Here is a 122,068-nt window from a genome sequence, read left to right as displayed (position 1 = left end):
AATATCTAGTATATATTGTACATATATATGTATATTAATATACAGAGATATTAGATTATTAGAAATATAATGATTTTTTCGAAAACCGCTTGGACAGGTCAATTACATGTTTAAGGAGAACAAGTCCTTATCATATATTCACCCACTTTGAGCTAATCATCTGAAAGAAATTGACAATTCCTATGAAATATCTAAAATGGCAATAGAAATCAAGTGGCATAATATTTGAAAGGTATTTTAATTCTCTTTACAATGGTGTCAATTTTTTTGATTTGATTTTATTTTATTTTATTTTTTGTTAAATTTTGATTCAATAATCACCGAGACAATGCATTTCGAAGTTTCAGGTTGAATACAGTTTTTATTTTATTAAACATTTAATTAAATAATTTGACCGTAGAGTCGTTCTTTGATTTATTTGTGAGCTAGATTTATGCATTTCATTTGATGCAACTCCGGCAATTTTTAATCCAAATTTTTCCCAATCGTTTACGCTATTTTATTTTGTATTTCTATTGGGATATTTATAATTCTGAATATATAAATCTAAACGGCTTTATTAGAAGAACTTCAGCAAAAATATGCATAAGTAATTAAAATTAAGAAAGTATTTCATTACTGCAATAGCGTTCAACAATATATATTTTTTATATTTAATAAAATAAATATACTTTTCAACCTGAAATTTCGAAACACATTTTTTTGGAAATAATTGATTAAAAATTTCCAAAATAGCCTTTCTGTAAAACGAATAAAAATATCTTTCATATAATTTCTATTGCCATTTAAAATATTTGAAAAATTTAACCCAAAATGGGTGAATTTATAATAAGGCCCCATCTCCTTCGAAAACAAAATCGTAGTATTTCTTATCAAAAAAAAAAAAAATTACTAAATTTAATAACAATCCTTAGAGGACACTTTTTATAAGAACATTTTATACATATACATGTATATATATATATAATTACATATTATATATATATATATATATATATATATATATATATATATATATATATAATATGAGCCGTTTATTTTGAAAATATTGACACATAAGTTTTCAGAGTTAGTTCAATAATTTAATTGCTTATTTTGAAAGTGGCCTAACTCCATTTATACTTAAATCAATGAATGAAAATGAAAATGTTAAAGTTCTGAATTTATTACCACGTCGGGGTAGATCAAGAAAGTTCGAAAATATTGTATTGACACCACTGTATAAAAATATCAGACATATTACAACAGCAAAATTCAAGGACATAATTGACCTATTACGATATATACCAACGGAACATCATGATTTCTTCAAATCCCTTTCACACACATAAAATCTAGATGAGTAGTACATTGTTTTGTAATAAATTTATGTTTGTAATTTTCTGTAGTTATGTAGTTAAACAATGTTTTGAATCGCTTAAATTATGTTTTCGAAGTGTTTTAAAAATATGTAAAATAAATTGAGTATTGTTTTTTTCAATTTGAAGCATATTAAATTATGTTGTATGGACTTGGGCACCTTCAAATTTTATAATGAATCTGATTGTTAATTTTGAAAGTGACCTAACTCCATTCTTGATAAGAAAACGCATATTATTCACTTAATAATTGCCACTATTTTAATAGGAACTATAAATTTAACATCCTTAGATACACTTAAGTAGTATGACTCATTAGTATCCTATACGTATATTTTTAAATTCATTGAAACGCAAACACTTAAATATCTCGATTTGAAGGTAAATGGAGTTAGGCCACTTTCAAAATAAACGGCTCATATATATAAAAGGATGTTCCTGGACGTATATCGAATTTAGCCGAACTATATCTTTGAAAGTATTGGAGATCGAGAACAATATCATGTCACAAAATTAAATGGTATTAAACGTTGTATAGTTCTGTTAAACTTTCATGGATTTTTGTGCATCGGTGCAGTTGTAATCAATGCAAGTGTACTTTTTTTTTTTTTTTTTTTTTTTTTTTTTTTTTTTTTTTTTTTTTAATAAAACTCTAATTTTAAATTCATTAATCGATGCAGTTTTTCATCATCTGTAAAACATGTCAATAATATTATTATTATTATCTGAAAATTATTAATTTTGGATGTTATTTCAATTTCAAACTTGCTGAATTATTTCAATATTTTAATACTCGATCTTTAATACTTTCAAAGATGTAGCTTAACTCAGTATATACACACATACACACACATTTGTATGTATATGTATATACATTTTTTTAATTCGTTATAGCAATAAGAAACTCATCATTGGGTTACACACTACCATACAAAACACGAGTTATTATCAATATTGATGATACTAGGGTCTACTTTTGTATCTGCCTCTATCAGATGTTAATCGTACCGATTGTCGTAATTGGTTATGTTGGATTCGATTGTTTATTTACACATCTGGCTATTCACATTACGGCACAATTTGGAATTCTCAGCTGCAAGATTAGAGAAATTCTCGATGACTGTAATAGTTTTCGGCTTAATATCAAGACATTGGTATTTCGACATAATAAATTGATAAGGTAAACCCAAAATATGTAATATTTTAATTAGTATTTATTTTTCAATAAAAGATATTAGTTAAGAAATGGACACAGTGCGTTTTATATGCAGTGGTGTCATTTAAAGTCCTATATTCGAACGATTATTTTTTTTTTTTTTTATTTTTTTTTTAATAAATAATTAAAATCGTATAAATTATCAGAACACATGTTTCTTTATTAAATGTTTAATAATAGTATAATAAAATTTTTAATAATATACAATAAATTAAATTAAATTTTTGGTTATTCATGAAAGTTATGATTAGTCGACAATAAAAATTATACATTATCGGTAATATTGAAAAACTGTTGCTTTCAAATTTTGTTTTTTTAATAATATTTAGAAACACTTAAATATAGTCGAATCATTAATATCGTGTTCGTTTCGTGCGTTGCTTTAGCAAAAATCAAAAAGTAATTAAAATTCGACGAATTATAATAGTGTAGCTATAGTTATTAATATATTACAATAAAAATCAAAAGAAATGAAATTAATAAAATTATTAACTATCTATAAAAATTATTTCAGACTTATTAGAAGGTTACTTATTCCTTTCTTACGTAGAATATCCTTACCATTACAAAAAGTAATGATAACCTATTCAAAAAAAAAAAAAAGAAAAAAAAAATAAATAAATAAATAAAAACAAAAATTAAAATAAAAATAAAAAAAAATAAAAGATAAAATAGATATTGAAATGATCTTGAAATATTCCATTAAATAAAAAAGAAAAGAAATATTATATTATTTCTCTCTTCGAAATCGAAGGTAATCTCTGTCCGAACAATTTTGCTGTAAAATGTCATTGTTTCTTGAGATAAAAATTTTTAATGCTATAATTTGGACACCTGTTATATCTAAAATTACGATACAAAAATAAAAAAGTTGAAAGTTTTGTATACAAATTAAGAAATAATTTTATAATTGTAAGATTTTTAAAATGCGGACACTTTTGTACATATATATATATGTATATATATCTATGTATGTGACTTCAAAAATATACGATTCAAGAGAGGGTTAAAGGAAAGATTTTACTTTTTCGAAAAAGTGTAATTATTACTTCGGTCCAATGTGAATTTTTTTAATGAAATATTTAAAATGTAATTTCTACTTCGACATTGAATATATTCAACTCTCATTAGGGAAGAAAATAGGAAATTTTATATTTATTGATAATACAACGAATAAAAGTGGTCGCATTTGAATATATTAAAAAAAAATAATTGAAAAATTGATAACCAAAAAGATTGAAATTTTAAATGACTAAATTTTACATCGACAAAGATCCAAAAGTACAATTCTTATATGGCGAATATTTAATAATTGCATGATTGCCCTAAATTTCCTCGAACGTCCTTCTAATATATTGATATTAATCTAATAAAAGATATTTGAAACGAATTCGATTATGAAAACTAAGATTAAACAATATTTTAATTAATACGCTGTAGATAAAAAATATATTGATAAACGAAAAATTCATAGTCCGTAACGAATTACGAATATTTTTTTATATTTAATTTATATTATAATATAAATATCATATTGTTTTATCTAAATATCTGAAATAATTTATTCGACATGTTTTAGACAAGCAGAATGTTTGGAAGATAACTTTAATATAATGATATTACAACAATTGACGGGAACTACGTTCCACCTTTGTATATCAGGTTACAATACACTAGCAGTACGTATTACATATGATCTATAATGGACGAATGTAATGAATATCTGTAATATTTATATTTTTCTTTTCCTTTTCCTTTTTTTTTCAGGGTTCCGTAAACCAAGAAGGACTAACACCATTTTTATTCTTTTTATACGCCTTTAACGTCTTGAGTACACTATTTATTTATTGTTACATCGGCGAGTGTCTCATTCAAGAAGTAATTGAGATTTAATTAACATAATACAAGGTGTCTTATTTAACTTGACTATCAATAACATTTTTTTGGTTACTTTTAACGATTCAATTTCTAGCCATTATTTATTCATAAATATATCTTCATTTATTTATTTGTAGTTAAATCACAAAAAAAGAACAGAAAAATAATTATTTTCGAACAAAATGATTGATTAATTAATCCGACGATTTTGAACTTTAAAACTGATTCAAATTTAATTTTGACAAAAATTTAACATTCAACCATTTGCTTAATGTTAAGGTAGTATATTCCCTTTGAGAATAAGAGGTCTGACCACCCAGAGTGCTCGGAAAATGAGTTTATTTTTAAAAATCTACAAACTCAAAAGTATCAACCGAATTTTATATTCTTGGCCACATGGTAATTTATAGCTTAAGCAATCTGTCATACAAAAATTATTGAAAAATATTGAATAATATATATCGGCACTACAACTGATGCTGTAGGAATCCTACGCTGTAACGCTCGTCGCTGACTAGAAGTAAATCTCTGTAATGGCGCATATGAAGAAAAAAAATTATTTTTTTATTCGTGAATATTCTGGGTATAAAGTAGCATACAAATTTTTTCCTGCCTTGAGAAATGAGCGGTACAAAACACTATTGTTGCACAAAAATTTGATAACAGAAAAATTAATATTTAAAAAAATAATTAACGTATCGCAAAAATCATAAGCAATTCGGAAAGTAATTTCGCTTTTTTTCCCTGACAAAGGATTTAATTGTATTTTTTTGCACCCAACTTCACACTTAAGCCGCGTAATCATTATATGTTTTGAGAGCTGATATAGCAAGGCTTGTGTATGAAAAAGTCCAATTGATTCTACGCAGTAGTTTTTGGTTGGTGCCCTTTTCAATATGGAGAGCAATAAGCAGCATTTTCGTCATATTTTACTTTTTTACTATAGAAAAGGTAAAAATGCTGTTCCAGCCAGAAAGAATTTATCCAATGTGTATGGAGAAGATGTGTTGACAGTACGCCAGTGTCAGAACTGGTTTGCAAAATTTCGATCCGGCAATTTTGATGTCGAAGATCCACCACGTTCTGGAAGACCGGTTGAAGTTGATAAAAACACGATAAAGGCATTAGTTGATGCAAACCGGCGAATAACAACACGTGAGATCGGTGAGAGGTTGAATTTATCAAATTCAACTGTTTATGACCACTTGGAAGGTCTGGGTTTAACCTCGAAGCTCGATATATGAGTTCCCCATGAGAGAAATTTGTGTCGTCGCGTTGACGTCTGTGATTTGCTTCTCAAACGTCACGAAAATGATCCATTTTTAAAGCCCATCATTACTGGGAACGAAAAATGGGTTGTATATAACAATGTCAAACGCAAGAGATCATGGAGCAAAAAAGGTGAACCAGTTCAATGCATTTCCAAAGCCAATATCCATCAAAAAAAGGTGTTGCTGTCGATCAGTTTTTTGCCAGCAAACACCAAAAATTTTATGAGCATAGAATCATGCTACTACCAGAAAGATGGCAAAAATTATCGGACCAGAATGGCCAATATATAATTTAATAAAATATTTGTTCATTATACGAAAATTGTTTTTCATTTTCACAAAAAAAAAAACGAAATTACTTTCCGAACAACCCATTACATTGTAGACAATATATCTAACAATATTGTTTCCAGATTTTAAGCCTATCAGTCCTGTAGTTTCCGAGATTTCTTTCCGGTTAGATCGAAAAACGTACATTCGAAAAAAACGCAAAAGAAAGTGTACCCGGTTATTTGGCTGATAAAATGTTTTTTTTTGCTCATATTTAATCAGCGATTCCTGGCCCATAAACATTTCTTCAGCAGCAGAATGAGCACCTTGATATCTTTTCTGAGATGATCTGAGAGCTTGGCGAGCGTCGTTTGTATTTTCTTGTGCTTGGTATGGCAACGTTGCTTGTCAACAAAAATTCGTAGCAACGATGCCTGATTTGCAGATGCATCATGTTTATCAATGACAGAATGCTTTTATAGCCATTGTACACAAACATTGCAGAAGATTTAACTGTTAAATCTATCACTTTATCCGAGTAATATCCAATAATCATCGATAAGTCGTAAAGCGAGGTGAAGTCTCATTTGCCTAAATAATTTCTATCTCCAGGAGTAATCAAATCTGAGCCTTTTCCCATTTCTGCTTCTCAATTCTTGTTTCTCCTTCACAGAACTTTATATTGAAATGTTGCACACACTCTCAGTAACAGTATGAATGGGTTCAATGACTATATCGTAAAACGACTTCGCTTTCGGTAAATCTATAATTCTATAAATTGTTTCTATTCCTCGTAAATCAATTCCTAATAATTGGTATACTAAAATAATTCATTTGTTTTATTTTTTATGAGAGGATTAGAATTAACACTGATTGGTTCACAGGAGTCACATGAAATCGCCAATGTAAAACCGAGTCCACGAATACTCGATTCCATGAACTTGATGTCACCGTTGCATGCCTTACACTTCACAATGTACTGATCGGAAAAAAAACTGTGACAAAATTTAGAATTGCATACACATAAAAAAGAACATAATAGAATAGGTACATACAGTTCTAACCGAGAGACTCACTGCTTGCAGCTGCCCGATCGTTCTATCTAGAAACGCCTATAACTCCATTAATTTTTCGAATTTTCATATTGGATATGGCTTAAATTGCAAAGCTTCAAAGTTAATAAAAATGCAAAAAAAAAAAAAAAACGATTTTTTCAAACTTCTAGGGTTGTCAGATCTCTTAAAGCAACAATTTATTTTATACACCCGTTTTTAAGATGTTTTATAGGAATTAATTTTTTTTGAGAACTATTGAATCTATACGAAGATATGGCACACATATTTAGTAATATTTAAACTAACAATTCAAATTCTGATGAGTTATTTTATTGAAAAATATACGACTTATATGCCAATGTGCAGATCATGTGAAATGCTGGTTTAATTGAGTATACGAATTACAATGGTTCTCGTTGTTTAAAAAAAAAATAGAAACCAAGGATTTTTTCAATCTGTAAGAGTTTAGCTACGTTTCGGACTGTAACTAAGCAAATTGGAACACTTTGATTGAAATCAATTATTTTGAAACTTGAGGTTTGACTTATTTTTTCTTTTTTTTTTTTTTTAATTTTCAACTTAAACAAAGAGGTGGATAATTCTAATTTATCTAGATCGTATTATTATAGTTTTAATTTATAGTTTCATTATAGATTTTAATATATTATTATAGTTTTATCTAAGGACAAATTCACTTTCGATATGTGTGTAAAGTTTCAATTCAACCAGCACAATGATTATTGAGAAAAATTTATGTTCAACCTGAAAAATGTTGTTTCGTAAAAAACATATATAAAATTTGCTATCCTGTTACGATTAATATGATTACGGTAATAAGTTACGACAGATAACAGTCGATTTGAACGTAACAAATTTTTTGTTGTTGAGATTCTTGCGTTAAATCCCGATCGAAAATGAAACAACGTGCAATGTCGTACGTATTTCTTTGAAGGTGGATAGTTCACCATTTTGTTTTGGAATAATAGAAATTTTTCTTTTCTGTTCAAAGGAATAAATTTACAATCTGATTTATAAAATACAACAACGTCCTCGTATGTCAAAGTCTTAAGTTGAATTAGGAATTTATTTATTTATTAAAAAAAAAAAATTAATGATTTATAGGTATAATATTTGAAAAATATATTTTGATCAAATTCGATAAGACACTGTATTAGATCGATCACTCGATACTCACCATTGAAATTATTTTACAAATTTAGAGTATGGGTCTGAGCAACGCATTTTATCGTTACGAATGGTATAATATTTCACCGATCAACCTAAAAATGATGTATATTTGTATGCTACGTATGAAGAAACCACAACAACTGACTTCTGGTAAATTCTTCGTTCTATCATTGGCCACTTTTACCGACGTAAGTATTTCTTTTTTTCTTCTTTTCTTCTTTTTACAAATCTAACATATATATGAATTGACAATTCAATATATTCCTTGTACCTTGTTTTACAGATTATTAAAACTTCGATGGGATATCTCTCTTTATTACGAAATGTTCTATGAAGATTTTTTTTCTTATCCACTTACAGTCAATTGATTTTCTTCGAGAAAAAAAAAAGAAAAAGAAAAAGAAAAAGAAAAAGAAAAGAAAAGAAAAGAAAAAAATTGATACATAGATATGATCTAGATCATTTATTACGACGTTTATATGTTTCAATCAAATTTTTGTTAAACTGAAACAATTATGTTGCAATTGAACCTCTTTTTGAACTAATTATTAATCAACTTATTAATTTTACTTTAATACTCCACATAGACTCAAATTATTCATTCTATAAAAAAAAAAAAAAAAAAAAGAAATACAATTTCAACAGATCGTCTCATAAACAAATTTAAAAATATTCTCTCAATATTTATTTTACTATAAATTATATAGAACATGAATTAATAAAATGTATTAAAGGAAAAAATATACACTTACTTTATTATACATTTGTCGATTGTTTAACAAATTCTTGTAATTCAGAAAGAACGTACGATTGCAGTATCGAAAATAATTAAATAACTTGAATCCTACGATAAAACATTCCGCAATTGAGCGTACCTCGATATAAATTTATTAACAATTAATAAAACTATCCGTGTAAACGAACAGTCACGGTGCTTCTCCATCCCCCGCCTTCTTCCACGATTAAATGGAGTTTACCACGAAGTATGATCGGCTCATTCGCGGTACATTTATCAGAAAAATAAAATGATCCTTCGGAAAAATAAAATGGAAAGAAACATAAAAGTATGATAAAGAGAATGATTTTTATATTCTCATTGTATAACAATTCTCATCTAATTTTGTTGTGATCGTATTCAATTAAAATTTTAAAGACACTTTTATCAATCAATCGTAATGATAAATTCGTGATTGATTTAATTATAATATCTGCTGCAATTTCTATGAAATTAATTTTTGGAATATATTCATATGATAAAGTATTTTTAAATTGCTCCTTGATACATTATTTAACATATATCACATGTTAATTGTTTTATTCTATAATACAGTCTGAATGTTTATAAGTGCATATAGATCTAATTTTAGCCGAAAAGTCTAGCTCAGCTGGTTGCTTTTATTAATATTATCTTTTTTAATATTATCTGTAATATTAATATTATCTGTTCAATTATATAGTCCATTCCTTTAATCGGATTAAAGTCGATATATAATTATATAATAATGATGTCATTACGATATAAACTTATAAGTTATCGTAGTTAGATTTTTTTGAATTATTTAGGTCTGTCGTCAAATGTTAATGAACAGGTAATAACTTCTTAACGTATATGTGTAGGACATAAATCAGTTAATACTTTTATCTAAAAGATAAAAAAAAAACTGCATCAATTGGTGCAGATAGAAATATAGATTTCTGTTGAAAAAAAAAGTGCAGTTGCATTATTCTGATATACCGATGCACAAAAATGTATAAAATCATTTGCGTATTATGCATCGTCCAATACAATTCAACTTTGACTTATAAATTTTTTTTTTTTTATTTTCAACCATTACTCGAATTCGATTCAGCCTATTCCAATTATGTGTGACACGCTGTATATGTATCACCTCAATCTTGATTTCATTTCACACGTTGCTAAGTTAAAATGACGAATCTATATTGAGCAATTTGTAGAATAAGTTTTCTTTCATTAATCTTTTTACTATTTCATTATTTTATTATTGAACAATAGATAAATATATAATATCTCATTATTTGAATAAATTTCCCAAATATTCTAATTTTATTTTTTTTTTTACTGATTATCATATGAAACCCATAGTATTATAAATCATTTAATTCGTCCTGACCCTTTTTTTATTAAAAATATGGACTTCCACTTGAAGATATTTTCATATTTTAATACCTCGAAAATAATCACTTTGATAAAAATATGATATTCGTATCATAATGCATGCCCATCGAATCAAATAATTCCTTTCTTGGACATTTTCTCATATAATTATAATAGAAGCCATACAGATGTCCCATTTTAAAATTACTCAGACATTTTGCATTTATCGATGATCACCAGGACTTTTCAATCAAATATTTGCGACTTCAGCGAATTTTTCTAATTTTCTCCTCAATTCGATCGTAGAGAAACTTTATGAAAGTTTCTCTTCGTCAATGAACGCTGGTAAGTTAATAAATTTGATGAAATGTATGAACAAGGTATTACTGGACATGCTTTTTGTTATTAAACCAAAGTACGTTTATCTTTGGATATCGACCGAGCATTTATATTAATTTTAATATTTACCAATGAAAATTATATTTAAAAGAAAGTTTTATATGCTCGTTGATTAATAATACATTGGTATTTCTGATTTTATAAATTTATACGAAAACATATATATGATATTTGTATACGAAAGCAGTAGCCGAAAATGTGAAAGAAATGTGGAATATATCGCCAAGAATTTGATTGGTAATGACTTCATCTGTGTAATATAAATGTGAACGTATTGGGTTGTTCAGAAAGTAATTTCGTTTTTTTTTTTTTTTGTGAAAATGAAAGACAATTTTCGTATAATGAACAAATATTTTGTTAGATTATATATTGGCCATTCTGGTCCAATAACTTTTGCCATCTTTCTGGTAGCAGCATGATTCTACGCTCATAAAATTTTTGGTCTTTACTGGCAAAAAACTGATCGAGGTAATTTTTGACCTCCTCATTTGAAGAAAAGGTTTTACCATCTAAAAAATTTTGCAGTTCCCGGAACAAATAATAATCCGAAAGTGCCAGATCTGGAGAATATGGTGGGTGCGGCATTGTATGCCATTCAAGTTGTAAAAACTTTTGGCGAGTGACCAAACTTGTATGAGATCTCGCATTATCTTCGAGGAACACTACACCTTTTCTGTTGATTAATTCTGGCTTTTTCTGTTGAAGTGCATCATTCAGCTTGTCCAGCTGATGACAGTATACTTCCGACTTAATTGTTGTATTATCCGGAAAAATCTCAAAAAAAAAGATTTCTTTAAAAACCCACCAAACAGACAGCAACACCTTTTTTTGATGGATATTGGCTTTGGAAATGCATTGAACCGGTTCACCTTTTTTGCTCCATGATCTCTTGCGTTTGACATTGTTATATACAACTCATTTTTCGTTCCCAGTAATGATGGACTTCAAAAATGGATCATTTTCGTGACGTTTGAGAAGCGAATCACAGACGTCAACGCGACGACACAAATTTCTCTCCGTGAGAACATGGGGAACTCATATATCGAGCTTCGAGGTTAAACCCAGGCCTTCCAAGTGGTCATAAACAGTTGAATTTGATAAATTCAACCTCTCACCGATCTCACGTGTTGTTATTCGCCGATTTGCATCAACTAATGCCTTTATCGTGTTTTTATCAACTTCAACCGGCCGAACGTGATGCATCTTCGACATCAAAATCGCCGGATCAAAATTTTGCAAACCAGTTCTGGCACTGGTGTACTGTCAACACATCTTCTCCATACACATCGGTTAATTTCTTTCTGGCTTGAACAGAATTTTTACCTTTTCTATAGTAAAAAAGTAAAATATGACGAAAATGCTGCTTATTGCTCTCCATATTGAAAAGGGCACCAACTAAAAACTACTGAAGAAGAATCAATTGGACTTTTTCATACACAAGCCTTGCTATATCAGCTCTCAAAACATATATTGATTACGCGGCTTAAGTGTGAAGTTAGGTGCAAAAAAATACAATTAAATCCTTTGTCGGGAAAAAAAAACGAAATTACTTTCCGAACAACCCAATAAATGTGAACGTAGTAACTTCAGATCTGGTTAAAAATATGCTGTTCTCAATTTCTGCTAACATTTCCAATATTCGAAGGTAACTTTCAAGATATTGTTTAATCGGTCAGAATATTTTCCCATTCAAATAAAGTATAAAGATTATGGAAAAATCTAAATTAATGCGTGTTTTATCAAATACATAATCTTTCAGATACAATGAAGATATTCTCAATTGCAATTAGGTATCTAAAGATAATCGTCATCATTTTTTTGAAAGACATGACAGCAAGTACGAATAATTTTTACCAAATAATTGGTACTACAGCTTCAAAATGACGATACACTGACCAACGATTCTGTGTTTACTTTCTACAATTCAATACCATCTTTTATAAACGAAACGGTCGCGTTGTTTGAAAATAAACAAAAATAAATTTTTCTTATTTAATTTTTTTTAAAGAAATAATCTATGGGCAGAAAAATAGAGAAGAAATTCATGCGTGTAGCGATCAAGAGAGGTGAAGTTTTATGAATAAATGATCATTTATGGCAAGAAATTTTATAAAAAATGAATGGACACCGGTTGATAGATTTGGTGGAACGTATAAACAAGAAAATGTTGGACGAGTTTATCGAGATTAAATCAGAGTACGTTTATTTTCGAGTGTTGATAACGCTACTAATTTTAATATTTACTAATATAAACTACATTTTTAAAAAATGTTATATGTTCGCTAATTAAAAATACATTAATATTTCTGATTTTAGAATGCTTGCAATACGGACGAACATTTACGTATGTACAAAATCAGAAAAGCAGAACCAAAACTAAATAAGGGTAAGAGAATTAGATTATTCACTTGGAATGTTTATAGTTATATATTATTATATTATAATGCTTATAATTACTCATTGTTTCATATAACTTTGTATTCTAAAGAAGATGGATCTTTATTTTTTTAAGGATATAGTTAAGTTTAATATATACTTGATAATCAAAGTCCAATTGAATAATCAAGTTTCATTTCAGGGATTTCTATTACTATTGAAAAGGAGTAAAATTGGATTAAGTGTACTTACAATATATACATGTAAGTTATAGATGTAAGTTCATTCCGAACTCCTGAATGAATATTTATAGATTCGAAAATGTCTTTTCAAGTAGTCCGATGATAGAAAAATTCGAAACTTTTACAAGTAGTACTTGAATTTTAAGTGTTAGTTAAATTTGGACTCCTGATTCCACCATTAAATTGTCGGACTTTTAAATTTTAATGTAAGTCGATTCTGGTTGCCGAAAATTGAGTAATTAGGAATTAATGATTATCGCAGTTGTAATGACAATAGTCACGTTATTTCAACGAAGTAATTATGAAAGTTTCGAATCTAATCAAAACTAGAATTCAAATATATTTGGGAGTAACGTTTATGCTTCCCAAAAATTCACAAAGAGTTCGAATCTATTTCTTTTGTACATCGAATGTACTTGAAACTATTATTTCCCCTTTCGACAATATCAATGAATTATTCAAAACTGACTTTTATCTCCGCTCTTTTTTATATGTATTTTCGCAAGATTAACGAAACCCTCTAGGAACAATTATCTATCTATAGTTCTCTAGGAACAATAATCTAGCAATACAAGAGCGAATATCGAACGTTGCACGCAGTGAGTCACCTGATCGCTTTCAATTATAGTTTTCATCCACTCTTTATCGTATTTTAAAAAATTAAATGAAAATCAATCTCTATTCGACATCATTGATACTCGACGTTTCTTTTCTTTCCAGATTACTCAAAATTTATAATAAAAATCACAAAATGTTCTCGATCATTTTTGTACGATCGAATGGAAGAGTACGAATGATAAATAGAACGAACCGAAAAAAAAATTAATTTCTACAATCTTGCATAATAAATAATAAATATATTTTCTTTTTTTCCTGCTTCTTTCATTATTCGTCTGTTGTTGACAATTACTTTCAAATGACTCTCATCTCTTGAACTTTTAGTGCTTCATTGAATGCATTAAGAATCGAAACTTATTATAACTAGTTACAGCCTTCTTATGATTACATGAGCTACTTTCTTCAGACTGCTGACGTTCGAATATTTATATAAGAAGCAACGTTGTCAAAAAATGAAAACAAAGATGAAATCATTTGAAAGTAGCGAGGATACTCCTTGAATTCACCTTAATAATTCAGTGTAAAAGTAAACTTTGTTTAAGTAATACTTATATCTGAAGTAAGAAAGAAGAAACGCCTTGTTGATTGTTGACAAGAACGTTTTTGAAAATGCGCTTCTCGCACCGGACCAACGATGACAGTCGATTTGCACGGAGGAAATGTCCTCCGTCTCGTCCTTGTTGTCCAAACTATAGACCCACTGGTTGCGATGAATATGGACGACGGCACTAGGCTAGGATATCATTGCAGGCCGTCAGCAAAATACCGCTCGCCGCATTCCCGCAAATTAATGGGAGAACGCGCATTCTTTAAAGGATCCCGTGAGAAATGGAGAAGTAATTGCGATATGTAAATCTCACCGTGTATTTGATTGGATGAGTTACAATTATTTGTGTGTATTGTGTATGATGCGTAGTTAGCTGTACTGATTGCTTGAGAGCTTAGACGTTGTGAGTCTGAAAGATGGAACTTGACTCCTCAGATGTAGTGAGTCTGAAAGATGTAATTTGACTGCTTTTTTGCCTATTTTGAACTATCCACGTAAACTTAAATGAGATTGGTAAAGGGCGGAGTTTGACCTATGGAAAGGGAAAGAATAAATACCCATTGGTCGGGAATAGTTCGTTGGAATGTTTAAACATTCCATGTGTGCCCATTTGTTCTAACGATCGTGATTGGAGTATGACAATGGATATTTCAAGGCTAGGCGCAGGTAGCCGTTAGCTTACCGACCCTAGGCTTCTGCTTTTATTGTTTATTTATTGGCCGGGTCGACACATTATCGAAACCCAGGTACTTTACTAAGAATGCCTAATCCCAGGCATAGGTGGCCATGTGTTTCTTAACTATGCGTTTTGTTTAGTCGATAGATTCCCAAGGATAAGTGTTTTCAATAGTGTTACATGATTCTTAAGAGGAAGTACCGTGAACAATAAAGAAATGCACATTTGCGTCAATAGCTGTTTTAAACTTTGGTAACTATCTTAAAGACGCATCAATTCAATTTTGCTATATGGCGTAGGATTTCCACGGCATCAACTGCAGTACCGCTATTTTTAAATATTTTAAAATAATTTTTATACGACAGATTGGTTAAACTATAAATTACCATGTAGCCAAAAATAAAAAATGATCGTTTGATACTTTTGAGTTTGATTTTTAAAAATAAACTCATTTTTCGAGCGCTCTGGATGGCCTGGCCCCTTAATGTGGGCTACGTGCTAAGCGAAAAACAGTACACTGATATTTGTATAAAATAAAAATCAAAGAAAAATTCATTATAGTGCTTGAATGTGTATATATAAAAAAGAAATTAATAAAAAGGAAATAATCAAATAGGGAAGTATTGGTTATCACTTTGTAATGACGTTTGTGACATCTGTCTAATGAGGGTTAATTAAACTTAAATAATAGCACGTAATTCGGATTTTAATCACAAAGTCTAGTTGATTGCTTCATTAATATTATTACTTTTCTGTATGTTTAATTATCTACTTCTTTTATAGAGTAATATATGTATATGTATATGTATATGTATATGTATATGTATATATATATACATCCACAGACACACACACATACACAGATATATGTGATCTGTCTCCAGAAACTCTCCCGACTTTGTGCTATAACTTTGTACCTCAAAATAACTTTTGAGTTATATTTCGTGAGCGTCACATTTCACGATGCCTGAACGTATCGCACAAAGAAAATACATTAAATTTTGCCAAAAACTTGGCCATACGTATTCGGAAACCATACATATTATTCGTAAAATGTATGGCGATGAATCTATGAATCATCGCCATATCTATGAATCAATTTAAAAGTGGTAGAGTAGATTTAAAAGTGATCGTACAGTTAAAAGCGAACCTCTTTCTGTAAGACTCGTAACTGCTAAAACTCCTGAAAAAGTGGAATGAATTCAAATTTTAATTAATAAAAATCGGTGAATAATAAAAAAGACGGTTGAATAAGAATTACTATTTAGAAAAAAATCCATCGGATCTTTAACGATTTCCTCCGTGCATTGAAACATTACCTTCTCTTTTTTCGAATGTATCTAAAAATAAATGCACTTAATGGTCCGGATATCCTTTCAACAACCTCTCGATCAAGAATTTTTTCATAAATCGAATTCGACCGGTTACGCATATACTTTGACCATAGTAAAGCCAATGAATGGATATGTTTTAATTTATTATTTGTTCTTAAAACGGTATCATTCTTGAATAACGCTACAAGACATAACATTATATTACGAATAACATCTAATTTCTTAACGGAATACAAACAAAGAGTACTTTTCATAAATTTTGTTAACAATTATCAATGTTACCAATAAAAATATCTGAAAATCGGACAATTCAAAAATTGTTTATTATTAAAAATAAAATATTGCAAACAATTTTTTTAAACCACCCTATGAACGAATACGCTATGGTATATGTATATAAAAAACAAAAAATGTGATACATTGTTCCTCTCACTTTCGACAGTCTTGAATAATACAAATTTTATAATTTACGTAAAATTCTAGGAATTTCTTCTTTGCTTTACTATGCATCGCACAATTGCTGGAAAGCTTAACCCTAATTGTGCACACTTCAAAATAATTTCAAGTTGTGCACTTAGTGTGTGCTACACCCCAGGCATTTTAAACAACAATCATTTATACTGAACCAATAATTTTGACTTCAAAAAAATACTTTATATTCTTTGAAGCCTCGGAAATAATAATCAGTAGGCTTGAAAATGCATTTCCAATTTTTATATTATAAAAACATTCATGAATCGTGCAATACGTAAAAATTGATTTTTTTCGTTAAAAACCTCATATGGTTTTTAATTGTCAATGTTTCAAAAAACAGCAAGCACCATAATCATTTAGAGACGAGTCTTTCTTCTTTCTTTGAAAATAAAATAAATACTCAAATGGTCGTTGCAAAACATACAATTATTTTCTAGTACAAAAATATCTTATTTTGAAAACAAAAAAATACTCATTAATTCCATCAATTTCCATCACTTACAGTTTCTTTCTTCATTCATTTAATTGAAATTACCATACATACAATCTCTTATCTCTACAAAGAGCTATAAAAAAACGAAATTACGGTAAAAAAATAATAAAATGTTTACTCGTGACCGATGAACTGAACGATGAATCTTCCAACGTAGTGCTTATGGCAAATTGAGCGTCTATATGAGGGACATTCAATTTTAATTTTTCCGTCTTTCGAACGTGGACAAATCATAAGGGTGTTGCTTTTCATATATTATAATTCGAGAGAATTCATTTGCCCAATATAAAGTCCGAGTATGCTCTTAATTCCTAATTTTAAATCAAATAAAAAAAATAGCATATTGAAACGCTCTAATATAAAGTTCTACCAGACAAGATTGAGAATTTGAACATATTAATATTTCCATTTATTATAGAATTTTGACATTTCTATCAGCATTTTTACTTTTCAGTAATATTCAGGAATTTATAGCAACTGTATCTAATATCCCGACGAAAATTCTTATAGGCCAACGATTAATTTTTCTATTATCAGTGACCGAATGACTTAACTGATCAAAAAGATTCGACTCCTCTTTTACTTTCATTATATCATTCAGTAATGTATAATAACTTATTTTTCCTTCTCATTGATTGCATTTGATTTTGAGATATAACGAGACATAAGGTTAGAAAATAACTTCTACCATACTTATACATAAGATCACGCATGATGGTAAAAAGCATGAATGGACTAAAAATTTTTAATAATAGAAAATCAAAAATTAACGCAAAACAAATATACTGCGCTCAGGAGTAGCACACCCAAGATTTTGCGAACTTCAATATTACTTCATCAAAATACAGCGAGTGACACAATGCGAACTGTTCTGGCAATACAAAGATACATATCTCAACTACTGACAAATGGCGACCCTAGTCCTATTTACAAACATTTATTTGTTTTAAATTGTGTTTATAGTTGGTCTGTGATGTCCTGCACCTCAAACAGGTACAACAAAAAGGATAAAAAAAAAAAAAAACGAGCAAAACTGTCAAAAAAGAAATAAAAAATAACTATTGAAAAAAGAATTCGAAATTTCAAGAGGAGTCAGTTCTCGGAGCTGGCATTTTATATCAATTGTAAATATATTAAATATACTTACTAAAAATTTACTATAGAAACTTACATTTCAAATTTTAACAATTTCTTTTTCAATTCCGATCACAAAAATTACAAAAAGAAAAATTACTGAACTAATTGATTTAAAACCAATGTATGTTCAAAGTATATTGAATTTGTATTAATTTTTTGAAATAATTAAATTACATTTTTTTATGTCAAAGATTTGTTATTTAGAAAGTCAGCTAATTATTGAAAAAATCGATATTTGACTTTTCAAAGAACAATAGAATTTTTTAAATCCATGTCTCGTACATTTGTTATTTTGTGCATTTTGTACAACGTACATTTCAATAGCAACATTCGCATAGATTGAGAATTCATTTGAAATTTATCTCTATTTCTTTTTTTGCATCAATTTGCGACCAGTCGCCATCAAGAGAAGTAGAAGAGTACCAGACCTTCAAAATGACGCAAAAAAGATCAAACCTGCTTGAAATTTTATAGATAAAATTCACTAAAATATCCTTAACCCGTACCAAAAGTATCATTACGTCTCATCAAACCATTTAACGAAGATCCCTTATTATAAAAGGAATAATTGACTTATATTATGGTGAAAGAGTAAATTATTATTCCCCCTACATTTTCTTTGACGATCTTGCTTACTTCATGAAAATGGTAACGTTAGAAATAGTCTGGGAGCGCTCAGTAAAATAGCCCATATGATCACAAAAAAAATACAGGCTATATAAAGTTTGAATCCTTGATGGGCCCAGAAAAACCTTAAAAAATCGAAAAATCAATATCATTTGTAAATGATTGTCAATAATAAACAGATGATGAATTAAAAATGCAAGAAACAAGATACCATCGCCATTTTATACGTGCTTGTGGAAGCGTTTCAATGGGATCCTTTAAGATGTATTTTCTTATTCCTGCAACATATGTCGCAAAATAATTATCCCAAACGATATCTTTCATATCACAAGGGAATAAGTCACGATCTGCGGGTGTCAATTTCTTCATTAGTTCATTCCATCTTTCATTCGTATAGGTCCATTCATTCATACAAAAATAACCAAAAACGTCCGCCATTTGGTGAATTTTCTTATATATTCCGAGTAACCTTTAACGATAAATATTATTGCCAGTGTGAAATTTTTCTCTTTTAGCATTCTAATACTTTCCCTTCAGAATATAAGATATAAGAAATTTACCTGGGTTGTTTACCCAAGCATAAAGCGATCGCATCGATTATAAAAGCTGGTAGTAAGTGTAGAAAGTACACATAGATTAGATAGACCAGCCGGTATTTTGTCATCTTAAAACTACAGTACCAAATCATTTCTTTAGACGGTATCAATCGTTCATACTTTAATGTCATTTCTTTCAATCTGTCGTAAGTGATTGGATTATCCTGAGATACGTAATTGTAAACGGGAATACCTTCATTGGATCTGAAAAATTATATTAGATCGGTGTATATGAAATGTCGGATTTTAATTATATATGAATATTAATTACAATGCTTTTGCTATATTTTCGTTTAGTACATAAGCTATTTAAGAGTCATATTGTCTATTGCCATAGTGATATTTCGTCAAAAAAAATCTTACTAGAATTGTTTATTCTTGTTATTTATTTTGAATATTGTACAAAAATAAACTCCGTTAATGTAATTTTCTTATACGTGTACGAACTTGGCAAAATAGCTACAAAAACCAAATGCAACATAAATTAAGCATTTAAGGAGAACGTTATAAACGAGAGAAAAGTGCAGCGTTGCTTCGAAAAATTTCATTTCAGAGATTTATCACTACAAAATGAGCCGTGTGGAAAACCCAGGTTAACTGTGATTAATCATATTTTGAAGTAATTAATGGAAATGAATTCAAATGTGACAACAAATGAACTTGCTGTCAAAATGAAGGTTGACCATTCAGCAATATTGCAACATATTCCTGCAATTAGGAAGATCAAAAAAAATGGATATATTGGTATTACACGAATTGACCAAACGACATAAGCTTAATCGCTTGTACGTATATTCATCGGTACTAACCCGATTTTTTCGAGAGCCATTTTTTGATCGAATTGTCATTTCTGATGAGGGATAGATTTTGCATGATAATAAAAAGAGATCTACTCGATAAATTGATAGAGACGAGACATCTGCTCATGCACCGAAACCATCGCTTCAATCACGAAAAACTGGTTGGTGGAATGTGAGTGGAATGAGTCATTATTCATTCCTACAAACTGAGGAATCCATTACTAATGCAAAATACTGCCAATACATTGATCAAATGCATTAAAAATTAAAAGTTATGCGCTCTTCGTATCAATATTTTTCTATGAAAACACTCGACCGCATACGTCACAACAAACAGTTGCAAAATTGACTGACTTAATGCTTAAAATTTTTCAACATCCACCGTATCCAGCCGACCTATCTCCAACGAACTGTCATTTCTTTAAACATCTTGAATTGTTTTTAAGCGATAAACATTTTGAAAACGAAGAAAATCTTAAAATTGCCAAAGTAGAGTTTATTGATTAAAATCAAAACATCTTGAAGAATGGCATTTATACATTAAAAATATATCTAAGCAAATGAAACCTATTTAAATTAAATAAACATTTTTAAAAAAATATAACGTTTTTAATATTCATTAAAAACCCGTCACTTCATAAAGACCAAACTATTATATTCGAATAAGGATAAATTAATTTAATTTGTTCTAAAATCATTATTTAATTAATTCCTGAAGGATATCATTTGACGCTACCTTAGATTATTAGCAATGCCCCAGGCACTAGCAATTAATCCATTAATCGTCAGATCTCCGGGTACCAAGTTCACTTTCATCGATGCATCGCAATGATGAATTCGCATTATTCCCATTAGAATATTTGCTGTAATTCCTATAGGTCCGTACATTTTATCTACCCATCCTTGAATAGGTTCTCGATACGTGGATATCACTAGGAATATTAAATTGATAAATATTTATTGTTTTATTTTATAATTTAATACATATTACATTACTACCAACCAATTCCAGGACGAAATATTCCAATCGGTATTGTGTCAGCATACTTTTTTACCACATTCTCTGCAAGTGATTTCGTATACACATAACTATTTGGCCAATTTCCAAGTAAACTAAAATCAAAAAAACGTGCACCATCTATTTCTTTAATATTTTTGTTATAAAAAAATATGAAACGTACTGTGGTGTAATATCGTTAAGTAATTTTTCTTCCATAAAGTCAATCAAATCGATCAATTTGTCAGCATCTATCGGTGGATCATAAATCTTTTCCTCGATCTGATTGTAAAGGCAGTTGGCAAAAGCCGTGGATACGTGGACGAAACTCTGACATATTAAAAGTAACAAACATTTATTATAATCAGAGCTTTCATTAAAAGATCTTGATAGTCATTAGTAAGTATATATAAGATAAAGATGGTACCTTCAGATTCGGCATTTCTTTGGACAACTTTATCAAATCCCTTAGACTTTGGACGTTAATAGCTATCGCCGCTTTCATTGCTTCATTGAATCTCACGGTCGCGGCGACATTGAAAACAATTGATACTTCGCGTACGAGTGTAGCTCTATCAATTTTGGAAATACCGAGATTTGGCAAGCTACAATCTCCCTTGATTGCGACTATTCGTTTCCGGAATTTTGGTTCTACTTCCTTTAACTTGGAAAATAACTAGAAAACGAATAGAGTTGTAAATTTTGTCCACTTCGTTTAAATAAATGTCATAAAAAAATAAATAGCATTAGAAGACTTTGTACATGTTCAAAGTACACTAAACTAATAATTTATTTATTAATCTCTTGTTTCATATATCTAGCAAGTATATACAAGGTATTCAATTTATCTCAAATAATTGAAACTTGAGAGACTGAAGCGAGCAAAAGAATTTTTGAAGAGATTTGTTTGGTATAATCAGAAACATTGGATAGTGCCAAATTTATTTATTGTAAATCGAACGATATGGAAACTTTTATAGCAAACTTCATTTTTTTAATAGAAATATATATTCTTTTTTCACGGCTCGATGATTTTTTGAGATGAATTCGACGACATTCTATATGAAGTCATTTATTATTATAAAATATTATAAATTACATTACATTATAAATTCGTGAGATCTTAAATAGTAAGGAATACAAACATATACCACTAGTTCTTGACTGTTATACTGCATACAATTCAACATGAATGTAAATCGATCCAACTATCAAAAAGCAGTTATATACAATAGTTCGATATAAAAAAATGAATTTGACTTTAAAATTCTCCCAACGCTTAACACGCTTAAAAATGAATTGAAACATGATGTATCCCTTCGCATTAAACAAATCCGTACAAAAACCTTCTTTTTTAGGTTGGACCTCTAACAAGATGTTCAAAATAAATAAGACACCCTGTATAGATTATTTAATAGATACAGAATCTAATATATAACAATCAAAGAAAATATAGAAATTATAAACAACTTACCGAATCTTCCATAAGTTCATCCAAGCGTTCAAGAACATTTTTTCCTTTTTTCGAACGTATCAAAATATAAATGCATCTGATGCCAGGACATCCTCTTAACAATTTCTCGATTAATAATTTTCCCATGAATCCGGTTCCGCCAGTCAAAAATACACTTTCATCGTCGTAAAACTTTTGAATAGGTGTAAGCTCGTCGATTATTTTGACGGACGATTCTATAGTTGATGTTCCAACTACTGAATCAAAGGCCACTTCTTGGTCATACTCTTCTAACAGCGATTTCATCATTTCTACTCTTCCAAATCGATCTATAAAAGTAAGCGTGAATTAGACATTTTTTTAAATTCTATATCATAATTTTCTCTTTCGGATAGATTTTTTTAATTCGCTTCTGAAAAGAAAACTGATAATTTTATAATCTTAAAGTCAGAGTATATATGCAAACGCGGCGAAGCTGAAATGTCTTCTGAAAAAATTATAAATTGTACTGACGATTACTATTGACGCATTTTTTTTATTCTAACGCATTTTATTCTAACTGCTTCTTTTCTTTTATCTTCATATTCATGTGGTCACACGACCACGATCACTTCCAATTATAAAATATATATTCATGGCAAGTACGTTGGTGTATATATACCTATATACTACTTTTCTGAGATGCGAACGTACAAAAAGTAATAATGCGAAATAAAGAATGTTAAATACGGTTGACAAAATATCCTCCAATAAATCTACATTTTAATTGTTTATTACAATATATTTTCTTCTATAATCTATTATGATTATGATCAAAGAAGCAATTTTTCGTGGGAAGAATTTTTCACCTTTTTGGCTTGTCTTGAATTTATTCGAAAAAAAATCAATTGACACAATGCGTTATGAGGCGAGTGAGAGTCGATTGTGACATTGGTTCGTCGAAATTTATCCACAATAAGTATGTAAGCAATATAAGATACATATCTATATCTATAATAAATAGGTATCTTATTTTCGGTCTACCGTTTTGAGACATTGTTCGATAAAAAAAGCAAAAAAAGAAAAACAATCGCTCAAGTTATACAACCATTATCTTTTTTGTTTTCAAATCTTACGCCAAATTTTTCGATAGTTTTCTCTCTATTCTTGATTTATCATCTCAAAATTCAATTAAAAAACATAATATTTAAATAATAATCAAGCTTCGATAAATTTCAAATCGATGTAATTAAACAGTCGAACTATCGATTTACTGGAGAAGAAAAAAAAGAAACAGCGGCATATAATAGGAAAAAAGAAAAGGTTATGTAATTCATATAATTCAGAAAACGATCTTTCTACAATAGTGTCGTTTGTATATTATAATATACAATATTGAATACATAATCTTGAATAGAATATAATTTTGAATATCCGTTTTGAAAATGCGATTCTATGCTTGTTTTTTACTTTTAATTCCTTATAAAATGTTAAATATATAGTTTATATTTGTATTATATTTAATGGTACTTGCAAATTAATATAATAAAATTATATAATATAATATTTTATAATAATGTAAAATTTCAGAAAAGAAATGTTCATAACAGTATAATATGTTACAAAATAATATAATAAAAAGATACGAAAAATATAAACGAAGTATCGTGATTGTTTCACTCCCACTGACTATTATTTTCGCGTAATATCACGCATAATCGTAAATATATTCTTTAATAATTGTAATATTTTTTTTTTTCATATATACACAAATTTTACTGTCTTTCACAGGTATTTTCCAATTATGAATTGAAATTGCGTATGTACTTTAAAAAAGATTATTAACGTACTTAATAACTTAAACACAAACGTACTTTCCTTCCGTACTCACGATAGGTGTATATACTCGAACAGAGTTCACTTTTACACTAAACTATAAAATCAGATAGAAGCAGCTTAATATTGTTCCCCTCTACTATTTATTCAGCATATCCAACACGATCTGAAGGTGTAACAATTCTAAAGGTCAACACTTCATTTTTAAGTTTTTGCTCGAATTATTTAAATCTAAAATAACTGTAAACAAAAAATACCAATCAATTTATCACGGTGAAAATGATAAGGAATATTCGAAATAAAAACTCGCCAATAATAACTTCAATGTATTTATGTATTTATTAACCTGACGCATAATTATTGCATTATTAATTCCATGCTAATTTTCATTGCCTTCCAATAAATATCGAAGAACAAATATAGTTTTCAAAAAATATTTCCTTTTACATGATTTACGATTTAAATTTATGCAGGAAATATTTTTATATAATTATATAAAAATATTTAATTTTTTAAAAATACGGCGGGATATCTTTTTATACGTAATAAATAAGTTAATTAATGAGAAAAAAAATATCCGATCAAACTTTTATGAATAAAAATACCCAAATAATTATAATTGTAACCTTCCTCCCGTACCACCACTGAAGTTATAATTTTTCATAAAATTTATATTTTAAACAAAATCCCTTAAATAAGAGAACTCATTGATCCGCATTTTGACAAGAACAAGAATTAAAATTATTCTTTCCTCTTCATCTTCGTTGACAATCTTGTTTCTTTCACGAAAATCTGAACATTACGATAAGCCGCGAAATCATGTAATTATGAAGAAGATACAGGCAATAAGGAATTTCAATATTTGATGCTTTCATTAAAGCATTGAAAATTCGAAAAATAAATATCATTAGAAAGCGATAGTGAACGTAAAATGCAAGAAAGAAAATATCTCTGTTGTTTTACCCAAATATGTAGATGCATTTCAATGAGATTCTTTAAGAGATACGTTTGAAAATAAATATCCTTCAAAAACAAAGTCCTTCATAAAAGGAAAAAAAAGTATTCACGATCTTTCGTTGCTAATTTGTGCGATATATCAACCATTAATGATTAGCGGTTTGATCATCAAAACTCCGGACATTAAGTTCACTTTTATCAATCCATCCTGATGATTAGTTTCTATTAATCCCATTCCAGCACCTGCTGTAATTCCTATTGGCCCGTGTATATTATAAATCCATCCTTAAATAGATTCTTAATACTTGAATATTATTAAGAATATTACATTAATTTTTTCGCTACCATGAGTGCCTATATTTTGCTCACTATAAAATTTTCCTAATATATTAAAGTGGTTTACGTTCAAAATCCTTCATATATACCAGAGATGACTAAAGTCACGAATAATTAAGTTCACGAAAATCAGTGAAAAACAATCAAATCAAGTAAAAGAAATTTAGATAGCTCGATAGAGTTTGCGCAAAAGAAAAAAATTTCATAATTAGTTGAATTATAAGCGATGATTCATGATCGATGAGAGAGTAAAGTCATCTCTTTATGATATAAAGTACTCTTTGTGGTTTTGAAAAAACGATTTAACAACCAAACTAACAATAGCGAAATGGTTAATTAACATATGGTTAATTAACATTATATTTATTATTTTGCACTATAATTTATTATTAGTAACTAGATTAGATTATTATGAATCAGTTTCTAGATGAAATACTTCAATCATTAAAAGTAACGAAGACATAGCTTTGTAAAAGAGTTTCTGAGACACATACGTATAAAAAACAAATTTCAAACATTTATAAACTTCAAACGTTAATAACGCCTATTTCACTTTCACGTTAAAACTCTAAATCTCAGCTACGTAAAGTAATGTAATTCGCTTATTCGGTAAATTACAATCGCCCTTGATCGTGATTATGCGATATCGAAATTTTTATTCTCTACTTCTCACATATAGAATAACTAAAAAGCACATATTGAAAAAGTTATAAATCTTTCCTGACTAATATAAGTATCAAAGTATAATAAATACGTGTTACTTCAAAAAATAAGACTTTTTTGTACATTCAATCTATCTTAGATCAATAATTTTTATTTCTGAATTTTTTTTCTTCTTATTTTTTGCACCAAAAAAATGCAACCGTACTTTCTGATGAAAACCAATATTTTCGACTATATTAATTGATTAAATATTATTATAAGTATATACTATTATATATACTATTATAAGTACGATATATGTATATACTTATAAATACTAAATATGCTATTATATAATATACTTTATTCATGACCTTTTGGAGTTATGAAGGTCAATGCAGTTTTCTTTTTTCATCTAATTACTTCATTTATTTTTCTAGAATATTTTATGGTATTATTAAGTTGATACATATAAAATATTGGATTTTAATTACATGTGAATGTTATTTTTGTTATAACCTTGTTAAAAGTCTTATTGTCTATTGGCAGAGTGATATTTCGTCAAAAAAAAGTTTACTAAAATTGTTTATTCTTGTTATTCATTTTGAATATTGTACAAGAATGAAATCTGCTGACACGCATGTAATTTTCTTATACGTGTTCGAACTTGACAATATAATTACGAAAACCAAGCGCAACATAAATTAAGCATTTAAGAAGAACGTTATAAACGAGAGAAAAGTGCAGCGTTGCTTCGAAAAATTTCATTTCAGAGATTTATCATTACAAAATGAGTCGCGTGGAAGACCCAAGTTAACTCTGATTAATGATATTTTGAAGTAATTGATGGAAATGAATTCAAATGTGACAATAAATGAACTTGCTGTCAAAATGAAGGTTGACCATTCAGCAATATTGCAACACCTTCCTGCAATTAGGAAGATCAAAAAAGTTGATATATTGGTATTGCACAAATTGACCAAATGACATAAGCTTAATCGCTTGTACGTATATTCATCGCTACTAACCCGACCTCTTCGGGAGCCATTTTTTGATGGAATTGTCATTTCTGACGAGAAATAGATTTTGCATGATAATAAAAAGAGATCTGCTCGATAACTTGATAGGGACGAGACACCTGCTCATGCTCCGAAACCATCATTTGTTGAACATTGTTAAAAGAAATTTGCAGTAAAATAAATCAATATTAAATTTACTTTCATCTGAGCAAAGAACGAGTTTCCAAAGTTCAATCAAATTAATGCACATAAGTTTTAGTCGACTGTATTTATCTGTTCATCACTTACAGTTGCTTTCTATCTTACAACTCTGCCGAGTTATATTTTAGCAAGATACAGAATATTTCTCATAATTTGAGGGTACGTATTCTTCCCTGATATTAACACCGATATCATTACATAATATTCAAATATTTATAAATGAATTTTTTGTAACTTCCTTAATAATGATCTGACGTTCTTTAATTGTTAGTATCTTCAGCCGAGATTTATTATCTGTAATTTGCATTTTCTCATATTTCTTAATGATATATCGCACTATTGTGTACATCAGTAAAAAATTATATTAAAATTTTAAGTTTTGCCAAATTTTTCTGGCAAAAAAGATTTAAAAAAAAAAAAAAAAGTGAAATAACGTGATCTGAGACGAACAAAGATAATATTTCATTTTTCTTTACATTCATGACTTCTGTACGCAATTCGACGACACATTACTATTGTGAGAAGACTAAGATCATCACATAAACTTATAAATCATTCCTATATATTTTAATTGGTAATGCAACATACGTACGTAAATATTTTCAAAATCAAGCAGTAGAATCAAATAAATTTATACAAACACTTTCTCGATTTTCAAATTATTATATTTATTATATTATTTTTTTGTTTATGAAAACGCATTATGACAAATTTTTAATTCGTACATTATCTCTATATATAATATACTATCAAAGAAAACAATTTTTATTGGTGTATCATTCGTTTGTATTAAATTGTTGCAAGAAAATTAGATGTACAAATACTTTTTTGACTCATTTTAAATCCTTATTAAAAAATTATTACAAAAATACGAAATACGAAAGGAATGAGTATCGATATTTCAATTACTACGATACAATGTAAAAATAAATCAGTAATATTTATATTAATGTATATCTATTTATATGTGTTGTGTTTATTCTATGAGATCGTTGAGGGTAGCATTTTAACATTTCCAAAATTAATTAATACTCTATTTCAAAATATTCATCGTTCTTGACGATACAAGATTGAAAGTGATCTAAAATCGAATTTATTAATACTCTAGGAATTTCATTTATACTTTCGTTTCACTTCATTTTACAATCAACGTAGTATTAATGTTTCATTAAGCGTATTTAAATTTATTCTTTTTTAATACTTTGTTCTTCTCATTGTAATTGCATTTACATGTTTTACACAAAATCTCATAAAAAAAAATAAAATGTACTAAAAGATATGATAATTCATATCTCAGAAAATACAAAAGTGTACTTATTATCAACCGATTTGATATAAAATACAGGACTATTAACATATGTGTCATTAATGTAAATATTGCTGATTCATTACTACATTTTATAGCATTAATTACAAGTATTCGATATTGTTTTCTTCATATATTGTATCCGTGTCATAACATTTTAATAATGCTTAAAAAGAAATAATCCATGTTTATATAACATTTTCTTTTTCCTATTTCGACCAATAAAATATACTAATTAAAGTTTGACAATTACAGCCTATGATAATTAAATCCTGCATATATTTATCCGAGATGCAAACGTGCAAAAAACAATAACAAGAAATAGCAAGTGTTAAGAACAATATGAATAATCAATCCCACTAATGTTACATTCACCAATCTCATGATCCATCTTCTCAATAACTAATGAAACTTTAGTAAATAATTTATATACTTTGAGAACTTACTTCTCTAGTTTCACTGGACTACATATGTTAGGGGTCAAAATGAAATTTTTGTTCTATCTTATTATTCTAACTTACAATTATCTTCTTTTTATTCCCTTAAAAATTATTATAAATTTAAATATTCGTTATCAGAAGAATATTATAAATGAACTGTAGAAAAATCAAGAGCAAATCTTAAATAATTCATGAGAAAACGGATCATTAGTCTAAAAAAGAAGAAAGCTTTTCAAAAATTAGGATAAAAAAAATAATTTTAGTAAAAACTTACTTTCCAGTAGAAAAAGCAACCAAATCCTCTGCTACTGTAAAATTCATCTCCTTCCAAACCATCCAAGCTTATCAAAGATCACATCTTCTTAGAAATTTTTCAAGCTTGTAACTTTGCCTTGAAAGTCACTTCACATCTCAGTTATGACTGTCGTATTCCATTCCCAGCTATTCTGAGCAACTTTCAATTTGCCAGCATTACCATCATTAAATGTAATGACAGTATCACATATACCAAGCTTTGATATATGAGATTCAGACAAATACATTTCTTGATATTCTTATCAATACAATGCAATAGAATGATTTATTTACATTTAATGTTTCCTATTTAATTCTTCGATAGTAGTTTCTGGTAATTATCTTCATAACTGATATAACAGATTACATGTTAACCAATATAGAGTTTCAGCTGCTTCAGCAGATTTACATTTAAATCAATCGTTTGAACAAAAGTTGTGAACGTCTTGAAATTTCATGGAAAAATGGTATCCTATATATTATCTAGATTATGTTCATTGCTTCTTACGGCCTGGCCATAATATTCTAATAGCTGATTGACGACATCTGCCAGACGATCCTGTATAATTACACTGTTAGAATACTCATACTTCCTTCATGAAAGTCGCATATAAATACTTTTCTTTATTCCAGCACTTACTTTTTGATGTAAAAAATTGTTTTCAATATCTTCCATGATGTTTATTGTCTTTCCCGCTGCAACTTGTAAACTCATGGAACACCGAATTTGAATATATCCAAATTTACAGTTATATTAATATCTTTTTCATTCAAATGTGTCTTATTTGAATACACGTCGTCACACTTCACTTCATTTTTAAAGTAACTTGAAGGAGTACAAGTCTGTGAAACTGATGTATAGGATAAAGTTTCAATCCTAACCTCATTCGCAACTTCCGACAGAATTCTGTAGTATCGATTGCCATTGTTTTTTATTGTTTTAATCATTGTTTTAATCATTGTTTTAATCATGGTTTAATGTAATAATTAACAAACAAGATTAATGCAAGAACAATTTGAGAAAGAATCAAAAAATTATCACGTTCATACGACAAAATCGGTTCTGAGAGAAAAGACATACTGTATAGAATCGTCAACGAATTAGAAAAATAAAAATTCCAGAAATCATATTTTCTCGATAAAAATAAAATCTAGAGCACACATTCATTTTTTCACATGTCATTATATAATTTTTTCTACACGACATTGTAAGTGACGCCATAAAAATTTACTAATATAAGATAAATATACATTTGTTCGATAATTTGTTGAAAAAATTATATTTTATATAATAAAAGTACTTATATAACATTATAATACAAACATTAGTGTTACTGAAGTAAACTTTATTTTACCAAATGTAAATAATGAACTTCACTTCTTTCGTCAAAGTATGTAACTATCTGTTAAAGTACCGTAAATCGGTGCGCCGTCAACAGAGAGCGCTGATGACCACATCAATGAGGATGATCAATCACATGTTGGTGAAGCATCCAATGGGTGCGTACCATTCGGCTCTTTCTATTGCTCGAAAAAAAAAGAAACCTGCCGAAAGTTTATCTTTACACAATCCGTATTTTATAAGGGCGAAGGACGTGAGAAGATGCATTACTTACAATTAACTGTTAAATTCGTGATACATTATATATAATGTAAATAATAAAAAATCATTAAGCACAATACCGTAACATGCTAACGTCGAACTAACTTTATATGTGAATCTTTAATTCTAGAAATTCGAAAATGTACTTACAAGTAATTCGATGTTAGAAAAATTTGATTCTTTCACAAGTAGTATAAGTATTGATAATAGTTAAATGCATAGCTAATCGCAACAATGAGGATTGTACCGAGCATTTAACTTTTAAAATTATTAAAGCATCGAGAAGCTATGGAACAATATTTATAGAGGAATTATTTATCGAGAAATTTTTCAGAGACATCAAGTCTTATGTCTTATATATTTCGAAATATCTTTCGATATGTTCGAAAAAAAGGAAAAGATAATTTGAGGTTTTAATGAGTTATTATTTTTGATCGATTATTATTTCTATATTTTATTTCATCTGCATTTAAATCATAGATTTCTTGATTCCGTTTAAAAAGCAAAGTAGTATTTAATATTTTATAAATGTAACAAAAAGGAAATTAGGAAATAAATTATTGATTTGGAGCATGTTTAACGTGTAAGAAGACGCAGAAAGTGGTTCTCCTTGAAATTATCTACATATGTATGCCAGGCAAAAAAGATTTACGACTCTTTTAATTTGCATTTGTCAGATATTTTCTACGATGAGAGAGAAACAATCGAAATTCCGAACAAAGAGGAATCGGAAATAATCCCGTGATCGAGGATAATTGTAATTTGAAGAATGTTGTTATTCCGATAACCGATAGAATTGCACACATACATGAAATATCAATTGTTTTCTATGTTACGCCCTAATTATAAAGTTCAACGAAAAAAATCTTCTCCAGTAGTTTTGACTTGATGAATGAATTGTACAAAATGCAGATAGCGAATGATATATAAATATTTCAACATTAGTTATGCGTTAGTGAGTATAAGAATGTAAGGGATCTTAAAGTTCATCGTAAATGAAAACATTTATTATTTTGCTTTTTATTTTACGTTCATCTTTCTACTTGCAACAATTGAATGCGATGATTATGTTTTCATTCACATAACTTGCCCAAGGAAATGGCAAAACTGAAGACGCATATCTTTATACGCGTCTATATGTGTTACGTGCTAATACGCAATATAAGTTCGCTCCGCAATCCGATGAATAACAGATATGTTTGCTAAATTGGAAATGTTGAAATGTGTAATTTATTCTCCAGATGGTTTGTATTGCTACATGGTAATTGAAGCGAAAGTTTTTAAGAGTAGAGAATAGATTTAGAGTGAAGAGTGATTTGCAGGATAGATTTTTGAGAAAAGGAAATCTAATGAGAAGAGATTTGTTTTAAAGAGTTGATGAGAATTAGAAGAAGTCCTATAAAAGAGGAGAAAGCGTTGGCTAGGGATAAAGAGGTCTTGTGGTGTTATGGTTTTGTGAGGATGTGTATACTTAACAATCTTACAATGATTAAATATACTAATTACAATAATAATGATAATAATGATAATAATACGACTAATAATATGACTAATGATAATGATAATGATGATAATAATGATAATAATATCATAATAATAATAACAATTATGACAAAGATATTAATTACAATGATAGTATTATAGTAGATATGGATGACATGGAATTGACCATAATATTCCGTGGATCTAGCATCTTAATGATCGGGACTTGCTTAATCGCAGCAATAATTTTTACATTTTTACATTTTTACATTTAAAATAAAACTTTAGAATAATTGTTATACCTGTGAAAAGTATGGAATATTTTGGTTTGAAAATGAAGCATCGTATCTACGCCACGATTAATTTTATTAGTAATATTTTCTTGTGAAATGATTTCATTAGTAGCATTTATTACAATTTGGCATTAATAGTAACCATTAAAAGATTGTATTTAACAATTTAATAGAAATATGATGAATGGTTAATCAGATTATAAAATTATATATATATATATATATATATATATATATATATATATATATATGTATATATATAATTATTATAATAATATATAAATAATATATATAATTATTATAATATATATACATATATGTATATATATATGTATATATATAATTATTATCATTTAGTATTTAAGCAAAGTGCGGTACCAATAAAAAAAATCACCCCTATGAAAATAAACTTGACAGAATTTACAAATAAATAATGCCTCCCTTAATTTATTATACGTACCGTATACGTACCACATTATTTTTTTTTCTTTCTATAAAACAATTATACAACCCCGATGACTTAATTTTAAATGAAATTTGCTCAAACATGTAATCGTTAGAAACATTTGAATTGTCGCAATAACCGTTATATAATTTGATCTAGAACGATTATTCGAGTGCTAACATCTTACAATCGAACTGAATAATTGAAAACATTAGGACAAATTTTGTGAAGTTATTCAATCAGAGTAAAAAAAAAATGAAAGAAAAAGAAAGGAGATATTGTAAACAAAATAAAAGTAACATATTTTCTCATAACCGACAAAAAATATAATGAATATGTATGATTAACATATTAAATGAATCTTTCAATCTCCTGCATATATTATTAACAATCAATCTATCTTAATCTTGAAATCTAATAAAAAAAGAAATAACGCACGCTTAATTTATTAATTAGTTTTTTGTAATATTTCTCTATCGTTCATTTATCGTTATTGATATATATTGACATTATTTGAATAATAATGAATTTCGATAATTTTTAAATCGACTCGATTACAAACAGTCGGATATTTTTAATGGTTATTTAAAAAAAAAGAAAAGTGTGACAGATGATGAGAAGAAAAAGGTTGCATAATCTGTGCGATTGAGCTCGTATATTTTGTAAAATATTGTAGCTTAGATTTATGAACATAGATATTTATCAATTTTGAATATTCGTACCACGTGCAGTTATAATTACTTGCAATGTGGAAATACTTTCGAAAGAGTGATTGTTCGCTTTTATTTTCTTTTTCTAATTGCACTCGATCCCAATTGAAATGAAACTCTATAATTGGCATTTGTATTGTATTTCAGTGATACTTATACCATTAAACAATATTATAAAATGCAAGAATACAGAGAAAATATGAAATAAACAAATGATCAGGATCATTTCTCTAACGCTTTGTATTTCCATAAATTTACATACTCAATATCAAGTGAAGCGTAAAGATAATCGTTAATAATAATATCTCCATTTTGAAAAATGCAACGATCACTTCGCAATAATAGTAAACGTTATTGTCATACTAAGACTTTATAATTATTATGTTTATAAATTATACTAATTATTATCGTGAGAATTATTTAACAAGAGACAATTCGATTTTAAATTAACACTAAACTATTTTCCAAAATGTTATATTTATTCATATTGCGAATTTACCTATGTCTTATTTATTAAAATATTTTAACAATTATTTGTTTAGTTTAAATTTTTTACTGCATTTTTGCGTTGAAAATGACTCAAGATTAGGTTCATAAGATTCGTTCAAGTCGACTATATTAATTAATTACAAAATATTAATCAAATTAATATTACATTAAAATATATTAATATTTGATAATGAAAACAATTTTTTTCTCTTAATTATCGCGCATGGCTATAAATGATTGTCATATAACGGATGATGAGTACGAGGGAAAAATCACAATCATTCATTCATTTTCTTCGTATTCTGCATTCTATTATATTTTTTACTATATATTATTTCTATTATATTATTTACTATATTTAACATTTATATTTTATATTTCATTATTTACTATCATATTATTATATTATACTATTAAATATGTACCGTTAAATACAATACAAATGCCAATTATAGATTTGGATCTGAAATGGGATCAAATTCCAAAAAGAATAAAAATCCAAAAGGTATTTCTACATTATACAAAAGTTTACACTACCTATTGAAAAATAAATTCAAAAATTTTTAATTATTTGATGCAAACGACTTGTTCGAGTTTATATATGTACATAGATATACATAATAGTTTAATTAGTGCATTCGGTTAAATAGATCATTTTATCTTTTCTCTTGCCTATATTTCTCACTCTTTTTTTTACTTATCCGCAAGTTTTCGAGCGTACTTACAAGAAGAGATTACTAATATTTTTTGTTAACCGGTTAAATTTTTTGCTTCTTTTTGCATTGAATTTGCATTCGATCTCTTTTAATACTATCGATAAATTTGTATAATCGTGCTTGCGTGTATGTAGAAAAGAAATGAAATAGCATACAAATAATATTTTCTCCTAGGACAATATTAATCGAATAATTTAATGCAAATTGAAATGATATAAAATTATTGACTTCAAACGCTATTAGCTGACATCGACTTCATTTTTTTATTGCATCTTACAGTCGAAGCAACATAGAAAACAACCGGGACCTCGCGTATACGTACAGTTCTATCGACCATTGAAATACCGAGATTCGGCAAATTGTCGAAATTCTGAATGTCTATTCTTCTACGTGAAAAACAACTGTGGAAATCACATATTGAAAGAGTTGTGAATCTTTCCGTTTTTTTTTCACATACGCATCATAAATAAGTATTATTACGTGAAAAACAACAAAAAAGTTTGCAACTTCTAACATGTTCAACGTGTATCATATTACAAAATTTATTTATCAATTTTTTCCTCTTTACATGTACTAAATATTAAATTTTAAATACCGTTTCTAGTGGTAACAGGGAATCTCAGAATTTAATCAGAGTGATATCATGTATAGATAATTTAATTATATTATTAGATATTAGTAAGAAATAATAATCGATCACAAGTAAACAACTCATTATTCGAATCTTTCATGAGTTTCTTCATACATGGAAGCACGTTCTTTACTAATTTTCGAAAATATCAAAAATTAAATGAATCTGATGACGTGCTTATTTCTCAACAATTTTTCGTTGAATAATTTCATCTCGTTACCGTTTATAATTATTCATAGAGTTAATAGAATTATCGGATTAGTTTTAGAAATAAATGAAAAATAAAAAGAAAAGGTTGTAATACTAAAAATCAATGAGTACAATGAAGAAATACAGAAAATAGGGAAATAAATCATTCTAAATTAGATATATTACCTAACCATTATAATAAACATTTAACCAATACTTCGAAATTTAATTATGAAATGTAGAGTTTTCGTTCGTTATTGAAAGGTAGAGGGAAAGGGCTACGTACTTCTACTAAACTTTATAATTAAGTGCAAGAATGCTCCTCTTTCGTGTAGCATTTGAAGATCATTTAAATGGCCCGTGATAATTAAAATACTACCAAATTTTTCATAATTTTTGAAATATTAAATATTTTTGCATAATCAAAATTTAAATAAATAAGAAAAATTTTAATTAATATATTATAATTTAAACAATTAAATTAATAAATCACAATTATTACGATTACAATTTGGCAATACAAACCTTTTTTAAATATTCATGTAATACTTTAATACAGAAAATTTTTATTTTTATTAATATTTATATTTATATTTTTAATATAAAGATCAAAGGAGAAAATAAAAGCAAGCAAATGAGGAAAAGAGGATGTTATTATATTCGGAGACAATATTCTACATTAGATCATAACTCAAAACTTGACGAATTTAAAAGGATTAAAGACTTTTTGTGAGAAATACACGACAATTAACATAAAAATACAGAAGAAATTTACTATAAGTAATTCCTCTTTCACTCGTCTCACTAAGACGCATCGTGTCAATATATTTTAAAATCCGGTTAAACCTGATTAAAATTAGAAATCATATTTCTCTATTCTCCATGAATAAAAGAGAAAGTATAGTGATAATTAATTATGGTGGAAGGTCATAACAATGAATGATATTCATTTCAAAGATACTTTGAGAGACGTAATAAACATTTTTCACTACGTATTATGTATTACTTTAGTACTTTTCCATTTCGGAAAAACACTGATATATTCATATGTCATGATATCAGATTATTCAAAATAATCATGGATTTTGCAATTACGAAACTTTTTATTTAACAGCGTTCGAAACAATTAATTAGATAATGATCCTTCGAACATTTGAATATAACAATAAACACGTAAATAAATATTTGTAAACAGGGAAGTAAAATCAAATTAATTATTGACCAAGGAATTGTGAAGAGGATATCATTTAACTAAAAAAATAGATATATCTTTGGACACGTTCTGAAAAAAAGAATGTAATTGACCATAAAAATCGTTATCTGATTGCCTGTACCAATAATTACATAATTTCTTGCATCATTTTCAAACTCATCTAGAAAGCAACATGTAAATTAGAATTTAGAAATTCTTCCTGTTATTCTACCTTACACATTAATTTTAATCTTTCTTTCTTTTCTTCTTCGCATGAATGTTTCCTCCATTTCTAAAACAAGACAATAAATTTAATTTTCGTTTAAGTCTCGCTCGTAATGTTTAAGTACGTACTATTGATCATGTCTCCTAACGATAAAAATATACACGTCTTAAATATGCTATTGAAACGCTTCTACGAGCATATATAAAATAACAAAGACATCTTTTTTCTCGCGTTTTTTTTTAATTGTTCCTTTGTCATTAGAATTTAAAATAATGCCAACTTTCCGAATTTAGGATTTATTGGATACATCAAGCATTAAAACAAGCAACAACCTGTGTGTGCTGATCGCTTCTTTTGGACCACATATATTTTCCAGGAGACGAATTATATTTGAATATAAGAAAAAAAAGCAAGAGTGTCGAAAAAGATCAAGAATTGATCAATGAAACGTGGTGGGAGAAAAAGGTTAAATGCTTTTGGTTGTTTTTGTATTTCAGTACAAATGTGAGCTTCGTTCAATCAACACCTACAACTGTTCTAAGGAATAGAAAAAAATCTCTACTTCGAATTTTCATAACTTTACTATAAACCGTCTATTTTAATAATGCAATATGGAAAATAATATTGAAAGTATGTAAATTTTATAGAAGTATACACTTAAAAAGAATTAGAATCAAAAGGTTTGTTATAAAAATGTGTGTTAGTAACATTCTTTTATGAAAATTCAAGTAAATAATTACATGAAAATTTTAAAAAGCATAAAAAGGTTTGTGAGTTACACGAAATTATGGAAAAATAAGAAATTAAAGTATTCGGTTAATATTACAATTAAACAAAATCTAGAAAAATTAGCTGCAACTACCATAATTAAAATGATAAATAGAACGCGAAAATTTTTTTTTAATTTTCGAAATATTCAGAAGCGTAAACACGGAATGTGATCAGCTTTGATTATTCTTTTGTTAGTGAACCGATCAAAAATATTTTGATTTGACATAAACATTGTTGAGACGGAATATGTAATGTAATTATCTACAGTAAATTTCCTGACACTTCTTTTTGTCGGTTTTTATATGGTCCACTTTAGTTTTATATAGACTAACTTTTAACTTTTTTACATTTATCTTTTATCAAATATTGAAAAAATTTCTTCAAGAATCATAATAAATATTTTTTTCCTGTCTGAACGAAGGAAGATTAAAAAATTTTTCTAATTGATAGAATTTCGCATCATCTTATTAACGAGGATTATCACACGTTGTTCTGTTTGCGTAGTACGCGAAGAATTATAGGTAGACTAGTATAGAAAAATGATCGCAGTCGAAGACTCAATTGATTTTTCTTGTATAACTTATTCTATGATGTTCAATTATTACACATTATTAAGCGGCAGGTTGAACGATACATGTGCAATTGAAACGTTTTTTTTTTTTACCTTGAACTAGATAAAAAAGAATATCATGAAGCAATTAATAGTAATATATGTAATGTTTCTTTCTTAGATGTTACGTGATATTTTTCCCTTTCGAATTGAAGACACCAATTATCGATCATTTTCTATCATAACGAAATTGTCTATTTTAAATTATAGATATATATTAGGACGAGTAATAGATGCCATGAATGCCTTTTAATAATCGATATTAAGATAGAAAGAGCAAACCCATCGGAATAAAGATTGTGTTAATGATAATCAAACGTTCGATTATAGTATTTTCAACGGACACTTGAATTTATTTGCATTATCGTTTAAATGATTAAAATAAATAAATACGATAGAGAAACAGACAAGATTTCTACATTTTCGTTTATGTTTATGTTTACAGATCGATTTAGAAAAGCAAATATGATAGACGTAGTGCCAGAAAGAGGTGAACAAGAAATAGCCCTATCGGAAAGTTCTTTGAGAGATGCTACGGAAACTAAATATGCACCTGTATATATTCAACCCATCGAGGATAATTACGAACTTACACCCATTCAAAAATTTTACAGTGGTCAAAGTATTTTTATAACTGGTGGAACAGGATTTATAGGAAAGTTATTGATCGAGAAATTGTTAAGAGAATGTCCCGGTATCGCTTGCATTTATCTTTTGATACGTACAAAAAAAGGAAAAAGTGTGCTTCAACGCATGAAAGAACTAATTGAAAATTCTGTGAGTTAATATATCTTATTTCCATGCATTAGATTCATTGAGTTATTATATCTATTACATGGATTAGTAAATTATTATTTTACATTAGATTCAACTTTGAAATTATCTCTTTCTATTAAATAATATAATTGGTATATAAAATAAAGAAAATTGAGAAACAAAGTATTGATCTATCATAACGTGGAAAAGATCGCAAAAAATCGTTTTCCTGTCATAACGAATGTGAGAGAGAAAATATTTACAACTCTGTCAACTTTCCAGTTATTTTCCACTTTGAGAGAGAAACAACCAAGATTCCAGAATCGTATAGTCCCAATCAAGGGCGATTGTAGATTGCCGAATCTCGATATTTCAATGATCGATAGAGCTACATTAATACGCGAGGTCTCAATTATTTTTCATGTCGCCGCAACCGTCAAGTTCAACGAGAAAATAAAATTGGCGACAGAAATCAACGTTGGAAGTGTAAAGGATATAATAAATTTGTCCAAAGAAATGTCAAAACTGAAGGTGCTACCTTTGTCCTCTGTATACGTATTACTAACAATCAGGGTCCTTCAAAATCTGGCTTTAACAAATCTTTGTTATCCTTAAAATTTCAGAGTGTTGTGCATGTATCAACGGCTTATTCCAATTGTTTTCATATTCCACTTATAGGTAGAGGAGAAATTTTATGACCCACCGATAGATCCCGACAAGTTGATAAATTTGGTGGACTGTATAAATGAAAAATTGCTCGACGATATTACCCCACAGTACGTTTATATCTCGGAGTATCGATTGCTTAATTTCGTATTTGTTTATAAAAAATATAAAATGAATAGATGGTGCACTTAATTACACTCACACAATTGTTTGATTGTAGATTACTCGGAAAATGGCCAAATACTTATGTTTATACGAAAACAGTCGCAGAGAATCTTATAAAAAAGCGTGCTGACTCTATACCGATTGGAATATTTCGTCCAGGAATTGGTTTGTAGCAACACAATCCTTATAAAACAAAGTAATAAATAATGTATATTAAGTGATATATTATTTCTAGTAATATCCACGTACCGAGAACCTATCCGAGGATGGATCGACAACAAGAACGGACCAATAGGAATTACAACAAGTGTTTTTATGGGATTAATGCGAACTCACTATTGTGATGGATCGATAAATGTGGATTTCGTGCCTGGAGATTTTACCACTAATGGAATAATCGCTAGCGCATGGGAAATTGCAAATAATCGAAAGTAACGACAAATACTCGAAACAATATTTTTAGGATCAAATTAAATAATGATATTAGAAAATATTGAATTAATTCGTCTGTATGAATACGTAATCTTTTTAGATCCAATCAAGATATTCCCATTTACAATTACATATCAAAGGACAATCCATTCACTTACGGCAGATTTTTAGAAATGATACTTACGTATGGAGAATTGGTACCTTTTGAAAAGGCAATTTGGTGCCCTATCTTTGAAATAACAAAATATCGGTCGATCTATCTTTTCTACGTATATTTTTTACATTTACTACCAGCTCTTATAATCGATACATTCTCTTTGTGCAGAGGTAAAAACCCAAGGTAAATTTCTCTTATCTTATTTGCTGAATGGAGCGTATTAGAACGATAAAGAAGCGAAAAATTTCATCTGGCGATAATCCTTTTCGTTGAAGGTTACTCAGAATGTACAATAAAATTCACGAAATGTCAAATCTACTTAGTTATTTTTCTATAAACGAAAAAAAATTTACAAATAGAAGATGGAACGAATTGATGAAGAAGTTGACGCCCGAAGATCGTGAATTATTCTTTTGTGATATGAAGGATCTCGTTTGGAATACTTATTTTGAAACATACTTCACAGGTGTAAGAAAATATATTTTAAAGGATCCTATTGAGACAGTCTCACAAGCTCGTATAAAAAGGCGAAGGTATTTTTTTTATTGCATTTTTACTTCGTTTTCCCTTTATTATTAACAATCACTTTCAAATAATATTGATTTTGAAAATTTTCAAGGTTTTATTTGATGCATCAAGGATTGAAACTTCTTATCGCCTGTGTCCTACTTATCATCACATGGGCTATGATTTACAGACTACTTATAACGTTTGGATCTTTGTAAAAGAAGCAAAGATAAGCAAAAAAATGAAGGATAAAAATAATGATAATTTAGGCTATCGCCTATGTACGAATCAATAATTTCTTGAATGAAAATAAATCAAAATTAAACGGTTTTTATTCGTGAAATCTCGAACAGATATTTGGGTTAGAAATTTTTTCTTATATACTACGCCATTTATTGCATATAATATATACTTAGTTTTTTATATTTAATTTTTATTAAATGTTAAATTGTGGCCGAATCCTTAGCTACGAGTTTCATTCCTAAACATCTTTGAAATAATGTATCTCTTTTACTGGATTTTCTCTTTCTTAGTGAAAATTAAGGTAAAACGATTAAAACAATAATTCAAAGTTCGATCGACAAATACGTATTAAGTAATCATAACTGCTGAGTTTCATTGCCGGAATACTTATTAATTCCGTATCATTTTTACTGGGAAATTCATTACTTTGGACTTATATGTGAAATATATTCGCCATACTCATCTCAAATCCCAAAAATTAACCAAAACGTTGAAAATTAATTTCTATATATAAAGTTTTGGATTGTTATGAGTTGCGTACACTGACAGTTTAAGCCTTCCGTGATTGAGGGGAAAAGGCTATCTACTTCTACTAAACTTTATAGTTCGGTGTTACAGTGAGTACATTCGATAACAACATCTGTATGTGACATGAGCATAAGGGAAGAATGTTTGCTACAAACGTTTATAATTTCGATGAAAGTGCGTCAACTTTAATTATGCATATGGAAAATACTTCTGCAATAAGTAAAATATGTATAGATTTTAGTCCCATCCCATATTTCTCACATATTAACACATTTATGAACGGTGTTTTTCGATCGAGATCCTTAGCTGGATATTTCATATAATTTTAAAAAATCTATAGCTAAATATTGAAAGATACAAATAAATAAATGCATACCAAAATAATAAAAATATTGTCTCCTAATATCATGTTTATAATTATTTGTTGTTTAAAAAAGACCTGATACGATCAAGAGAAAACGTTCTTATGCCAAATAAATAAGAGTACTTATAAATAAAAATAAATTGAAAAAAGTCGGAATGGATTTCTAGCAGATCTAAGAACAAATGGTGGATGAATTGATTCAAAGAAAATTCATGATTTTTCTTTACCAAAGTAGAGAACAATTTTCTTTATCCTGGAGTTCATATTGATATCTAATAGTTATATTTTTATAAAAAGATGTATGAACAAGATTAATAGAAAAATAGAGACCAAATAGAAACAAAAATTATTCTAAAAAATGCGGATTAAATAGTATCAACAAAAAATATATATGCATCTACAGAAGTAGATTCAAAAATTGTTAGAATAATATGAAATCAATTAATGCGACGTAGTTGCATTGCCTGTTGATACGAATATGTAAACGGAAAAATATAACAAGAATGAACGATGTAATATTTGGGTTTATCAAGAATTCAGAAAAATACGAACAGAAATAAGACGTTTTAAAGTTAATAAATGTAAATAAGAAAATACTATAAAAAATTTGGATAGATAGTTAATTGTAGCACTATACCTTATACTTAACAAATATTTCATACAAAATCATTTTCCAAAAACTGTTTTATTCTTCACAAAATCTACTGTATTTCTGGTAATCTTTCTCCAGGCACGCTCTCGGCATCATTATCGAGTGTAGTATATGGTTCATCATTTCTATTTTTAAATATGGCTGATACCATAGTGTCGATAAATAAGGAAGCTATATTTCGAGGGAACTTATGATTTGATAGTCCAGCAAAAACTACAAACTCGACGCTGCTATAATTAGCTTACACATTACTACCGCAAGGTGTCGCCTAAGTTATTGTTTTGTTTCTTCCACTCTTCTACTAACCAAAATCAAAATTTTTTGACAAAGATTTACGTTCAACATAAGTTCTGGCTGTAAAAAAAACCATTATTATCAATTAATTAATAAAGTTGATGGTGACGTGAAATATTATTAAAATGAGAATCATTAGATACAGTTTTGAAATATATTAAAATGAAGAACAGATCAACACGTCATAAATGGAAAGATACATTTCAGGTTATATTATATTATTAATAATATAATAATTTTTGACAAAGTTACATGTTATTTAATAATATTCCTTACTGTTATAATTTAAATCGTTCTTTTGAAAAAGTACATGAGACAATAATTTTCTTTGTGTAGCTTGCTGAAATGAGGAAAACGACGAGGAAGTGGAAATGTATTTTCATGAAACGACACAAAAATGGAATCTCCTGAAATTAACATATGATTATTGTAGTTCTAAAATATAAATGAGAAAAATTATTATACTTTCGTAATTGCTCTATAAGGAACAACATATCATCGAACGTTCCTAAAATATATATAGTTAAAAATTAAATGAGAGTAAGTATTACAATTTCTTTTTAAAAGAAATTGCAAGGTAATAAACATTAACTTACTCGCTTTAAAAAGTTAATGTCTGAAGGTTTGATAGACTATACCGATTTTATTTCTTTCTAAAGCAGACATTATAACCTTATTTCAATAAGAAAATGAATTCGTAAATCAAAATCTAGTGTATACTCTTATGTAACTAATACTCATATCACTGTAAAATTTTATTTATACCAATTAAAAAGAAATATTCAATTTCAGCAACAAATTATCCAGGAAAACTCGGAATTATCTACAAATGAAAAGAAGCTTATCTCTAAAAACAATGAAAAAGAAAACGAAGATGGTAATGACGATAATGAAAACGTGATGATGAAAATAATACTTTAGTTGACCAAGACAAAGAAGAAAGAATGGAATGTCATGAAATTAAATAATGAAAATATTGTATATATTTAGAAGATAAAGATACAACGACAAATGCACATTTGTTTGACCTACGAAGACATATTGAATTTTCATAATATAGACCAAACTATAATTCGATAGATATGCAACATTAGAGAACTATGGTTATGCTAATCTGATTGATACTTTCAAGATTTTAGCTTGGATTGTAATCGAGCGATTACAAATAGATTTTCATTCATAAAATTCATAAAATTACTAAATATATTTGTCAAAAATTTAATTTTCATCGTATAGATCTCGAAATAAGTTAAAAGTCATATTGTTTACTCAGATAACGATTATTAATTATATAAAAAGAGTAATACTTTATCTCTTACTTGACTAATGAAATGATTAAGAAAAACTATAGCTATATAAATAATTAAGGCACTTAATTTGTTATCAATGGTATTATTCCATTTAATATTAATTAGAATCTCTATTCTAAGTATACAAATTTATTATGTTCAGAGAAATACAATATTTAAATGAGCCACTGATATAATGGGTGCTATATAAATGGGAAAATTAACTGAAATACTTTTTAATGTAAAGTCTCTTTTGATACAGGAAACGTCCAAGATTATAGAATCATCTACTTTTGGATAAATTGACAAAGGAGATAACTTCTGTGACAAAGAAATATATGCGTAAGGAAGAAAATACGAAATTCTATAGCGAAAGACAACAAAACTGCAACAAGAGATATATAAGTTCCATGTAAAGTATCGTAATTAGTTCTACTACAAAGTATGTCATCCATATATATGTTTCTTTTTATTTTTAATACGAATACCAACATTTATATTTCCTTATACATTTAATAAATTTATAATTGTAGTTTGTGGGAAAATTGAAATTAGCAGTAAAAGAAGAAATCTAAAATTATGCAACAAAGGAAGAAAGTAAACAAGAAGAAAAACGTGAGTATTGAAATGTCTATAAGAAAGAGAATGTCAAAAGAAAGATCGACTTTGAAATTCTCTAATTATGCGTTTTATGTATATATCCATGTAAAGAAAGTATACTTTCTTAAGTAAGATTTGCCATGCTTCTCATGTCTCGTTCTTCGATTGACTTTTGTTATTTACAAGTCGAGCTGTTATGATTTTGAAGAAAAACAGGCATTAGAAAGTAGGACCTATGTACGAGAGATTACAGAGAAATTTTATAAAGATAATATATTAAATAAAATTTACGTAGTGTAAATAATAAATGTAAATTGTCGTTTCTTTGATCACAGATAAGACTGTAAATAGCAAATAATTGTTAATTAACAAATAAAGATTTATTCCTTTGTTCACAGAGAAACATATTTTCGTTTATCACCTCATCCAAAATAATAAAACATATTATATGCATATATCATATCTTTTAAATTTAATGGTATAGTACTGTCGGTATTAACAGCACTAATATCAGACTCATTAAAAGACTTTAGAAAATTAATATACTTAAAACTATTAAGTACAATTTTATATGATAATATTTCTGTTGTAGACTTAGTAAACATCTTTAGTTATATGTACCTGCACCTCTGCTGACACGCTTTTCCAAATTACCATAAATTCATGGTACTGATGTGATATTGTTGGATCTTGATATATCTCACACTTTGCCTCTGTGTTTCCACTGTGCAATTGCTTCTTGTAAAGGAACAGTGTTTTATCGCTGAAGAAGAAGAAGAAAGAAAGGGCAGTCAGTTTTAATTCAATAATCAACGATCTTAATTAGAGAATGTCTGAAATGAATTTTTCCAATCGGTTTATAACCCTGTAAATCTATTAATATATACATATTTGTGTTATATTTAATCTATTTTTACTCTTTAAATTATATTAATTGCTAACGATTGATCTACACTATTTCTTACAAATATGAAGGAAGAGAAATAAACTATGAGAATGTTTGGATTGTCAGAAAATAAGCGTAAATAATTTTTTATTTCAAACCTACAGGTAATTTCTTTTATTTTATAGTATTTCATACTAATTACATTCGAATTGTATTTTTTCTCTGCATATATATTTCGGTATAAGTCATTTCAAAAGTATCTCAATGATTAATATATTACTTTATTTTCTCGTACACATGCTGATTAAGTTCTTTGAAAAATTTCTAATTTTGTGTCTGAATATAGAAAAAATAGCGGTTTTGTCATTTGTAAATAGTTATGTTAAATTTTACAAAATATATATAAATTATAAAGTCAATCATAAGTAATGAAATATATTAAAATTATAAATCATTCTGTATTAGATTAAAATTTATATTTTATAGTTGTTCGAATAAAATGCAAAGTTAGGTAGGAATTGAGAGTCACTGTTATGTTTCTCACAAGTGCTCAGATGGTCCACTATTCGTATATAATAAACTTCCAAGACTAATAGTAATGAAGTTTCTTCGTGCGTCACTTCGGAGCCACTAGCGGAGTTCGTCAGTAACTCTCAACTTGCTCTGAGGAAAGTCCCTGGACCTTCGGCAGAGAGTGCCGTAACTTAGCTTGTTATAAGCCTTTCTTCGCCGTCTTTCTCGATTATAGGATAGGAAGCCTTTGGCTGATCTTTCTTCGAGATTGGGCGAGAGTGTATTGGTCAAAGCAAAGTTTTCGATGTGTTCGAGACGCGAATTTCTATCCATCTTGTGTGGATGGATCTTCGTATCTAACTGAACAGGGCTTTCAGCGAGGAAACTTCTTCTTTTGCAATTATTTCTTTCTCCTTTTCGTGTTTTTTTATTTTTATAAATGGATTCTTAAATGCATTAAATAAAAACTGTTTAATTAATTTAATAAATTAACTTAATGATTGTTAGCTCGATGTTGAATTAGAAAACATTTTGTAATATCTACCTGCAATAGAAATTATTTAAAATTTCTTAGATAGAATATTTTATTAGGAATGACAGATAATTTGCACATATTTTAATTTTTATTTAAGTTAATTAATTTATTTAATTTTACCGTCAAATTTGATTTCATATAAAAGTGAAATTTTATAATCCAATTAATTGATATATATGTAATTTATATAAAATCTTAACAATACTATATATATTGACTTGATTTAGTTTTATAAAAAAAAATTTAATTTAATGTAATATTAATCAAATATCAAAAATAGCATATATAAATTAAAATTTTGTTAAATTCAACTTATTGTGGATTATCAATTACTGTACCGATTCCCAAACAAAAAAGAACACCTCCAAATTTTTTAAATTTAATAATTTATCATTTCATCTTTTATTATATACTTTCAACTTATTATAATAGAGTATATAATACTAATATCAAATTAACACAGGGAGAAGCCTACTTTCAGGGGCAATGTCTAATATTTGTACTGGGTTTATGTAGAAAAAATCTCAATATTATTTGTATTAATATTATTACAATATAGGAATCATAACTTATATTTAAAAAACAATAAATATTTCGGATTTTATTATTTTCAAACCTACGTGATTATATTGAACTTGACGAATGGAATCTTTATAAAAATCAGGAAATTGCTGAATATTCTATTAATTGTAAATAACACTCTAAGAATTTACTAAAGAATTATTAATGTTGTCGAATGGCAATAATCTTTTTACATTAATACTAAACGGTTTGTAAAATTATCGCACACGCAGTTGTAACATTTTAGTGTTACATATTAAAAAAGCTTAACAATTGATCGTCTGAAACAATATATTATTTGTGTTTTTAAACATAATTAACATAAACTTGAGTCTAATCGTTTCATAGTATTGCAATTCATTCATAAAAAAATATAAATTCATAAGAAATAATATTGAATAATTGAAATAATAAAAATACATCAATTATAAAATCACATTTATAAAAATAACAAGCTAGAATAATATATTTACATCAAGATAAGGAAATAAAAAAAGGAAAAAAAAAGTTGTATCGCATATGTAATGTATGATTGAAAAAAACTCTCTTTTGCAATGACTAAACTCAGTTTTCTTTCTTTTTGTAAATTTTTAATTCAAATGTTAGCAAACTTAGTTAGAAAAATTCTATTAAAATCGATATTGAATCTTCTATGGAGCGTTTGATTTTTCTGAATTTTAATATCGTAGATTTTTTATTTTAGTGATTTTAATAGTGACATTCTTACAGATTAAGAATCCGTTTAAAATTTTTTTTGCGTATCTACCTAAGATTCATAATTTTAGCTGCCCTCAATAATAAGATTTACAAAAACGTCTACTACTTCAAAATACATAGAAATAGGGATAAATTTTCTAAAGGTAACAAATTATTTAATAAATAACGAAATATCAAGTCAAAACAAAACAAATATCCGAATTGTTCGAGAAAAGAATTCCTCCAGATTGTATTGTGAACCTCCTCAACGCCACGTGTTGATTATTTTATATCTCTTATACATATATGGAACGTTACAAGGGTTTGTAAACCATAGCGCACGTTGTATTTAATTATAGTTCAATTTTTTATTATATTTTTCGTTGATGGTGACCCAAAGAAAAGATCGAAATATTCGTCGTATTTGTTTGTATGTTAATAAATTAAAAAAAAATGTATTATTAAATTAATGAAATCGTTATATAATATTAAAATATATTAATATGTCAAAAAGTAAAGAAAATGTTCTCCGCCTTTCCCAATTACCTGGCATGGCCCTAAATGCCGATTTAACATTCTACAAATTTTATTTTTATTATTAGACATTAACGATACATAATAGCAGCTTATTTTATTTGATTTTATTAAATTATAATCAAATTAGATTATTCAAATATCTAATAATCAAATAATTATTATAAATATAATCTTATTAAATCAAACGCCTGGATTGATTTTTCATCGTAATTCCACGTAAATCATAAATTTTCTTATATAACTTTAAAATTTTAATTATTTACTTGACTTATTTATTTGAATTTTTATAGAAGTGTATCACTAAATTTTCATATCACGTTGTATTGTTATGATTTTTTTTTTTTTAATGCTTATACAAATTCTATTCACTTTTAGATGTATTTTCGATTTCACTGAATTAAAAATCTCTGAATTAAAACTCAAACGATAAAGTATCAAGATTCAAGTCGAACATCTTTCTTTTTGTTCTCACGACAGAAATATGTTGCTCGTATGAAGCTTGCGTCTATACTAATAATAAGTAGAAAAATTAGGTAGACGGGTAAATAAATTAGATAACACTGACCTCTTTCCCTATGCGATAGAACATGATAGTGTATCATACCGTCCTCTCTACACGCACGCATGTCCCCTCTACACGCACAATTTCATTATTTTAATCGATTTACAATTATGAAAATCATAGGGAATTTACAAGCAAGTAATTTGTTAGTTCTTTTTTTTTTTTTAATCATCCTATAAAAAATAAATATATTCTTTAGAAAATAATTTATGCTTTTAGAGTAAAGCTTTTTCAAAAATTCGAAATAGCAAAATCCTTGCTTAAACTTTCATATTTAAAATGAGGCATTGCTCATCAAAATTGTTTAAAAATATTTGGCATAAATATTGTTTTTAACGTTTAAAGTAAATATTTGCTTTCGACGAGAAAAAGTTTCATACAGTGGCACTTCTCAAAATTTTCAGCAAAAGAGAAGAAACTTGTACTACCAATTTCAAAGTAGATGATTACCTACTTGTTCGTGTGCGTAAATTGATGCTTCGATTTTCAAACGCAAAGAAATGAGTTTCACGAAAAAATTACTGTAACTCATTCGGATATTTTAATGGTGCTTTCGATAGATGATTTTATGACAAAAATAATGAAATAGGTGTTCAGGCGTTCATTCAAATGAATTTCAGTTTTTAAGATATTGTTAAATTTTAGAAAAAATTTATACTTTCTTTTGTACTTTATATTTTAGAGCTTTAAATTTTATAAGCAATATGAGACATCAATTTTATAAGCACATTGGCAAGCGTTTAGAATCGTCTAGAAACTGAACGATATTTCATCAGTTATTTTTTTATAGCATAGATTTAAGCAAATGTAATTGACTAATTTATTCTTTTTTCTCCTTATTTGATAGTTTAGTAAGATGTTAATATTTAATCTCTTAGGGTTGATGTGCGTTTCTCGATGATTAGTTTTACATACGACACAACAATGATACAATTTATTTAATAACAGAGGTATATAAAGTATATATTTAAATTTATCAATCATTTTATCAAAAATAATAATTAGTGAATATATATATTTTTATATAAATCAAAAAACGAGTTCATTTCCATATTATCTATGAGTTAAGATCAGTAATATTTTTGTTATTGTTTCTCGTATAGTAATATCCAATTTATATTATTACTATTACTACTATTATTAATATAATAATAATATAATAATAAGAACAATGACAAGTAGAAGAAATAACAGAATTAAAAAGCGTGAATTCATAACTTACTAACACTAATTACTATAATCGGATATGAGTCCGATTATTATCCGATTATTATAGATGTGAAAAATATATAACTTAGAAAAGTTTATACACCCATATGAGAGACATGGTTATACTTTATATAACGTCCATACTTATGCTGAAATCACACGCATCGTGAGGAAGGTAACCCGAGATTATTTAATGTTAAATCAATATCGCTTGACATACATATGTACGAAAAGAATGTATTAAAAATACATTAAGCAATATACTGTTTATACTTCTATGAATTCATTATATCGGTGTCTATATTTAGATAATTACGTTATGTTTTTCATTCCATTAGAGCGTGTGAAGTAAAAAACTGAACCGATAATGCGACAGAACAAAGTGCCCGCACACGTGCACACACACACGCGCACACTCCTTTCAAGTGGAACATAGCCTCAGGAAATTCATAAATAGACCGATACGAGATATTTATACATAGCTAGCTCATTAACATTTCACGCACAAAGCAGTAATTAAAATTTTCGATACCATATATATAGTATACAGGGTGACCCACACAGTTGGAAGGGATTAATCTTTTATACAATTTAAACGATTGAAAATAAAAAAAAAATATTAGAAATTAATTGATATTAAATGTAGTTAAATGGTATTAAATGGTGCATAATATGCAAATAATTTTATGTAATTATGTGGATCAGAAAAATCCAACTGCATTTTTTATTTTAATGGAAACTTTTATTTTTGACTGGAACAATTGATGTAATTTCTTATGCTCTACATAAAAATATTAACATACTTATGTCCTAAACTAATACGTTAGAAAATTATCTTAACTAAAAGCTTTCTGAATTACTTAGGTCTATTGCTAAGTGTTAATGAACGGGTAATATTATGGGTAATGAATACTTATTAAGGAAAATTTTAATCTTACCTTAATATGAGTGATTAATATTAGTAGTTGGTTTGTGTTTATCGAAAAAAATTTAGAAAACTTACAGTATAGGACATTCTGTATATGTTTTTATTTTTACCTCCTTATTTTGTTCTCTCGAATTAATTGGAAAGATCTTTAAAAGAAATTTGAACTTCATCGCATTAGAGACCATTCCGTTGTTGAGTTAATACAATGATGAAGTTAAATCTAAGAGCGGATTATAAAAAAAAACCCGTATGAAAGAGAAGAAAAAGAAACGATCAAAATGAATGAATATGATAGAGAAATAGAGAAGATCTTTACGTGTCCGTTTATGTTTACAATTTCAGGATGTAGAAATGATAGAAGTATTGTTAAAAACAAACGGACAAAATATAACCATTGTAGAAAAAGATTATAAACAGATCGACTATATCAGGTATCAGGTGGATTTATTTTTTGATACGTTCGAATAAAAAAAAAAAATTTTTTATCCAAGAAATGAACTCATCGTAGAATAAGTTAGTTGTTTACTTTTCATCGATTATTATGTCATACTCATTAAAATTTGATATTCTTTATTTCCATTTACTAGTATATAGTATTTGATATATTCCGTATTTATTAGTTATCTAAAATTGATAAAGAAATTATTGGTTTAGCAAACCTGGAATGTATATAAAGTTACAAAAAGTCGTTTTTCTTGATGTAATATGTATGTTAAGAAGTAATATGTATGTAGATAATAGAATCAAAAAAGAAAATAATATATATATATATATATATATATATTTTTTTTTTATTTGTCAATTTATAATTGTCTCTTGTCAAATATATATTAGTACAATATGTCTTACTATAATTAATAAATATAATAATAAAATATGTAAATAATATGTAGTCTTATATATTATACTCTTATATAAATAAATATATCTTGTTATAATAATAATAATGTTTATTATAATTACAAATTATTATTAAACGCTTATTAAAATGGTACAAGTGCAATTAGACAGAATACAAATGTCAACTGTAGATTCGAATTTGAAATAGAATCAAATGCAGAAAAAAGCAAAAAATTTTTTTTTCAAATTCTAAGTAGATCAATTTAATCGATCTTACTCAATATTACAAAATTCGTGCACTCATTATCAATTAAATAGATCATGCAAGCTTTTATCTTTCCTCATCATCCATCATTATTTTATTTATTTATTTATTTATTCATTTATTCTTTTTCTTTCATGGAATAAATCAAAGACATCCGATTGTTTATCTAAGTAAATTTTTAATTTATTTAAATAATCTTCCTCTTTGCAATTGAATTTGCAGACGAATCCAAGATAAAAGGAAACATTGTAAGATATTATAAAAACTAATTAATGTATTTATTAATTTGTATGTTTCTTCATCAAATTCGAAATAATAACGCGATTGTTAATTACATTTTGTGCATGTTGTATGCATGCAAAAAATATTTTTTCTCTCAAGTTTTATTCTCAAATGATGATAAAAAAAAATTATACATAAAAAATGGAAAAAGCTTTACTGTGTAATAAAAAAATATGTCTATCGTTTATTTATAATATTCATAATAACAAGTATGAAGAAAAAGAAAAAAAATCGTTGATGGATTTGAAAAATGGTACACTAATGCTTTAACCACTGCACTACGAACTAAGATATTTTGAAGCAGCATGAGCAAGTTCTTCAATTAATTTTTTCTTCGACAAAATGACCAATTTTTTCGAAAATCGTCAAGTGTTTACACCTATGAAAAAATACGTGTCTGCTAATTTTCCGTCCAATTTCACGGTGTGAAAGCTCATCAAAATCGGAGGCGGCTCTATCTGAAATTTTCTTCGTGAGTTTTTGATCATGGCGGACCAAAGGGGGGCGGTGTTATTAGTGAAATAGGTTGAACGATCATGATAAATGATTAATATAGTATAGCAATGAAAATCACATTAAAGATATTTTTCGATAATATCTTTTGTATTTAATATATTCTATTTCATTCTATTAATTACTTTTTATACGTTTAGAGATCGATATGATGGTAGTACCGATAAAAGCCGACGAAGAAATAAGAAATGGCTGCTGCAAAAATCGTCTCGAGAATTGGTACATCAATCGATTGTGTGCTAATTGATACGCAATTCCGACTTCTTTCAATTTATTTATATTCATAAATACTCTTCTTTAATTGGCATAAGAACTTTTTATTTTGACCATGTCAGCCCTTTTTTAAACGTCAAATAATTATAAGCATGATATTAGCAATATAATCAATACTTTTTGTTATATTCATGCACCTTAAAATAGTTGAATACTTTCAGTATTTAGTTATAAACTTCGGAAAATTATATGAGATGTACAGCTAAGTATCTCACGGACAAACACCGCTAATAAATGTGTTATTATGTGAGGAGTATGGGATGCGACTTTGAAAGAATTCTTTTAATTTTTAACAATAAGTTAGTTGGCGCACATTTGGTCGATATGTCAAAGTTCAAATCATTTTTCGCAACAGCCATTTCTTTCATTCGCATTTATCAGAACTCCCATCATTTCTGCTCTTTCAAATCGATCTGCAAACGTATAGATGAACATAAACCTGAAGATATTCTAAACTTCTTATTTCATTAATTTCATCGATTCATTTTGATTGTTCTTTTTTTCTATTTTTTAGAACGAATTTTTCCATTCACCTCACATTAGTGTGATTGATGATTGATTAATGATTCTATTAGAAAAAACAATTTAAAAAAAAATATTGTGATCGAATATTATTTATGCATTTTACAATGTTATGACGTTATTTTTCTTCGTATAATCGAGCAACCGCAAGATCGTTATTAACTCCAATTGGATAAAAAGTAATCATGACAGTTCTTACATTTATGCTTCTATACTATTGTAAAATTATAAATAATGAGAAAATCGTTTGATCTGTGAGCGTTTGTAATGTAATGTGTGATCGTAATTAAAAAGGTCGTATATTTCGGGTTAAAAGAATTTACGTAAAAGTATAAAGTCACTTCCTTAGATTAAATTTGCATACGTATTTTTTTTCTTCAACAGAGTAAACAAAAATTTGAATTAACTAAATAACACAGAGCAACAGCTTCCTTAAGACCTATAACCATAATGTTTAATTCGTGATTTCGTCAGCTATGAACGAAAAATGGTTATTTTATCATGTATTACCATTTGTTAAAGTTTGTCCCATTTTTATGGAATAACTCGGTATATATATATAAATAAATTTTTATAATTATTCTTATTATATCTAATGATGTAGATAGGCAGTTACTTTATGAATTATAACTGATAAATAATTAATATTTATTTAAAATTAATTTATTATTATTAATATCTTAAAATCTAAATTAATTAATATTCGATGTAATTAAAAGTAAGAAATATTATGTAAAAAGAAATATTTATTAAATTTTTTAAAAGAAATAGATATTTATATATAAGAATTTAATAATAACATAAATATAATGTATAAATAGTTAATTAATATATGTATATATTTAAAATTATAAAATATATTTATTAATAGATTAATATTATTTATAAATATTTATAAATTTTATTATAAATATATGTATTTATGGTCGTTATATAAATATGAATCTTCTAAAAATAATAGGTAATGGAAAATACTTTATGTTAAATACGACTGGTAAAAAGACTTTTAAGGGACCTCCGTTGCTCTGATCCCTATTTTAATAAGAGATATGATATTCAAAACTATCTTCATTAAAGTTAAAATTATTCGTAAAATAAATTGTACGTAAAAGAATAGGTATTAGAAGGCAGATTAAAGTCGTTTCTGAATTTGATTCGTTTTATTCCTCTATATCTATTTCTAATGAAATATGTATTATATTTTACATAAAAATAGATATGTAATAATTTAATTTATTCAAATAACACTTATACTCGAAACAATAAAAAAATGATTATAATTAATCGACATGACGTTCAAGATAATCGCTTAATCACAAATTGGTTTTTTTCCGTCATTGTTTATTTTTCAACCTTTCGTACAGAAATATCTGTAGTAATAAATCGAGACGGCTGTTAATCATAAACAAATTTGTATTGTAGCAGAATAGTATATCTCTCAAATGTAAAAAATATTGTTGAGTGGTTTGTGATATTCCTAGTTATTCGCCTTCCGTTTTTATCGTGTTGTATTTAATAATCATATGATTGTTAACAAGATTAATTATATTAATCTTAATTATTGATAAAAGAAAAATTTAATTTATTCATTGATTCGATTTTTTCGTGTCACACATAAGTATGATCGTTCAAATTGTAGTTAATAACAAATTATGTAGAATTCATAAACAATCTCGAAATCAATAAGATCTAGTTATTAAGATGACGAATCCCTTCGTCTAGATCTCTGTACAAAGCTACAATTTTGATGGATTCCTGAAATATCGGACAGATATTTCAAACGAATTTTCTTTTCATTTATTAAGCTATTTATTACTTGCAAAAACATATACTTATATATCTTTTTTTTCCTACTGTGGACGAAAAACATTCCCCATAATATTGAATCCTAATGCTTTATTAACTCATATTTTTGTAAGAGAATTTATTACAATTATAAGACTTGGTTTTTGATATATATAACCGAAACAGAAAAAACTAGTATAAATTGATAAATGCAAAAATTAATGTCGTGCAAATACATACATATGAATTCCATGATTGCCACGTTTTACTGACAAAATAGTTTTGTATTATTTATCAATTTAATCGAATAACTTTGCAATTTTTAAGATGTACAGCAAGCACAATTGGTGAAATCTTATGAACGTAGCTTAACACATTGAAATCAAATTATAAATTTAAATCTATACGATATTGTGTCAAGTTTAGATAAGTTAAACAGTGGATATAAAAGGTATCTATTTTTTGCAATAAAATTCAGTGAAACGGTAAGCTTCATTCGAGTAACGTTGATAGATGACTGATTTTGATAACTTCGTAGATAACATAATCAATTCTTGATCTGCGTAATGGAAAATACTTCTGAAAGTAAGTAAAAGTCATATGTTCATTAAAAATATCATAATTTTTATTTTACATCAATAGAAAATTTAAAAATGTAGAAGTCAAACAATACGATTGTCACATGAAAATCAAATTGTCCCTCGTCAAATATTTCTTACTATAATTATAAGCCTTCTTCGTATTAATAAATATAATAAATATGAAATCTTACTATATAATATTAATGCTTCAAATAATTACAAATTAAATGGTACAGTATAAATCCCAAAGTACATCATAAGAAACAATATAAATCCCAATTATGGAATAGAATTTGAAATAGCACCAATTATAAATAAAATCAAATATAAATGAAAATTAAATCACTTTTCCATTATTTCTACATTGCACGAAATTAGTAATTCTGCACTTGCGACGATTATCCAAGATTGAAAATTATTAAAATGATCGCTAACAAGTATATTGTCGGTGGCTGTGTACATAGATATAAACCCCATTAGAATGTGTAATTAACATAAAATGACCAAGCGATCATCTTAGACCAACATTGAGTATTAACTGTATTCCTGCCTTAATCTTCTCATCTATAAATGCATTTAAATATATAATTCTTGCATTTTGTTGTTATACGTAAACGCAAAATAAAATATGTATTAATTATGAATGAATTTCTAGTGGCGATACAAATCAAATTTCCCATCTATTTTTTGCTTGACCTGGTGAAACAATACTTGTCGATTTATCTATGGAATAAATTCAAGGTGAATTCTGACCACTAGAAATCATATCTTTTATTTATTCATTGTTAGAAAAGAAAACATATTAAGACAAACGATTAAGGTGAACATCTCGAAGATATATTGCGAGATTTTATTTAATACTTTCTAGTTTGCAAATTATTTTACATTCTGGCGTGCTTGAATAACGGTATGATCATATATAAATATGCATGTATATAAGTAGACACACATATGAAGATACTGAATTATTTTCAACTGATCACAGATCAAACGATTTTCTAATTACACTTTTATATGTTTAAAATATAATAAATGTATTAGTGGCTTAGAATATTATAGAAGCATACATGTAAGAACAACCATGATCTCTTTTCATTCAATCGGTATTAATTCAGATAGTGTGATAACTCGATTATATGAACAAAAATCAATTAATTACATGGGACTGGAGAATGCTAAAATAATATTCGAAGATACGATTATAATATTCTTTTGTATTAGAATTATCAGCCTACTAATATGAAGTATGAGGAAGAACTCGTGCTAAAGAATAGAAAAAGAACGATCGAAGAATATGTTATTATTTTTGTTTACAGATCGATTTGAAGAAACAGAAATGATGGGAGTGCCGATAAAAGCGAACAATCAAGAAATGGCTGTTGCGAATAATGATTTGGAACTGGGAACATCGAACGAATATTCGCCAAATGAAACGCTATCTTCAGTTGAAGACATCGACAAATTAACGACGATTCAAACCTTCTACGTAAATCAATGTCTTTTTATAACCGGCGGTACAGGTTTTATGGGAAAAATGTTGATTGAAAAATTATTACGAGGATGCCCTGGAATCAACCGCATTTACGTTCTGATACGTAGGAAAAAAGATAGAAGTGTCTCTAAAATAATGGAAGAAATTGTCGAAAATTCGGTGAGTCCTTCATTTACAATCGATTATTATTTTTATCTTGTGATAAGATTTTCATTCAATTCTATGATTCTATGTCTTTACTGAATAGTATTTAATATATAATACATTTAAAAGATATTTTTAAGAAGAAGAAAATTGATAAAGAATTTTCAAAAGTCTTCTTCTTTCTTGTAAATCATATTAGAAAGTGGTAGCAGTAAAGCATAATAAAAAGAAAGATCCTCAACTGTTTGTTTTCAGAATCTTTTCTAATGTTAACGTTAAAATTAATATTAAGACGGAAAATATTCTCTACTTAGTTAAATAATGACTTTGATGGAAGTCATGAAAAAATTACAGTGAAATGCTTTTTCAAGTTTATGGAAAAAAATCGAAAAGAATGTTTTAGAAAAAGGTTCGAAACACACTACCAAAGTCGAGCACACTACTTCTCGAACATTAATACATTCACGATCAAGCGTATAAAGCGATATGAACAGCTGGATATCAAATTTAATTTCCAAATGTCTATAGCTGAATACCGCAATGATTTGGTATTTAAATATGTATCTATATTAGTAATGTAGCTTCTTGATATCATACTTCCAATTAATTTTTGCTTAAAATTTAAACGGGTACTTAAATATTCGATAAAATATTACAGGAAATATAATGCTTAGAAAGAGTTACTTATATTGATGAAATGTATATTTAGCAAACGAATATATTAAATTTTCTAAAGCACAACTAAATAACATATTTACAGATTTCTTTCAGCTAATAACTTTACATTGTATCAAATAATAACTAGAAATTGTGCACGTTTTATAACGAAATTAAATCAATTTAAACGAAATTGAACAAAAAATTTACCAATAAAAATTAAATATTTTAATAATAATGTTCTTTCGATAAAATGCAATTCAATAAAATATTGAATTTTACATCTATGAATTTTTTTTCTAAATCTGCAAATAAAAGTTTTAATAGTGCTTTTTCAACTTTCTGCTCATAATCAAGAAATAAGACTACGTTAGCGGATTCAAAGCGTTAAAAATGTTCAAGAAAGTGCATTTAATATTAACAATTAAAACAGACTTTGATTATGTTAAAGAACATAATGACATTGAAAACATAAGAATATTTAAGCAATTAAGTAGGATGATAAATCTTAAAAGTTTGTTTGCTTTTTCTTCAGAAGCCAAATAAATATATCTATTTTTTTTCTCATCGTTTTTCATGGGTTAAACGCATAAGAGTTATTTTAGGTACTTTGGCAAATTTCTTGAATCCAATTTTCTTTTTTTTCATCGATCCTATCGTCATTGATCTCTATTCAATTTTCTCACATTATATATAATCTAAAATTAATAGAAAATAGTTTGACAGCATAAAAAAATTTGGTGAACGATTTTTAATGCATTAAGATAATCACTTCATTCTTTGGAGAGAGAATTCATATCGAAAATGTCGATGTTTACAATTACATTTAAGACACTGTCGAAATTATATATAAATTGTTAATTGCTGTCTATATCTATAAATTAGAAATGAAAAAGGAATAAATTAGAAATTTAGAAATCAAATACTAGGAAAGAAAACGTAATATGGAACAAATTCATAAATAACAAGAATAGAAAACAACTCGTACTTTACCATGCTTAATAACGAACAAGTGATCGTGATTAGATAGATTCATGGCTTTATTCTAATATATCCACTTTTCAATGGTTTCAACATTTATTTAACATAGTTGAAGATACAACATAGGGTCCGACTATTTAGTCATTCTTCTGTTAATGATGCGTAGGTGCCCATGTGGGACAGGAAATATTTATGAACCTATCAATGCACACTTTTCAGTTGTTTAACACGCTGAGGAAGCAGCAGCCAGGATTCCAAAATCGCTTAGTAGCGATCGAGGGTGACTGTAGTTTGCCGAATCTCGGTATTTCGATAACCGATAGAGCAAAACTCATACGAGAAGTCTCTATTGTTTTTCACGTTGCTGCTACTGTACGATTCAACGAGAAGATCAAATTGGCGGCAGCTATTAATGTTCAAAGTCTGAAGGATTTAATATACTTATCTAAGGAAATGACGAAACTAAAGGTACGCATACTATTCTTTGTATGAGTGCTAATAACTCTAACATCAATCTTTATTTCTATTATTTTTTATGATAAGCGGAAGAAATCAATTGTTTGGTTCAAAGAAACACGTTATTTCCTTCTCTATTCCTTTCAGTTCCTTCTCTAAGTCACCGAAATTTTTCCAAGCGAAGAAATTGAAGTTTCGCGAAAATTCAAATACGACTAATAAAATCGCTTCCTTGACAAAGAATTCACAAGTTTTATACTCATATATATGGGCATGTAAGTAGGCAATAAATGAGAATGCTTCGTGTAGAGGAATAGGGCATTTGAATGTCTCATACGAAATTAAAGAATCGATGAAGATTATTTATAAGTATATGCTAATTCAGACAAAAGGTAATTTCTTCAAAAAAAAAAAGAAAAGAATTATAAGAAGAATAATTTATTAAAGCAATAAAATTGTGAGCACAAATTCATGTTGGGTGTATATTTCTAAAGTAATTGTCGTCGTCGCAGCGTGATAACTGAGAACAAGGGGTGTCCAACCCCAATCTATAATACTGTGACCTTGTCGAGTCGTTGCACAAAAAAATATTATAAAATTTGGACAGTTAGAAGACAGTTACCTGCACGCCTGGATAATATCAAATGTAAATCAACATGATGGGCATGGTCGGACTTACTGTGTCAATCAAATGTTAAGAGAAATTTGTTTTTGATGGATATCATTTCGAGTACTTGTTCAAGAAAACCTTTCCTGATTAATATTTTCATTATAGTTATTCCATTATTAACATCAATTGAATCACTTCTATCATTTTCATTTTACTCAAAATCGTGTCAAGTTCACAGTATTATAGTGCGTTTGATTCATCCTGACCTTATCTATTACAATTCGAATAAAAATGAAAGTATGTATCCCTATTTAACAAATTCTCTGTGACATCGAAAACTCAAAAAATGATTCTGGAAAACCATTGATTAATGTATGCTCCTTTGCACCAATGAATTAGGTTCTCCGTTATTTCTTCGCATCATTAAAATTAGTAAGGGTATCGATTCGAAACATGGTTATTGAGACACTCTGCACATATTATTAATTATGTGGATCTTTAATTGAATGATTGACTCTAATAAATGTTCGTTATCTTTTGTATTCTAGAGTTTCGTCCATGTATCAACGGCTTATGCCAATTGTCTTCAAAATCAGATCGAGGAGAAATTTTATAATCCACCGATGGATGCCGACAAATTCATCGATTTGATGGAATCTATGGATGAGAAATTGCTCGATGATATTACACCGCAGTAAGTCTATCACCGATTTCACTTGATTTCACGATTGTTTTCTCCCATTATATTTCCACAGAATCGTACTTGGCATTTGTCGAGCGAAACGATTAGCTGGATACGCATAAAATCTTCGAAAATCTGTTCCAGTATATCGCAAGTTTTTACTATCCAAATGTATGAGAATATAAAAAATATTGCTTCTTCGCATAATGTTTTTATTTTAAGTAAATTTTTGGTGAAAATATTAGGGAACAAATTAAATAATTCATGAAAAGTTACTGAAAATTTAAAAATTTTAAATGCTACTTAAATTCATTGATTATATTTCCTGGAAACGAAAATAATGAATTTACTGTAAATTAAAATTCAACAACATTTTTTCAAATTCTTTTTGAATACTATCTTTACGTTGTATCTAATCATAAGACAAATTACGATTCATTATTGAATTAAAAAATAATATCACAGTTGAACATATTTGACAATAGAATTTAACAAAATTAAAAGAAATTGAAGAAACAAATCAACAATTACAATTTAATATTTAATAATAATGTTCTTTAGTTATATAACGTCATTTGAAAAATCTGCTTGATAGATCAAAGATTTGCAATTTTTGTGGCTGTTCATTATTTTTGTCAATACCATTATCGTTAGAACTTCGTTACGTGTAACCATCTATCGATATTGTAATGACCTTTTGTAATTACGTTTCCGGTCGTGAATATATTAAAAATATATTAAGAGGGCAGGTTACGAGACCGACAATTAAAAATTGAATCTTATTTCTGGTATTAGTTTACTTGGAGTATGGCCGAATACATATGTTTATACGAAATCAATCGCCGAGAATATCGTAAAAAGGCATGCTGGCTTAATGCCGATTGGAATATTTCGTCCAGGAATCGGTTCGTAATAATGTGACTCTGTTAGAACAAAGCAATAAATAATACATAATAATTAACTAATATTCTTAGTGTTACCAACGTATATTGAACCTACAAAAGGATGGACCGATAATATGAACGGGTTAGTGGGAATTACAGCAGGTGGTGCAATCGGAATAATACGAATTCATCTTTGCGATGAATCGCTAAATGTAAACATTATACCCGGAGATCTGACGACTAATGCGCTAATCGTTAGTGCCTGGGATATTGCGAATAATCGAAGGTAACGTCAATTAATCACGTTTATTCGAAATATTTTCGATCAAATCAAATGACGATTAGAAAAAATTAAATTACCGCTTACTGTAATCTTTCAGATCCATCGAAGAAATTCCTATTTATAATTACACATCTACGGATAATCCAATTACTTTTAAGGAATTCAGAAAAATGTCGACGAAGAAAGTTGAATTATTACCGACTAACGAAGCAATTTGGTACTTAAGCTTTCGGAATATAAAATATCGACCAATTTATCTTATCTTCATGTATTTTCTTCATATACTGCCGGCTATTATAATCGATACGATTTCCTTATGTTTGGGTAAAAAGCCAAGGTAATTTTTTCTTATCTTTTTTTTGAGTTCAATGCATCCTATGCATTTTCAGATTCTCAAAAAAGTCGATTCAATCAGCCTATTTCAAATCTAAAAATTCCTTAAAACGTTTGTTTGGCCTTCTTGAGCTTCCTAAGTTCTCGTCAAGGGTTAGCAATGGCTCGCATGGTTCGATAATTTTTCGAAGAATAAACTGATCATCAAACAATTTAGTTTAAACTTGTCTTCCCATTAATCTATAATTAATTCGTATCAAAATGGTACATGATTGAATATCTAGACTAATAATGCGGTTATTTACACCCTTGTCAGCACCTTCTTTTCTTAAGTACATAACAATTATCACATTATTCATATGATACTTCGCCGGTATCATGCATCTTACGAACCGAATGAAATATCAATTGTCATAATTGTGTCTCCCCTTTTCCAAAAAGCCGTTAGAAATTCGAGGTGTCTTGTTCTTACTTATTGTCATCTTCCTTAAAAGTCCGTAAAATTCTGGTAACAAAATTGGATCTCCCATCTCCTTTCTTTTAGTAGCCGATCTTTAAGTACCTTTTCTTTGGCACAGTTGCTATATTTACATCTTTATCATCTATCAGACTTGTATTTTTTCTATAGCACTTATTTTCTCTTTGAGGTTCCAGTGTTCGTATATTTTTCTTATATTTTTCTTTATAATTTTCTTTTCTATAAATGTAACTTTAATTATTTCTATATGCGACACCTATCTTTTCAACGATCATACAATTTTAAACAAATTTACGCTTATGTTTAAGGTTGCTCAAATTGTATAAAAAAATTTATACACTGTCGAACATATTCAGTTATTTTACCTGTACCAAATTGAACTTCACTAATAAAAGATGGAACGAACTGTTGAATAAGTTAACGACGGATGATCGCAAATTTTTCTTTTGTGATATAAAGGATCTCATTTGGGACACATACTTTGAAAATTACATTCTAGGCATAAGAATGTACATCTTAAAGGATCCCATTGAAACGCTTCCACAAGCTCGTATAAAATGTCGAAGGTATTCACTTCCTCATTGATCGTCTATTATTCACAATGACCTTCAAATAATACTTGCTTTTTTAATTTTCAAGGCTTTACTGGAAACACCAAGCATTCAAACTTTTTATCTACTGCGTATTCCTTATGATAACTTGGATGATGATATTCAGACACTTGTAACATTCGAATATGGGTAAAATAAACAACTGAAGTTAATGAAAGTGACAATACAACTTTGAGAAGTTTTTTGTTTTGTTTGAAATTGATATCAATATAGTCTAATTATAATTGTGGAAATAATATTAAGATCTTCTATACATAATTCTTTATATGAATGTTAATCCTTGCGCCTGAAAGTACACTTCAATCTGTACTCTGTTGATATTTGTAGATTTAAGCGAATTATATTTCAAATGAGGATATAGTACTTAATGTGGATTGGATTTCAAAGTTGTATAAAAATGTATCTTTCTTACAAATCATGATGATAAATTTATTTTCATATTAATTATGATTACAATCATCTTCTTTTTCATAATTTTTAGATATTATTACCTTATATTCATTTACAAATAATTCCTAGTATATCTGGATAATTTGTAATTGAAATTGAATATTTTATTTTAATTTCAACCAGTTCATCTTTAAAACTATTAAAATAAGGTTACAGGAACTTGAGAAGAAATGAAATTTATACCGTATTAGATCCTTTGATTTTAAACTTCTAAAAAACCGGCAATCACATCTTGACTACCTTACAATATCTTAACAGAAAGTTTATTATCTTACATTGAATTTTGAAAATAGTGTAGGGAAAACTTTTTATAGCAAAATTGTTAACTGTTAAGTCTCAGGTAAGACGGCAAATGGTTATCCGTAAGGTATTTTGATATTTTTCTATATGTTTTGTTGACAATAAATATAGCAACTGGCGGAAAATACATTTAAACAATCATTTTCTAAACCTATCATCATTTATCTAAGCCACAAAATAGTTATGTAAATATCATTTAAATACATCTATCTTACTTGTCTCATGCTCTAGAATAGATAATTGAAAAATCATCTTGTCTCTTTACATATTTCAGGAATGATAGCAATTGAGAAAGTGTAACGAATTCTCTCAGTCATATTTACGAATTACAATAATTTTAGATTGATTAGAATCGGGGGATTCCATTTTTGAATAGCTTCAAGAAAATACATTTCTATATCCTCCTCGTCCGCGTCACTTTTGTAAGTTTCACAAAGAAAAATATTAATATCTACCTCTCTTTCCCTTTCAAAAAATTTCTTAAATAGTAACAATAGATAATAACATTGAATAACATATAACATTGTGAAAAACAGCATTCATTTATAATAATTTATAATAATATCTGAACTTCATCTTTCGACTTATGACGTTTATACCTATTCTTCATTTTGATACAACATTTAAAAATCGCATTTATTGTATCTAATTCCAATTATATTGTGTGATACCAACGACGTTAATGGCAAATTTATATTTGCTTTTTTATAACAAGAATTTATAAATCACATATATTTTTAGAAGGATAAAAACGATAATTGATTCGGGTGACATCATGCAGCAATAACTTGCATTTTTCACCGCGGCGTTCTTATTGAAGTACGTTTATTTCATAATTGCACTTTCGGACTAGAGCTTCCTGACATATCGACATTTGTGTGTAGGCCACATTTGGATGACTTGACGACCATGTTTCACGGGTGACCGGACCGTGACCAGGAGATGGGCAATTTTGTAAGGATTAGAAGTGTATGGAAAATTAACTATTTTTTATAAAATTCTTGTTTAGTATACAGATGTAGCGATAGCTGATTCTAACAATTTTTCAATCTATTTTTGCTAATGCATATATTATCTCCATTATGTTTGATTAAACTGAATTCCTAGAGGAGATTTAGTTTTTATTCGATATGTTTTTTTTTCTACTATGCTTCTTCATATATTTTTCTCTAAAAGTCTGACTATTATATATGTATATATATATCAGTATGTAATATATTAGATATCAATATGAAGTAAGAAAATTTCTTCCTATCGTGTTCACGAAAAATTATATAACTTCTTCAAATCGATCATATAGGCTTGTGATCTATAAAAATCCACTTCAACGTCTTTCAGAATATTTTCATCGATTAATTCCTTCCTTTAATAGCATAAAAAAATTTTCTTTTGATAGTGCCAGCTCTTTAAAAAAACATAATTTTAAGTATGATATGAAGAAGCAAATTTTTTTTATATTCGTACAAACTTAAATAGGTGCATTTTGCAGTATTTAAGCATAGACTTTTGAAAATTTGAAAATGAGGTATTTATCTGACTCTCTCGAGCAATAAACGAAGCTCATAATTGTGTTACTACATGAGAAATATGACTTTGAAAGAATTCTATTACACAATAATTTTTGACACTAAATTAGTTGACGTACTTTCGGTCAAAGTGTTCAATTTCAACTGTTGTTGCAACAGCATTTTCCCGTTCGTACGCTTTTATCGTCATTCCCATCATTTCTGCTCTTCGAAATTGATCTGCAAACGTATGTATGAACGTAAACCTGAAGATATTGAAAAATTCTTATCTTATTAATTTGATTGATTCAATTGGATTGTTTTTTTTTCTATTTTTAGAACGAATTTTTCCATTCACCTAACATTAGTGTTATTAAAGATTGATTAATGATTCTATTAAAAAAAGCAATTAAAAAAAATATATATTATAATCGAAAATTATTTACACATTTTACAATGTTATGACGTTATTTTTCTTCGTATAATCGTGCGTCCACAAGATCATTATTAACTTCCATTGGATAAAAAGTAATCAGGACAGTTCTTATATTTATACCTCTATAATTTTGTAAAATTATAAATAATGAGAAACTCGTTTGATCTATGAGCTTTTGTAATGTAATCTATGATCGTAACTAAAATGACCGTATATTTCGTGTTAAAAGAACTTACGTAAAGGTATAAAGTCTTTTCCATAGATTAAATTTGCATACGTATTGTTCTTTTCCAACCCAGTAAATATGAATTTTAATTAACTAATTAAAGGCATTAGTTGATGCAAATCGGTGAATAACAACACGTGAGATCGGTGAGAGGTTGAATTTATCAAATCCAACTGTTTATGACCACTTGAAAGGCCTGGGTTTAACCTCGAAGCTCGATATATGTGTTTCTCATGTTCTCACAGAAAGAACTTTGTGTCGTCGCGTTGACGACTGTGATTCGCTTCTCAAACGTCATGAAAATGATCCATTTTTGAAGCGCATCATTACTGGGAACGAAAAATTGGTTGTATATAACAATGTCAAACGCAAGAGATCATGGAGTAAAACAGATGAACCGGCTCAAAGCATTTCCAAAGCCAATACCCATCAAAAAAAGGTGTTGCTGTCTGTTTGGTGGGATTTTAAAGAAATCTTTTTTTTTGAGTTTTTTCCGGATAATACAACAATTAATTCAGAAGTCTACTGTCATTAGCTGAACAAACTGAATGATGCACTTTAACAGAAAAGGCCAGAACTAATCAACAGAAAAGGTGTAGTGTTCCAACAAGATAATGCGAGACCTCATACAAGTTTGGTCTCTTGCTAAAAGCTTTTTCAGCTTGAATGTGATACAATGCCACATCCACCATATTCTCCAGATCTGGAACCTCCGGATTATTATTCGTTCCGGTCACTGCAAAATTTGTTAGTCGGTCACTTCAAATGAAGAGATCAAAAACAACCTCGATCAGTTTTTTGCCAGTAAAGACCAAAAATTTTATTGGCGTGGAATTACACTACTACCAGAAAGATGGCAAAAGTTATTGGACCAGAATGGCCAGTATATAATTTAATAAAATATTTGTTCATTATACGAAAATTGTCTTTCATTTTCACAAAAAAAAAAAGAAATGACTTTTCGAATGACTCAATATGAATGTTTCAAAAATAATAGGTAGTGGAAAATACATTATATTGAATACGACTCGTAAAATGACTTCTAAATGACTTCCGTTGCTCTGATCGCATATTTTAAAAAGAGACATGACTTTCAAAATTACCTTTATTAAAGTTAAAATTATACGTAAAAAAAATTGTATGTAAAAGAATAGGTATTAAAGGGTAGATCAAAGTAGTTTTAAATTATTCATCAGTTTAATCGAAAAACTTGTATTTTCTAAGATGTACGGCATGCACTATTGTTGAAATTTTATGAACATAGCTTAACTCATTTAAATCAAATTATAAATTTAAATCTATAGGTTATTGTATTGTTAAATAGTGGACATAAAAGGTAACTATTTTCTGCAATAAAATTCAGTGGAACGGTAAGCTTCATTCGAGTAACGTTGATAGAGGACTGATCTAGATATTTTCGTAGATAACATAATCAATTCTTGATCTGCGTAATGGAAAATACTTCTGAAAGTAAGTAAAAGTCATATGTTCATTAAAAATATCATAATTTTTATTTTACATCAATAGAAAATTTAAAAATGTAGAAGTCAAACAATACGATTGTCACATGAAAATCAGATTGTCTCTCGTCAAATAATTCTTACTATAATTATAAGCCTTCTTCTCATTAGTAAATATAATAAATATGAAATCTTACTATATAATATTAAGACTTCAAATAACTACAAATTAAATGGTACTGGTAAGATAAGATACAATATAAATCCCATTTATGGAATAGAATTTGAAATAGCACCAATTATAAATAAAATCAAATATAAATGAAAAATAAATCACTTTTCCATTATTTCTACATTGCACGAAATTAGTAATTCTGCACTTGCGACGATTATCCAAGATTGAAAATTATTAAAATGATCGCTAACAAGTATATTGTCGGTGGCTGTGTACATAGATATAAACCCCATTAGAATGTGTAATTAACATAAAATGACCAAGCGATCATCTTAGACCACATTGAGTTTTAACTGTATTCCTGCCTTAATCTTCTCATCTATAAATGTATTTAAATATATAATTCTTGCATTTTGTTGTTATACGTAAACGCAAAATAAAATATGTATTAATTATGAATGAATTTCTAGTGGCGACACAAATCAAATTTCCCATCTATTTTTTGCTTGACCTGGTGAAACAATACTTGTCGATTTATCTATGGAATAAATTCAAGGTGAATTCTGACCACTAGAAATCATATCTTTTATTTATTCATTGTTAGAAAAGAAAACATATTAAGACAAACGATTAAGGTGAACATCTCGAAGATATATTGCGAGATTTTATTTAATACTTTCTAGTTTGCAAATTATTTTACATTCTGGCGTGCTTGAATAACGGTACGATCATATATAAATATGCATGTATATAAGTAGACACACATATGAAGATACTGAATTATTTTCAGCTGATCATAGATCAAACGATTTTCTAATTACACTTTTATATGTTTAAAATATAATAAATGTATTAGTGGCTTAGAATATTATAGAAGCATACATGTAAGAACAACCATGATCTCTTTTCATTCAATCGGTATTAATTCAGATAATGTGATAACTCGATTATATGAACAAAAATCAATTAATTACATGGGACTGGAGAATGCTTAAATAATATTCGAAGGTAGGATTATAATATTCTTTTTTATTAGAATTATCAGCCTACTAATATGAAGTATGTGGAAGAACTCGTGCTAAAAAATAGAAAAAGAACGATCGAAGAATATGTTATTATTTTTGTTTACAGATCGATCTGAAGAAACAGAAATGATGGGAGTGCCGATAATAGCGAACAATCAAGAAATGGCTGTTGCGAATAATGATTTGGAACTGGGAACATCGAACGAATATTCGTCAAATGAAACGCTATCTTCAGTTGAAGACATCGACAAATTAACGACGATTCAAACCTTCTACGTAAATCAATGTCTTTTTATAACTGGCGGTACAGGTTTCATGGGAAAAATGTTGATTGAAAAATTATTACGAGGATGCCCTGGAATCAACCGCATTTACGTTCTGATACGTAGGAAAAAAGATAGAAGTGTCTCTAAAAGAATGGAAGAAATTGTCGAAAATTCGGTGAGTCCTTCATTTACAATCGATTATTATTTTTATCTTGTGATAAGATTTTCATTCAATTCTATGATTCTATGTCTTCACTGAATAGTATTTAATATTTAATACATTTAATAGATATTTTTAAGAAGAAGAAAATTGATGAAGAATTTTCAAAAATCTCCTTCTTTCTAGTAAACTGTATTAGAAATTGGCAGCAGTAAAGCCTAATAGAAAGTAGGATCCTCAATTGTTTGTTTATTGTATCTTTTCTAATGTTAAAGTTAGAATTAATATTTATACTCTCTACTTAAATATTCTCCACTTAGTTAAATAATGACTTTGATGGAAGTCATGAAAAAATTACAGTGAAATGCTTTTCCAAGTTTATGGAAAAAAATCAAAAAGAATGGTTTAGAAAAAGGTTTCCAAAGTCGAACACAGTACTTCTCGTACATTAATACATTCACGATCAAGCGTCTAAATTGATATGAACAGTTGGATATCAAATTTAATTTTCAAATATCTGTTGCTGAATACTGCAATGATTTGTTATTTAAATATGTATCCATATAGGAAATGTAGCTTTTTCATATCATACTTTCAATTAATTTTTGCTTAAAATTTAAACGGGTAGTTAAATATTCGATAAAATATTACAGGAAATATAATGCTTAGAAAGAGTTACTTATATTGATGAAATTTATATTTAGCAAACGAATATATTAAATTTTCTAAAGCACAACTAAATAACATATTTACAGATTTGTTTCAGCTAATAGCTTTACGTTGTATCAAATAATAACTAGAAATTGTGCACGTATTATAAAGAAATTAAATCAATTTAAACGAAATTGAACAAAAAATTTACCAATAAAAATTTAATATTTTAATAATAATGTTCTTTAGATAAAATGCAATTCGATAAAATATTGAATTTTACATCTATGAATTTTTTTTCAAAATTTGAAAATAAAAGTTGTAATACTGCCTTTTCAACTTTCTGCTCATAATCAAGAAATAAGACTACGTTAGCGGATTCAAAGCGTTAAAAATGTTCAAGAAAGTGCATTTAATATTAACAATTAAAACAGACTTTGATTATGTTAAAGAACATAATGACATTGAAAACATAAGAATATTTAAGCAATTAAGTAGGATGATAAATCTTAAAAGTTTGTTTGCTTTTTCTTCAGAAGCCAAATAAATATATCTATTTTTTTTCTCATCGTTTTTCATGGGTTAAACGCATAAGAGTTATTTTAGGTACTTTGGCAGATTTCTTGAATCCAATTTTCTTTTTTTTCATCGATCCTATCGTCATTGTTCTCTATTCATTTTTCTCACATTATTTATAATCTGAAATTAATAGAAAATAGTTTGACAGCATAAAAAAAATTGGTGAACGATTTTTAATGCATTAAGATAATCACTTCATTCTTTGGAGAGAGAATTCGTATCGAAACATGTCGATGTTTACAATTACCTTTAAGACACTGTCGAAATTATATATAAATTGTTATTTGCTGTCTAGATCTACAAATTAGAAATAAAAAAGGAATAAATTAGGAATTTAGAAATCAAAAACTACGGAAGAAAACCTAATATGAAACAAATTCATAAATTATAAGAATAGAAAACAACCTTACCAATGTTTTAATAACAAACAAGTTATCGTGATTAGATAGATTCATGGCTTTATTCTGTAGTAATATATCCACTTTTCAATGGCTTCAACATTTATTTAACATAGTTGAAGATACAACATAGGGTTCGACTATTTAGTCATTCTTCTGTTAATGATGCGTAGGTGCGCATGTGGGACAGGAAATATTTATGAACCTATCAATGCACACTTTTTAGTTATTTAACACGCTGAGGAAGCAGCAGCCAGGATTCCAAAATCGCTTAGTAGCGATCGAGGGTGACTGTAGTTTGCCGAATCTCGGTATTTCGATAACCGATAGAGCAAAACTCATACGAGAAGTCTCTATTGTTTTTCACCTTGCTGCTACTGTGCGATTCAACGAGAAAATCAAATTGGCGGCAGCTATTAATGTTCAAAGTCTGAAGGATTTAATATACTTATCTAAGGAAATGTCGAAACTAAAGGTACGCATACTATTCTTTGTATGAGTGCTAATAACTCTAACATCAATCTTTATTTCTATTATTTTTTATGATAAGCGGAAGAAATCAATTGTTTGATTCAAAGAAACACGTTATTTCCTACTCTATTCCATTCAGTTCCTTTTCTAAGTCACCGAAATTTTTCCAAGCGAAGAAATTGAAGTTTCGCGAAAATTCAAATACGACTAATAAAATCGCTTCCTTGACAAAGAATTCACAAGTTTTATACTCATATATATGGGCATGTAAGTAGGCAATAAATGAGAATGCTTCGTGTAGAGGAATAGGGCATTTGAATGTCTCATACGAAATTAAAGAATCGATGAAGATTATTTATAAGTATATGCTAATTCAGACAAAAGGTAATTTCTTCAAAAAAAAAAGAAAAGAATTATAAGAAGAATAATTTATTAAAGCAATAAAATTGTGAGCACAAATTCATGTTGGGTGTATATTTCTAAAGTAATTGTCGTCGTCGCAGCGTGATAGCTGAGAACAAGGGGTGTCCAACCCCAATCTATAATACTGTGACCTTGTCGAGTCGTTGCACAAAAAAATATTATAAAATTTGGACAGTTAGAAGACAGTTACCTGCACGCCTGGATAATATCAAATGTAAATCAACATGATGGGCACGGTCGGACTTACTGTGTCAATCAAATGTTAAGAGAAATTTGTTTTTGATGGATTTCATTTCGAGTACTTGTTCAAGGAAACCTTTCCTGATTAATATTTTCATTATAGTTATTCCATTATTAACATCAATTGAATCACTTCTATCATTTTCATTTTACTCAAAATCGTGTCAAGTTCACAGTATTATAGTGCGTTTGATTCATCCTGACCTTATCTATTACAATTCGAATAAAAATGAAAGTATGTATCCCTATTTAACAAATTCTCTGTGACATCGAAAACACAAAAAAATGATTCAGAAAAACCATTGATTAATGTATGCTCCTTTGAACCAATGAATTAGGTTCTCCGTTATTTCTTCGCATCTTTAAAATTAGTAAGGGTATCGATTCGGAACATGGTTATTGAGACACTCTGCACATATTATTAATTATGTGGATCTTTAATTGAATGATTGACTCTAATAAATGTTCGTTATCTTTTGTATTCTAGAGTTTCGTCCATGTATCAACGGCTTATGCCAATTGTCTTCAAAATCAGATCGAGGAGAAATTTTATAATCCACCGATGGATGCCGACAAATTCATCGATTTGATGGAATCTATGGATGAGAAATTGCTCGATGATATTACACCGCAGTAAGTCTATCACCGATTTCACTTGATTTCACGATTGTTTTCTCCCATTATATTTCCACAGATTCGTACTTGGCATTTGTCGAGCGAAACGATTAACTGAACACGTATACAATCTTCGAAAATCTGTTCCAGTATATCGCAAGTTTTTACTATCCAAATGTATGAGAATATAAAAAATATTGCTTCTTCGCATAATGTTTTTATTTTAAGTAAATTTTTGGTGAAAATATTAGGGAACAAATTAAATAATTCATGAAAAGTTACTGAAAATTAAAAAATTTTAAATGCTACTTAAATTCATTGATTATATTTCCTGGAAACGAAAATAATGAATTTCCTGTAAATTAAAATTCAACAACATTTTTTCAAATTCTTTTTGAATACTATCTTTACGTTGTATCTAATCATAAGACAAATTACGATTCATTATTGAATTAAAAAATAATATCACAGTTGAACATATTTGACAATAGAATTTAACAAAATTAAAAGAAATTGAAGAAACAAATCAACAATTACAATTTAATATTTAATAATAATGTTCTTTAGTTATATAACGTCATTTGAAAAATCTGCTTGATAGATCAAAGATTTGCAATTTTTGTGGCTGTTCATTATTTTTGTCAATACCATTATCGTTAGAACTTCGTTACGTGTAACCATCTATCGATATTGTAATGACCTTTTGTAATTACGTTTCCGGTCGTGAATACATTAAAAATATATTAAGAGGGCAGGTTACGAGACCGACAATTAAAAATTGAATCTTATTTCTGGTATTAGTTTACTTGGAGTATGGCCGAATACATATGTTTATACGAAATCAATCGCCGAGAATATCGTAAAAAGGCATGCTGGCTTAATGCCGATTGGAATATTTCGTCCAGGAATCGGTTCGTAATAATGTGACTCTGTTAGAACAAAGCAATAAATAATACATAATAATTAACTAATATTCTTAGTGTTACCAACGTATATTGAACCTACAAAAGGATGGACCGATAATATGAACGGGTTAGTGGGAATTACAGCAGGTGGTGCAATCGGAATAATACGAATTCATCTTTGCGATGAATCGCTAAATGTAAACATTATACCCGGAGATCTGACGACTAATGCGCTAATCGTTAGTGCCTGGGATATAGCGAATAATCGAAGGTAACGTCAATTAATCACGTTTATTCGAAATATTTTCGATCAAACCAAATGACGATTAGAAAAAGTTAAATTACCGCTTACTGTAATCTTTCAGATCCATCGAAGAAATTCCTATTTATAATTACACATCTACGGATAATCCAATTACTTTTAAGGAATTCAAAAAAATGTCGACGAAGAAAGTTGAATTATTACCGACTAACGAAGCAATTTGGTACTTAAGCTTTCGGAATATAAAATATCGACCAATTTATCTTATCTTCATGTATTTTCTTCATATACTACCGGCTATTATAATCGATACGATTTCCTTATGTTTGGGTAAAAAGCCAAGGTAATTTTTTCTTATCTTTTTTTCGAGTTCGATGCATCCTATGCATTTTCAGATTCTCAAAAAAGTCGATTCAATCAGCCTATTTCAAATCTAAAAATTCCTTAAAATGTTTGTTTGGCCTTTTTGAGCTTTCTAAGTTCTCGTCAAGGGTTAGCAATGGCTCGCATGGTTCGATAATTTTTCGAAGAATAAACTGATCATCAAACAATTTAGTTTAAACTTGTCTTCCCATTAATCTATAATTAATTCGTATCAAAATGGTACATGATTGAATATCTAGACTAATAATGCGGTTATTTACACCCTTGTCAGCACCTTCTTTTCTTAAGTACATAACAATTATCACATTATTCATATGATACTTCGCCGGTATCATGCATCTTACGAACCGAATGAAATATCAATTGTCATAATTGTGTCTCCCCTTTTCCAAAAAGCCGTTAGAAATTCGAGGTGTCTTGTTCTTACTTATTGTCATCTTCCTTAAAAGTCCGTAAAATTCTGGTAACAAAATTGGATCTCCCATCTCCTTTCTTTTAGTAGCCGATCTTTAAGTACCTTTTCTTTGGCACAGTTGCTATATTTACATCTTTATCATCTATCAGACTTGTATTTTTTCTATAGCACTTATTTTCTCTTTGAGGTTCCAGTGTTCGTATATTTTTCTTATATTTTTCTTTATAATTTTCTTTTCTATAAATGTAACTTTAATTATTTCTATATGCGACACCTATCTTTTCAACGATCATACAATTTTAAACAAATTTACGCTTATGTTTAAGGTTGCTCAAATTGTATAAAAAAATTTATACACTGTCGAACATATTCAGTTATTTTACCTGTACCAAATTGAACTTCACTAATAAAAGATGGAACGAACTGTTGAATAAGTTAACGACGGATGATCGCAAATTTTTCTTTTGTGATATAAAGGATCTCATTTGGGACACATACTTTGAAAATTACATTCTAGGCATAAGAATGTACATCTTAAAGGATCCCATTGAAACGCTTCCACAAGCTCGTATAAAATGTCGAAGGTATTCACTTCCTCATTGATCGTCTATTATTCACAATGACCTTCAAATAATACTTGCTTTTTTAATTTTCAAGGCTTTACTGGAAACACCAAGCATTCAAACTTTTTATCTTCTGCGTATTCCTTATGATAACTTGGATGATGATATTCAGACACTTGTAACATTCGAATATGGGTAAAATAAACAACTGAAGTTAATGAAAGTGACAATACAACTTTGAGAAGTTTTTTGTTTTGTTTGAAATTGATATCAATATAGTCTAATTATAATTGTGTAAAAAATATTAAGATCTTCTATACATAATTCTTTATATGAATGTTAATCCTTGCGCCTGAAAGTACACTTCAATCTGTACTCTGTTGATATTTGTAGATTTAAGCGAATTATATTTCAAATGAGGATATAGTACTTAATGTGGATTGGATTTCAAAGTTGTATAAAAATGTATCTTTCTTACAAATCATGATGATAAATTTATTTTCATATTAATTATGATTACAATCATCTTCTTTTTCATAATTTTTAGATATTATTACCTTATATTCATTTACAAATAATTCCTAGTATATCTGGATAATTTGTAATTGAAATTGAATATTTCATATTAATTTCAACCAGTTCATCCTTAAAACTATTAAAATAAGGTTACAGGAACTTGAGAAGAAATGAAATTTATACCGTATTAGATCTTTTGATTTGAAACTTCTAAAAAACCGGCAATCACATCTTGACTACCTTACAATATCTTAACAGAAAGTTTACCATCTTACATAGAATTTCGAAAATAGTGTAGGGAAAACTTTTTATAGCAAAATTGTTAACTGTTTAGTCTCTGGTAAGACGGCAAATGGTTAATCCGTAAGATATTTTGATATTTTTCTATATGTTTTGTTGATAAAAAATATAGCAACTGGCGGAAAATACATTTAAAAAATCATTTTCTAAACCTATCATCATTTATCTAAGTCACAAAATAGTTATGTAAATATCATTTAAATACATCTATTTTACTTGTCTCATGCTCTAGAATAGATAATAGAAAAATCATCTTGTCTCTTTACATATTTCAGGAATGATAGCAATTGAGAAAGTGTAACGAATTCTGTCAGTCATATTTACGAATTACAATAATTTTAGATTGATTAGAATCGGGGGATTCCATTTTTGAATAGCTTCAAGAAAATACATTTCCATATCCTCCTCGTCCGCGTCACTTTTGTAAGTTTCACAAAGAAAAATATTAATATCTACCTCTCTTTCCCTTTCAAAAAATTTCTTAAATAGTAACAATAGATAATAACATTGAATAACATATAACATTGTGAAAAACAGCATTCATTTATAATAATTTATAATAATATCTGAACTTCATCTTTCGACTTATGACGTTTATGCCTATTCTTCATCTTGATACAACATTTAAAAATCGCATTTATTGTATCTAATTCCAATTATATTGTGTGATACCAACGACGTTAATGGCAAATTTATATTGGCTTTTTTATAACAAGAATTTATGAATCACATATGTTTTTAGAAGAATCAAGACGATAATTGATTCGGGTGACATCATGCGGCAATAACTTGCATTCTTTCACCGCGACGTTCTAGTGCCGTTGTTTTTGAAGTACGTTTATTTTATAATTGCTCTTTCGGACTAATGCTTCCTAACATATCGACATTTGTGTTTAGGCCCCATTTAGATGACTTGACGACCATGTTTCACGGGTGACCGGACCGTGACCAGGAGATGGGCAATTTTGTAAGGATTAGAAGTGTATGGAAGACTAATTATTTTTTATAAAATTCTTGTTTAGTATACAGATGTAGCGATACATTATTCTAACAATTTTTCAATCTATTTCTGCTAATGCATATATTATCTCCATTATGTTTGATTAACCTGAATTCCTAGGGGAGATTTAGTTTTTATTCGATATGTTTTTTTTTCTACTATGCTTCTTCATATATTTTTCTCTAAAAGTCTGACTATTAGATATATATAACAGTATGTAATATATTTTTATATCAATATGAAGTCGAAAAATTATTTCCTACCTTGTTCACGAAAAATTATATAACTTCTTCAAATCGATTCTATAGGCTTGTGATCTATAAAAATCCACTTCAACGTCTTTCAGTTTATTTTCATCGATTAATTCCCTCCTTTAATGGCATAAAAAAATTTTCTTTTGATAGTGCCAGCTCTTTAAAAAAACAATTATAAGTATGATATGAAGATGTATATTTTTTTTATATTCGTACGAACTTAAATAGGTGCATTTTGTAGTATTTAACCATAGACTTTTGAAAATTATATGAGGTATTTATCTGACTCTCTCGACCAATAAACGAAGCTCATAATTGTGTTACTACATGAGAAATATGACTTTGAAAGAATTCTATTAAACAATAATTTTTGACACTAAATTAGTTGGCGTACTTTCGGTCAAAGTGTTCAATTTCAACTGTTGTTGCAACAGCCTTTTCCCGTTCGTTCGCTTTTATCGTCATTCCCATCATTTCTGCTCTTCGAAATTGATCTGCAAACGTATGTATGAACGTAAACCTGAAGATATTGAAAAATTCTTATCTTATTAATTTGATTGATTCAATTTGATTGTTTTTTTTCTATTTTTAGAACGAATTTTTCCATTCACCTAACATTAGTGTTATTGAAGATTGATTAATGATTCTATTAAAAAAAGCAATTAAAAAAAATATATTTTATAATCGAAAATTATTCACACATTTTACAATGTTATGACGTTATTTTTCTTCGTATAATCGTGCGTCCACAAGATCATTATTAACTTCCATTGGATAAAAAGTAATCAGGACAGTTCTTATATTTATGCCTCTATAATTTTATAAAATTATAAATAATGAGAAACTGTTTGATCTATGAGCGTTTGTAATGTAATCTATGATCGTAACTAAAATGACCGTATATTTCGGGTTAAAAGAACTTACGTAAAGGTATAAAGTCATTTCCTTAGATTAAATTTGCATACGTATTGTTCTTTTCCAACCCAGTAAATATGAATTTTAATTAACTAAATAATACATTTCAACAGTTCCCTTAAGACCTCTAACCTTAATGTTTAATTCGTGACTTAGTCAGCTATGAACGAAAAATACTTTTCTTAGCATCTTTACCATTTTTTAAAGTTCGTCCCATTTTTATGAAATAACTCGTTATACATATATATTTATATCATTATATATATATATGTATGTATGTATGGTCGTTATATAAATATTGAGTCGATCGGAAAGTCATTTCGTTTTTTCCTGACAGAGGATTTAATTGTATTTTTTTGCACCTAATTGTATTTTTTCACACTGAAACCGCATAATCATTATATGTCTTGAGAGCTGATATAGCAAGGCTTGTGTGTGAAAATATCCTATTGATTCTACGCAGTAGTTTTTGATTGGTGCCCTTTTAAATATAGAGAGCAATAAGCAGCATTTTCATCATACTTTACTTTTTTACTATAGAAAAGATAAAAATGCTGTTCAAGCCAGAAAGAAATTAACCGATGTGTATGGAGAAGGTGTGTTGACAGTACGTCAGTGTCACAATTGGTTCGCAAAATTTCGATGCGGCAATTTTGATGTCGAAGATGCACCACGTTCTGGAAGGCCGGTTGAAACTGATAGACACGATAAAGGCTTTAGTTGATGCAAATCGGTGAATAACAACACGTGAGATCCATGAGAGGTTGAATTTATCAAATCCAACTATTTATGACCACTTTAAAGGCCTGAGTTTAACCTCGAAGCTCGATATATGGGTTTCTCATGTTCTCACGGAAAGAAATTTGTGTCGTCGCGTTGACGTTTGTGATTCGCTTCTCAAACGTCACGAAAATAATCCATTTTTGAAGCGCATCATTACTGGGAACGAAAAATTGGATGTATACAACAATGTCAAACGCAAGAGATCATGGAGTAAAAAAGACGAACCGGCTCAAAGCATTTCCAAAGCCAATATCCATCAAAAAAAGGTGTTGCTGTCTGTTTGGTGGGATTTTAAAGAAATCTTTTTTTTTGAGTTTTTTCCGGATAATACAACAATTAATTCAGAAGTCTACTGTCATTAGCTGAACAAACTGAATGATGCACTTTAACAGAAAAGGCCAGAACTAATCAACAGAAAAGGTGTAGTGTTCCAACAAGATAATGCGAGACCTCATACAAGTTTGGTCACTTGCTAAAAGCTTTTTCAGCTTGAATGAGATACAATGACACATCCACCATATTATCCAGATCTGGAACCTCCGGATTATTATTCGTTCCGGTCACTGCAAAATTTGTTAGTCGGTCACTTCAAATGAAGAGATCAAAAACAACCTCGATCAGTTTTTTGCCAGTAAAGACCAAAAATTTTATTGGCGTGGAATAATACTACTACCAGAAAGATGGTAAAAGGTATTGGACCAGAATGGCCAATATATAATTTAATAAAATATTTGTTCATTATACGAAAATTGTCTTTCATTTTCACAAAAAAAAAAAGGAATGACTTTTTGAATAACTCAATATGAATGTTTCAATAATAATAGGTAGTGGAAAATACATTATATTAAATACGACTCGTAAAATGACTTCTAAATGACTTCCGTTGCTCTGATCGCATATTTTAAAAAGAGATATGACTTTCAAAATTACTTTTATTAAAGTTAAAATTATACGTAAAAAAAATTGTATGTAAAAGAATAGGTATTAAAGGGCAGATCAAAGTAGTTTTAAATTATTTATCAGTTTAATCGAAAAACTTGCATTCTCTAAGATGTACGGCATGCACAATTGTTGAAATTTTATGAACATAGCTTAACTCATTTAAATCAAATTATAAATTTAAATCTATAGGTTATTGTGTTGTTAAATAGTGGATATAAAAGGTAACTATTTTCTGCAATAAAATTTAGTGGAACGATAAGCTTCATTCGAGTAACGTTGATAGATGACTGATCTAGATATTTTCGTAGATAACATAATCAATTCTTGATCTGCATATTGGAAAATTCTTCAGAAAGTAAGTAAAAGTCATATGTTCATTAAAAATTTCATAATTTTTATTTTACATCAATAGAAAATTTAAAAATGTAGAAGTCAAACAATACGATTGTCACATGAAAATCAGATTGTCTCTCGTCAAATAATTCTTACTATAATTATAAGCCTTCTTCTCATTAGTAAATATAATAAATATGAAATCTTACTATGTAATATTAAGACTTCAAATAACTACAAATTAAATGGTACTGGTAAGATAAGATACAATATAAACCCAAATTATGGAATAGAATTTGAAATAGCATCATTTATAAATAAAATGAAATATAAATGAAAAATAAATCACTTTTCCATTATTTCTACATTGCACGAAATTAGTAAGTTTGCACTTGCGACGATTATCCAAGATTGAAAATTATTAAAATGTTCGCTAACAAGTATAATGTCGGTGGCTGTGTACATAGCTATAAACCCCATTAATATGTGTAATTAACATAAAATGACTAAGCTATCATTTTAGATCACATTGAGTATTAACTGTATTCCTGCCTTATTCTTCTTATGTATAAATGTATTTAAATATATAATTCTTGCATTTTGTTGTTATACGTAAACGCAAAATAAAATATGTATTAATTATGAATGAATTTCTAGTGGCGATACAAATCAAATTTCCTATCTATTTTTTCCTTGACCTGGTGAAACAATACGTGTCGATTTATCGATGGAATAAATTCAAGGTGTTGTTAGAAAAGAAAACATATTAAGACAAACGATTAAAGTGAACACGTCGAAGATATATTGCAAGATTTTATTTAATAATTTCTTGTTTGCAAATTATTTTACATTCTGGCGCGCTTGAATAACGGTACGATCATATATAAATATGCATGTATATAAGTAGACACACATATGAAGATACTGAATTATTTTCAACTGATCACAGATCAAACGATTTTCTAATTACACTTTTATATGTTTAAAATATAATAAATGTATTAGTGGCTTAGAATATTATAGAAGCATCCATGTAAGAACAGCCATGATCTCTTTTCATTCAATCGGTATTAATTCAGATAATGTTATAGCTTGATTATGTGAACAAAAATCAATTAATTACATGGGACTGGAGAATGCTAAAATAATATTCGAAGATACGATTATAATATTTTTTTTTAATAGAATTATCTGCCTACTAATAAGAAGTATGTGGAGGAACTCGTGCTAAAGAATAGAAAAAGAACGATCGAAGAATATGTTAATATTTTTGTTTACAGATCGATTTGAAGGAACAGAAATGATGGAAGTGCAAGTAAAAGCGGACGATCAAGAAACAACTGTAGCGAAAAAGGATTTGGGACTTGGAACATCGAACGAATATTCGCCAAATTAAACGCTATCTTCAGTTGAAAACATCGACAAATTAACGACGGAAAAACTTTCTATGTAAATTCTTTTTATAAACGGCGGCACAGGTTTTATGGGAAAAATGTTAATTGAAAAATTATTACGAGGATGCCCTGACATAAACTGCATTTACATTTTGATTAGTAGGAAAAAAGATAAAAGTGTCCCTAAACGAATGGAAAAAATTGTCGAAAATTCGGTGAGTCCTTCATTTACAATCGATTATTATTTTTATCTTGTGATAAGATTTTCATTCAATTCTATGATTCTATGTCTTCACTGAATAGTATTTAATATTTAATACATTTAATAGATACTTTTAAGAAGAAGAAAATTGATAAAGAATTATCAAAAGTCTCCTTCTTTCTAGTAAACCATATTAGAAATTGGCAGCAGTAAAGCCTAATAGAAAGTAGGATCCTCAATTGTTTGTTTTTGGTATCTTTTCTAATGTTAACGTTAAAATTAATATTTAGACAGAAAATATTCTCTACTTAGTTACATAATGACTTTGATGGAAGTCATGTAGAAAATTACAGTGAAATTCGTTTCCAAATTTATGAAAAACAATAAAAAAGAATGGTTTAGAAAAAGGTTTCCAAAGTCGAACACAGTACTTCTCGAACATTAATACATTCACGATCAAACGTATAAAGCGTTATGAACAGCTGGATACCAAATTTAATTTCCAAATATCTATAGCTGAATACCGCAATGATTTGTTATTTAAATATGTATCCATATTGGTAATGTAGCTTCTTGATATCATATTTCCAATTAATTTTTGCTTAAAATTTAAACGGGTAGTTAAATATTCGATAAAATATTACAGGAAATATAATGCTTAGAAAGAGTTACTTATATTGATGAAATTTATATTTAGCAAACGAATATATTAAATTGTCTAAGGCAAAACTAAATAACATATTTACAGATTTGTTTCAGCTAATAGCTTTACGTTGTATCAAATAATAACTAGAAATTGTGCACGTTTTATAAAGAAATTAAATCAATTTAAACGAAATTGAACAAAAAATTTTCCAATAAATAGTAAATATTTTAATAATAATGTTCTTTCGATAAAATGGAATTCGATAAAATATTGAATTTTACATTTATAATTTCTTTTTCAAAATCTGAAAATAAAAGTTGTAACACTATATTTTCACTTTTTGCTCATAATCAAGACATAAGATTACGTTAGCGGATTCGAAGTGTTAAAACTGTCTAATAAAAAATAATAAAATAATAAAAAGACTAAATTAGGGAAAGATCAGTTTTTTTTTTTCGAAGAAATGTCGAAAAATGTGAAGCAATGCTAATCCCATGTCTGAACTTAGAATGTCGAATAAGAAAGAATCAAAAATAACACTTGTGTTATTTTTAGGTCTGTAAAAGCATTTTTGTAAAGTTGACTCTACCAATCTTTTTAGTAATCTGAGCATTATTAAAATCATATTCAGAGAAAGAATATTTATCTATAATTTGTCTATATGTATTTAGAATATTTATGTATATTTGTCTATAATTTGTAATTATATTATCTATAATTTTGTAGAATCAAACTGCAATGATAAGAACTATTAGAAACTATTAGCGTATTACTGAAATTAATCAGCCTTGAACAAGAATGTATACGGCACGCCATTTTTTTATTTTAGTCTAATAAAACATTTTTTCTATAAAAAATGATAAGACAAATATATCTTGGCAGCTTATCCGTAATCAAAGAGATCATATCGATTATAACAACTAGTACTATTTGTAAAAAATACGTGTAGATATAATAAATTGGTCGATATTTTGTATTCAACATTTTTCTGAGTTCCTTAACAGTGGTTGGATGATTGAATTCTGTAAAAGTGATTGGATTATCCATAAATATGTAATTATAAGTAGAAATTTCTTCGATAGATCTGAAAGATTACAATACGCGGTAATTTAATTTATTTCTAAACGTCATTTAGTTTCATCGAAAATATTCCGATTAAACTTGATTAATTGATCCTACCTTTGATTATTCGCTATACGACATAGGATCCGACTTTCTAGTCATTCCTCTATTAATGATACGTAGGTGCGTATGTGGGAAAGGAAATATTTATGAACCTATCAATGCACACTTTTCAGTTATTTAACACGCTGAGGAAGCAGCAGCCAGGATTCCAAAATCGCTTAGTAGCGATCGAAGGTGACTGTAGTTTGCCGAATCTCGGTATTTCGATAACCGATAGAGCAAAACTCATACGAGAAGTCTCTATTGTTTTTCACGTTGCTGCTACTGTGCGATTCAACGAGAAAATCAAATTGGCGGCAGCTATTAATGTTCAAAGTCTGAAGGATATAATATACTTATCTAAGGAAATGTCGAAACTAAAGGTACGCATTCTATTCTTTGTATGAGTGCTAATAACTCTATCATCAATCTCTATGTCGATTATTTTTTATGATAAGCGGAAGAAATCAATTGTTTGGTTCAAAGAAACCCATTATTGTGTGACTTAATTCCTTCTCTAAGTCACCGAAATTTTTCCAAGCGAGGAAATTGAAGTTTCGCGATGAAATTATTGAACAAATCTCTTTTATACTTTATTGTTTGTAAAATTCAAATACGAATAATAAAACCGCTTGCTTGACAAAGAATTCACAAATGTTATATACTCATATATATGGGCATGTATATAGACAATCGACAAAAATGCTTCACGTTGAGAAATATACCTTTTGAACGTTTTATACGAAATTAATAAATCGATAAGGATTATTTATAAGTATACGCTAGTTCAGCAGAAGGTAATTTCTTCAAAAAAAAAAAAGGAAAAAAAATTATAAAAAGAATAATTAATTAAAGCAATAAAATTGTGAGCACAAATTCATGGTGAGTATATATTTCTAAAGTAATTGTCATCGTCGCAGCGTGATAGCTGAGAACAAGGGGTGTCCAACAATCTATAATACTGTGACCTTGTCGAGTCGTTGCACAAAAAAATATAAAATTTGGACAATTAGAAGACAGTTACCTGCACGCCTGGATAATATCAAATGTAAATCAACATGATAGGCATGGTCGGACTTACTGTGTCAATCAAATGTTAAGAGAAATTTGTTTTTGATGGATATCATTTCGAGTACTTGTTCAAAGAAATCTTTCCTGATTAATATTTTCATCATAGTTATTCCATTATTAACATCAATTGAATCACTTCTATCATTTTCTTTTTACTCAAAATCGTGTCAAGTTCACAGTATTATAGTTCGTTCGATTCATCCTGACCTTATCTGTTACAATTCGAATAAAAATGAAAGTATGTATCCCTATTTAACAAATTCTCTGTGACATCGAAAACTCAAAAAAATGATTCTGAAAAACCATTGATTAATGTATGCTCCTTTGAATCAATGAATTAGGTTCTCCGTTATTTCTTCGCATCATTAAAATTAGTAAGGGTATCGATTCGGAACATGGTTATTGAGACACTCTGCACATATTATTAATTATGTGGATCTTTAATTGAATGATTGACTCTAATAAATGTTCGTTATCTTTTGTATTATAGAGTTTCGTCCATGTATCAACGGCTTATGCCAATTGTCTTCAAAATCAGATCGAGGAGAAATTTTATAATCCATCGATGGATGCTGACAAATTCATCGATTTGATGGAATCTATGGATGAGAAATTGCTCGATGATATCTTACACCGCAGTAAGTCTATCACCGAGTCTTGATTTCACGATTGTTTTCTCCCATTATATTTCCACACAATCGTAGTTGGCATTTGTCGAGCGAAACGATTAACTGAACACGTATACAATCTTCAAAAATCTGAGTTACTTATTAAGCAGATTTCTTGGATCCAACTTTCTTTTTTTTCATCGATCCTATCGTCATTGTTCTCGATTCATGTTTTTCACATTATTTGTAATGTAAAAATAATAGAAAGTAGTTTGACAGCATAAAAAAATTTGGTAAGCGATGCCTCGATTTTTAATGCTATAAGATAGGACACTCATTCTCTCGAGAGAGAATCATTGTCGAAACATGTCGATGTTTACAATTATCTTTAAGACGAACTCATATTTGCGATGAATCGCTAAATATAATCTTAGTACTCGGAGATTTGACGACTACTGCGCTAATTTTTGTGCCTGTGACATAACGAATAATCAAAGGTAGGATCAATTAATCAAGTTTAATCGGAACATTTTCGATGAAACCAAATGACGTTTAGAAATAAATTAAATTACCGCGTATTGTAATCTTTCAGATCTATCGAAGAAATTTCTATTTATAATTACACATTTATGGATAATCCAATCACTTTTACAGAATTCAATCATCCAACCACTGTTAAGGAACTCAGAAAAATGTTGAATACAAAATATCGACCAATTTATTATATCTACACGTATTTTTTACAAATAGTACTAGTTGTTATAATCGATATGATCTCTTTGATTACGGATAAGCTGCCAAGATATATTTGTCTTATCATTTTTTATAGAAAAAATGTTTTATTAGACTAAAATAAAAAAATGGCGTGCCGTATACATTCTTGTTCAAGGCTGATTAATTTCAGTAATACGCTAATAGTTTCTAATAGTTCTTATCATTGCAGTTTGATTCTACAAAATTATAGATAATATAATTACAAATTATAGACAAATATACATAAATATTCTAAATACATATAGACAAATTATAGATAAATATTCTTTCTCTGAATATGATTTTAATAATGCTCAGATTACTAAAAAGATTGGTAGAGTCAACTTTACAAAAATGCTTTTACAGACCTAAAAATAACACAAGTGTTATTTTTGATTCTTTCTTATTCGACATTCTAAGTTCAGACATGGGATTAGCATTGCTTCACATTTTTCGACATTTCTTCGAAAAAAAAAACTGATCTTTCCCTAATTTAGTCTTTTTATTATTTTATTATTTTTTATTAGACAGTTTTAACACTTCGAATCCGCTAACGTAATCTTATGTCTTGATTATGAGCAAAAAGTGAAAATATAGTGTTACAACTTTTATTTTCAGATTTTGAAAAAGAAATTATAAATGTAAAATTCAATATTTTATCGAATTCCATTTTATCGAAAGAACATTATTATTAAAATATATACTATTTATTGGAAAATTTTTTGTTCAATTTCGTTTAAATTGATTTAATTTCTTTATAAAACGTGCACAATTTCTAGTTATTATTTGATACAACGTAAAGCTATTAGCTGAAACAAATCTGTAAATATGTTATTTAGTTTTGCCTTAGACAATTTAATATATTCGTTTGCTAAATATAAATTTCATCAATATAAGTAACTCTTTCTAAGCATTATATTTCCTGTAATATTTTATCGAATATTTAACTACCCGTTTAAATTTTAAGCAAAAATTAATTGGAAATATGATATCAAGAAGCTACATTACCAATATGGATACATATTTAAATAACAAATCATTGCGGTATTCAGCTATAGATATTTGGAAATTAAATTTGGTATCCAGCTGTTCATAACGCTTTATACGTTTGATCGTGAATGTATTAATGTTCGAGAAGTACTGTGTTCGACTTTGGAAACCTTTTTCTAAACCATTCTTTTTTATTGTTTTTCATAAATTTGGAAACGAATTTCACTGTAATTTTCTACATGACTTCCATCAAAGTCATTATGTAACTAAGTAGAGAATATTTTCTGTCTAAATATTAATTTTAACGTTAACATTAGAAAAGATACCAAAAACAAACAATTGAGGATCCTACTTTCTATTAGGCTTTACTGCTGCCAATTTCTAATACAGTTTACTAGAAAGAAGGAGATTTTTGAAAATTCTTCATCAATTTTCTTCTTCTTAAAAATATCTATTAAACGTATTAAATATTAAATACTATTCAGTGAAGACATAGAATCATAGAATTGAATGAAAATCTTATCACAAGATAAAAATAATAATCGATTGTAAATGAAGGACTCACCGAATTTTCGACAATTTTTTCCATTCTTTTAGGGACACTTTTATCTTTTTTCCTACGAATCAAAATGTAAATGCAGTTTATGTCAGGGCATCCTTGTAATAATTTTTCAATTAACATTTTTCCCATAAAACCTGTGCCGCCGGTTATAAAAAGAATTTACGTAGAAAGTTTTTTCCGTCGTTAATTTGTCGATGTTTTCAACTGAAAATAACGTTTAATTTGGCAAATATTCGTTCGATGTTCCAAGTTCCAAATCCTTTTTCGCTACAGTTGTTTCTTGATCGTCCGCTTTTACTTGCACTCCCATAATTTTTACTTTTTCAAATCGATCTATATACGTGAAGATAAACGTAGATAACTTCACAATTTCTTATTTCATCAATTCGATTGATTTAGTTTTGTCGTATCTTCTTCTACTCTTTAGTACGAGTTCTTCTATTTGCCTCTCATTAATAAGATTGATAATTGATTAATAATTCTATTAATAAAATGATTCTATGAAAAATAAATGATTGAAATGATTGATTCTATATGATTGACACTTTTATTAAAAAAACGAAATATTATAATCTAACGTTTGAATATTATTCACGCATTTTCCAGTCTAACGTGTTTAACTTATTTTTCTTCGTATTATCGACCGACCAGAAGTTTGTTATTAATTCTAATTGGATAAAAATTATTCATGGCAATTCTTACATTAATGCCTCTATAATATAATAAAATTATAAATTAGAAAATCGTTTGACCTATGATTCTTTTTTTATTCAAAAATGTTATTAAATTTTTATATAATACTTTACAGTTATGATATTTTTAATTCACATATGAATTTTACTCACTTTTAGAGGTATATTATCTATTACGCAGAAATTGAGACGTTATCAACTAAGTTATTTATGTTTGAATCGAACTTACTCTTTTCTTGTGCTCCAGTCACCTATAGATATTGCTCGAATGAAGCTCTTCGTTTCACTGAATTATTTACAGAATTAGTTACCTCTGCTACGCACTGTTTAAATCCATCATTCTATCCAATGATGATGCAATAACCCATAGATTTACATTTAAAACTTCATTTCAGTGGATCAGGCTAAATTTTCGAGATTACATCATGCTCGCCATACCATAAAAAATGCAAAACTAAACGATTTATCTGTAAAAATGATAAAAAATTTTAAACTACTTCGACAGTGAAATATATCCTTCATGATTTCATATGTATACGTTTTTATTCGTTTGCATAAGTAAATATCGAAAAGCAACTTTTATAATAAATTCTATTACAAAAATATGGATTAATAAAGTTTTCAATTAAAAGTTTTAAACTTTATACAAAGTTTCAAAATTTTTAACTTTCTAACAAGTTTAAATTAAAAATTGTGAGGAAGTATCACACGAGTTTATCATTAACGTCTTTGGTATCACACGATAAAATTAGATACAATAAATGCAATTTTAAAATATTGTATCAAAATGAAGAATAGGCATAAACGTCATAAGTAGAAAGATGAACTTCAGGTATTATTATGAATGAATGCTGTTTTTCATAATGTTATATGTTATTCAATGTTATTATCTATTGTTACTATTTAAGAAATTTTTTGAAAGGGAAAGAGAGGTAGATATTAATATTTTTCTTTGTGAAACTTACAAAAGTGACGCGAACGAGGAGGATATGGAAATGTATTTTCTTGAAGCTATTCAAAAATGGAATCCCCTGATTCTAATCAACCTATAATTATTGTAATTCGTAAATATGACTGAGAGAAGTCGTTACACTTTCTCAATTGCTATCATCCTGAAATACGCAAAGAAACAAGATGATATTTCTGTTATCTATTCTAGAGCATGAGACAATTCAGATAGATGTATTTAAATGATATTTACATAACTACTTTGTGGCTTAGATAAATGATGATAGGTTTAGAAAATGATTTTTTAAATGTATTTTCCACCAGTTGCTATATTTATTATCAACAAAACATATGAAAAAATTACAGTATGCGTCCATGGCTTTTGTCAATTAATTCAAATTTCTGTGTCGATATTATTTCCAAAATATCAAAATACCTTACGAATTAATCATTTGCCGTCTTAACTGAGACTTAACAGTTAACAATTTTATTATAAAAAGTTTTCCCTTCACTATATTCGAAATTAAATGTAAGATGGTAAACTTTCTGTTAAGATATTGTAAGGTAGTCAAGATGTGATTGCCGGTTTTTTAGAAGATTAAAATAAAAAGATCTAATACGGTATAAATTTCATTTCTTTTCAAGTTCCTGTAACCTTATTTTAACAGTTTTAAAGACGAACTGGTTGAAATTAAAATGAAATATTCAATTTCAATTACAAATTATCCAGATATAATAGGAATTATTTGTAAATGAATATAAGGTAATAATATCTAAAAATTATGAAAAAGAAGATGATTGTAATCATAATTAATATGAAAATAAATTTATTATCATGATATGTAAGAAAGATACATTTTTATACAACTTTGAAATCCAATCCGCATTAAGTACTATACCCTCATTTGAAATAGAATTCGCTTAAATCTACAAATATCAACAGAGTACAGATTGAAGTCTATTTTCAGGCGCAATGATTCATATAAAATTTATATAAAGAATTATGTATAGAAGATCTTAATATTATTTACACAATAATAATTAGACTATATTGATATCAATTTCAAACAAAACAAAAAACATCTCAAAGTTGTATTGTCACTTTCCTTAACGTCAGTTGTTTATTTTACGCATATTCGAATGTTACAAGTGTCTGAATGTCATCATCCAAGTTATCATAAGGAATACGCAGAAGATAAAAAGTTTGAATGCTTGGTATATCCAGTAAAGCCTTGAAAATTAAAAAGGCAAGTATTATTTGAAGGTCATTGTGAATAATAGACGATCAATGAGGAAGTGGATACCTTCGCCATTTTATACGAGCTTGTGGAAGCGTTTCAATGGGATCCTTTAAGATGTACATTCTTATGCCTAGAATGTAACTTTCACAGTATGTGTCCCAAATGAGATCCTCTATATCACAAAAGAAAAATATGCGATCTTCCGTCGTTAATTTACTTAACAGTTCGTTTCACCTTTAGTAAATTAGTAAAGTTCAATTTGGAAGAGGTAAAATAATTGAATATGTTCGACAGTGTATAAATTTTTTTATACATTTTGAGTAACCTTAAACATAAGCGTAAATTTGTTTAAAATTGTATGATCGTTGAAAAGATAGGTGTCGCATATAAAAATAATTAAAGTTACATTTATAGAAAAGAAAATTATAAAGAAAAATATAAGAAAAATATACGAACATTGGAACCTCAAAGAGAAAATAAGTGCTATAGAAAGAATACAAGTTTGATAGATAATAAAGAAATAAATACAACAAATGTGCCAAGAAAAGGCACTTAAAGATCGGCTACTAAAAGAAGGGAGATGGTAAATCGAATTTTGTTACCAGAATTTTACGGACTATTAAGGAAGATGACAGTAACTAAGAACAAGACACCTCGAATTTCTAACGGCTTTTTGGAAAAGGGGAGACACAATTATGACAATTGGTATTTCATTCAGTTCGTAAGATGAATGATACCGGCGAAGTATCATATGAATAATGTGATTACTATTATGTACTTAAGAAAAGAAGATGCTGAGAAGGGTGTAAATAACCGCATTATTAGTCTAGATATTCAATCATGTACCATTTTGATACGAATTAATTATAGATTAATGGGAAGACAAGTTTAAACTAAATTGTTCAATGATCAGTTTATTCTTCGAAAAATTATCGAAACATGCGAGCCATTGCTAAGCCTAGACGAGAACTTAGAAAGCTCAAGAAGGCCAAACAAACGTTTTAAGGAATTTTTAGATTTGAAATAGGCTGATTGAATCGAGTTTTTTGAGAATCTGAAAATGCATACGATGCATCGAACTCGAAAAAAAGATAAGAAAAAATTACCTTGGCTTTTTACCTAAACATAAGGAAATCGTATCGATTATAATAGCCGGTAGTATATGTAGAAAATACATGAAGATAAATTGATTGATATTTTATATTCCGAAAGGTTAAGTACCAAGTTGCTTCGTTAGTCGGTAATAATCCAATATTCTTCATCGCCAGTTCTGTGAATACCTTATAAGTGATTGGATAATCGGTAGATGTGTAATTATAAATAGGAATTTCTTCGGTGGATCTAAAAAATTACAGTAAGCGGTAATTTAATTATTTCTAATCGTCATTTGGTTTGATCGAAAATATTTCGAATAAATGTGATTAATTGACGTTACCTTCGATTATTCGCTATATCCCAGGCACTAACGATTAGCACATTAGTCGTCAGATCTCCAGGTATAATGTTTACATTTACCGACTCATCGCAAAAATTAGTTCGTATTATTCCCATTGCAGCACCTGCTGTAATTCCAACTAACCCGTTCATATTATCGGTCCATCCTTGTGTAGGTTCTATATATGTTGGTAACACTAGGAATATTAAATTAATTATTATGTATTATTTATTATTTTGTTCTAACAGAGTCACATTATTACCAACCGATTCCTGGACGAAATATTCCAATCGGCATTACGCCAGCATGTCTTTTTAGGATATTCTCGGCGATTGATTTCGTATAAACATATGTATTCGGCCATACTCCAAGTAAACTAATACCAGAAATAAGATTCAATTTTTAATTGTCAGTCTCGTAACCTGTCCTCTTAATATATTTTTAATATATTCACGACCGGAAACGTAATTACAAAAGGTCATTACAATATCGATAGACGTATACAAGTAACGAAGTTCTAACGATAATGGTATTGACAAACATAATGGACAGCCATAAAAATTGCAAATCTTTGATCTATCAAGCAGATTTTTCAAATGACTTTGTATAACTAAAGAACATTATAATTAAATATGAAATTGTAATTGTTGATTTGTTTCTTCAATTTCGTTTAACTTTGTTAAATTCTATTGTCAAATATGTTCAACTGTGATATTATTTTTTAATTCAATAATGAATCGTAATTTTTCTTATGATTAGATACAACGTAAAGATAGTATTCAAAAAGAATTTGAAAAAATGTTGTTGAATTTTAATTTACAGGAAATTCATTATTTTCGTTTCCAGGAGATATAATCAATGAATTTAAGTAGCATTTAAAATTTTTAAATTTTCAGTAACTTTTCATGAATTATTTAATTTGTTCCCTAATATTTTCACCAAAAATTTACTTAAAATAAAAACATTATGCGAAGAAGCAATATTTTTTATATTCTCATACATTTGGATAGTAAAAACTTGCGATATACTGGAATAGATTTTCGAAGATTTTATGCGTATCCAGCTAATCGTTTCGCTCGACAAATGCCAAGTACGATTCTGTGGAAATATAATGGGAGAAAACAATCGTGAAATCAAGTGAAATCGGTGATAGACTTACTGCGGTGTAATATCATCGAGCAATTTCTCATCCATATATTCCATCAAATCGATGCATTTGTCGGCATCCATCGGTGGATTATAAAATTTCTCCTCGATCTGATTTTGAAGACAATTGGCATAAGCCGTTGATACATGGACGAAACTCTATAATACAAAAGATAACGAACATTTATTAGAGTCAATCATTCAATTAAAGATCCACATAATTAATAATATGTGCAGAGTGTCTCAATAACCATGTTCCGAATCGATACCCTTACTAATTTTAATAATGCGAAGAAATAACGGAGAACCTAATTCATTGGTTCAAAGGAGCATACATTAATCAATGGTTTTTCAGAATCATTTTTTGAGTTTTCGATGTCACAGAGAATTTGTTAAATAGGGATACATACTTTCATTTTTATTCGAATTGTAACAGATAAGGTCAGGATGAATCGAACGCACTATAATACTGTGAACTTGACACGATTTTGAGTAAAAAGAAAATGATAGAAGAGAATCAATTGATGTTAATAATGGAATAACTATGATGAAAATATTAATCAGGAAAGATTTCTTTGAACAAGTACTCGAAATGATATCCATCAAAAACAAATTTCTCTTAACATTTGATTGACACAGTAAGTCCGACCATGCCCATCATGTTGATTTACATTTGATATTATCCAGGCGTGCAGGTAACTGTCTTCTATATAGATATTTGGCAATTAAATTTGGTATCCAGCTGTTCATATCGCTTTATACGCTTGATCGTGAATATATTAATGTTCGAGAAGTACTGTGTTCGACTTTGGAAACCTTTTTCTAAACCATTCTTTTTGATTTTCTTCCATAAACTTGGAAAAGCATTTCACTCTAATTTTTTCATGACTTCCATCAAAGTCATTATTTAACTAAGTAGTGAATATTGTAAGTCTAAATATTAATTTTAACGTTAACATTAGAAAAGATACAAAAAACAAACAATTGAGGATCCTACTTTCTATAAGGCTTTAATGCTGCCAATTTCTAATATGGTTTACTTGAAAGAAGGAGACTTTTGATAATTCTTTATCAATTTTCTTCTTCTTAAGAGTATCTATTAAATGTATTAAATATTAAATACTATTCAGTGAAGACATAGAATCATAGAATTGAATGAAAATCTTATCACAAGATAAAAATAATAATCGATTGTAAATGAAAGTCTCACCGAATTTTCGACAATTTCTTCCATTCTTTTAGGGACACTTTTATCTTTTTTCCTACGAATCAAAATGTAAATGCAGTTTATGCCAGGGCATCCTCGTAATAATTTTTCAATTAACATTTTTCCCATAAAACCTGTGCCGCCGGTTATAAAAAGAATTTACATAGAAAGTTTTTCCGTCGTTAATTTGTCGATGTTTTCAACTGAAGATAGCGTTTAATTTGGCGAATATTCGTTCGATATTCCAAGTCCCTAATCCTTTTTCGCTACAGTTGTTTCTTGGCCGTCCGCTTTTATTTGCACTTCCATCATTTCTGTTCCTTCAAATCGATCTGTAAACAAAAATATTAACATATATTCTTCGATCGTTCTGTTTCTATTCTTTAGCACGAGTTCTTCAACATACTTCATATTAGTAGGCTGATAATTCTATTAAAAAAGAATTTTATAATCCTACCTTCGAATATTATTTAAGCATTCTCCAGTCCCATGTAATTAATTGATTTTTGTTCATATAATCAAGCTATAACATTATCTGAATTAATACCGATTGAATGAAAAGAGATCATGGCTGTTCTTACATGGATGCTTCTATAATATTCTAAGCCAGTAATTCATTTATAATATTTTAAACTTATAAGGGTGTAATTAGAAAATCGTTTGATCTGTGATCAGTTGAAAATAATTCAATATCTCCATATGTGTGTCTGCTTATATACATGCATATTTATATTTGATCGTTTCGTTATTCAAGCGCGCCAGAAAGTAAAATAATTTGCAAACAAGAAATTATTAAATAAACTCTCGCAATATATCTTCGACGTGTTCATTTTAATCGTTTGTCTTAATATGTCTTCTTTTCTAACAATGAATGAATAAAAGATATGATTTCCAGTGGTCAGAAGGCACCTTGAATTTATTCCATAGATAAATCGACACGTATTGTTTCATCAGGTCAAGGAAAAAATAGATGGGAAATTTGATTTGTATCGCCACTAGAAATTCATTCATAATTAATACATATTTTATTTTGCATTTACGTATAACAACAAAATGCAAGAATTATATATTTAAATACATTTATAGATGAGAAGATTAAGGCAGGAATACAGTTAAAACTCAATGTGGTCTAAGATGATCGCTTGGTCATTTTATGTTAATTACACATTCTAATGGGGTTTATATCTATGTACACAGCCACCGACATTATACTTGTTAGCGAACATTTTAATAATTTTCAATCTTGGATAATCGTGGCAAGTGCAAACTTACTAATTTCGTGCAAAGTAGAAATAATGGAAAAGTGATTTATTTTTCATTTATATTTCATTTTATTTATAAATGATGCTATTTCAAATTCTATTCCATAATTTGGGTTTATATTGTATCTTATGATACCAGTACCATTTAATTTGAAATTATTTGAAGTCTTAATATTACATAGTAAGATTTCATATTTATTATATTTACTAATGAGAAGAAGGCTTATAATTATAGTAAGAATTATTTGACGAGAGACAATCTGATTTTCATGTGACAATCGTATTGTTTGACTTCTACATTTTTAAATTTTCTATTGATGTAAAATAAAAATTATGATATTTTTAATGAACATATGACTTTTACTTACTTTCAGAAGTATTTTCCAATATGCAGATCAAGAATTGATTATGCAATTGATTATGCAATTGAATATGTAATTGATTCTACGAAAATATCTAGATCAGTCATCTATCAACGTTACTCGAATGAAGCTTACCGTTCTACTAAATTTTATTGCAGAAAATAGTTACCTTTTATATCCACTATTTAACAACACAATAACCTATAGATTTAAATTTATAATTTGATTTAAATGAGTTAAGCTATGTTCATAAAATTTCAACAATTGTGCATGCCGTACATCTTAGAGAATGCAAGTTTTTCGATTAAACTGATAAATAATTTAAAACTACTTTGATCTGCCCTTTAATACCTATTCTTTTACATACAATTTTTTTTACGTATAATTTTAACTTTAATAAAAGTAATTTTGAAAGTCATATCTCTTTTTAAAATATGCGATCAGAGCAACGGAAGTCATTTAGAAGTCATTTTACGAGTCGTATTTAATATAATGTATTTTCCACTACCTATTATTATTGAAACATTCATATTGAGTCATTCGAAAAGTCATTTCTTTTTTTTTTTGTGAAAATGAAAGACAATTTTCGTATAATGAACAAATATTTTATTAAATTATATATTGGCCATTCTGGTCCAATACCTTTTACCATCTTTCTGGTAGTAGTATTATTCCACGCCAATAAAATTTTTGGTCTTTACTGGCAAAAAACTGATCGAGGTTGTTTTTGATCTCTTCATTTGAAGTGACCGACTAACAAATTTTGCAGTGACCGGAACGAATAATAATCCGGAGGTTCCAGATCTGGATAATATGGTGGATGTGTCATTGTATCTCATTCAAGCTGAAAAAGCTTTTAGCAAGTGACCAAACTTGTATGAGGTCTCGCATTATCTTGTTGGAACACTACACCTTTTCTGTTGATTAGTTCTGGCCTTTTCTGTTAAAGTGCATCATTCAGTTTGTTCAGCTAATGACAGTAGACTTCTGAATTAATTGTTGTATTATCCGGAAAAAACTCAAAAAAAAAGATTTCTTTAAAATCCCACCAAACAGACAGCAACACCTTTTTTTGATGGATATTGGCTTTGGAAATGCTTTGAGCCGGTTCATCTTTTTTGCTCCATGATCTCTTGCGTTTGACATTGTTATATACAACCAATTTTTCGTTCCCAATAATGATGCGCTTCAAAAATGGATCATTTTCGTGATGTTTGAGAAGCGAATCACAGACGTCAACGCGACGACACAAATTTCTCTCTGTGAGAACATGGGAAACCCATATATCGAGCTTCGAGGTTAAATCCAGGCCTTTCAAGTGATCATAAACAGTTGAATTTGATAAATTCAACCTCTCACCGATCTCACGTGTTGTTATTCACCGATTTGCATCAACTAATCCCTTTATCGTGTCTTTATCAGTTTCAACCGGCCCTCCAGAATGTGGTGCACCTTCGACATCAAAATTGCCGGAACAAAATTTTGCGAACCAGTTCTGGCACTAGCGTACTATCAACACATCTTCTCCATACACATCGGTTAATTTCTTTCTGGCTTGAACAGCATTTTTATCTTTTCTATAGTACAAAAGTAAAGTATGATGAAAATGCTGCTTATTGCTCTCTATATTTAAAAGGGCACCAATCAAAAACTACTGCGTAGAATCAATAGGATATTTTCACACACAAGCTTTGCTATGTCAGCTCTCAAGACATATATTGATTATGCGGTTTCAGTGTGAAAAAATACAATTAGGTGCAAAAAAATACAATTAAATCCTCTGTCAGGAAAATACGAAATGACTTTCCAGATCGACTCAATATTTATATAACGACCATACATACATACATATATATATAATGATATAAATATATATGTATAACGAGTTATTTCATAAAAATGGGACGAACTTTAAAAAATGGTAAAGATGCTAAGAAAAGTATTTTTCGTTCATAGCAGACTAAATCACGAATTACACATTAAGGTTAGAGGTCTTAAGGAAACTGTTGCAATGTATTATTTAGTTAATTAAAATTCATATTTACTGGGTTGGAAAAGAACACTACGTATGCAAATTTAGTCTAAGGAAGTGACTTTATACTATTACTAAAAATAAAAATTCGGGTAAATTCTTTTAACCCGAAATATACGGTCATTTTAGTTACGATCATAGATTACATTACAAACGCTCATAGATCAAACAGTTTCTCATTATTTATAATTTTATAAAATTATAGAGGCATAAATATAAGAACTGTCCAGATTACTTTTTATCCAATGGAAGTTAATAACGATCTTGTGGACGCTCGATTATACGAAGAAAAATAACGTCATAACATTGTAAAATGTTAGGTGAATGGAAATATCGTTCTAAAAAATAGAAAAAAAAAAAAAAAACAATCAAATTGAATCAATCAAATTAATGAGATGAGAATTTTTTAATATCTTCAGTTTTATGTTCATCTATACGTTTGCAGATCAATTTGGAAGAGCAGAAATGATGGGAATGACGATAAATGCGAACAGGAAAAGGCTGTTGCAACAAGTTAGTTGAAATTGAACACTTTGACCGAAAGTACGTCAACTAATTTAGTGTCAAAAATTATTGTTTAATAGAATTCTTTCAAAGTCATATTTCTCATGTAGTAACACAATTATGAGCTTCGTTTATTGGTCGAGAGAGTCAGATAATTACCTCATATAATTTTCAAAAGTCTATAGTTAAATACTACAAAATGCACCTATTTAAGTTTGTACGAATATAAAAAAAATATGCTTCTTGATATCATACTTATAATTATGTTTTTTTAAAGAGCTGGCACTATCGAAAGAAAATTTTTTTATGTCATTAAAGGAGGGGGAATTAATCGATGAAAATAAACTGAAAGACGTTGAAGTGGATTTTTATAGATCACAAGCCTATAGAATCGATTTGAAGAAGTTATATAATTTTTCGTGAACAAGGTAGGAAATAATTTTTCGACTTCATATTGATATAAAAATATATTACATACTATTATATATATCTAATAGTCAGACTTTTAGAGAAAAATATATGAAGAAGCATAGTAGAAAAAAAAACATATCGAATAAAAACTAAATCTCCTCTAGGAATTCAGTATAATCAAACATAATGGAGATAATATATGCATTAGCAAAAATAGATTGAAAAATTTTTAGAATAATGTATCGCTACATCTGTATACTAAACAAGAATTTTATAAAAAATAGTTAATTTTCCATACACTTCTAATCCTTACAAAATTGCCCATCTCCTGGTCACGGTCCGGTCACCCGTGAAACATGGTCGTCAAGTCATCCAAATGTGGCCTACACACAAATGTCGATATGTCAGGAAGCTCTAGTCCGAAAGAGCAATTATAAAATACACGTACTTCAATATCAACGGCGCTAGAACGTCGCGGTGAAAGAATGCAAGTTATTGCCGCATGATGTCACCCGAATCAATTATCGTTTTGATTCTTCTAAAAATATATGTGATTTATAAATTCTTGTTATAAAAAAGCCAATATAAATTTGCCATTAAAGTCGTTGGTATCACACAATATAATTGGAATTAGATACAATAAATGCGATTTTTAAATGTTGTATCAAAATGAAGAATAGGTATAAACGTCATAAGTCGAAAGATGAAGTTCAGATCATATTATAAATTATTATAAATGAATGCTGTTTTTCACAATGTTATATGTTATTCAATGTTATTATCTATTGTTACTATTTAAGAAATTTTTTGAAAGGGAAAGAGAGGTAGATATTAATATTTTTCTTTGTGAAACTTACAAAAGTGACGCGAACGAGGAGGATATGGAAATGTATTTTCTTGAAGCTATTCAAAAATAGAATCCCCCGATTCTAATCAATCTAAAATTATTGTAATTCGTAAATATGACTGAGAGAATTCGTTACACTTTCTCAATTGCTATCATTCCTAAAATATGTAAAGAGACAAGATGATTTTTCTATTATCTATTCTAGAGCATGAGACAAGTAAGATAGATGTATTTAAATGATATTTACATAACTATTTTGTGGCTTAGATAAATGATGATAGGTTTAGAAAATGATTGTTTAAATGTATTTTCCGCCAGTTGCTATATTTATTATCAACAAAACATATAGAAAAATATCAAAATACCTTACGGATTAACCATTTGCCGTCTTACCTGAGACTTAACAGTTAACAATTTTGCTATAAAAAGTTTTCCCTACACTATTTTCAAAATTCAATGAAAGATAATAAACTTTCTGTTAAGATACTGTAAGGTAGTCAAGATGTGATTGCCGGTTTTTTAGAAGTTTAAAATCAAAAGATCTAATACGGTATAAATTTCATTTCTTCTCAAGTTCCTGTAACCTTATTTTAATAGTTTTAAGGATGAACTGGTTGAAATTAAAATGAAATATTCAATTTCAATTACAAATTATCCAGATATACTAGGAATTATTTGTAAATGAATATAAGGTAATAATATCTAAAAATTATGAAAAAGAAGATGATTGTAATCATAATTAATATGAAAATAAATTTATCATCATGATTTGTAAGGAATATACATTTTTATACAACTTTGAAATCCAATCCACATTAAGTACTATATCCTCATTTGAAATATAATTCGCTTAAATCTACAAATATCAACAGAGTACAGATTGAAGTGTACTTTCAGGCGCAAGGATTAACATTCATATAAAGAATTATGTATAGAAGATCTTAATATTATTTCCACAATTATAATTAGACTATATTGATATCAATTTCAAACAAAACAAAAAACTTCTCAAAGTTGTATTGTCACTTTCATTAACTTCAGTTGTTTATTTTACCCATATTCGAATGTTACAAGTGTCTGAATATCATCATCCAAGTTATCATAAGGAATACGCAGAAGATAAAAAGTTTGAATGCTTGGTGTTTCCAGTAAAGCCTTGAAAATTAAAAAAGCAAGTATTATTTGAAAGTCATTGTGAATAATAGACGATCAATGAGAAAGTGGATACCTTCGCCATTTTATACGAGCTTGTGGAAGCGTTTCAATGGGATCCTTTAAGATGTTCATTCTTATGCCTAGAATGTAATTTTCAAAGTATGTGTCCCAAATGAGATCCTTTATATCACAAAAGAAAAATTTGCGATCATCCGTCGTTAACTTATTCAACAGTTCGTTCCATCTTTTATTAGTAAAGTTCAATTTGGTACAGGTAAAATAACTGAATAAGATCGCCAGTGTATAAATTTTTTTATATATTTTGAGCAACCTTAAACATAAGTGTAAATTTGTTAAAAATTGTATGATCGTTGAAAAGATAGGTGCTGTATATAAAAATAATTGAAGTGACATTTAAAAAAAAGAAAAATAAATGAACATTGGAAACTTAAAGAGTAAATAAGTGTTATAGAAAGAATACAAGTCTGATAGATGATAAAGAAGTGAATATAGCAACTGTGCCAAGAAAAGGCACTTAAAGATCGGCTACTAAAAGAAGGGAGATAGTAGATCCAATTTCGTTACCAGAATTTTACGGACTATTAAGGAAGATGACAGTAACTAAGAACAAGACACCTCGAATTTCTAACGGCTTTTTGGAAAAGGGGAGACACAATTATGACAATTGATATTTCATTCGGTTCGTAAGATGCATGATACCGGCGAAGTATCATATGAATAATGTGATAATTGTTATGTACTTAAGAAAAGAAGGTGCTGACAAGGGTGTAAATAACCGCATTATTAGTCTAGATATTCAATCATGCACCATTTTGATACGAATTAATTATAGATTAATGGGAAGACAAGTTTAAACTAAATTGTTTGATGATCAATTTTTTCTTCGAAAAATTGTCGAACCATGCGAGTCATTGCTAACCCTAGACAAGAACTTAGAAAGCTCAACAAGGCCAAACAAGTGTTTTAAGGAATTTTTAGATTTGAAATAGGCTGATGGAATCGAGTTTTTTGAGAATCTGAGAATGACATCAATCATAAAATCCATCGAACTCAAAAAAAAGATAAGAAAAAATTACCTTGGCTTTTTACCCAAACATAAGGAAATCGTATCAATTATAATAGCCGGTAGTATATGTAGAAAATACATGAAGATAAGATAAATTGATCGATATTTTATATTCCGAAAGGTTAAGTACCAAGTTGCTTCGTTAGTCGGTAATAATCCAATTTTCTTCATCGCCAGTTCTGTGAATTCCTTATAAGTGATTGGATTATCCGTAGATGTGTAATTATAAATAGGAATATCTTCGGTGGATCTGAAAGATTACAGTAAGCGGTAATTTAATTATTTCTAATCGTCATTTGGTTTGATCGAAAATATTTCGTATAAATGTGATTAATTGACGTTACCTTCGATTATTCGCTATATCCCACGCACTAACGATTAGCGCATTAGTCGTCAGATCTCCGGGTATAATGCTGACATTTACCGACTCATCGCAAAAATTAGTTCGTATTATTCCCATTGCAGCACCTGCTGTAATTCCCACTAACCCGTTCATATTATCGGTCCATCCTTTTGTAGGTTCAATATACGTTGGTAACACTAAGAATATTAGTTAATTATTATGTATTATTTATTGCTTTGTTCTAACAGAGTCACATTATTACCAACCGATTCCTGGACGAAATATTCCAATCGGCATTAAGCCAGCATGCCTTTTTACGATATTCTCGGCGATTGATTTCGTATAAACATATGTATTCGGGCATTCTCCAATTAAACTAATACCAGAAATAAGATTCAATTTTTAATTGTCGGTCTCGTAACCTGTCCTCTTAATATATTTTTAATATATTCACGACCGGAAACGTAATTACAAAGGGTCATTACAATATCGATAGATGGTTACACGTAACGAAGTTCTAACGATAATGGTATTGACAAACATAATGGACAGCCATAAAAATTGCAAATCTTTGATCTATCAAGCAGATTTTTCAAATGACTTTGTATAACTAAAGAACATTATTATTAAATATGAAATTGTAATTGTTGATTTGTTTCTTCAATTTCGTTTAACTTTGTTAAATTCTATTGTCAAATATGTTCAACTGTGATATTATTTTTTAATTCAATAATGAATCGTAATTTGTCTTATGATTAGATACAACGTAAAGATAGTATTCAAAAAGAATTGGAAAAAATTTTGTTGAATTTTAATTTACAGTAAATTCATTATTTTCGTTTCCAAGAAATATAATCAATGAATTTAAGTAGCATTTAAAATTACTAAATTTTCAGTAACTTTTCATGAATTATTTAATTTGTTCCCTAATATTTTCACAAAAATTCACTTAAAATAAAAACATTATGTGATGAAGCAATATTTTTTATATTCTCATACATTTGGATAGTAAAAACTTGCGATATACTGGAATAGATTTTCGAAGATTTTATGCGTATCCAGCTAATCGTTTCGCTCGACAAATGCCAAGTACGATTCTGTGGAAATATAATGGGAGAAAACAATCGTGAAATCAAGACTCGGTGATAGACTTACTGCGGTGTAATATCATCGAGCAATTTCTCATCCATAGATTCCATCAAATCGATGAATTTGTCGGCATCCATCGGTGGATTATAAAATTTCTCCTCGATCTGATTTTGAAGACAATTGGCATAAGCCGTCGATACATGGACGAAACTCTATAATACAAAAGATAACGAACATTTATTAGAGTCAATCATTCAATTAAAGATCCACATAATTAATAATATGTGCTGTGTGTCTCAATAACCATGTTCCGAATCGATACCCTTACTAATTTTAATAATGCGAAGAAATAACGGAGAACCTAATTCATTGGTTCAAAGGAGCATACATTAATCAATGGATTTTCAGAATCATTTTTTTGAGTTTTCGATGTCACAGAAAATCTGTTAAGTAGGGATAAATACTTTCATTTTTATTCTAATTGTGACAGATAAGGTCAGGATGAATCGAACGAACCATAATACTGTGAACTTGACACGATTTTGAGTAAAAAGAAAATGATAGAAGTGATTCAATTGATGTTAATAATGCAATAACTATGATGGAAATATTAATCAGGAAAGGTTTCCTTGAACAAGTACTCGAAATGGTATCCATCAAAAACAAATTTCTCTTAACATTTAATTGACACAGTAAGTCCGACCATGCCCATCATGTTGATTTACATTTGATATTATCCAGGCGTGCAGGTAACTGTCTTCTAATTGTCCAAATTTTATATTTTTTTGTGCAACGACTCGACAAGGTCACAGTATTACATATTGTTAGACATCCCTCGTTCTCAGCTATCACGCTGCGACGACGACAATTACTTTAGAAATATACACCCAACATGAATTTGTGCTCACAATTTCATTGCTTTAATTAATTATTCTTCTTATAATTTTTTTCTTTTTTTTTTGAAGAAATTACCTTTTGTCTGAATTAGCATATACTTATAAATAATCTTCATCGATTCTTTAATTTCGTATGAGACATTCAAATGGTATACTTCTCTACACGAAGCATTCTCTTTCATTGCCTACTTACATGTCCATATATATGAGTATAAAACTTGTGAATTCTTTGTCAAGGAAGCGATTTTATTACTCGTATTTGAATTTTACAAACAATAAAGTGTAAAAGAGATTTGTTCAATAATTTCATCGCGAAACTTCAATTTCCTCGCTTGGAAAAATTTCGGTGACTTAGAGAAGGAACTAAGTCACACAATAATGGGTTTCTTTGAACCAAACAATTGATTTCTTCCGCTTATCATAAAAAATAATCGAAATAGAGATTGATGATAGAATTATTAGCACTCATACAAAGAATAGAATGCGTACCTTTAGTTTAGACATTTCCTTAGATAAGTATATTAAATCCTTCAGACTTTTAACATTAATAGCTGCCGCCAATTTGATTTTCTCGTTGAATCGCACAGTAGCAGCAACGTGAAAAACAATAGAGACTTCTCGTATGAGTTTTGCTCTATCGGTTATCGAAATACCGAGATTCGGCAAACTACAGTCACCCTCGATCGCTACTAAGCGATTTTGGAATCCTGGCTGCTGCTTCCTCAGCGTGTTAAACAACTGAAACGTGTGCATTGATAGATTCATAAATATTTCCTGTCCCACATGCGCAACTACGCATCATTAATAGAAGAATGACTAATAAGTCGGACCTTATGTTGTATCTTCAATTGACTTTGTTAAATAAATGTTGAAACCATTGAAAAGTGAATATATTACTACAGAATAAAGCCATGAATCTATCTAATCCCGATCACTTGTTTGTTATTAAAACATTGGTAAGGTTGTTTTCTATTCTTATAATTTATGAATTTGTTTCATATTACGTTTTCTTCTCTAGTTTTTGATTTCTAAATTCCTAATTTATTCCTTTTTTATTTCTAATTTGTAGATATAGACAGCAAATAACAATTTATATACAATTTGGACAGTGTTTTAAAGGTAATTGTAAACATCGATATGTTTCGATATGAATTCTTTCTCCAAAGAATGAGGATCGTATCTTAACGCATTAAAAATCGTTCACCAATTTTTTTTATGCTGTCAAACTATTTTCTATTAATTTTAGATTATAAATAATGTGAGAAAAATGAATAGAGATCAATGACGATAGGATCGATGAAAAAAAAGTAAATTGGATTCAAGAAATCTGCCAAAGTACCTAAAATAACTCATATGCGTTTAACCCATGAAAAACGATGAGGAGAAAAATAGATATATTTATTCGGCTTGTGAAGAAAAAACAAACAAACATTTAAGATTTAGCCTCATCCTACTTAATTGCTTAAATATACTTATGCTTTCAATGTCATTGTGTTCTTTAACAAAATCAAAGTCTGTTTTATTTATTAATATTAAATGCATTTTTATTGGACAGTTTTAACGCTTTGAATCCGCTAACAAAGTCTTATTTCTTGATTATGAGAAAAAAGTTGAAAAAGCAGTGTTACAACTTTTATTTTCAGATTTTGAAAAAACAATCATAGATATAAAATTCAATATTTGATCCAATTGCATTTTATCGAAAGAACATTATTATTATAATATTAAATTTTTTGTTCAATTTCGTTTAAATTGATTTAATTTAGTTATAAAACGTGCACAATTTCTAGTTATTATTTGATACAACGTAAAGTTATTAGCTGAAACAAATCTGTAAATATGTTATTTAGTTTTGCCTTAGAAAATTTAATATATTCGTTTGCTAAATATAAATTTCATCAATATAAGTAACTCTTTCTAAGCATTATATTTCCTGTAATATTTTATCGAATATTTAACTACCCGTTTAAATATTAAGCAAAAATTAATTGGAAGTATGATATCAAGAAGCTACATTACTAATATAGATACATATTTAAATAACAAATCATTGCGGTATTCAGCTATAGACATTTGGAAATTAAATTTGGTATCCAGCTGTTCATATCGCTTTATACGCTTGATCGTGAATGTATTAATGTTCAAGAAGTAGTGTGTTCGACTTTGGTAGTGTGTTTCGAACCTTTTTCTAAAACATTCTTTTTGATTTTTTTCCATAAACTTGGAAAAGCATTTCACTGTAATTTTTTCATGACTTCCATCAAAGTCATTATTTAACTAAGTAGAGAATATTTTCAGTCTAAATATTAATTTTAACGTTAACATTAGAAAAGATTCTGAAAACAAACAGTTGAGGATCCTTCTTTTTATTATGCTTTACTGCTACCACTTTCTAATATGATTTACAAGAAAGAAGAAGACTTTTGAAAATTCTTTATCAATTTTCTTCTTCTTAAAAATATCTTTTAAATGTATTAAATATTAAATACTATTCAGTGAAGACATAGAATCATAGAATTGAATGGAAATCTTATCACAAGATAAAAATAATAATCGATTGTAAATGAAGGACTCACCGAATTTTCGATAATTTCTTCCATTATTTTAGAGACACTTCTATCTTTTTTCCTACGTATCAGAACGTAAATGCGGTTGATTCCAGGGCATCCTCGTAATAATTTTTCAATCAACATTTTTCCCATGAAACCTGTACCGCCGGTTATAAAAAGACATTGATTTACGTAGAAGGTTTGAATCGTCGTTAATTTGTCGATGTCTTCAACTGAAGATAGCGTTTCATTTGGCAAATATTCGTTCGATGTTCCCAATTCCAAATCATTATTCGCAACAGCCATTTCTTGATTGTTCGCTTTTATCGGCACTCCCATCATTTCTGTTTCTTCAAATCGATCTGTAAACAAAAATAATAACATATTCTTCGATCGTTCTGCTTCTATTCTTTAGCACGAGTTCTTCCACATACTTCATATTAGTAGGCTGACAATTCTATTAAAAAAGAATATTATAATCCTACCTTCGAATATTATTTAAGCATTCTCCAGTCCCATGTAATTAATTGATTTTTGTTCATATAATCAAGCTATAACATTATCTGAATTAATACCGATTGAATGAAAAGAGATCATGGCTGTTCTTACATGGATGCTTCTATAATATTCTAAGCCAGTAATTCATTTATAATATTTTAAACTTATAAGGGTGTAATTAGAAAATCGTTTGATCTGTGATCAGTTGAAAATAATTCAATATCTCCATATGTGTGTCTGCTTATATACATGCATATTTATATTTGATCGTTTCGTTATTCAAGCGCGCCAGAAAGTAAAATAATTTGCAAACAAGAAATTATTAAATAAACTCTCGCAATATATCTTCGACGTGTTCATTTTAATCGTTTGTCTTAATATGTCTTCTTTTCTAACAATGAATGAATAAAAGATATGATTTCCAGTGGTCAGAAGGCACCTTGAATTTATTCCATAGATAAATCGACACGTATTGTTTCATCAGGTCAAGGAAAAAATAGATGGGAAATTTGATTTGTATCGCCACTAGAAATTCATTCATAAATAATACATATTTTATTTTGCGTTTACGTATAACAACAAAATGCAAGAATTATATATTTAAATACATTTATAGATAAGAAGAATAAGGCAGGAATACAGTTAATACTCAATGTGATCTAAAATGATAGCTTAGTCATTTTATATTAATTACACATATTAATGGGGTTTATAGCTATGTACACAGACACCGACATTATACTTGTTAGCGAACATTTTAATAATTTTCAATCTTGGATAATCGTCGCAAGTGCAAACTTACTAATTTCGTGCAAAGTAGAAATAATGGAAAAGTGATTTATTTTTCATTTATATTTCATTTTATTTATAAATGATGCTATTTCAAATTCTATTCCATAATTTGGGTTTATATTGTATCTTATGATACCAGTACCATTTAATTTGTAATTATTTGAAGTCTTAATATTACATAGTAAGATTTCATATTTATTATATTTACTAATGAGAAGAAGGCTTATAATTATAGTAAGAATTATTTGACGAGAGACAATCTGATTTTCATGTGACAATCGTATTGTTTGACTTCTACATTTTTAAATTTTCTATTGATGTAAAATAAAAATTATGATATTTTTAATGAACATATGACTTTTACTTACTTTCTGAAGAATTTTCCAATATGCAGATCAAGAATTGATTATGTTATCTACGAAAATATCTAGATCAGTCATCTATCAACGTTACTCGAATGAAGCTTATCGTTCCACTAAATTTTATTGCAGAAAATAGTTACCTTTTATATCCACTATTTAACAACACAATAACCTATAGATTTAAATTTATAATTTGATTTAAATGAGTTAAGCTATGTTCATAAAATTTCAACAATTGTGCATGCCGTACATCTTAGAAAATGCAAGTTTTTCGATTAAACTGATAAATAATTTAAAACTACTTTGATCTGCCCTTTAATACCTATTCTTTTACATACAATTTTTTTTACGTATAATTTTAACTTTAATAAAAGTAATTTTGAAAGTCATATCTCTTTTTAAAATATGCGATCAGATCAACGGAAGTCATTTAGAAGTCATTTTATGAGTCGTATTTAATATAATGTATTTTCCACTACCACTATTATTATTGAAACATTCATATTGAGTCATTCGAAAAGTCATTTCTTTTTTTTTTTGTGAAAATGAAAGACAATTTTCGTATAATGAACAAATGTTTTATTAAATTATATATTGGCCATTCTGGTCCAATACCTTTTACCATCTTTCTGGTAGTAGTATTATTCCACGTCAATAAAATTTTTGGTCTTTACTGGCAAAAAACTGATCGAGGTTGTTTTTGATCTCTTCATTTGAAGTGACCGACTAACAAATTTTGCAGTGACCGGAACGAATAATAATCCGGAGGTTCCAGATCTGGAGAATATGGTGGATGTGTCATTGTATCTCATTCAAGCTGAAAAAGCTTTTAGCAAGAGACCAAACTTGTATGAGGTCTCGCATTATCTTGTTGGAACACTACACCTTTTCTGTTGATTAGTTCTGGCCTTTTCTGTTAAAGTGCATCATTCAGTTTGTTCAGCTGATGACAGTAGACTTCTGAATTAATTGTTGTATTATCCGGAAAAATCTCAAAAAAAAAGATTTCTTTAAAATCACACCAAACAGACAGCAACATCTTTTTTTGATGGATATTGGCTTTGGAAATGCTTTGAGCCGGTTCGTCTTTTTTACTCCATGATCTCTTGCGTTTGACATTGTTGTATACATCCAATTTTTCGTTCCCAATAATGATACGTTTCAAAAATGGATCATTTTCGTGACGTTTGAGAAGCGAATCACAGACGTCAACGCGACGACACAAATTTCTTTCCGTGAGAACATGAGAAACCCATATATCGAGCTTCGAGGTTAAACCCAGGCCTTTCAAGTGGTCATAAACAGTTGGATTTGATAAATTCAACCTCTCACGGATCTCACGTGTTGTTATTCACCGATTTGCATCAACTAATGCCTTTATCGTGTCTATCAGATTCAACCGGCCTTCCAGAACGTGGTGCATCTTCGACATCAAAATTGCCGCATCGAAATTTTGCGAACCAATTGTGACACTGGCGTACTGTCAACACATCTTCTCCATACACATCGGTTAATTTCTTTCTGGCTTGAACAGCATTTTTATCTTTTCTATAGTACAAAAGTAAAGTATGATGAAAATGCTGCTTATTGCTCTCTATATTTAAAAGGGCACCAATCAAAAACTACTGCGTAGAATCAATAGGATATTTTCACACACAAGCCTTGCTATATCAGCTCTCAAGACATATATTGATTATGCGGTTTCAGTGTGAAAAAATACAATTAGGTGCAAAAAAATACAATTAAATCCTCTGTCAGGAAAAAACGAAATGACTTTCCGATCGACTCAATATTTATATAACGACCATACATACATACATATATATATAATGATATAAATATATATGTATAACGAGTTATTTCATAAAAATGGGACGAACTTTAAAAAATGGTAAAGATGCTAAGAAAAGTATTTTTCGTTCGTAGCTGACTAAGTCACGAATTAAACATTAAGGTTAGAGGTCTTAAGGAAACTGTTGAAATGTATTATTTAGTTAATTAAAATTCATATTTACTGGATTGGAAAAGAACAACACGTATGCAAATTTAATCTAAGGAAATAACTTTATACCTTTACGTAAGTTCTTTTAACCCGAAATATACGGTCATTTTAGTTACGATCATAGATTACATTACAAACGCTCATAGATCAAACAGTTTCTCATTATTTATAATTTTATAAAATTATAGAGGCATAAATATAAGAACTGTCCAGATTACTTTTTATCCAATGGAAGTTAATAATGATCTTGTGGACGCACGATTATACGAAGAAAAATAACGTCATAACATTGTAAAATGTGTGAATAATTTTCGATTATAAAATATATTTTTTTTAATTGCTTTTTTTAATAGAATCATTAATCAATCTTCAATAACACTAATGTTAGGTGAATGGAAAAATTCGTTCTAAAAATAGAAAAAAAACAATCAAATTGAATCAATCAAATTAATAAGATAAGAATTTTTCAATATCTTCAGGTTTACGTTCATACATACGTTTGCAGATCAATTTCGAAGAGCAGAAATGATGGGAATGACGATAAAAGCGAACGAACAGGAAAAGGCTGTTGCAACAACAGTTGAAATTGAACACTTTGACCGAAAGTACGCCAACTAATTTAGTGTCAAAAATTATTGTTTAATAGAATTCTTTCAAAGTCATATTTCTCATGTAGTAACACAATTATGAGCTTCGTTTATTGGTCGAGAGAGTCAGATAAATACCTCATATAATTTTCAAAAGTCCATGGTTAAATACTGCAAAATGCACCTATTTAAGTTCGTACGAATATAAAAAAAATATACTTCTTCATATCATACTTATAATTATGTTTTTTTAAAGAGCTGGCACTATCAAAAGAAAATTTTTTTATGCCATTAAAGGAGGGAATTAATCGATGAAAATAAACTGAAAGACGTTGAAGTGGATTTTTATAGATCACAAGCCTATAGAATCGATTTGAAGAAGTTATATAATTTTTCGTGAACAAGGTAAGAAATAATTTTTCGACTTCATATTGATATCTAATATATTACATACTGTTATATATATCTAATAGTCAGACTTTTAGAGAAAAATATATGAAGAAGCATAGTAGAAAAAGAAACATATCGAATAAAAACTAAAACTCCTCTAGGAATTCAGTTTAATCAAACATAATGGAGATAATATATGCATTAGCAAAAATAGATTGAAAAATTGTTAGAATAATGTATCGCTACATCTGTATACTAAACAAGAATTTTATAAAAAATAATTAATTTTCCATACACTTCTAATCCTTACAAAATTGCCCATCTCCTGGTCACCCGTTAAACATAGTCGTCAAGTCATCTAAATGTGGCCTACACACAAATGTCGATATGTCAGGAAGCTCTAGTCCGAAAGAGCAATTATAAAATAAACGTACTTCAATAACAACGGCGCTAGAACGTCGCGGTGAAAGAATGCAAGTTATTGCCGCATGATGTCACCCGAATCAATTATCGTTTTGATTCTTCTAAAAATATATGTGATTTATAAATTCTTGTTATAAAAAAGCCAATATAAATTTGCCATTAAAGTCGTTGGTATCACACAATATAATTGGAATTAGATACAATAAATGCGATTTTTAAATGTTGTATCAAAATGAAGAATAGGTATAAACGTCATAAGTCGAAAGATGAAGTTCAGATATTATTATAAATTATTATAAATGAATGCTGTTTTTCACAATGTTATATGTTATTCAATGTTATTATCTATTGTTACAATTTAAGAAATTTTTTGAAAGGGAAAGAGAGGTAGATATTAATATTTTTCTTTGTGAATCTTACAAAAGTGTCGCGAACGAGGAGGATATGGAAATGTATTTTCTTGAAGCTATTCAAAAATAGAATCCCCCGATTCTAATCAATCTAAAATTATTGTAATTCGTAAATATGACTGAGAGAAATCGTTACACTTTCTCAATTGCTATCATTCCTAAAATATGTAAAGAGACAAGATGATTTTTCTATTATCTATTCTAGAGCATGAGACAAGTAAGATAGATGTATTTAAATGATATTTACATAACTATTTTGTGGCTTAGATAAATGATGATAGGTTTAGAAAATGATCGTTTAAATGTATTTTCCGCCAGTTGCTATATTTATTATCAACAAAACATATAGAAAAATATCAAAATACCTTACGGATTAACCATTTGCCATCTTACCTGAGACTTAACAGTTAACAATTTTGCTATAAAAAGTTTTCCCTACACTATTTTCGAAATTCAATGTAAGATGGTAAACTTTCTGTTAAGATATTGTAAGGTAGTCAAGATGTGATTGCCAGTTTTTTAGAAGTTCAAAATCAAAAGATCTAATACGGTATAAATTTCATTTCTTCTCAAGTTCTTGTAACCTTATTTTAACAGTTTAAAAGATACCTTTAAGAAAATTACAATATTTTTCTTTTCAACTCACAAATTTCATTTTATCTACCCGCGAACATTCGTCTATTTAAAGTGTAGAGTGAAAAATATATGCATTTTTTTCTAAATAAATAATAATTTTTCTGATCTTACCGTACTTCTCAGTCCTAATCGCCCTTCACATAGACGCTGTAACTTTAACAAAATATGATGACGATAAAAAAAGGTTCGAATCCTAATCTGCACTACGATCGTCAAAATTATGAAAGATCTAAAAATCGACGTTAATGCGAAAATTTAGAGCACTCGAAGAAAAAAGAATCTATTTCGTCACTTCGTTATAAAACTCAAACTATTTTCTCGTTCTTCTATTACTGCTTACTTAAGAACTCTCGTTCTTCTATTACTGCTTTTCCCTACCCCCGCCCCCTTCCTTACTAGCTCACCTTGAATTTACGTTTATAACTTGGCTACTTTTCATTATTTCGAAATTTGCATAAGTAAATCATAATATACAATTTTCTATTAACATATCGTGTATGTATTATATAGAATAAATCTGCATTAATCTTTTGAATATGTTGTTAATAGTCAAGTCTATCGTCTTGAAAAATTTTCTAATAATAAAAATATACCCGCTTGGTGCATTAATTATATCACAAATATTTTCTTTCTCTTACAATGTTTCTTACCATCATTAATTTATCGACGTCGAATTTAATCGCGTAGCATGAAATAATAAGCAGATTCGATAAATTTTAAATTGACATAATTAAACAGTCAGACATTTTTAATGATATATTCCAAAGAAAAAAACAAAAAAGAAACGAAAAAGTGACAGATGAGAACTTACACAATTTATTTAATTCGATACGCAAATTTTGTCGAATAATATCGTTTAGGTTTTGTTTCGAAAGAATGATTTTTGGCTTTTTCTTTGGTATAACTGATGCTTTTTTTATTCACATTTCAAATGACTATCTACAATTTGCATTTGTATTATATTTAATGATATTTTTAACATTAAATAATAAAATGAAATTCAAGATACGCTTGCTATCGTCATAGAATAAATTTTTTATAATTGATATCAAGTGTTAATCGCAAAGATAATCGTAAATAATAATATTACTATTTTTAAAAATATTATCAGAACGCAATAATAATAAGCATTATTATTATTATTATTATTATTATTATTATTGTAAGACACTATATTCGTTATATTTATTAATTATAGTAAGGATTATTATTATTATTATTATTATTATTATTAGTAGTAGTAGTAGTAGTAGTAGTAGTAGTAGTAGTAGTAGTAGTAGTAGTAGTAGTAGTAGTAGTAGTATTAGTAGTAGTAGTAGTAGTAGTAGTAGTAGTAGTAGTAGTAGTATTAGTAGTAGTAGTAGTAGTAGTAGTAGTAGTAATTATTTGACGAGAAACAATTCGATCTATTATTTTTTAAGGGAATAAATCCATTCGTCTAGAACTTTGTAGGATTCTATACGAATATAAAACTATGAATAAGATGAACTTATATTATTCTAATATATATGTCATTAACAATCAGCCTACCGTCTTGAAACGTTATTTAAAAAAAAAAAAAAAAAAAAAAAAAAGAAAAAAGAAAAAAACAAACAACGTAAACGATATGAATTAATTGTTTTTTGCTAAATTTTACAATTTTTCATTTTATTCTTAATTTATTGTCGTTCAATTCAATCGAGAAGCCTGAAATTATTTAAATATTATTTCTCTCGCAACTAGTATTGTCTTCTCGTAACATGACATATTTTATATCAAACGTAATAGTAAAGATAATCGCAATAATAATATTTTTATTTTAAAAAATATGATCAATATGTAATGTTAATAAGCCTTATTACTATAGTAAGTAATTTATATTTATCATATTTATTAATTATAATATGATATTATTATTATTATTATTCCAAGAATTATTTGACGAGAGATAATTCGTTTTAATTCGACAATCGAACTGTTTTATCTTTTGCTTTGTAAAATTTTGTATTTGTTAAAACTGGCGAATTTAATTACGTTTTATTTACCAAATTTTTCCAATAATTACTTATTTATTCTTTATCCAATACACTGTAATTTAGCTCTTATTAAACTATAAGATTAAAAATATTTCTTCTTTCTCCTCTATCACTTATGCTTAATCGATCAGTATATCGAATGATAATGATGCAATGATCCATAGATTAAAATTTAAAATTTCATTTCAGTGAGTTAGGCTAGGTTTTTGAAATTTTATCGTGCTCGCCGTCATCATAAAAAATGCAAAATTAAATAATTTATCAGTAAAAATGATAAAGAATTTAAAACTACTTCGACAGTGATGTCCGTCATGATTTCGTATATATATATTGATCCAACGCTATTCCATTAATAATTTTATCCTAGTTTTCACTGTTTTACAGTAAATATCGAAAAATAAATCTTATAATAGCAATAAATTGTCTTCCAATAATATGAGTTAATAAATCTTTAGGATTAAAAATTGTGAGAATGTTTGTTCGTTCGCAATAAGAAAACAAAAATAGAAATATATTTTCTTTGGAAATAATATTATATAGCTTAAAAATATATAGCTTAATAAATGAAAACAAAAATTAAATTGCAATATTCGACCGATATTTCGCGAATAAAAATCAAAATTATACCTTTACCTCTTCCTCTGTTTCACTCAATTTGATCGAGATTTATAAAATAATATTAATCATTTATTCTTACTACAGCAATAGCATAAATTATAATTATCCTTCTCTATTAACATTCTTTGATAATCTTGCTTCGTTTTATCCTTTAAAAAAAAAAGTAGTTAGATGATAATAAAAATGATACAGGCGATACAGTGAACGTGAAAAGTATTCGTACAACAGTGAATTTGAAGAAAAACATCGTAGAACTTTGTTTATTACAAAAAAAAAATGTTAACAAAATATATATATATATATATATATACATATTCTTAGAAATCTCTAAAACGAATGTTATTAAAAAATAATTATTTATTTATATTTATCATGATTATAAATGTTCAGAAATTAGCAGAAAATTAGCAGAGAAATTAGTAATAAATATTCGTACATTTGCAACTAGAAAAACTATACAATTTAATACATAAACGTAATAAATAAATAGCAATTTAATTAATGCTTAATAGTAATAAATTAATAGTAATCAATAAATAGCAATTTATTTATAATTTTAGTATCTAGTGGGATTTCCTTTAGATTGTATAATCGTTTGATGACTTTGTGCCATCGAATTTATTAAATTTTCTGAAGTTAGTACTAGAAATTTTATTCCTCTTCTAAGAGTCCATTTTTTAAATCTTTCTTTGAAGAAATATGATGATCACGAATTTTTTCTTCGAGATAACCCCATAAATATTTTATAACATTCAAGTTTAAAGATTGTGGGAAGATTTTTAGTACATTATACAGGATCCATTATCATGTATTCTGCTTTGGATCATTATCTCGTAAAAACACATAATTGACCTGTAATCCAATTTTATTTGTACTAACTTAAAAATATTGTTTTAAATTATCAATATATAATTTATGATCCATGATACCATCGATAAAATGAAGATATCCAACTCCTGCTTTAAGAATAACAAATATTTTACGAATGTCTACAAATTTTTTTTCTCATATTCGGTGTTTTTTTTTCTCCATATAGTATATCATTCATTCAACCCAAATATGTTAAATTTACTTTCATTAATCCTTAACGCTCCGCGCGTTTCTCGAGTATTACCTACCAACAACTCCGGCACATTTTTGGAGCGGAACGCCTGAGATAAAGAAAGTCTTATTTCGAGCGGAAAAAATTATACGTCCTTGTGAATGCATTTGATTTTATTTAGTTTATAAACATGCATTTTCCTATTGTAAATAAAAGATAAATTTTGTAATTCACCATGGTGTAATATCTTTGGAAATAATCTCCCATGTGCATTCTGGGTTTACTTGGGCAAGTGTCACAGTAATCACTTGCTTGACGTCTGCCATCCATTTGTTTTCTTTTAGAGCACACAACGTAGTCCCTCTTTTCACCTTTTCTCATTATGTGAATTATTTTCCGTTTAGTCTGATTTCAGAAATTGATGTAGAAACTCTTGTTCTATCGTGACAAAAATCTCCTACGAGTTGATCGGCTAAAATTTTTCTATACTGTAACTCTACTAACTGATGTATATTTTATTTTCTCTGACATGTTATCTGAAATGTTTTGTTGACAAAAATACCTTTAAGAACTTTTTTAAAAAAATCCAATAAATAGATATAACTTACGTGTCTTATGCTCCAATATATATCATAAAAATATTTTGCTTCTTTATATATTTTAAGAATGATCAATGAGCAATTAAAGAAGTATAACAATTTCTCTTATTCATATTTTAGAATTGCAATAATAATATGTTATGATCCAGGAGATTCCATTTTTGAATTGTTTCATAAAAATACATTTTCACTTCTTTGTCATTTTTCTTACTTCTTTAAGTTACGCGATAAAAAAAGAAAAAAATTAATATCTATTTCGCTTACTATTTCATGGGAACAATTAAAATTGTAAGAGTAGACAACAATATTAAATAATATATATATATATATTAGGTGGACCGGAAAGTAATGTCGTTTCTGCGCATGTCGATATTTGATTGTCATTTGTCAGTTCATTGTGTACTTCGAAGTACATTGTGTGTCAAAGACATTTTAAGGTTATTGTGACTTGTTCACTTCTAATAAATAATTAAATATTAGACTTTTTTTTGCAATTTGGAGTGAAATGGCCAGCCAAATACCAAAAGAGCATATCCGGCATTGTATGCTTTTTGAGTTTCGCAAGGGTAGTAACGCAACAGTTCCAATCAAAAACATTTGCGATGTTTATCCAAGTACATTAGACGCTCATAAATGCCAAAGATGGTTCTCTAAATTTAGATCCGGTAATTTTTATCTCTCTGACTCGATCTATCGATCAGGAAGACCAACAACATTAGACAACGACATGCTAAGGGCAGAAGTGGAAGCAAATCCATGTCAGACAATCGAGGAAATCTCAAACACCCTTCTTTTTTTTTGTTTCGTCAGGAGGAAAAACCTTCAAAAGGCCCCCTGAGCCCGGTACTGAGAGGAATGTCGGATTCAACCCGCCTGAACATACACTCAGGTTCGGATTGCCTACCGACTAAAAACCCTCCCGATTCTTATTACTAACATGCTGAGGAGAAAGGGGATTGGAGGGGATTGCGCAAATGCGTATTACAAATTCACCCAGTCCCCTCCTCGGTGAGCCAGGCCGGAATTCGCCTTGCTCTTCTTCATTCGTCCATTTCCACACATACCAATACGTAGCACTCGACAAGGGCCCATGAGCCCTCGGAGACGCAATTACTCCCTAACTATATACATATTGGCCCGATTCCCACTCCATGGTGCACTGATCAGACCCATTCACGCCAGTATATATAGCATCTACAGCAAAGTGACGCTTGAGCCAGCTCGGAGCCTTGCCCGAGGTGGCTGCACTGGAACTACTCTCCTATGCGGCCTATCGTTCGCACTCCTGTCCATGTATACACCCGCACGGTCACTCACACATCCTTGTTCTCGCGACCGTTCCCTCTCAGCGTCCTCCTTTGTTCACATGACACGCCCAGCGAAGGTCCGAAAGGCCGCCCATTCTTTCGGAGCAGTCAGGGAGATCCTGACTATCCCGGGAAGGATTAGCTGCCCTCGTTTCGATCAACTCGTTCCTGGCATCCGTCCACGCCGGGCAGTCGATCAGGATGTGCTCTGCCGTATCCTCACTCCCAGTGAAAACACCGTGGGGAGGGAATCTTCTTCATATTATTTAAGTACGCCGAAAAGCAGCCATGGTCGGTCATCAGCTGTGTGGTGTGGAATGTCGTTCCGATGGAGAACGGCCTCCCAATCCACTCAGCCAACCATTCGGCAATAGCCGCCCTCGCGCGCACTCCCGTTGCTGCTGATGTCCCTGCTAACCCAAGGTCCTCATGCTTAAATTAAAATATTCTTAGATGGTTGACCAAGGTTAATCAACCTTGGTCAACCATCTAAAAATATTTGCAGCAAATTGGAAAAATAAGCAGAGCAGGTGTTTGGGTCCCCCATAATCTGTCCGAAGAGAACAAAGCCAACCGATCCACCACATTCATCGTATTGCTTCAATGACATAATACAGAACCGTTTTTTGATCGTTTGATCACTGAAAACGAAAAATGGGTCCTATATGATAATTCAAAACGCAAAAGGAAGTGGCTCTCTCCAAATGAATCACCACGAAGTACTGCGAAGCCGGGTTTACATCCCAAAAAGGCGCTTGTGTGTGTTTGGTGGAGTATACGCGGAATTGTTCATTTTGAAATGCTGAAACCTGGACAAACTGTTAATGCAGATCTTTATTGTGAACAATTGGATCGAGTGAACTAATCTTTAATCGAAAAGTATCCGGCGATTGTCAACAGAAAAGGCGTTATTCTGCAACACGACAATGCAAGACCACATTGTGCAAGACGAACCTTGAAAAAAATTAATGAATTGGGATGGGAGGTACTGCCTCACCCACCATACTCGCCCGATATCGCATCCTCGGATTTCCATTTATTCCGATCGCTACAACATTTTCTTAGTGGCAAAAAATTTGAAAATTTAGATGAAATCTCGAGATATTTTATTCAAAAACCAATTGATTTTTATCGGTCCGGCATTGAAAATTTGCATACTAGATGACAAAAGGTTGTTGATAACGAAGATGATTACATTATTGATTAAAAATAAAAACTTATTAAAAATCTATTCGTTTGAATTTAATTTAAGAAAGCGACATTACTTTCCGGTCCACCCAATATATATATAATTTTATGAATAATTATAATAATGCCTGAAATATTATAATAATTTCTAAAATATTATAATAATAACTTTTTTCATTTAATGACGTGTCGTCTGTTCTTCATTTTGATACAATATTTCACAATTGCATTTAATTGCACTAATTTGAATTAAATCATAATTTGTCAAAACCAATGACTTATTGATTAATTGATATTTATAGTTTACGTACATCAACAGATATCGAATTGTAGAGATTAAAAAGACATTATCTGAAAAAAAATTCACCTTATATCATAATTAATCGTATTTATTATAATCTTAAAAACAAA

General features: G+C 28.5%; 9 protein-coding genes and 1 long non-coding RNA gene across 20 annotated transcripts; 7 read left to right on the top strand and 3 right to left on the bottom strand.

Annotated features, from left to right (window-relative positions):
- Positions 1 to 2,000: 2,000 nt before the first annotated feature.
- Positions 2,001 to 12,821, top strand: LOC124957234 (odorant receptor 22c-like). The gene is made up of 5 exons (XM_047514073.1): positions 2,001 to 2,538; positions 4,154 to 4,253; positions 4,342 to 4,452; positions 8,269 to 8,386; positions 12,760 to 12,821. Exons 1-5 carry the CDS (start codon positions 2,354 to 2,356, stop codon positions 12,819 to 12,821), a joined length of 576 nt encoding a protein of 191 aa, XP_047370029.1. The 5' UTR covers positions 2,001 to 2,353.
- Positions 12,822 to 16,670: 3,849 nt separating this feature from the next.
- On the bottom strand, positions 16,671 to 31,581 carry LOC124957409 (fatty acyl-CoA reductase wat-like). 2 transcript variants are annotated; one of them, XM_047514447.1, is made up of 11 exons: positions 31,487 to 31,581; positions 30,772 to 31,038; positions 30,112 to 30,690; positions 23,143 to 23,450; positions 22,096 to 22,344; positions 21,853 to 21,998; positions 21,675 to 21,784; positions 21,408 to 21,603; positions 19,836 to 20,075; positions 19,487 to 19,744; positions 16,671 to 19,400 (listed from the first exon to the last, which is right to left on the bottom strand). In XM_047514447.1, exons 4-11 carry the CDS (start codon positions 23,428 to 23,430, stop codon positions 19,286 to 19,288), a joined length of 1,602 nt encoding a protein of 533 aa, XP_047370403.1. In that variant the 5' UTR covers positions 23,431 to 23,450; positions 30,112 to 30,690; positions 30,772 to 31,038; positions 31,487 to 31,581; the 3' UTR covers positions 16,671 to 19,285. The 2 variants fall into 2 exon arrangements, with proteins under 2 accessions (XP_047370403.1, XP_047370402.1); XM_047514446.1 differs by having other exon boundaries at positions 31,456 to 31,526.
- Positions 31,582 to 39,823: 8,242 nt separating this feature from the next.
- On the top strand, positions 39,824 to 42,039 carry LOC124957233 (fatty acyl-CoA reductase wat-like; the record flags this gene model as incomplete). Its single annotated transcript, XM_047514072.1, is given in 8 exon segments — positions 39,824 to 40,265; positions 40,527 to 40,775; positions 40,868 to 40,927; positions 40,929 to 41,020; positions 41,131 to 41,240; positions 41,311 to 41,506; positions 41,590 to 41,847; positions 41,940 to 42,039. Coding segments are annotated over 8 exon segments (1,470 nt in total), but the record flags the coding sequence as incomplete, so codon positions are not given.
- Positions 42,040 to 44,227: 2,188 nt separating this feature from the next.
- On the top strand, positions 44,228 to 46,540 carry LOC124957415. Of its 3 annotated transcripts, none has more exons than XR_007103530.1 (5): positions 44,230 to 44,459; positions 44,589 to 44,792; positions 45,045 to 45,129; positions 45,804 to 45,983; positions 46,075 to 46,540. It is a non-coding gene; the product is annotated as an uncharacterized LOC124957415 (long non-coding RNA). The 3 variants fall into 3 exon arrangements; XR_007103531.1 differs by having other exon boundaries at positions 45,045 to 45,149; XR_007103529.1 differs by having other exon boundaries at positions 44,228 to 44,459; positions 45,045 to 45,983.
- An 11,021-nt stretch (positions 46,541 to 57,561) lies between these two features.
- LOC124957408 (fatty acyl-CoA reductase wat-like) lies at positions 57,562 to 65,684 on the top strand. The gene is made up of 9 exons (XM_047514445.1): positions 57,562 to 57,633; positions 58,946 to 59,280; positions 61,123 to 61,371; positions 62,518 to 62,663; positions 63,447 to 63,556; positions 63,626 to 63,821; positions 63,916 to 64,155; positions 64,938 to 65,195; positions 65,269 to 65,684. Exons 1-9 carry the CDS (start codon positions 57,615 to 57,617, stop codon positions 65,354 to 65,356), a joined length of 1,641 nt encoding a protein of 546 aa, XP_047370401.1. The 5' UTR covers positions 57,562 to 57,614; the 3' UTR covers positions 65,357 to 65,684.
- Positions 65,685 to 66,820: 1,136 nt separating this feature from the next.
- Positions 66,821 to 77,659, top strand: LOC124957302 (fatty acyl-CoA reductase wat-like). 4 transcript variants are annotated; one of them, XM_047514231.1, is made up of 9 exons: positions 66,821 to 66,944; positions 70,924 to 71,258; positions 73,098 to 73,346; positions 74,493 to 74,638; positions 75,422 to 75,531; positions 75,601 to 75,796; positions 75,891 to 76,130; positions 76,913 to 77,170; positions 77,244 to 77,659. In XM_047514231.1, the coding sequence occupies exons 2-9, from the start codon at positions 70,944 to 70,946 to the stop codon at positions 77,329 to 77,331; spliced, it is 1,602 nt and encodes a 533-aa protein (XP_047370187.1). In that variant the 5' UTR covers positions 66,821 to 66,944; positions 70,924 to 70,943; the 3' UTR covers positions 77,332 to 77,659. The 4 variants fall into 4 exon arrangements, with proteins under 4 accessions (XP_047370187.1, XP_047370186.1, XP_047370188.1 ...); XM_047514230.1 differs by having other exon boundaries at positions 66,822 to 66,959; XM_047514229.1 differs by lacking the exon at positions 66,821 to 66,944 and adding an exon at positions 69,496 to 69,627.
- Positions 77,660 to 81,794: 4,135 nt separating this feature from the next.
- On the top strand, positions 81,795 to 88,122 carry LOC124957305 (fatty acyl-CoA reductase 1-like). 2 transcript variants are annotated; one of them, XR_007103487.1, is made up of 5 exons: positions 81,795 to 82,214; positions 83,473 to 83,801; positions 85,733 to 85,981; positions 87,160 to 87,774; positions 87,870 to 88,122. XR_007103487.1 is itself a non-coding variant. In XM_047514239.1 (4 exons), exons 2-4 carry the CDS (start codon positions 83,676 to 83,678, stop codon positions 87,328 to 87,330), a joined length of 546 nt encoding a protein of 181 aa, XP_047370195.1. In that variant the 5' UTR covers positions 81,795 to 82,214; positions 83,473 to 83,675; the 3' UTR covers positions 87,331 to 88,122. The 2 variants fall into 2 exon arrangements, 1 of the variants encoding a protein (XP_047370195.1); XM_047514239.1 differs by having other exon boundaries at positions 87,160 to 88,122.
- A 3,982-nt stretch (positions 88,123 to 92,104) lies between these two features.
- Positions 92,105 to 98,012, bottom strand: LOC124957304 (fatty acyl-CoA reductase wat-like). Of its 2 annotated transcripts, none has more exons than XM_047514237.1 (8): positions 97,882 to 98,012; positions 96,255 to 96,583; positions 95,058 to 95,203; positions 94,165 to 94,274; positions 93,899 to 94,094; positions 93,583 to 93,804; positions 92,527 to 92,788; positions 92,105 to 92,453 (listed from the first exon to the last, which is right to left on the bottom strand). In XM_047514237.1, exons 2-7 carry the CDS (start codon positions 96,378 to 96,380, stop codon positions 92,677 to 92,679), a joined length of 912 nt encoding a protein of 303 aa, XP_047370193.1. In that variant the 5' UTR covers positions 96,381 to 96,583; positions 97,882 to 98,012; the 3' UTR covers positions 92,105 to 92,453; positions 92,527 to 92,676. The 2 variants fall into 2 exon arrangements, with proteins under 2 accessions (XP_047370193.1, XP_047370194.1); XM_047514238.1 differs by lacking the exon at positions 97,882 to 98,012 and adding an exon at positions 96,709 to 97,559.
- A 4,396-nt stretch (positions 98,013 to 102,408) lies between these two features.
- On the bottom strand, positions 102,409 to 115,229 carry LOC124957303 (fatty acyl-CoA reductase wat-like). 3 transcript variants are annotated; one of them, XM_047514235.1, is made up of 9 exons: positions 115,000 to 115,229; positions 108,816 to 109,150; positions 106,729 to 106,977; positions 105,410 to 105,555; positions 104,521 to 104,630; positions 104,256 to 104,451; positions 103,922 to 104,161; positions 102,898 to 103,155; positions 102,409 to 102,824 (listed from the first exon to the last, which is right to left on the bottom strand). In XM_047514235.1, the coding sequence occupies exons 2-9, from the start codon at positions 109,128 to 109,130 to the stop codon at positions 102,737 to 102,739; spliced, it is 1,602 nt and encodes a 533-aa protein (XP_047370191.1). In that variant the 5' UTR covers positions 109,131 to 109,150; positions 115,000 to 115,229; the 3' UTR covers positions 102,409 to 102,736. The 3 variants fall into 3 exon arrangements, with proteins under 3 accessions (XP_047370191.1, XP_047370190.1, XP_047370192.1); XM_047514234.1 differs by lacking the exon at positions 115,000 to 115,229 and adding an exon at positions 110,447 to 110,571; XM_047514236.1 differs by lacking the exon at positions 115,000 to 115,229 and adding an exon at positions 109,274 to 109,420.
- A 4,438-nt stretch (positions 115,230 to 119,667) lies between these two features.
- Positions 119,668 to 121,334, top strand: LOC124957232 (histone-lysine N-methyltransferase SETMAR-like). The gene is made up of 3 exons (XM_047514070.1): positions 119,668 to 119,920; positions 120,512 to 120,682; positions 121,087 to 121,334. Exons 1-3 carry the CDS (start codon positions 119,668 to 119,670, stop codon positions 121,332 to 121,334), a joined length of 672 nt encoding a protein of 223 aa, XP_047370026.1.
- Positions 121,335 to 122,068: the final 734 nt, after the last annotated feature.

This window comes from Vespa velutina, chromosome 25, assembly GCF_912470025.1.
Source record: "Vespa velutina chromosome 25, iVesVel2.1, whole genome shotgun sequence".
Taxonomy (NCBI): domain Eukaryota; kingdom Metazoa; phylum Arthropoda; class Insecta; order Hymenoptera; family Vespidae; genus Vespa; species Vespa velutina.
Note: the sequence above shows the minus strand (reverse complement) of the source record. Positions and strands in the feature narration are given on the sequence as shown.

Excerpts from the sequence above, each read along its gene's own strand:
- LOC124957302 (XM_047514229.1), top strand. Across the intron at positions 73,347-74,492 it reads AGGAAATGTCGAAACTAAAG|AGTTTCGTCCATGTATCAAC; the intron begins GTACGCATACTA and ends TTTGTATTCTAG. Across the intron at positions 75,532-75,600 it reads AATATTTCGTCCAGGAATCG|TGTTACCAACGTATATTGAA; the intron begins GTTCGTAATAAT and ends TAATATTCTTAG.
- LOC124957303 (XM_047514235.1), bottom strand. The coding sequence starts at position 109,130 with ATGATGGGAGTGCCGATAAAAGCGAACAATCAAGAAATGGCTGTTGCG. Across the intron at positions 104,452-104,520 it reads AATATTTCGTCCAGGAATCG|TGTTACCAACGTATATTGAA; the intron begins GTTGGTAATAAT and ends TAATATTCTTAG. Across the intron at positions 102,825-102,897 it reads GCTCGTATAAAATGGCGAAG|GCTTTACTGGAAACACCAAG; the intron begins GTATCCACTTTC and ends TTAATTTTCAAG.
- LOC124957234 (XM_047514073.1), top strand. The coding sequence starts at position 2,354 with ATGTTAATCGTACCGATTGTCGTAATTGGTTATGTTGGATTCGATTGT. Across the intron at positions 4,453-8,268 it reads GCGAGTGTCTCATTCAAGAA|AGTATGGGTCTGAGCAACGC; the intron begins GTAATTGAGATT and ends TTACAAATTTAG. Across the intron at positions 8,387-12,759 it reads ACCACAACAACTGACTTCTG|AAATAATCTATGGGCAGAAA; the intron begins GTAAATTCTTCG and ends TTTTTTTTAAAG.
- LOC124957305 (XM_047514239.1), top strand. The coding sequence starts at position 83,676 with ATGGGAAAAATGTTAATTGAAAAATTATTACGAGGATGCCCTGACATA. Across the intron at positions 83,802-85,732 it reads AAAAAATTGTCGAAAATTCG|TTATTTAACACGCTGAGGAA; the intron begins GTGAGTCCTTCA and ends CACACTTTTCAG. Across the intron at positions 85,982-87,159 it reads AGGAAATGTCGAAACTAAAG|AGTTTCGTCCATGTATCAAC; the intron begins GTACGCATTCTA and ends TTTGTATTATAG.
- LOC124957408 (XM_047514445.1), top strand. Across the intron at positions 63,557-63,625 it reads AATATTTCGTCCAGGAATCG|TGTTACCAACGTATATTGAA; the intron begins GTTCGTAATAAT and ends TAATATTCTTAG. Across the intron at positions 64,156-64,937 it reads TGTTTGGGTAAAAAGCCAAG|GTTGCTCAAATTGTATAAAA; the intron begins GTAATTTTTTCT and ends CTTATGTTTAAG.
- LOC124957409 (XM_047514447.1), bottom strand. The coding sequence starts at position 23,430 with ATGATGAAATCGCTGTTAGAAGAGTATGACCAAGAAGTGGCCTTTGAT. Across the intron at positions 21,999-22,095 it reads AAGAAATGCCGAATCTGAAG|AGTTTCGTCCACGTATCCAC; the intron begins GTACCATCTTTA and ends TTAATATGTCAG. Across the intron at positions 21,604-21,674 it reads AATATTTCGTCCTGGAATTG|TGATATCCACGTATCGAGAA; the intron begins GTTGGTAGTAAT and ends TAATATTCCTAG.
- LOC124957304 (XM_047514237.1), bottom strand. The coding sequence starts at position 96,380 with ATGGGAAAAATGTTAATTGAAAAATTATTACGAGGATGCCCTGGCATA. Across the intron at positions 94,275-95,057 it reads CTCGATGATATTACACCGCA|TTTACTTGGAGTATGGCCGA; the intron begins GTAAGTCTATCA and ends TTCTGGTATTAG. Across the intron at positions 94,095-94,164 it reads AATATTTCGTCCAGGAATCG|TGTTACCAACATATATAGAA; the intron begins GTTGGTAATAAT and ends TAATATTCCTAG.
- LOC124957232 (XM_047514070.1), top strand. The coding sequence starts at position 119,668 with ATGGCCAGCCAAATACCAAAAGAGCATATCCGGCATTGTATGCTTTTT. Across the intron at positions 119,921-120,511 it reads AGAAGTGGAAGCAAATCCAT|CGTCCTCCTTTGTTCACATG; the intron begins GTCAGACAATCG and ends GTTCCCTCTCAG. Across the intron at positions 120,683-121,086 it reads CGATCAGGATGTGCTCTGCC|AACCGTTTTTTGATCGTTTG; the intron begins GTATCCTCACTC and ends GACATAATACAG.